This window comes from Rutilus rutilus (assembly GCF_951802725.1).
Source record: "Rutilus rutilus genome assembly, chromosome: 21".
In the NCBI taxonomy this organism is placed as follows: domain Eukaryota; kingdom Metazoa; phylum Chordata; class Actinopteri; order Cypriniformes; family Leuciscidae; genus Rutilus; species Rutilus rutilus.
This window is the reverse complement of record NC_140226.1, coordinates 1,987,536-2,112,113: the sequence shown is the minus strand read 5'-3', so window position 1 is coordinate 2,112,113 and position 124,578 is coordinate 1,987,536. Positions and strand designations below refer to the sequence as shown.

The window sequence follows — 124,578 nt, the reverse complement described above, 5'->3', positions numbered from 1 at the left end:
AGATCACACAGGATCAACAAACTCATTACAGCTGACAAACATATGCAAATCAATACAGCTGAAACTATAGATGTGTTATAGTTAATAACCTTTAGGATATCAGTAATCCTATAAAGCCTGCTGTATCATATTCTGATTCGCACATTCATAATTCCTCTAATGATCAACATGATCTGTTAAACCTGTCGCACTCGATCTCCTCAGTCCTTCTGTCTCTGACTGAGAGTTTAGACTCTTTTATCAAGTAAAAGTCTTTCAGTATAATTGTACAAACATCCTCCTTCAGCTGGAGCTTCACGAGTCTTTCTGTGTCAAATCTGCCCTGATTTATCAAGGAAACGCAAGAATAACTTTGATATTGTTAGTAATATTTCAGCTGGACTGAAGCAGCTTCGCTTTACTTGATTATCATACATCAGTTATTATCATAATCATGAGTATCAAATATGATCATCAGGCTTTTGAGGAAGGTTTATTTGTTCATCTCTCAATCATCATTATATTGCATTACATTATATGATTTAAAATTACAGAGCTTTGATCATAAACTAAGCATTTAAATATCAGCTAACTAAGACATATTATTGGCAGATATTGATATTTATATGCACTTTTATGTAAGTATCTGCTATTGATTTACATCAATATATAGCCCAGTATATAGTATTATTTCATAATATTTAATAAACTTGCAGCCTAATGTGATATTTTCAGAGAGCAACATTGACAGCTTCCACATGAGGGCGACACACTCCACTGAATACTGACTGTACTCTAAACACACACACACACACACACACACACACGTGAAGAAATGGGCGAAAGTTAAATGAAAGTTATAAAAGAAATGTAACATTAAAAATGCTTCTGTAATTCGTTCCTCATCATGTGTCTCAAACATCCTTCATAACTCAATTAGAGCATACATTTTTATAAAATTAAATTAAACATTGAAATGAACTCGACTGCCAGTGATCGGCCTTCATGTGTGTCATCGGAAAAACCCAATCCCCCCCCACACACACACAATATATATATATATATATATATATATATATATATATATATATATATATATATATATATATATATATATATAATAATAATAAAACATTTCTTAAGTTTTCAATGTAATAACTGTCTTCAGGTCCAAATATCTTTATAAACTCGTTATGAAATATGAACCAAAGAGAGATCATACATTATTAACCCTTACTGTCACTATTCCAGAACATTTAAAGTCCTGCATGGATTCACTCTTCCACGTGTATTATTTTGTAGTATATATATATATACATATATAAAAATAATATATAAAAAACATCTTTGTTTTTGTGCAAAAAGCTTTATTAACATTATAAGTGAACCTCAAGGAACATAGGCTAATATATAATATTAAAATAATAAACCTAAAATAATACTTTAAAAAAAGCCATGAGATGATCCCAGTAGGTCGTGTTGTGTTAAAAAATAAATAATGGTTTGTAAAATTTTGGACCGATTCCCCCAACCAGCCTTATGCAAAACTACATCAAAGCATCAAGAAACGGTGAGTTTGACTGAACGGCGACGAGACGACCTTGAGGAACTGATCATTATGAACCTACAATAAGCATAACCATGGAAGATCATTATTTAATGTCTTTTGGAAGTTGCATTCAGTCAAAGTCCATCCGGCTGAAAAATCTGCCGGGTTAGAGAGGGTCTTTCACTGAAGGGAAGAGCCGGACTGAAGGATGTAAATGATGACAGAATAATCATCTGGATAAACAAACTCTTTAAAGGGGTCATATAATGCCATTTTTGTACAAGCTAATATGATTCTTTAGGGTCTAAATGAAAAGTTTATAATATACTTTAATTAAAAATTCTCATTAGAATTGTAAGAATTTTTTTACCTGGTCAAAATCAGCTCTGTTTTCAGCACGCCGTTTGAGTGCATGTGTCTTTAAATGATAATGAGCTTTGCTGACCCCGCCCCTCTGTTCTGTGCGGACACCATTTGTAATAACACAATAACCATAATGTGTCGTTCATTATAAACGTGGGATTATGAATTATATTGAGAACGTCGTACACAGAAAACATGCTGTAATGTACCCTGAGTGTAAACAGCCGCATTCATCGTGAAGCGTGCTAGCGATTAGCAAAGATTAATATATTAATATAAAGGTTAATAAAACGTTACACTCACTTCTTCTGGAGGTGCAGCAGGAACACGAATAGTCGTTTGTAAAGCAGTCTGGTGAGAAATGATTAGCGCAAACATGAAAGCATTGACGTTGACCGTGGGGAATATTCCCTTCGGAAACACACTCAGCCACTGCGTCTTCAGCGGTTCGGATTTAGGAACATCAACATGATGCTGTGTTCCTTATTACACCCGAGAGCAGAACACCACACTCACTGAGACGCCATTCTGCTCATAGACAGTGCTCCAGCGTATCAACAATGACGCACGGACTTTGATTGACAGCTCGCTCACGAGCGAGGGCGGGTCTGTGTTGAAACGCTGCTGTCAATCAACAATCATGGGAGGGGCGTCCGACAGTGTGACATCACAAAATCGAATGGCTTGATTTGAGACGGGCGAAAACATATATCATTTTTTTTTATCATTTTATGATGGTTGTGTACAGGCACTGCCAACACATACTTCAGAACAATCAACTTGTAAAAGTACATGTACCATTATATGACCCCTTTAAACAAACACACTCAAATATGAGAGCGGCACTGATTCCAGCTCTGACCAGGACTGTGTTTCCCGAAAGCATCGTTATCCAACACAGACCGCACCTCATGCACTTTTATGATGGATAGATGCACTTTTATGATGATAAATGCTCTTTTATGATGGACAGATGCACTTTTATGATGATAAATGCTCTTTTATGATGGAGAGATGCACTTTTATGATGGATAGATGCACTTTTATGATGGATAGATGCACTTTTATGATGGACAGATGCACTTTTTTGATGGACAGATGCACTTTTATGATGATAAATGCTCTTTTATGATGGACAGATGCACTTTTATGATGATAAATGCTCTTTTATGATGGAGAGATGCACTTTTATGATGGATAGATGCACTTTTATGATGGACAGATGCACTTTTTTGATGGACAGATGCACTTTTATGATGATAAATGCTCTTTTATGATGGACAGATGCACTTTTATGATGGATAGATGAACTTTTATGATGATAAATGCTCTTTTATGATGGACAGATGCACTTTTATGATGATAAATGCTCTTTTATGATGGATAGATGCACTTTTATGATGGATAGATGCACTTTTATGATGGACAGATGCACTTTTTTGATGGACAGATGCACTTTTATGATGATAAATGCTCTTTTATGATGGACAGATGCACTTTTATGATGGATAGATGCACTTTTATGATGATAAATGCTCTTTTATGATGGACAGATGCACTTTTATGATGGATAGACGCACTTTTATGATGATAAATGCTCTTTTATGATGGACAGATGCACTTTTATGATGATAAATGCTCTTTTATGATGGACAGATGCTCTTTTATGATGGATAGATGCACTTTTATGATGGACAGATGCACTTTTATGATGGATAGATGCACTTTTATGATGGATAGATGCACTTTTATGATGGATAGATGCACTTTTATGATGATAGATACACTTTTATGATGGATAGATGCACTTTTATGATGATAGATGCTCTTTTATGATGGACAGATGCACTTTTATGATGGATAGATGCACTTTTATGATGGATAGATGCACTTTTATGATGGACAGATGCACTTTTATGATGGACAGATGCACTTTTATGATGGATAGATGCACTTTTATGATGGATAGATGCACTATGATGGATAGATGCACTTTTATGATAGATAGATGCACTTTTATGATGGACAGATGCACTTTTATGATGGATAGATGCACTTTTATGATGATAGATACACTTTTATGATGGATAGATGCACTTTTATGATGGATAGATGCACTTTTATGATGGATAGATGCACTTTTATGATGATAGATGCACTTTTATGATGGATAGATGCACTTTTATGATGATAGATGCACTTTTATGATGGATAGATGCACTTTTATGATGGATAGATGCACTTTTATGATGGATAGATGCACTTTTATGATGATAGATACACTTTTATGATGGATAGATGCACTTTTATGATGGACAGATGCACTTTTATGATGATAGATGCTCTTTTATGATGGACAGATGCACTTTTATGATGGACAGATGTACTTTTATGATGATAAATGCTCTTTTATGATGATAGATGCACTTTTATGATGATAGATGCACTTTTTTGATGATAGATGCACTTTTATGATGGATAGATGCACTTTTATGATGATAGATACACTTTTATGATGGATAGATGCACTTTTATGATGGACAGATGCACTTTTATGATGATAGATGCTCTTTTATGATGGACAGATGCACTTTTATGATGGACAGATGCACTTTTATGATGATAGATGCACTTTTATGATGATAGATGCACTTTTTTGATGATAGATGCACTTTTATGATGGATAGATGCACTTTTATGATGACAGATGCACTTTTATGATGGACAGATGCACTTTTATGATGATAGATGCACTTTTATGATGATAGATGTACTTTTATGATGATAGATGCACTTTTATGATGATAGATGCACTTTTATGATGATAGATGCACTTTTATGATGATAGATGCACTTTTATGATGGATAGATGCACTTTTATGATGATAGATACACTTTTATGATGGATAGATGCACTTTTATGATGAATAGATGCACTTTTATGATGGACAGATGCACTTTTATGATGGACAGATGCACTTTTATGATGGACAGATGCACTTTTATGATGGATAGATGCACTTTTATGATGGACAGATGCACCTTTATGATGGACAGATGCACTTTTATGATGGACAGATGCACCTTTATGATGGACAGATGCACTTTTATGATGGACAGATGCACTTTTATGATGGATAGATGCACTTTTATGATGGACAGATGCACTTTTATGATGGATAGATGCACCTTTATGATGGACAGATGCACCTTTATGATGGACAGATGCACTTTTATGATGGACAGATGCACTTTTATGATGGACAGATGCACTTTTATGATGGATAGATGCACTTTTATGATGATAGATGCACTTTTTTGATGGATAGATGCACTTTTATGATGATAGATGCACTTTTTTGATGGATAGATGCACTTTTATGATGGATAGATACACTTTTATGATGATAGATGCACTTTTATGATGGATAGATGCACTTTTATGATGATAGATGCACTTTTATGATGATAGATGCACTTTTATGATGGATAGATGCACTTTTATGATGATAGATGCACTTTTATGATGATAGATGCACTTTTATGATGGATAGATGCACTTTTATGATGGATAGATGCACTTTTATGATGGATAGATGCACTTTTATGATGGATAGATGCACTTTTATGATGATAGATGCACTTTTATGATGATAGATGCACTTTTATGATGGATAGATGCACTTTTATGATGGATAGATGCACTTTTATGATGGATAGATGCATATAGATGCACTTTTATGATGATAGATGCACTTTTATGATGATAGATGCACTTTTATGATGATAGATGCACTTTTTTGATGGATAGATGCACTTTTATGATGGATAGATACACTTTTATGATGATAGATGCACTTTTATGATGGATAGATGAACTTTTATGATGGATAGATGCACTTTTATGATGGATAGATGCACTTTTTTGATGGATAGATGCACTTTTATGATGATAGATGCACTTTTTTGATGGATAGATGCACTTTTATGATGATAGATGCACTTTTTTGATGGATAGATGCACTTTTATGATGATAGATGCACTTTTTTGATGGATAGATGCACTTTTATGATGGATAGATACACTTTTATGATGATAGATGCACTTTTATGATGGATAGATGCACTTTTATGATGGATAGATACACTTTTATGATGATAGATGCACTTTTATGATGGATAGATGCACTTTTATGATGGACAGATGCACTTTTATGATGGACAGATGCACTTTTATGATGGATAGATGCACTTTTATGATGGATAGATGCACTTTTATGATGATAGATGCACTTTTATGGACTTCAAAACAGAACAATATAAACAACAACAATATAAAGCCATTCACTGCCATTATAAAGCTTGGAAGAGCCAGGACATTGTTTAATATAACTCTGATAGAATTCGTCTGAAAGAAGAATGTCATATACACCTAGAATGAGTTGAGGGAGAGTAAATCATGGGCTAATTTTCATTTTTGGGTGAACTATCCCTTTAAAAAACACACAAATATGCAGTGAATGAGAGCGGCACTGATTCCAGGTCTGGATCTGAGCAGGTTTGACTCCTCTACACACTGAGCCAGCAGGAGACGAGCAGGAGAACACAGCCCGGCAGATCCTCAACCGGAACCAGCACCACAGCGGGACCAGATCCATCAGGACCAGATCCATCGAGACCGGATCCATCGAGACCGGATCCATCGGATCTACCAGGACCAGATCCATCGAGACCGGATCCATCGAGACCGGATCCATCGGATCTACCAGGACCAGATCCATCGAGACTGGATCCATCGGGACCGGATCCATCAGGACCGGATCCATCAGGACCGGATCCATCGAGACCAGATCCATCAGGACCCGATCCATCGAGACCAGATCCACTCAGACGGCGCTCCAGCCCTGCAGACACAACACACAGAGGTCAGAGGTCACGCTTCACACACGTCATCATAAGTGCTCGCTTAATTCTGCTTAACCCTTCCAGCACATTCCTGAAGTATTGACCCGCTCAGATCCTCGACAGCTTGTGTGTGTGTGTGTGTGTGGACATATGGTCAGAGCGGTACTAAACACGCGCGTGTAATACACAGAGGAGCAGAAAATCTTTAGTTAGCCATTTGCAACAGATTAGCAGCTTGTGGAGGCTCCGGTGGGATTGATCGGGAAGGTTTGTAAGCGCAGGAGGGATTCAGACGCTCTTCTGATGTCCACTGAAGTCAAATAATGAATAGTGTCACCTGATCCAGCGACACACACTCTTTCTGGACAGACTTTGAATGCACACGCAAGGAAACACACACACACACACACACACACACACACACACACACACACACACACACACACACACACACACACACACACACATGTACAGATTCAGTTCGGTCTGTTCCTCACTCAAAACTGTAATACAGCACACTTTTCATGAGCCGAAACCCAGCTGAAAATAAACTTTTTTTAATAATCAATGACTCAAATTTAATTAAATGATAATTTCTCAAATAAAAAGTTTCATATAAACATTTAAACTGCACATTTTCATATCGACCTTTTAATGACATAATTATGTTTCTACTCCAATTTGTTTTTTGAAATATAAAGATTTAAACGCCAGCTGTCATAAACACTTGCTTTTATGAGGAATTTATTAACAGGTTGAGTATAAATATAATGAATATGTAATATAGTGCATATATTTATAAAAATGCTGCTCTCTAGAGTTATTTTTCTAGCTGACTATCGAGTTTACGGTCATTGAATGTCCTTTCTGAGTTAAACGTGACATAATTGTTCTCCAGCTGTTTGATTGACGGCTGAAACACTGACGGATTTCAGGAAGTTGTTCTGTATCTTCCAGCACTCCTTCTGATGTTCATGAAGAGATGATCAACAGTCACGACTCATTCTCAATCTCATGACCTTTCTAACTCCCGCTCGACCGATGCACTGCAGCGATGGGATACCGAGGTCAGTGTGTAGTGTGTGTGTGTGAGTGTGTGTGAACTATGAAAGCGAACAAGTTCGTCACACAAACGAAGGGACGCTGAGATTGGAAGGTAAAAGCTCTTTTTCAGGCTCTTTCATTAAGAACACACACACAGCACATCAAAGATCGCACGTCGAGTAATTAGCTCTGTGTGTAATCGAGGCCTGCGGTGTTTGACTTTCAAACGCAGATCACATCGAAAACAAGTTATATTAGTGACACGGTCACCTTCATCGGCCATCAAGAGGACCATTCATGTCAGACTTTCATGAGGCTAAAGGTGTGTGTGTGTGTGTGTGTGAGTGTGTGTGTGTGTGTGTGTGAGTGTGTGTGAGTGTGTGTGTGTAACAGTGGAAACTACCATCAGACCATCGCCTATGAAAATTAACCATGGTTTTATTATAGTAAAACTGTAGTAATCGTAGTTTTTTGGCAGATTGATTAACATTTGTATAACCACAGTTAAACACCAAGTGTAGTGTAGCAAAACCATATTTCAATTGTAGTTACCATTTACCATTTTGTTTTTTGGTTCAAACCATGGTTCATTTCCGTAAGGATCCCGTGGAAACCAGCTCAACGAGTTCGGCAAATCACTTTACATTTACACGTATGCATTTGGCAGATGCTTTTTTCCATGCAACTTAAACTGGATTCAGGATATCCATGATATGAGTTCATGCATTCACTGGGAATCGGGAATCGCTTCTGACTGTAATTTAAAACGTCAGGCTTTATAGGGTTAATGCTTTATTTAACATCACAACATAATAAAAGGAATACAGTAGGGCTGTCAAATAAAAACTCGAATTTTGAATATTCGTTGAATAAAAAACAAACAAAAAAACTGCACATTCAAATGCAAAAAAGACATGCTAGACATGATGATGACGTCACCGACGCGGTTTGTTTTTGTTAGCTTATCATCCAGTATACAGCGCTGCGTTGCTAATGTGAAAAATGGCAGGAAAAGGCTTCCTGCTGACGAAAACCCTCTGAGTCCGTGGCAAAAAGCGTGCAAAGACACACTTGACCAAACCTGCAGATCGGTCAGATCTGAGTGTGTGTTCATCAGCTCAAACACTGTCAACAGAGAGCGCTCAGCACTCGCTCAGATCAAGCTGAGCCTCTGGTGCTTCTGATGAACAATATGTAGATGCAGTGAGTAGAAGTGAGTGTTTCTGAATGCCAGTTTGCTGTTGTGTGTTCATGTAGTTCATTACACTGTGTGTTGAAGTGTGTTTTCTCAGGTTACTGATGCACAAACACAGTTTTATTCACCTAATTTTCCTTGCATGCACATTAAGGAAATTATATTTTATTGAAGAACAATTGTTTCAACAAAAGTGAATGTCATTTCATTTCAGTAAAACATGCAATGCTTGATTTGGTTTATATCTGGCTATTGCGCTCGCTTGCGCCCTCTTGTGGACACAGGAGACAATACAGTGCTTTTTTCCCTGTAACATTAAGTATTGCCTAAATAATTCGAATATAATATGAATTTTGCCAATATATAAGAAAGGTAGCTTTTCAGCCATTCTGACAGCCCTAGAATACACAGTGGAATATACAGGAATGGGAAGTCTTGTAAATGCGGTTTTCTTTGTGTTAGCGGGTTACTGGTTTGCATGCAAACTGGGATAACTAGCGTTTCAAAAAACAGATTTTTGGTAGTTATCAGCACATCAGTGTGCATGTTAATTTATGTTGAGGAACAAATGTGTCTAAAAGACATCAGGAGCCGATGATCACTGGACAACATCAACCTGATCTCCGGTCAGACGAGACGTTTCTGAGATTCTGAGTTCATGTTTCCAGAATGTCCAGAAGCCAAACATGCATCTGTCACGAGAGGATATCAGGAGAAACGACAGGAGACTCAGGCTTCTGTGAAGCGAACGTGTGCCCCGTCCCACGGAAAGGGTTGGAGGGCGAATGTCTTCATATCTGCTGTGGTATTGTTGGTCTGTGACCCGTGAAGACGCTCTCGGCTCTCTCTGAGGGCATCAGGAACACACTGACAGCTCGATAAATGTGTCTGAACATATGCTACACCATCGGCTCATGACGGACCCAAAGACCACGGCATGCTTCGGAAAAGGAAACTTCTACAACAGAAGATGCGCAGTTAGCTGTGTCAGATCTGATTATGATCTGCTGATGAATTATGACTCGTGACATTTGGAGGAGTTTCTGTCTGAAAACATATTTAAAAGATTTCAGTTTCACTTCAGTAGAATTATCTTTAATAGTAAAATCAACAAAATATTTAGATGCCTTCTGAACAATAATCCAATAAAACTGTATTATTTTCTTTAATTTCAACTAGATGGTAGCATATATACTTTTGAATCAGGTTTCCATTTTTATTTTAATTTTGGTTAAAGTTTTAGTAATTTTGTGGGTTTTATGTCCTTGTCAACTAGCCTTTTTCAGGTAATGATTATTAGGAAACAAATATGTTTTTTTTAATGGTTTTAGTTTTTTAAAATTACATTTTAGTACATCAAGTTAAAGTAGATTGAAATAAAAAGCTTGGCAATAAAAGTTGAAATAGCCAATGAGGTTCATTCTTGTGTTACGCAGCATGCTTGGAAGTTCGGTTAAAGGGGTGGTTGATTATGATTTCCTTTTTCTAACTTTAGTTTGTTGCTGTTTGAGCATAAACAACATCTGCAAAGTTGCAATGCTCAAAGTTCAAAGCAAAGGGAGATATTTGATTTGACAGAAATTGCTTTATAAGGACTACAACAAACGACTGATAGGGACTACACAAGCTTCTTCACAGGTTAGTGACATCACAAACCCTAGAATTTACATAAACCCCGCCCCCGGGAACACAATTTATAGATTATCATGACAGAATATGCAAATAAATGACTAGAAGATAACTACACATAAGCTACATAAATTCGTCAACTAACCATTCAAAAATGTCCAGTTGCATTTAACCTAACAATGCATCTCTGCAATCTCTGACTCTGGTTTGAACATAAAAGGTTAAGGTTTGAAATGTTCAGTGCATGTCTGTGTGAGGTAAAAGGACACAAGCTGTTGTAGCAGCAGCTCAAGAATGGCGCACGTATCCAGTCCATAGGAGGGGAATGGCGCAGCAAGGCGACACTTCGAGCGAGGCCTACGGTGTTGACTGGCTATGAGAAGAGAGCACACGGGAGGCTACCAGCTCGACACCAAGGCTATAGAATCTAGCGAATGTGTTTGGTGTCGCCCAGCCCGCAACTCTACAGACATCTGTCAGCGAGGCACACTGTGCCAACTCCCAGGAAGAAGCCACACTCCGAGTGGAGTGGGGTCGCAACCCAAGGGGGCATGGTGCGTCCTGGGATTGATACGCCAAAACAATGGCATCCACTATCCAGTGGGCCAACCTCTGCTTGGAGACAGCCTTTCCCTTCTGCTGGCCTCCGTAACAGAGAAAGAGAGAAAAGACAGAGCTAGGTCTGCCTCCTCTGGTTGCAGGTTCACCACCTGGTCCCGAAAGTGAGTGGTAGGACCATCTCAGGATGACGTGAGAGTCAGCCGGCACGAATTCCAGGTACGATTGGTTGACCGCAAATGTCAACCAATGAAAATGTGTGCAGTTCCCCTACCCTCTTGATGGAGGCCAAAGCAAGCAGGAGAACTGTTTTTATAGACAGGACTTCACAGTGTTGTCCATGTGGGCCAGCACAGGCTTGCCGAGCATCAGCGTTTTGAGGCGGCTCAGCGCAAGGTGTACTGCTAGTAACTCGAGGCAGTTGATGTGCCAATGCAGTTGAGGGTCCGTCCATATCCCGCTACTGCATGCCCGTTGTACGTGGCCCCCCAGCCGGTGTTGGAGGCATCTGTGGAGACCACAGCATACCTGGACACTTGTTCTAGGGGCACTCTGGCCTGGAAAAACGAAGGGTCTGACCACGGGCTGAGGGTTTGGCGGCAGGCCGGGGTGATCTCTGCCACACCCATCTCGGGACTCGGCCATGAAGTCAGTGCTGAAACGGTCTCATTTGAAGCAAACCCAGCGGCGTTACTGCGGTCATATGCCCCAGGAGCCTCTGAAAAGCTTTCAGTGGGACCACTGTTCTGCTCCTGACAGTATCCAAGCAGTTCAACACTGACCGGACACATTTCTCTGTGAGGCCTGGTGGACCGAGTCCAGCTCCATACCGAGAAAAGAGATCCTCTGCACGGGGGCGAGTTTGCCCTTTTCCTAGTTGACCCGAAGACCCAAATGGCTGAGATGCCGGAGCACCAGGTCCCTGTGCTCGTACACCTGCTCCCGAGACTGAGCTAGTATCAGCCAGTCGTCGGGATAGTTGAGGATGCCAACACCACGCTCTCTCATGGGAGCAATGGCCACCTCTGTGACCTTCGTGAAGACCCGGGGCGACAGGGCTAGCTCGAAGGGTAGGACTTTGTACTGATATGCTCGACCCTTGAACGCGAAGCGCAGGAATAGCCTGTGTTGTGGGAGGATGGAGATATGAAAGTATGTGTCCTTCAGGTCGATCGCCGTCTCGGGGACGGAAGCATTCAAAAATGCGTTTCTACGTTTGCATCTTGAAAAGCTTACAAAGCTTGTAAAGGGCCCGATCCAAGACACGCAGGTCCAAGATTGGCTGTAACCCATCCCCTCTCTTGGGTACAATGAAGTACGGGCTGTAGAAGCCGGTCATCATATCGGCTGGAGGGACCGGCTCTATCGCGCCCTTCGCCAGTAGGACTGCGATCTCCGTGCGCAGGGGCCTGTTCGCTCAACACCGAAGTGAAGTGAACACCCCTGTACCTGGGCGGGTGCCGGAGGAACTGAATCGTATAGCCGAGTCTGATGGTACAGCCAGCTGGACAGACTTGGAAACATTTTCCAGGCTTCCACAAACAGAGCCAGGGGCACCACAGACGTACCCGGGGTGGGGCAGCGAGGTGGAAGACAGGGACCCGACTCGGAAGGCCCGGAGCCGGCCCGAAGCAGCGTCTGAGTGTGCGGTGCAACACATACCTGTCTCCACTGGTCGGTTGCGGTGCGGAGCTCACTCACGGTCTTGATAGGGGGTTGTCAGACGGGCAGCAGTGTTAACTTAGTGTGAACAGATTATATATATATATATTTTTTTTTTTTTTATGAAAATTTCATTTATATTGTATTTAAATAAGTAATGCACTTTTCAAGTACCTCTTCATTAATATGGTTGTTTTCAAGGGTTTTCCAGGACTTATATTTCAAAAAGTCAAATTCAAGTTCTTCAAGCACCTTTTACGACCCCGGAGTATTTACAGTAAGTACAAATAATGTACAATTTGTTGTGTTTTTCATAGGGTTGATTTTTGCAAATTGCATGGAAATCAATACAGATCAATTTGACTCGCAACACAAAAGTTGTACCCAACAATCAAAATAATCAAAACAAAAGAGACCTTCTCCATGAGGATCAGCTAGACCCAGTGTTTGAATTGATGGAGATAAGCCGTACCGTGTAAAAGTCTGACTAAAATGCTTGATTCTTATGGATTAGTTTTACAATCTCTTTATGAACTTTTTGAAGCACAAAAAAATGGTAGTTGCATTGGCTGTCAATGGAGGTACAGAAATCTCTCAGATTTCATTTAAAATGTCTTTATTTGTGTTTCGAAGATGTACGAAAATCTTATAGGTTTGGAGGTTTGGAACAACATGAGGGTGAGTAAATGATGACAATTTTTTTAATTAGGAGAACTAACCCTTTAAGATGCAAAATTGAAGATTCATCTTCTTAATCATCCAAGGAGAATTCGCTGAGAATTCGTTGAATTGGGGATATTTTGGGGATATTTAATTTGATTTTATCAATCAATAAATTCCACTAGAAACAAACCTTGTTGTATTATTTTAATTTAATACTGTGAAGCTGCTTTGATACAATCTGGATTGTGAAAAGCGCTATACAAATATACTTGACTTGACTTGACTTGACTTGTTAGAAATTTTGTCAATGGAAGTTTTGGGTTGTTAGTTTTATTTGGGATCTTAATTACTAGACTGTTGCAGCACTGAACAGACGGGTGAGAAACCCATTCCACCCTTACAAGGGTTTGAGGAACAGACATAGCAAAAAGCAAGAGAAAGTACAGTACCTACAGTACAGATAATGTACAATCTTAAGTGTTTTTCATAGGGTTGATTTTTGCAAATTGCATGGAAACCAATACAGGTGAGTTTGACCCGCAAGACTAAAGTTGTACACAGTTTTTTAACAATCAAAAATAATTATGGAGATGAGCCGTACCTGTGGCGATCTCTGTGACGAACATGTCGTGGCTCTTATAGAAAACTCTGGCACACAGTGGCGAAAGATTCTCCGTCTTCTGAACAGCGGTTTGGTATGAGGAAAGCAGTGCGTCTGTGAGGGTCTGGGCTGCTGGTGTGTGTGCATCGCTGAAACTCAGGCTCAGAGACAGGGAGGCGTATCGCCCGCAGCCGGACTGAAGCAGTCGGCACTCGACGGAGCCGCCCGGGACCCGTGAGACGCTGCGCTGGGACGCTCGGTCTGAGGGACGGTCCTGCACTGCGATCACATGGAGCTCCACCGCGGCTCCTCTGGGTAACGACTGAACGACCACGACACTGACCTCCACACCATCACTGTCCTCCTGTGGACACACACAACAATCCCAATAAACTCTTATGGATTATAAATATATTTAATTCAATGTCAGGTCAGGGTTATTTCTACAGGTCTACTTATACAGTACAGATTGTTTCAAAGCAGCTTCACAGTGATAAACAGAACCAATGATGAAAACTTCATCAAATATGAGACTCATTCAAATTGAATTCTAGAGAAGACAATAGTGTCATTAATCAGATAAATATCTTTCAAATTGTCATCTGATAGTGTCAGTGCAGTATCAATAAAAATAGTTGAATCTAATTTTAACCCTCTGGTGCTCTTCGCTCATTTTGGACATTTGTTTTTTTGTGGAATTGTTTTCTTCATCGGAAAGGTTTTGGCACTTGCTGTGTGAACACACACACACACACACACACACACAAAGAAAAAATCATGGACATGATTCTAACAGGTTAAATGGTCCTGAAAAAAATAGTCACACTTGTGCTCCTCACGGTCAGAAATGAGCGCATTGGAAATGAATGCGAGACGAACTTCCTCTAGTGGAAGCGTTGGGTACTGCAGCCTAACAACATCTCACGGAAAGCTAATTTTTTTGAGATATCAAGCTCAAATTTTGAACACAACTTGTTTAGATGTATGGCTTTGGTTTTCTCACAGTTTTAGAGTGAAACATGTTTTTGAAAATATACATTTCTTATAAATTTTCATAATAAACGTAAAATTCGTAAAAAACTTAAAAGACACACAAAACAATCCCAATAAACTCCAGAGACTTATGGATTATAAATATATTTGATTCAATGTAAGGTCAGGGTTATTTCTACAGCTCTTTATACAGTACAGATTGTTTCAAAGCAACTTCACAGAACCGATGATGAAAACTTCATCAAATATGAGACTAATTGAAGTTGAGTTCTAGAGAAGACAATAGTGTCGTTAATCAGCTAAATATCTTGCAAATTCTCATCTGATAGTGTCAGTGCAGTATCAATAAAAATAGCTTAATCCAATTAGAAATTGTGTGTGTGTGTTGTGTATTTTTATGCTTCATTAGGTTCACTGACAACATTTTAAAGTCAAACTCCATTGAGTCTTGTGTGCTTCTCATCAGTGTATATGATGAGTGTTGTCTATGTAGGGCACTCGGAGGTGGTTAAGAAGCCGCTGTTATATTCTTGCAGGATCTTCCTGAAACGACACGAGCGGCTCACACGGCACAAGGGTTAAACCAGCAGAAACGACAGAACTAATGCCCCCGCATCTCCAGCCAGGAATAATGTCAAAAGCTGATGTTCAGTGGTCGCTGGTCACATGACTGGTCATTTGTTGTAGTTTCGGTTCAGCAAGACGTTTACACTTTACACAACTATGACGACTTCTGCTTCCGAGAACCACGGAAATGTTAAAAGTATTAATTGATCTGCATCTGTTCGGAAAACTTTCCTTCACTCCATCCAATGGGATTGAAGTCGCTGGTAACGCTTTACAATATGGTTCATTAGTTAATGTTAGATAACATTTGTTATAGTGTTGTTTATTAAACTTTGCGGTAACACTTTACAATAAGGTTCATTAGATAATGTATTAACTACCATGAACTAACAATGAGCAACACATTTATTACAGTATTGTTTAATCTTTATTAATGTTAGTTAAAAATCCAGCTGTTCATTGTTAGTTCATGTTAGTTCTACTAATGTTAACAAATACAACCTTTGATTTTAATAACGTATTAGAAAATGTTGAAATTTGTATGAACTAAGATGCTGAAGAAGTATTGTTCATTCTTAGTTCGTGTTAACTAAGGTAGTTAACTAATGAACCTTATTGTAAAGTGTTGTCCAACTTTGCTAATGTTATTTAATAAACACACACGAGCGCAGAGATGAACTACAACAAAGACACACGGCACGATTGATTCCAGACACGCGCGGGCGGTTTTACACCATTTCACCACGAGCGTTCGAGATGGCTTTAAATGATCCGCAGAGTTAAAATCTTTATTCTTCGCCGGGCCATTATCGCCTCTCGAGCATCTTTGTGTTTGTGTTCAGCACAATGCGGGCCTCAAATAACACCGTCTCATCTGCTAATGGGGGACAAACGAGTGTTTCATACAACAGCCGTTCTGTTGTGCCGTCGATAAGGGCAAAAACACTTAACCCCCTTTTTCAATTCTCTGGATCAATTTTCATCCACTCACATCCCACTCCAGCACAGCAGAATAATGACGGGTTACATACACTTTATTTTGAAATTCGCTCAAAAGCAGACGGCGAATAAATCAGAGAGGCTTTTCTCCCAATTTTCAGGCCGAGTCCTCGTCGTGACCCGATCGGCCAGCGCTGCACTTACATCCAGATTAAACCAGCCCTGATTGTGTATCAACATCAGACCACTTTTCAGAGCAGCTACGAGTAAACAATAGAAGCTTTAAGTAGCTGTGTGTAAAGTGTTCACTCAGACGTCTTTAACGAGAGCGTTAGATTAGCACTTAACAGCGCGAGGAGCCGTGATGAAGGGGAGGCTGTTAATGGCCCTCGGGGACCGTAATAAGGACCCAGAGGGGCTCGTTTAGTGGGTTTAAAGGCCGACCCGTGACATCCAGACGCTTGAAACGCATCGCTGGATCCGCTTCATAGGGCAAAACCACCCAAAAAAGTTAGGCAGGCATGTGTGAAGGCTAGGCGGATGAGGTGGGGAATGGTAAACACCATTATAAGGGAGTGTGTGGAGTCGGATCGCAGCGGGCGCTGATGGGTTCGGGATGATCAGCCGGTTCCTCTACATTTGCTGCTCAGTGTGAAGTCCTGCTGAGGAATGAATGAAACACAGCCCTGAAAACCACTGATGGAGGCGCTAGCACTGAACACCAGCGCTTGACTAGCAGTGCTGCCAGATTGGGACGCTGATTTGCAGCCCAAAAGCTCACCAATACACACCCACACTCCTGGAAAAACCCGCCCAAAACTTTACCTGCCAAAATAATGTGATTCTGGCTCAATGTAGGAGGAAAAACTCATTTTTGGAGAAAACGGCCTTTAAAGATATGTACTGCAATTGAAATCTACAGATGCAAATAGTTGAAGTGCTCTAAAAGATACAGGTAAAAGTGTGTTTTGTATGTTTTCTGTCCACTAGTCTTAAAAAAAAAAAAAAAAACACTTTATGGAAAGCCAAAAAGGCCAAAATCTCAAAATTGACAATTTTTGCCCGCATTGTCTCGCCTTAAAGCTACAATATGTAAGATTTTTGTCATAAAATATCCAAAAATCACTTGCACAGTGGGATATATTTCCTGCAGTTGTGTACTTACAATATCCCAAAAGTTCCCAAAGATTTTTAATTTCAGAGAAATTCCTATTTTAAATAATGGCTCGTCCCTGTTCAGTGTCGCCTGTCAATGACGTAATATCCGCGTTATCCCTGGTTTCCGCTCGTACTGCCACAGTAACCATGGCGACAGACGTGGACAACTGCGTTACGTCTAGCGGCACGCTCACGCTGTTGTCGTTTCGTTCCTTTGGGACAAAAGGAGAACTAAAACGAGGATCAATATCAGCGTGGCGTTTTCGAGATGCCGAGAGCTAGCGTCCGCGGCTAACTTTGACAAATGTACATAAAACGAATCAGTGTTATACAGCTCAACATGATGATGTTAAAATATGATCAGTGTGTTATTCTAATGTTGATCTAGCTCACTGCTAGTCTCATACAGACAAACTAACACACAGAATAACATTATAACTTTAACACACTCAAATGCAGTTTAGTGTGATAGCGTAGAGTGAGTGAGACAGCGCTGCGTTACCTCACAAGTTTCATTCGTCTAATAAACTGATCTGTGTGAGTAATTCAGCACTAGCGTTCGGTAGAATGAAATGTCCTCGTTCCTTTATATCCGCGGGACTCGCGTGTGGCGCTGAGATCTGTCTCTCATTAGCACTCGCGCTCTGCTTCATATCAGTCATAAACATCAGTGTATTCACTCATCCATAAACTTATTAGATCCTTCGGCATGACGACAAGATGCATAATTCCGCTTATGCGTCATCAACCGACGCCTTTGTTATTGTAAGAGGTTAGCGACCCCTAGCGGCGATAAAAATTACATATGGTAACTTTAAGGAAACATTAGGAAGGAACAAAGGAAAATCTATAACATGCATTTAGAGAATAGGGTGATATAATTTTATTGCCGTGTCAATCAAGGTTAATAAGCACCATTTTTATCTCCTTAAAACAAACTTTTTCCATAAAATGGAAAAAGGAAAATGGATCAAAACAGGGCAATACATTAAAGAGAATTAGCAAATATGACTAATATGTCCAGGTGGAATGGCCAAACGGCAATCAAAGAAATTAACCGATGACTTTAACCCTGGGATGCATCATTTTGCATCAAGAATAAGCCAATTTAAGTGCAAAAAGTGTCCAGTATAAGTGATTGGAATAAGCAGTGTAATTAGAAGATATTTCACACACATTAATGCACACACCACAGCCAAAATGTGTAATTCATTGATACGTACTGTACGATAATCCGACAACATAAATATAACAACAAGAACGCGCTTTGTGTTGCACTTTAACTTCAGACAGAACTACAGTACGTCTTCTGTGAAGTACACACTGTAGAACATAACGCAGAATATGTCTCACTCTATCTCACTCTTTACTGTAGACACAACTTACTGTATATTTATGCCACTTTAGCATTAGCAATCACTTGAATATCCAGCTACAGGTTATCGCGCTAAACCCCGGGAACGCGCCCAATCTGGCAACACCGTCGACTCGTTGACTGAGGAACACCTTCAGGTCCACTGAGTTTCACAGCACATTTTCAGTGTGACAAGACGTTAAGATGAAACGATACGTCATTATCAGCCCTCGCAGTGAGTGTGAAAACTCGTGTTTCATTTCAGTCTGTGATTTGCATCACTTTCCGAAGTGGCTCGTTAGGCCTGATCATAATTTCTTTAATATTTTTTGAGCATCTCTTGCCTTACACTTTTAACAAAACCAACCAATATTAAAATCTGTTAAAGTTCCCCAATTATGCTATTTTAAAGATTTTAGTTTTTAAGGTCTCATACAACAGGTTTGCAAATAACACTCGTAATATTCATCACAGCACCAGCTCTTTCCTCTCAGTGTCTGAAACGCTTCGATCGAGGATTCAGTCTCTCTAAGCCCCGCCTCTCTGAGAGCTGCTCTGCTGTGATTGGTCAGAAAGCAAACGCTCATTATCATATCTGAATCTCAGCTCTTGATCACAGTGATACAAACAGTAACGATGGCGTGGGTTTTACCGTATCAATCTCAGAAAACAGCGTCTTCTCGACACGAACAACACGAACCAAACTCCTCCAGTCTCAGATACACTACAGTGTTTGAGGGCGGAGCTAAGAGACGCTGCTCAGCCAATCAAGACCACAGGCTGGCATTATGCTAATTTAGTTACACATTAGTTTCACAAACAGCTATATTACACACTACATGAAAGGGAATATACCACAAATAGGGGAACTTTAATAGACCAAAACCAACCGACATTTAAATCTCTTAATATCATAGAAACAACCAACATTTATCAAATCAAATCAAAATGTATCTATAAAGCACAACAAAAACAACAGTAGTTGACCACTGTGCTGTACAATACCAAACTAAAATTTTAATAAAAAATAAATATAAACAATAAAGACTGCAATGCAATGAGAAAAACATTTTATTATAACCATTTTTAAATAAAAAAATATTTTTTATTATTTTTTATTATTATAACAAAAATATATATAAAAAAATAAAAATATATATAAAAATATAAAAATAAAAATGTATATAAATATCACTATTCGGTGATTGGTTTAAATCACTGCATAGATCAATTCAACCTATAAATACAATATATCTAATCTAAATCCAGAGATTCACTAATCTCATCATTATGTATGGACACATCGCTCTATAGTAAAGCACTGAGGCATTATAGACTCTCTGTAAAATTGCTTTGAAACCGTGTGCACTGTGAAAAGCGCTATATATAAATATAAACTTGACTTAGTCTGCATGCATAGATAATGATAACATAATGACAACAAGCTTAGAGAAATACAATGTGCAGCTCAAACAGATCATGATACTAGCAATGCCAACATCATGGGTTCGATTCCCAGGGAATGAATGATGAAATGTATTCAGTCAAACCAACATTTATTCAGACACCTTCAACATTTCTCACTTTATCACACTTTATTCACTATAGTTTAGAAAATGGTAATAAATATGAGCAGAACTCAGAGTTATCAAATCAAGTTTTGTCCATCTTCTGTTAGACTGTCTCACACATGAATTATGTTGAATATCTGTTAAATTTAACTACACAATTAGATAATACCAGTTTAGCTCAACCAATCACCAAGCAATGCTTCATTCCGTTCAGTCTGTGTGTAAAAAGAGCATTAGCAATTAAAGAAAACACACTTCAGCAAAACATGATCAGCTCAAAGTGTCCGAATCATTTTTGGTCCCAAATTTTTACAAAGTATGAAGAATATTTGGGTTTATGCCACAGTTTACTTTATTTTGCTGTCCTCACTCACATAAATGAACTACAGTCCTGCACACACTAGTCAAACAATATCAAAAATGATATCCGGTGTCTGAATAATGTCTGGTTTGACTGTCTATACATTGAAAAGTCATTGTAAGTCACTTTGCATAAAAGCATCTGTCAAATGCATAAACTTGGCTTCAAGAACTTCTTCAAGTTGTGAGGAGGTGTTGTCATGATTGATCTGAAGTTAAATGCTCACTATAACCAGAGCGTTTCTGCTCTCCACAAACAACACATCTGCTCCTCCGCCAATTAACCCCGCAAACTCCATCACACACTCCATTACAGACGTTATGAACGCTCAGGCTGTTTAAAGAAGCGCACGCTCGTGTTTCTATCACGGCTTCTTCCGCTTCGCCAGCTCCATCTCCTTTAACCAGTGCTCGGATTGCTGGATGCGTGGTGAAGCCACTGGTAAACGCGATAAGTGCTTTATTGTTAATCTAAAGAAAGCATTTTCATCAGAACACTCGAGTGCACAAATCCGGCAGCGCCGAACAAACACGCCAATGATGAGAGAATCAACAACAAAACTTACTGTACACACTTCAGTATTCATGCAACTTATGCATTGGTAAAAAAAGATCCAAACCGTTATATCTGGTTTGCGCTGTAATAATTGAATAAATTAAAAATCAGCAAAAAAATAAATAAATAAATAAAAATGAAATTCAACCTGTTTTCTGAATGCATATTATAGATCTTCCTTTGTTCCTTCCTAATGTTTCCTTAAGGCGAGACACTACAGGCAAAACAGTGTTTTTTCATGCATCTGCATGTCAATTGTGAGATTTTTGGCTTTTCATAAAGTGTCTTTTTCAGACTAGTGGACAGAAAACATCCAAAACACACTTTTAACTGTATCTTTTAGAGCACTTTATCTATTTGCGTCTGTAGATTTCAATTATATATCTTTAAAGGCCGTTTTATCAAAATGAGTTTTTCCTCCTACATTGAGCCAGAAACCTCCACTTCAGTGACACTGACATACACCAAACTTTAGTTTTATTCTGAAGCTCAAAATCCCCTCTGTGAAAACCTTCATCTCTAATACATCAAAAAACAAGATGTTCGAACCTGACTTCATCCAATGTTCAGATTTTTGCTCTAGAAATGTATGCAAATCAGTGCATATTTAATAAGATAATGTCTCATTTGCATATTTAAACATAACATTTCAGAAAACTTGTAATACAATTTTTTTTTGCAATTATTAATGTAATAAATCAACTGATCAATCAATCAAAAAACATTCTTTTTTTTATTTTTTTACACCCTATTCACCTGGGCAGTCTTGCCTTTAAACATTTAGTGTTCTCTATAAGGAATACGCATATGATAGAATCACAGTAACAACAAACAAGAGTGAAAATCAGCGAGCGGCATCATTAATATTCCTGTCACACGAGTGTACTGTCAACATCTGCGCACTCGTGTTGTGTTTGCATTGAAGCACGCACACAACTGGAGGGTGTTGCAGTGTTATTGAGGAACGCAAACCTTCTCACGTCTGACAGCGTGTCAGTCGTCTGCAGTTTCTGCGTCTCATCTGTTTTGTCACATGAATACATGCATGTGTAACACAACTCTTCATGTGTAACAGAACCGGCTGCAGATGAGAATGCAGATCATGACTTTATGATGCTTAAACTTTTACATTTGCGTCCTCAATCTTAAATATTTGCCTGTTTACTGGCTTTAGTCCAGAACTCAGTTAGCATGATTGTGGCTAAGAATCTTTTTTTTTGCATTCTCATGATATTGAGTTCTAGAGTCATGTGTAATCCTAATCCAGCACATTTAAAGAGTTACACATTTACTCTTCCTTGTGTCGCTTTAAACCTGTTTGACATCCTTTCTTCTGTGCAACTTGAAAGAAGATGTGTTTCGGGAACCGAACTCGACTTGCATTGGACAAAAAATACAATGTAGGCTAGTCAATGGGAACTGAAACGGTTTGGTTACCAACGTTTTATTATTTACAATTCTCATTATTCATAAAGCAGATTCTCACTAGATTTTCAGTGTCACATGTCTCAATCGCTCAAAAGTTTGGGCTCTGTGAGATTTTATTTATTAAGAGATTAATACTTCTCTTCAGCAAGGATGCATTAAATTGATTATTATTATCAATGTTGAAAACAGTTGTGCTGGTTCATACTGTTGTGGAAACCGTGATACGCTACTATCCAAAAGTTTGGAGTAAGATTGAAATGAATACTTTTATTCAGCTAGGATTAAGGTGATGAAAAGTGACAGGAAAGACATTTATAATGTCACAAAAGATTGTATTTCAAATAAATGCTGTTCTTTTGAACTTTCTATTCATCAACAAATCCTGAAAAATAAAATGTATCATGGTCTGGACATTAATCACAACTATTTTCAACATTAATAATAATCATACACTTTTCTTGAGCAGCAAATCATCATATTAGACTGATGTCTGAAGGATCATGTGACACTGAAGAGTAATGATGCTGAAAATTAATTAAGAAAATTACACTTTACTATATATTCACATAGAAAACAGCTGATTTACACTGATTATAATAATATTTCATGGTGATCATTGTCACATAACAACACATCTGTTCATTCAGAGCATCTGAACTCTCACTAATCTTCCTCACTGTGATCTGATCAATAATCTCATCTGGATAGAGGAACACATCTGTCTCGTGAGCGCTCACACACCTGGAGATCAGCTCGAGTCCATCGCTTTACATCCCGACAGTTTCAGCAGGGAGTTCATTTGCATTTAAATGTCAGATTCGTAAAGGGTCTGCAGGTCTCGGGGATTAATTGCTTTTCCCTAATCGGGGTCTCTTAAATAAACATAAAATAATGAAACAATTCAGACAGCCGGAGAAAATAATTACAACTATCTCAAAGCAAACTCGTTAATGAAAGGATTAGGATAATATTAGTCTCAGACATCTGATGGATAGCACACAATAGGGAAGAAAAGACCAGCACGACTTCCCTTTCATGACGATTTTAAAGTCATATTGGATGGGTCAAAAACAGTGGGAATGCACCAATCAAGTGAAGTGTATACAGGTATGCTGGACCAATGAGATTTCACAGTGGGTGGGGCTCAAATATCTGACTGTGGGCCACTGAACTGTATATATATGCATTGAAGTCACTTTCCCGCGGGAACACACTCCCTCAGCCGGACTGAGTGGCAGAAGACATGACTGGGTTTAATAGAGGAAATGAAGAAAACACAACTAAAACAAACGATTATCAGTTTAAACTAAAGGTTGGACTCGATATAGTGTTTCTTACAACTTACCAAAGATCCAGTGATCCGTGGATATTGACATGCAGCAGGAATCATGTTTCCTGATATTTATATGTGCCTGATTTCGACGCCAGACTATATAAAGCAAATCTGCCTGTGGACGCTTTATATAAATACAATATACAGTGAGGAAAATAAGTATTTGAACACCCTGCTATTTTGCAAGTTCTCCCACTTGGAAATCATGGAGGGGTCTGAAATTGTCATCGTAGGTGCATGTCCACTGTGAGAGACATAATCTTTAAAAAAAAATCCAGAAATCACAATGTATGATTTTTTAACTATTTATTTGTATGATACAGCTGCTAATAAGTATTTGAACACCTGTCTATCAGCTAGAATTCTGACCCTCAAAGACCTGTTAGTCTGCCTTTAAAATGTCCACCTCCACTCCATTTATTATCCTAAATTAGATGCACCTGTTTGAGGTCGTTAGCTGCATAAAGACACCTGTCCACCCCATACAATCAGTAAGAATCCAACTACTAACATGGCCAAGACCAAAGAGCTGTCCAAAGACACTAGAGACAAAATTGTACACCTCCACAAGGCTGGAAAGGGCTACGGGGAAACTGCCAAGCAGCTTGGTGAAAAAAGGTCCACTGTTGGAGCAATCATTAGAAAATGGAAGAAGCTAAACATGACTGTCAATCTCCCTCGGACTGGGGCTCCATGCAAGATCTCACCTCGTGGGGTCTCAATGATCCTAAGAAAGGTGAGAAATCAGCCCAGAACTACACGGGAGGAGCTGGTCAATGACCTGAAAAGAGCTGGGACCACCGTTTCCAAGGTTACTGTTGGTAATACACTAAGACGTCATGGTTTGAAATCATGCATGGCACGGAAGGTTCCCCTGCTTAAACCAGCACATGTCAAGGCCCGTCTTAAGTTTGCCAATGACCATTTGGATGATCCAGAGGAGTCATGGGAGAAAGTCATGTGGTCAGATGAGACCAAAATAGAACTTTTTGGTCATAATTCCATTAAACGTGTTTGGAGGAAGAAGAATGATGAGTACCATCCCAAGAACACCATCCCTACTGTGAAGCATGGGGGTGATAGCATCATGCTTTGGGGGTGTTTTTCTGCACATGGGACAGGGCGACTGCACTGTATTAAGGAGAGGATGACCGGGGCCATGTATTGCGAGATTTTGGGGAACAACCTCCTTCCCTCAGTTAGAGCATTGAAGATGGGTCGAGTCTGGGTCTTCCAACATGACAATGACCCGAAGCACACAGCCAGGATAACCAAGGAGTGGCTCTGTAAGAAGCATATCAAGGTTCTGGCGTGGCCTAGCCAGTCTCCAGACCTAAACCCAATAGAGAATCTTTGGAGGGAGCTCAAACTCCGTGTTTCTCAGCGACAGCCCAGAAACCTGACTGATCTAGAGAAGATCTGTGTGGAGGAGTGGGCCAAAATCCCTGCTGCAGTGTGTGCAAACCTGGTGAAAAACTACAGGAAACGTTTGACCTCTGTAATTGCAAACAAAGGCTACTGTACCAAATATTAACAGTGATTTTCTCAGGTGTTCAAATACTTATTTGCAGCTGTATCATACAAATAAATAGTTTAAAAATCATACATTGTGATTTCTGGATTTTTTTATTTAGATTATGTCTCTCACAGTGGACATGCACCTACGATGACAATTTCAGACCCCTCCATGATTTCCAAGTGGGAGAACTTGCAAAATAGCAGGGTGTTCAAATACTTATTTTCCTCACTGTAGGTCTAAATCCATGTGATCACTTATATCAATGTTATATATTTAATCATATCGTCAAGCCTTCAAACTTGTATAGTTTTTTGTCAGTGTTTCTTTAAAAACATCCAATTATGCAGAATATAAGATGGTAAATATTGAATTGATGAGTTGTCAATACTGTCACTGTGACACCTGTGCTGGACTTTGTTTTGCCTTCTGTGTTACCTCTGTTACCTGTCATCATCACTCACCGTGTGCACCTGTTGTCACTTAGTCTCCTCATTTGTCTGTGTATACAGTCTCCCTAGTTTCAGTTCTTCCTTGTCGGTTCTACATCTCTACTGCTTGCTATGTTTGGTACGTTTCTTGTTCTTAAATAATAAATAGAGTTTAATCGTTATCCGTCTTCTTCGTCTACCTGGTCTTCCTGAACGTGCCTCGCGCAGCCCAAGCGTGACAGAAGAGCCGACCTCTAGTGATGGCAAAATGAGGCTTCCTGAACCACTGAGACCTCGCAGCCCATCGCTTCAGCCAAAGGGTCATTACTCGAAGCTTCATTCAGCATTGCTCACTAGTGACACCTAGCTACTGTGCAAAGAAATAGCAGAAAAATTTATTAATTCTGAACCAGTGTCCCCCCCCCCCCCCCCTGTTTGTTTTATTTATTTTCTGCTCACTGTTAATATCTGTAACCTTTTGTTTCAATAATAAAAAGACCTGAGCAGACATTTGTCCATTACCTGTGTATAAAATAAAAGATGTATCTTTCTCTGTCTGAATTTACTTGTGCAGAGACAACTGTCACACACACAGTTAATTAATTATTTATAAATTGTTTGGATAGTGACAGCCCTAACAAAAAAAGTGACACTGTGTTGAGTGCAGTGCTTATGGTGGAGGGAGTGTAATAAAGTAAACTGCAACAGAATAGTCTGGAAGGAAGGATTACAATAGATTTTTACTGAGAAACAGAATTATTTCACGTGTGTTGGGGTTTAGACGATTCCTCTTCTCGAACAAAATCTCTCCAGCCTTGGAAAAGATCCTCTCACAAGGAACAGAGGATGCAGGGGAACATAAAAATGCCAGTGCCAGCTGGTATAAATGAGGATACTGATGCTTCTGTTGAGCCCAGACAGGGGAGGATCTCCTCTTTCTTGCTGGCTCCATTAACAGGAAAAAGGAAGAGGTCACAAAAAGCAAACAAATCAAAAATGACAATCCAAATCAAAAAGCAATCCAGTCCAGATCCAAAAATCCAAAGCAATCCAAATAATCTTATCTAATTAATATAACAAGACTATAATATAGCTACTATAATTAATAATAACAATATACTATAACTATTCTAACCTGATAATGTAATAATATACAGTCCTAACACATAAATGACACAATAACGACAATGACAATGATAGTTATCTAACTGTCTGACTCTCTGACACTAACTGCTTCTACTACTCCTGACAACACCCACAAGGTGGCGCGAGTTTCGAACCCCTTTTTCCGGAAGCGACACTCAGACCGAACCGATGATGTATCCACACAAACCGAGGCCTCGTTTGTCCTTAGTCACGTGATCTTCACGTTAACAACACAAGCCTCGAATCGCGGCTTCATCTGGCACGCCCATTTTTTCCTCGACACAAGCTCCGACGCCTCGGTTCAAATGTCACATCGCTACCGACCACACCCAAAAAGTTGGGTAACTAAATTAAGGAGAACATTGGCGTTCTCCGTACCCTGCTGAATCCTTCAGATCGGCTTGTAACCTGTTTCCTGGATTGCCAACGGATCGAGAAATATGAAGAGAGGTTCCTCCAGGGTTCCCACCCCTTGGCTAACTTCAAATTCAAGGACCTTTCAAGGACTTTCCAGGTCCAATACCCTCAAATTCAAGGACTTAATGTGGGGACACATTTGTTATGTCCAACAACAAACGATGAGGTACCATCATACTTTCATGTGCGCGTGAACGTCATTGGCAACGTACAACACAAAGTACCTCATGCGGGAAACACTTAACATAACCAGGGTTTTTCCTGGCTCAGAATGAGGCGGAGGTGGTAAAATCCTAATAATGTACTTTAATAATAAGATAATTAAATTTGTATTTTTTGTAGATCATCATATAGCCTAATGTGTTTCCCACATTATTTTTGTGGGTGGAGCTTGGTACCTCTAGGGGCGTCCGGGGGAAAAATTATAACTGTATTAAATTAGATTATTTTAAATATTTTTTAATATACAAATAAGGAATGTTGAAAAGAATGATACTTTATGAAACTAAACCGCCAGTAGGAGGCGGCAGGCGACCGTCTTAATGAGCGAGTCATTGAGTCATTCATTCAAATGATTCGATCAAACGGCTGATTTATTCAGAATGAGGCAGTTTATGAATGGGTAATTGAATCTTTGACTCAACCGATTCGTTCAAAACGCTGAATCATTCAGTAATGAAACAAGTGTTGCTGTGAGATGCGCTATGGTTCTGTGATCTTTGTTTGGAACTATTTTCGCTGCTGAAACAGAACAAAAACAGTCATTGCGTCTAAAATGTAAAGTTACTTAATTTTAACTATTTGTTTATTGAACTTATGAAATCAGTCTCGGTTTCAATCTTGATGGCACTCAGGAAAACAGCTCTCTGGTCGTGTGTAGCCTAGGCTATATATTGTTTCTTAACTATAATATGTTATAAATAACTGCGCAAGCCTCAACAGCGCAACATTGTTACCGTCATTTAGGTAGGCCTATATTATTATCAACTATAGCCTATCAATCACCACTTACATTAAATGAAATAAAAACTCACGTTTTCGGTGATTCCCTAGTTATTTTTTATTGTCGAGAGCCGGAGGCGGCACGAAATTTGACAGAGGCGGCCACCTCATAATTCTCTATGCAAGAAAAACCCTGGTAACGTAACGCGTAAATGCGCTTAACTAGTGTAAATCAAGCAAGCTAGTATGCATAGGCCATGAAGTGTTGGCGAAATAACACATTAGGGGACCGGAGTGAATATGGAATTTTTTCCAGAAAACTTATTGCACAAAATAAATTCAAGCACTTTCAAGGACCTGTCTCTATGTATGTTTATTTTCAAAAACTTTCCAGGGCCTTGAAATTTTTTTTTCAGATTCACAAACTTTCAAGGATTTCAAGGACCCGTGGGAACCCTGTTCCTCGAAATTTCTCACCTCATGGTACAACCATTCTGGTATGGACTGGACGATAATCTGTACCAGCAGCGATCCCAGGCACGTTCGAACAATACCTGGATCATGTGCTGTGGTTGAGCGGTTCAGCCTTCAACATGGGTGAGGCTGATTCTGACATCACCACTCAACCGTCACCAGCCATCTTCATCGCCACACCTCCTATCTTTGTCCAGAGTCCAGAGTCTCGTCCCATCGAGACCACCCTTCCAGGGTCTCGTCCTGCCGAGATCGCCCCTCTAGAGCTTCTTCATGACATCCCTGTCAAGCCTGAGCTTCTTCACGTCAAGCCTAAACTTCTTCACGTCAAGCCTGCTGTGCCTGTGTCTTCGGCAAAGATGGCCGCCGCCTCACCGCCTGAGCCCTCTGCAAAGATGGCTGCCGCCACGCCTGAGCCTTCGTCTCCGGCCAAGATGACATCACTGCACTCCTCTAGCTTCGCCTCGTCCCTTTGTCCCCCCGGCTCCATTGGACTCCTCACTCCCTTCTGCTCCTCCTTGGTCCTTGGTCCCTCTGTCTCCACCGCACCCTTCTGTATCCCCGTCTATACCTCAGTCGCCCCAAGCCAGCGGCTTCCCCGTGTCCCTCTGAACCCTCTGCTCCACCATGGCCCATCGAACTTCTGTCTCCTCCCTGTGATCCTCCCCCATCAGTTCCGCCTCAGTCCGTTATCGCCCTAGAACCCTCTGCCCTTCAACCTCCATGGCTCCTCCCTCCATCGGCTCCACCATGGGTCACGAGTCTTCCCATTGGATACATCTCCCTTCTACCTGGATCCTCTTCTTCTCCCAGTAATCCACCAACCTTCTCCAGCCCTTCGCCCACTCCTGTTGCCAGCCCTCCGCCTGCTCCTCCTCCTCCTCCCAAACCCCCACCTTCATCTCTTTCGTTACGGTGCGAGGCTGAGCCTTCCAGGAGGGGGCGTACGGTCACTGTGACTCCTGTCTTGGACTTTGTTTTGCTTTCTGTGTTTGTGCACCATGTGTTTTCTTGTTAATCGGTTTCACCTGTTACCTGTTCATCATCCTCATCAGTCATCATCACTCACCGTGTGCACCTGTTGTCTCTTAGTCTTCTCATTAGTCTGTGTATTTAGTCTCTAGTTTCAGTTCTTCCTTGTCGGTTCTACGTCTTTACTGCTTGCTATGTTTGGTACGTGTTTTGTTCTTAAATAATAAATATTTTAATTGTTATCCATCTTCTTTGTCTTCCTGGTCTTCCTGAACGTGCCTCGCGCAGCCCAAGCGTGACAAATACAATATATAACAATATAATATATAGGGTATGATTTTACCCCTAAATTCAGCATATTGACACACAATGATAACTGCAAATCCACATTTCTCTGCCTGGATCCAGTCGTTTCTGTGAATTGCAGCGATCATTTGCCTTTCTGTTCTGAAGCTTTTGGCCGTCTGTTAAAATATACCTCAGATTTCTTGTCAAATCTAGTTGTTCAGTCAATCTCAAAGATCTTTCCTGTTTTAGATGTGGTGTTCACTGCATTCACGCTGAAAACCAATGCTGCCACTCAGTGTTTCTCAGTGTTTCTGCCGCTCATTGTTTCAGTATTTCTGCCTCTCAGTGTTTCTGCCTCTCAGTGTTTCTCAGTGTTTCTCAGTGTTTCTGCCGCTCAGTGTTTCTCAGTGTTTCTGCCTCTCAGTGTTTCTGCCTCTCAGTGTTTCTCAGTGTTTCTCAGTGTTTCTGCCCCTCAGTGTTTCTGCCTCTCAGTGTTTCTCAGTGTTTCTGCCCCTCAGTGTTTCTGCCTCTCAGTGTTTCTGCCTCTCAGTGTTTCTGCCTCTGTGTTTCTGCCGCTCAGTGTTTCTCAGTGTTTCTCAGTGTTTCTCAGTGTTTCTGCCCCTCAGTGTTTCTGCCTCTCAGTGTTTCTCAGTGTTTCTGCCCCTCAGTGTTTCTGCCTCTCAGTGTTTCTGCCCCTCAGTGTTTCTGCCTCTCAGTGTTTCTGCCTCTCAGTGTTTCTGCCTCTCAGTGTTTCTGCCCCTCAGTGTTTCTGCCCCTCAGTGTTTCTGCCTCTCAGTGTTTCTGCCTCTCAGTGTTTCTGCCTCTCAGTGTTTCTGCCCCTCAGTGTTTCTGCCTCTCAGTGTTTCTCAGTGTTTCTGCCCCTCAGTGTTTCTGCCCCTCAGTGTTTCTGCCTCTCAGTGTTTCTCAGTGTTTCTGCCCCTCAGTGTTTCTGCCTCTCAGTGTTTCTGCCCCTCAGTGTTTCTGCCTCTCAGTGTTTCTGCCTCTCAGTGTTTCTGCCCCTCAGTGTTTCTGCCTCTCAGTGTTTCTCAGTGTTTCTGCCCCTCAGTGTTTCTGCCTCTCAGTGTTTCTGCCCCTCAGTGTTTCTGCCTCTCAGTGTTTCTGCCTCTCAGTGTTTCTGCCTCTCAGTGTTTCTGCCCCTCAGTGTTTCTGCCCCTCAGTGTTTCTGCCTCTCAGTGTTTCTGCCTCTCAGTGTTTCTGCCGCTCAGTGTTTCTCAGTGTTTCTCAGTGTTTCTCAGTGTTTCTGCCCCTCAGTGTTTCTGCCTCTCAGTGTTTCTCAGTGTTTCTGCCCCTCAGTGTTTCTGCCTCTCAGTGTTTCTGCCCCTCAGTGTTTCTGCCTCTCAGTGTTTCTGCCTCTCAGTGTTTCTGCCTCTCAGTGTTTCTGCCCCTCAGTGTTTCTGCCCCTCAGTGTTTCTGCCTCTCAGTGTTTCTGCCTCTCAGTGTTTCTGCCTCTCAGTGTTTCTGCCCCTCAGTGTTTCTGCCCCTCAGTGTTTCTGCCTCTCAGTGTTTCTGCCTCTCAGTGTTTCTGCCTCTCAGTGTTTCTGCCCCTTAGTGTTTCTGCCCCTCAGTGTTTCTGCCTCTCAGTGTTTCTGCCTCTCAGTGTTTCTGCCCCTCAGTGTTTCTGCCTCTCAGTGTTTCTGCCTCTCAGTGTTTCTGCCCCTCAGTGTTTCTCAGTGTTTCTGCACCTCAGTGTTTCTGCCCCTCAGTGTTTCTCAGTGTTTCTGCCTCTCAGTGTTTCTGCCCCTCAGTGTTTCTGCCCCTCAGTGTTTCTGCCCCTCAGTGTTTCTGCCCCTCAGTGTTTCTGCCTCTCAGTGTTTCTGCCTCTCAGTGTTTCTGCCCCTCAGTGTTTCTCAGTGTTTCTGCCCCTCAGTGTTTCTCAGTGTTTCTGCCCCTCAGTGTTTCTGCCCCTCAGTGTTTCTGCCCCTCAGTGTTTCTGCCTCTCAGTGTTTCTGCCTCTCAGTGTTTCTGCCCCTCAGTGTTTCTGCCCCTCAGTGTTTCTGCCTCTCAGTGTTTCTGCCCCTCAGTGTTTCTGCCCCTCAGTGTTTCTGCCTCTCAGTGTTTCTGCCTCTCAGTGTTTCTGCCCCTCAGTGTTTCTCAGTGTTTCTGCCCCTCAGTGTTTCTGCCTCTCAGTGTTTCTCAGTGTTTCTGCCTCTCAGTGTTTCTGCCCCTCAGTGTTTCTCAGTGTTTCTGCCCCTCAGTGTTTCTGCCTCTCAGTGTTTCTCAGTGTTTCTGCCCCTCAGTGTTTCTGTCTCTCAGTGTTTCTGCCCCTCAGTGTTTCTGCCTCTCAGTGTTTCTCAGTGTTTCTCAGAGTTTCTGCCTCTCAGTGTTTCTGTCTCTCAGTGTTTCTGCCTCTCAGTGTTTCTGCCCCTCAGTGTTTCTCAGTGTTTCTGCCCCTCAGTGTTTCTGCCTCTCAGTGTTTCTCAGTGTTTCTGCCCCTCAGTGTTTCTGTCTCTCAGTGTTTCTGCCCCTCAGTGTTTCTGCCTCTCAGTGTTTCTCAGTGTTTCTCAGTGTTTCTGCCTCTCAGTGTTTCTGTCTCTCAGTGTTTCTGCCCCTCAGTGTTTATGTCTCTGTGTTTCTGCCCCTCAGTGTTTCTGCCTCTCAGTGTTTCTGCCTCTCAGTGTTTCTCAGTGTTTCTGCCCCTCAGTGTCTCTCAGTGTCTCTCAGTGTTTCTCAGTGTTTCTGCCTCTCAGTGTTTCTGCCTCTCAGTGTTTCTGCCCCTCAGTGTTTCTGCCTCTCAGTGTTTCTGCCTCTCAGTGTCTCTCAGTGTTTATGCCGCTCAGTGTTTCTCAGTGTTTCTGCCCCTCAGTGTTTCTGCCTCTCAGTGTTTCTCAGTGTCTCTCAGTGTTTCTCAGTGTTTCTGCCCCTCAGTGTTTCTTAGTGTTTCTGCCCCTCAGTGTTTCTGCCTCTCAGTGTTTCTGCCCCTCAGTGTTTCTGCCCCTCAGTGTTTCTGCCTCTCAGTGTTTCTCAGTGTCTCTCAGTGTTTCTCAGTGTTTCTGCCCCTCAGTGTTTCTCAGTGTTTCTGCCCCTCAGTGTTTCTGTCTCTCAGTGTTTCTGCCCCTCAGTGTTTCTGCCTCTCAGTGTTTCTGCCTCTCAGTGTTTCTCAGTGTTTCTCAGTGTTTCTGCCTCTCAGTGTTTCTGTCTCTCAGCGTTTCTGCCTCTCAGTGTTTCTCAGTGTTTCTGCCTCTCAGTGTTTCTCAGTGTTTCTGCCTCTCAGTGTTTCTCAGTGTTTCTGCTGCTCAGTGTTTCTCAGTGTTTCTGCCTCTCAGTGTTTCTCAGTGTTTCTGCTGCTCAGTGTTTCTCAGTGTTTCTGCCTCTCAGTGTTTCTCAGTGTTTCTGCTGCTCAGTGTTTCTCAGTGTTTCTGCTGCTCAGTTTTTCTCAGTGTTTCTGCCTCTCAGTGTTTCTGTCTCTCAGTGTTTCTCAGTGTTTCTGCCTCTCAGTGTTTCTCAGTGTTTCTGCCTCTCAGTGTTTCTGCCTCTCAGTGTTTCTCAGTGTTTCTGCCTCTCAGTGTTTCTGTCTCTCAGTGTTTCTCAGTGTTTCTGCCTCTCAGTGTTTCTGCCTCTCAGTGTTTCTGCCTCTCAGTGTTTCTGTGTTTCTGTCTCTCAGTGTTTCTCAGTGTTTCTGCCGCTCAGTGTTTCTGCCCCTCAGTGTTTCTGCCCCTCAGTGTTTCTGCCTCTCAGTGTTTCTCAGTGTTTCTGCCTCTCAGTGTTTCTCAGTGTTTCTGCCGCTCAGTGTTTCTCAGTGTTTCTGCCCCTCAGTGTTTCTGCCCCTCAGTGTTTCTGCCCCTCAGTGTTTCTCAGTGTTTCTGCCTCTCAGTGTTTCTGCCCCTCAGTGTTTCTCAGTGTTTCTGCCTCTCAGTGTTTCTGCCTCTGAGTGTTTCTGTGTTTCTGTCTCTCAGTGTTTCTCAGTGTTTCTGTCTCTCAGTGTTTCTGCCTCTCAGTGTCTCTCAGTGTTTCTCAGTGTTTCTGTCTCTCAGTGTTTCTGCCTCTCAGTGTTTCTGTGTTTCTGTCTCTCAGTGTTTCTCAGTGTTTCTGTCTCTCAGTGTTTCTGTCTCTCAGTGTTTCTCAGTGTTTCTGCCTCTCAGTGTTTCTGTCTCTCAGTGTTTCTCAGTTTTTCTGCCTCTCAGTGTTTCTGCCGCTCAGTGTTTCTCAGTGTTTCTGCCGCTCAGTGTTTCTCAGTGTTTCTGCCGCTCAGTGTTTCTCAGTGTTTCTGCCTCTCAGTGTTTCTCAGTGTTTCTGCCGCTCAGTGTTTCTCAGTGTTTCTGCCGCTCAGTGTTTCTCAGTGTTTCTGCCTCTCAGTGTTTCTGCCTCTCAGTGTTTCTGTGTTTCTGTCTCTCAGTGTTTCTCAGTGTTTCTGCCCCTCAGTGTTTCTGCCCCTCAGTGTTTCTCAGTGTTTCTGCCTCTCAGTGTTTCTCAGTGTTTCTGTGTTTCTGTCTCTCAGTGTTTCTCAGTGTTTCTCAGTGTTTCTGCCTCTCAATGTTTCTGCCTCTCAGTGTTTCTCAGTGTTTCTGCCCCTCAGTGTTTCTCAGTGTTTCTGCCGCTCAGTGTTTCTCAGTGTTTCTGCCTCTCAGTGTTTCTCAGTGTTTCTGCCTCTCAGGGCCCTATCTTGCACCCAGCGCAATTGACTTTGTACACTGGGAATGTATCATTCCTATTTTGCACCCGCGCAAAGCGGACTTTTCCCTCCACAGATGCACGTCGGTTAACTAGCAAATACACTTGCGCTCCCCGGGGGGATTCAGCGCAAAGAGGAGGCGTGTCCCGGCGCAAACGTTCCCTCATGCTATTTTGCAGGTTTAGAAAACAATTCCGCCAGTGACCAGGAAAAACCTAGTCTAAAGTCAGTGGCGCGTTCTGCATGTTATTCATGCTATTTTAAGGGCGCATGCTTGGCCATAATCAATGTAGCGTGTGCACAACGCGCGTTACAATTTGAAGCTCTCATCTACACAGAAGCAGCCGTTTTCATTTTTGCAAATCATACATTAGTACTAGGAAAAATATTAGGTCTTGTAGGTCTTGATAAGCCTAGGGCTTCTACGTATCCCTTTTCGAACAGTGTGATTATTATGCAAAAAAAATAAATAATAATTTTGTTCTTGATTTTGTTTTATTTTTATTGATGGATATTTAATGTGTTGCTGTCTTTGGTTTAATTTATTTTTTAATTGTTCGAAATAAAGATTTCATTCATTTATTCATATTAATACACGAGGGAAATCATTGTTGTGTCCATGAAGATGTGAAAATAAAATAGGCATAAATCTAGCTTACACATTTAATCATACGCCCAAATTATCATACGCCTGTTTAACCGAAGCTAATTTGGGTGTGTTTGTTTCTCCATCCCCAATGTCACTTCTCTGTGTTTTACGGCCATGACGAGGACGTCGGTCTCCTCGGCTGTGAACCGCTCCTGGCGCGCGCCTGGCAAATCCGCCGTTATAATAGGAATCCGCTTAGAAAAAACGCGCCTGCTCTTAAAGGGAATGTGAGATGTCGCTCTGATTGGTTTATTTCACGTTACGCCCAAACCACACCTATAAATAATGAAGCTACTTCAGACCAACCCCTTTTAGATTTGCGTCGGGCGCAAGAGTCATTTATCCCGCCGGGAAAATAGCAACAGCGCCGAGACCCGCCCATAAAGTTACTTGCGCTTTGCGCTTTGACACTTGCGTTTCAGATCGTTAAAATAGGGCCCTCAGTGTTTCTCAGTGTTTCTGCCGCTCAGTGTTTCTGCCTCTCAGTGTTTCTCAGTGTTTCTGCCTCTCAGTGTTTCTCAGTGTTTCTGCCGCTCAGTGTTTCTGCCCCTCAGTGTTTCTCAGTGTTTCTGCCTCTCAGTGTTTCTCAGTGTTTCTGCCTCTCAATGTTTCTGCCTCTCAGTGTTTCTCAGTGTTTCTGCCCCTCAGTGTTTCTGCCCCTCAGTGTTTCTGCCCCTCAGTGTTTCTCAGTGTTTCTGCCGCTCAGTGTTTCTCAGTGTTTCTGCCTCTCAGTGTTTCTCAGTGTTTCTGCCTCTCAGTGTTTCTCAGTGTTTCTGCCTCTCAGTGTTTCTCAGTGTTTCTGCCTCTCAGTGTTTCTCAGTGTTTCTGCCTCTCAGTGTTTCTCAGTGTTTCTGCCGCTCAGTGTTTCTCAGTGTTTCTGCCTCTCAGTGTTTCTCAGTGTTTCTGCCGCTCAGTGTTTCTCAGTGTTTCTGTCTCTCAGTGTTTCTCAGTGTTTCTGTCTCTCAGTGTTTCTCAGTGTTTCTGCCTCTCAGTGTTTCTCAGTGTTTCTGTCTCTCAGTGTTTCTCAGTGTTTCTGCCTCTCAGTGTTTCTCAGTGTTTCTGTCTCTCAGTGTTTCTCAGTGTTTCTGCCGCTCAGTGTTTCTCAGTGTTTCTGCCGCTCAGTGTTTCTGCCGCTCAGTGTTTCTCAGTGTTTCTGCCGCTCAGTGTTTCTGCCCCTCAGTGTTTCTGCCTCTCAGTGTTTCTGCCTCTCAGTGTTTCTCAGTGTTTCTGCCTCTCAGTGTTTCTCAGTGTTTCTGCCTCTCAGTGTTTCTCAGTGTTTCTGCCGCTCAGTGTTTCTCAGTGTTTCTGCCTCTCAGTGTTTCTCAGTGTTTCTGCCGCTCAGTGTTTCTCAGTGTTTCTGCCGCTCAGTGTTTCTGCCGCTCAGTGTTTCTCAGTGTTTCTGCCGCTCAGTGTTTCTGCCCCTCAGTGTTTCTGCCCCTCAGTGTTTCTGCCTCTCAGTGTTTCTGCCCCTCAGTGTTTCTCAGTGTTTCTGCCTCTCAGTGTTTCTGCCGCTCAGTGTTTCTCAGTGTTTCTGCCTCTCAGTGTTTCTGCCTCTCAGTGTTTCTGTGTTTCTGTCTCTCAGTGTTTCTGCCTCTCAGTGTTTCTCAGTGTTTCTGCCCCTCAGTGTTTCTGCCGCTCAGTGTTTCTCAGTGTTTCTGCCCCTCAGTGTTTCTGCCGCTCAGTGTTTCTCAGTGTTTCTGCCTCTCAGTGTTTCTCAGTGTTTCTGCCTCTCAGTGTTTCTCAGTGTTTCTGCCGCTCAGTGTTTCTCAGTGTTTCTGCCTCTCAGTGTTTCTCAGTGTTTCTGCCGCTCAGTGTTTCTCAGTGTTTCTGCCGCTCAGTGTTTCTCAGTGTTTCTGCCGCTCAGTGTTTCTGCCGCTCAGTGTTTCTCAGTGTTTCTGCCGTTCAGTGTTTCTCAGTGTTTCTCAGTGTTTCTGCCTCTCAGTGTTTCTGCCGCTCAGTGTTTCTCAGTGTTTCTGCCGCTCAGTGTTTCTGCCCCTCAGTGTTTCTCAGTGTTTCTGCCGCTCAGTGTTTCTCAGTGTTTCTGCCGCTCAGTGTTTCTGCCCCTCAGTGTTTCTCAGTGTTTCTGCCGCTCAGTGTTTCTCAGTGTTTCTGCCGCTCAGTGTTTCTCAGTGTTTCTGCCGCTCAGTGTTTCTGCCGCTCAGTGTTTCTCAGTGTTTCTGCCGCTCAGTGTTTCTGCCCCTCAGTGTTTCTCAGTGTTTCTGCCCCTCAGTGTTTCTGCCGCTCAGTGTTTCTCAGTGTTTCTGCCTCTCAGTGTTTCTGCCTCTCAGTGTTTCTGCCGCTCAGTGTTTCTGCCTCTCAGTGTTTCTGCCTCTCAGTGTTTCTGCCCCTCAGTGTTTCTGCCCCTCAGTGTTTCTGCCTCTCAGTGTTTCTGCCCCTCAGTGTTTCTGCCTCTCAGTGTTTCTGCCCCTCAGTGTTTCTGCCTCTCAGTGTTTCTGCCTCTCAGTGTTTCTGCCCCTCAGTGTTTCTGCCTCTCAGTGTTTCTGCCTCTCAGTGTTTCTGCCCCTCAGTGTTTCTGCCGCTCAGTGTTTCTGCCTCTCAGTGTTTCTGCCTCTCAGTGTTTCTGCCCCTCAGTGTTTCTGCCGCTCAGTGTTTCTCAGTGTTTCTGCCTCTCAGTGTTTCTGCCTCTCAGTGTTTCTGTGTTTCTGTCTCTCAGTGTTTCTGCCTCTCAGTGTTTCTCAGTGTTTCTGCCCCTCAGTGTTTCTGCCGCTCAGTGTTTCTCAGTGTTTCTGCCCCTCAGTGTTTCTGCCGCTCAGTGTTTCTCAGTGTTTCTGCCCCTCAGTGTTTCTCAGTGTTTCTGTCTCTCAGTGTTTCTCAGTGTTTCTGCCTCTCAGTGTTTCTCAGTGTTTCTGTCTCTCAGTGTTTCTCAGTGTTTCTGTCTCTCAGTGTTTCTCAGTGTTTCTGCCTCTCAGTGTTTCTCAGTGTTTCTGCCTCTCAGTGTTTCTGTCTTTCAGTGTTTCTCAGTGTTTCTGCCTCTCAGTGTTTCTCAGTGTTTCTGCCGCTCAGTGTTTCTCAGTGTTTCTGCCGCTCAGTGTTTCTCAGTGTTTCTGCCCTCTCAGTGTTTCTGCCTCTCAGTGTTTCTGTCTCTCAGTGTTTCTCAGTGTTTCTGCCTCTCAGTGTTTCTGCCTCTCAGTGTTTCTGTGTTTCTGCCTCTCAGTGTTTCTGTGTTTCTGTCTCTCAGTGTTTCTCAGTGTTTCTGTCTCTCAGTGTTTCTGCCGCTCAGTGTTTCTCAGTGTTTCTGCCGCTCAGTGTTTCTGCCCCTCAGTGTTTCTGCCTCTCAGTGTTTCTGCCCCTCAGTGTTTCTGCCTCTCAGTGTTTCTCAGTGTTTCTGCCCCTCAGTGTTTCTGCCTCTCAGTGTTTCTGCCTCTCAGTGTTTCTCAGTGTTTCTGCCTCTCAGTGTTTCTCAGTGTTTCTGTCTCTCAGTGTTTCTCAGTGTTTCTGCCTCTCAGTGTTTCTCAGTGTTTCTGTCTCTCAGTGTCTCTCAGTGTTTCTGCCTCTCAGTGTCTCTCAGTGTTTCTGCCTCTCAGTGTTTCTCAGTGTTTCTGTCTCTCAGTGTTTCTCAGTGTTTCTGCCTCTCAGTGTTTCTCAGTGTTTCTGTCTCTCAGTGTCTCTCAGTGTTTCTGTCTCTCAGTGTTTCTCAGTGTTTCTGCCTCTCAGTGTTTCTCAGTGTTTCTGCCTCTCAGTGTTTCTCAGTGTTTCTGCCTCTCAGTGTTTCTGTCTCTCAGTGTTTCTCAGTGTTTCTGCCCCTCAGTGTTTCTCAGTGTTTCTGCCGCTCAGTGTTTCTGTCTCTCAGTGTTTCTCAGTGTTTCTGCCCCTCAGTGTTTCTGTCTCTCAGTGTTTCTCAGTGTTTCTGCCCCTCAGTGTTTCTGTCTCTCAGTGTTTCTCAGTGTTTCTGCCCCTCAGTGTTTCTCAGTGTTTCTCAGTGTTTCTGCCCCTCAGTGTCTCTCAGTGTTTCTGCCTCTCAGTGTTTCTCAGTGTTTCTCAGTGTTTCTGCCTCTCAGTGTTTCTGCCCCTCAGTGTTTCTCAGTGTTTCTCAGTGTTTCTGCCCCTCAGTGTCTCTCAGTGTTTCTGCCTCTCAGTGTTTCTCAGTGTTTCTCAGTGTTTCTGCCCCTCAGTGTCTCTCAGTGTTTCTGTCTCTGTGTCTCTCAGTGTTTCTGCCCCTCAGTGTCTCTCAGTGTTTCTGTCTCTCAGTGTCTCTCAGTGTTTCTGCCTCTCAGTGTTTCTCAGTGTTTCTGCCCCTCAGTGTTTCTGCCCCTCAGTGTTTCTCAGTGTTTCTCAGTGTTTCTGCCCCTCAGTGTTTCTCAGTGTTTCTCAGTGTTTCTGCCCCTCAGTGTTTCTCAGTGTTTCTCAGTGTTTCTGCCCCTCAGTGTTTCTCAGTGTTTCTCAGTGTTTCTGCCGCTCAGTGTTTCTCAGTGTTTCTGTCTCTCAGTGTCTCTCAGTGTTTCTCAGTGTTTCTCAGTGTTTCTGTCTCTTCTGGGTGTAACCAGCTGATGATGACGTCACACGCATAACCTCTATTGTCCACAGAGAGTTTTCAGGCTGTTGAGGCACAGATGAAGCTCACCTCAGATATAGATATAGATATAGATAAAGCTCACCTCAGATATAGATATAGATAAAGCTCACCTCAGATATAGATATAGATAAAGCTCACCTCAGTTATAGATATAGATATAGATAAAGCTCACTTCAGATATAGATATAGATATAGATATAGATAGATAAAGCTCACCTCAGATATATATATGTACACAGATATACAGATGAAGCTCACCTGGAGGTCCTGCAGATGTGTTCTCCAGGCCGCGGTGACGGCCGGTGTGTGTTCGGGGTGTGTGAGGTAGATGTGCGCCTGAAGAGCGTGAGCCAGCGTGAGTCCGGCGCTGACGGCACACAGAACCTTCTCTGTGTGGCTGAAGCAGAGCCGGGCCTGGAGCGCTGGCGGCCCGTCCAGCATCTGCATAGAGCAGGGGGTCAGAGCGACCTGTCCCGCGCAGAACACAGCCTCCCGCACCTGACACACAGCAGGCAATACACATATATTTACATATACATTCATTCATTAATAAATACATACTATATAAATTATTATTACACGGCTCTGTGGAATACTTGATTCTGTTTTCATAATTCATATTTATCTGTTCGTTTATTTATTATTTATTAATAATAAATAATCAATACCAAAATAATAAATATATGAATTAATTAATCGATATATTTCTTATTCATTAATGATAATTTATGAATAAAATAAAAAAATATATATATATTGATAAATACATAAATAATAAATAATAAAATAAATATAAAAATACATATAAAGGAATAAATGAATAAATATGAATATATAAATGAATATATATATATATATATATATATATATATATATATATATATTTCAATGGACTTATTTAATTATAGTTCTAATTTATGTATTTATAGATTTATTATTAATAAATATATAAATATGAATGAATAAATGAATGAATAAATGAAAATAAATACAAACATAATAAAGACATTACTAATAAATGCATGAATGAATGGATAAATAAATAAATATATGAATGATGTATTCATATATTTATTATTTATGAAACAAATATATAATAAATATGGACAAATTAATAAATACATATTAAAAATAAATAAATCAATGAAAGATAAAAAATATGAATAAAGATATATGTGTTATTATGTATTTACTTTATTTAAAATGTCAGCATATTTAATGTTTATTGTAAGAAAATAATAAAATCATAGAAATCAAGTTTTTAATTGTATCTGTATTCAGATTTACAGGCTTGCAAAATCTGCAAAAGCCATAAAAGATAAATAGAAAATAAAAATGTATTTGTACAATTTAAAATGCACTTCATATTTTACACATCTAATGAATATTCCGTAATATTGAGTGCACTGACACTATCAGAAGAGAACAAACTCGATACTGTCTTCTGTATGAGTCTCATATCTGATGAAGTTTGACTCATATCCGATGCTTTGAAACAGTCTGCACTGAATAAAGCGTGTAGAAATAAAGCTTGCTTTGGTTTGCCTTTCTGAAGCTCAAAACACTAACGGTTTTGTTTCAGCCGCTGAGGGAAACATCCATCAATCCCGACACACTGAAGAGTTCAGACAAACGCCAGAGACTTGCATCAGAAAAGGTGCAATTCATTAACATTATTATAGCATTAGTGTTTGATCAGCAGAGCATCAATTAACGCTCCACACCTTCACTGTTATCTTATCACCTACAGTTCCCGTTTCACACCAGCGATGAGAGCTCGCGCATCACTAATAACAGGTGATAATTAGAGATCTGCAGCTAAAAATACAGGAGCTGGTCAGAGATGAGGCGTCCCAGAGGTCAGAGCGAGAGGTCGAACGCTGGGAAACACAGCTCTTATCCTGCGCAGGAACTACACCAGCACACTTCCTCTAAACACACACACACACTTCCTCTAAACACACACCTCAGGTGTACCACGGGAAGAGAGGGAAGAAAGAAGTGGGTTTAGAGTGGATCATTTGATTGAATGGACACATGAATGCGTTTGATCCAAAAGGATCTCTACATTTGATTTTGATTTTGTAGTCATACATCATGTGCATTGAGTGTTCATTTTGGGATCATATAAATATTTTGCATTAGTTTTTTATAATTTGTTGTATTTAAAAAAAAAAAAAAAAATCAGTTTTAGTTCTATTTATTTTAATATGGCAAGTTAAACAAAATGAAAATGAGATATTTCAAAAATATCATAAATTTTAATTGGTAACACTTCACAATAAGGTCCCATTAGTTAATGCATTATCTAATATTAGCTTACAGTGATTAATACATTTGCTACTTTGGAATTGTTGGTTATTAAAAATACAGCTGGTGATTGTTAGTTATTGTGTCCATTAAATGATACGGTAACACTTTACAATAAGGTACATTAGTTAATGTATTAATTAACATTAATGAGCAATACATTTATTACAGTATTTATTCATCTTTGTTAATGTTAGTTAATAATAATCCAGCTGTTCATTGTTTGATCATGTTAGTTCACAGTGCAGTAACTAATGTTAACAAGATTTTAATAATGTATTAGTAAATGTTGACATTAATATTAACAAAGATTAATAAATGCTGTATAAGTGCAGTTCATTCGTAGTTCATGTTAACTAATGTAATTAACCAATGTTAACTAATGAAGCTTATTGTAAAGTGTAACCAATAATATTAACAGATACAACTTTTAACTGTTTCCCCGTCAGTGTTTAATAAAGTTGATGATCCGGCATTCCTGATCATTTTCACACAGATGTCATGGCCTCCAGAACATTCTGTTGTATGAATATCTGAATATGCGATATATAAAAAGAAAGAACAGAGCATCTGCTTTTAAACAAAACATTTTGAACAATAAAGTTTAATAAAAAAGCAACATTTTGAGCAAAAAGCTGAGAAAAGTGTGTGTTTTGGCAGGGAAAGAGTTAATAACGTATGAGTAAATGCTGGAATGAAGATGAACTAAGATTATCATTCTATAACTGTTATTAAATATTATCACAGTATGACGGTTTGTTCAGTTTCACAGTTACCAAATGAAACATTATTGTAAAGTGTTGCAGTTTTTAACCTCTTGTTTGATTTCAGCGAACGTATATTTATATATTTTAGTTTAGTTTTTTAGTCCTGCATCATGTGCAGTGAGTGTTAGTTTCGGATCATATAGTTTTGCATTAGTTTTTATTTTCATATTTTCCATCTTTTTTATAATTTATCATATTATAATTTTTTTTCATTTTTTTTTTTCATTTTTAGTTATTTTAATACATCAAGTTAAACTGAAGGACAATGAGATGTTTCCACTAGTTCAACTAGTAAATCAAATCTAAATAGGTAACACTTTACAATAAGGTCTCATTAGCTAATGTTAGTTAGTAAATACTGGAATGAACATTAACTAAGATTAATAAATGCTGTAGAAGTATTATCAGGTGTTATCACAGCATCACGGCTAGTTCATGTTAACAGCAGATTAACCCTTATTGTGAGTGCTACAGTATTTAACAGCGTGACTGACTTCAGCAAACATTTATTTTATTTTTCAAGTTCTGATATTTTTGATGTTGTGTTGGAGATATTGTTCTTAGAAAGCGTGTGCGATGCTCTTTCCTCTCTGCACTGCCAGACGCGCTCGGGAAACGGCGGATCAACAGAAAGCGCTTTGCTGCAGGGAGCGAACAGTCACATTCATTTCCATAATCATATGTGTTTCTGGAGATTCCCGCTGCTGGGTTCACCTGTCAACTGTGATGAATCCTCAGCATCCGCCCGGACCGCCGCAAATTACCAGGACGAGGAGAGAGAAAGGCAGGAAGAAAGCCGGATCAATCAGCGCATCATTTACCTGGGAGCGCCATTCCCAAATCTACGGCGTTCCCAAATCGGGATTGGCGTTCCCGTTATGAGCCATCAAGAGCCATCAGACCTTTCCCACACAATCCGGCACGGAGTCGGACATAAAGAAGCTCTTTCGGCTTCATATTTGTGGATTTGAATATCAAAAGCACGACCTCTCGGCTATTATAATATTTAGAAATAAAAAACAGGTGCGGCGTGATCAATTATTAAGAGCCTGGCGCAGGTAACTCGGGATCCGGGGAATACTATTTACATAAAATTAACAGTTCAAAAGAATGAGTTCACACACCAATCAAACCTGTTAATTGACTGTCAATGGCGTGTCCCTGAATGTACAACACAACTACATTATTCATCCGCGCCGCTGACAGGGAAGACAGGCCAATTTGCATGGGCATCCAAAATCTGATCAACAACTACAACGCCACATGCATTTTTAATAAAGCCTCATTAATATTCATAGGGGTCAAACTATGGCACCGCGTTTCATTTAACTCGCAGCAGCCGGCAAAGTGTTTCAGGAAAAGGCAAGTTTAAGGCTCGAGCGAGGCGCTTCCCAAAAGAAGTGTTTCTGGAGGAAACGGGCAGACGATGTCCTGCATGTTAATGAGCTCTCTGAGGGCCCAGCGTCGCGTGTGTGTGTCAGCGGAGGTGACCTTAAAGATGTTATTTCTGGCTCTAGGTAAATGACCTGTTATTGACGAACAGTCAGACTCAGTGGCGCTGGTCAAGGACGCGGAGGAAAAGCACCATCAGGTATGCTAATGCTAATGCTAATGCACGCGCATCTGAAGCTTCATGCATAATTGATGCATGCGCTGGGGAACCGCACACACACACACACACACATGATCCTGAGCCAGTTACATGTGTGTGTCGATCTGCTCCTTTACGACGTCAGTGAACAGTTTGTCTTTACGACTTCAGCCGGTTCACAGTGAGCCGGGCCTTGTCTGACAGTACTCCAGGAGCTGAACACAGACCTGACGTTAGCATAAATATGCTGTAAAGTGTGAGAAACGGTGTGAAGTGACTATAGCGAACTAAAACCATAAAAAACTCTTTAATTGAAATATAACAAATGTTAACGGAAAGCTAAATAAAATATACAAACGTTTTAATTCAACGCAATATTTTTTATTTTCATTTAGTTTAACTTGATGTGCTTAAATAGTTAGAAATAAAATAAAAATGAATAAAAAGATATTTAAAAAAGCAAAACCAAATTAAAATGTCATAAACATTAAATTACTAAAACTTTACCTGAAATGAAGATTATATATATATATATATAATCTAAAAACAAAACTTAATTCAAAATATTAATAAAAATACTAAAAACTAAAAATACAAAATATTATAAAAAATAAACTCTATATATACACTATTACTCCATTATTACTCTACAGCCCCTTTCACACAGCGCATTGAACCCGGGAAATTGCCGGCAAATTGCCGGAACGCCTTCTGTGTGAACGCAAACACGACCCGGGTTTAATGCCGGGATCGATGCCGGGTTGGGGACCTAGTAACATTGCCGTGTTCAGTCCCGGGACGCGCGCTGTGTGAACAAAAGCCGTAATAATGCCGTGTCGTAGTGATGACGCTGAAGCCGGGATCGTTCGCCAGCTGTGAAACGGTACGAAATGCGCAATTTTATGATCGAATCAGAGAAATAAATGCACAAGCGTGGTTTCGCAGCTCATAAGCAAACTGAAGACGCTGCTGAGACATTACAAGTCACATCGATGTCACGTGTCTTTCCGGGACATACACGGGTTGTGTGTGAACGCGCTCTCTGATTCCGGAAAATCACTGGCAGTGTGAATGAACCAAAATCAAATGAACCCGGGTCAAATCCCGGGTCACTTTATCCGTGTATTTTACGGAATCTCTGTGTGAAAGGGGCTTACTATTACTGCATTATTACTGTACTATTAATGTATTATTACTGTACTATTAATGTATTATTACTGTACTATTATTGCATTATTACTGTACTATTATTGCATTATTATTGTACTATTATTGCTGCACTATTACTGCATTATTACTGTACTATTAATGTATTATTACTGTACTATTAACTGTACTATTATTGCATTATTATTGTACTATTATTACATTATTACTGCACTATTACTGCATTATTACTGTACTATTAATGTATTATTACTCTACTATTAATGTATTATTACTGTACTGTTAATGTATTATTACTGTACTATTATTGCATTATTATTGTACTATTATTGCATTATTACTGCACTATTACTGCATTATTACTGTACTATTAATGTATTATTACTGTAATATTACTATATTATTACTGTACTATTATTGCATTATTACTTCACTATTACTATTTTATTACTGTACTATTATTGCATTATTACTGTACTATTATTGCATTATTACTGTACTATTACTATATTATTACTGTACTATTATTGCATTATTATTGTACTATTATTGCATTATTACTGCACTATTACTGCATTATTACTGTACTATTAATGTATTATTACTGTAATATTACTATATTATTACTGTACTATTATTGCATTATTACTTCACTATTACTATTTTATTACTGTACTATTATTGCATTATTACTGTACTATTATTGCATTATTGCTGTACTATTACTATATTATTACTGTACTATTATTGCATTATTATGGCACTATTACTATATTATTACTGTACTATTATTACATTATTATGGCACTATTACTATATTATTACTGTACTATTATTGCATTATTATGGCACTATTACTATATTATTACTGTACTATTATTGCATTATTATGGCACTATTACTATATTATTACTGTACTATTATTGCATTATTATGGCACTATTACTATATTATTACTGTACTATTATTGCATTATTACGGCACTATTACTATATTATTACTGTACTATTACTGTACTATTACTGCACTATTACTATATTATAACTGCACTATTACTACATTATTACTGCACTATTATTGCATTATTACTGTACTATTAATGTATTATTACTGCACTATTACTATATTATAACTGCACTATTACTGTATTATTACTGCACTATTACTATATTATAACTGCACTATTATTGCATTATTACTGTACTATTAATGAATTATTACTGCACTATTACTATATTATAACTGCACTATTACTGTATTATAACTGCACTATTACTGTATTATTACTGTACTATTACTATATTATAACTGCACTATTACTGTATTATTACTGTACTATTACTATATTATAACTGCACTATTACTACATTATTACTGCACTATTATTGCATTATTACTGTACTATTACTGTATTATTACTGCACTATTACTATATTATAACTGCACTATTACTGTATTATTACTGTACTATTACTATATTACAACTGCACTATTACTACATTAATACTGCACTATTACTACATTAATACTGCACTATTATTGCATTATTACTGTACTATTACTATATTATAACTGCACTATTACTATATTATAACTGCACTATTACTGTATTATTACTGCACTTACTATATTATAACTGCACTATTACTATATTATTACTGTACTATTACTGTATTATTTTTGCACTATTACTATATTATAACTGCACTATTACTACATTATTACTGCACTATTATTGCATTATTACTGTACTATTACTGTATTATTACTATATTATTCCTGTACTATTACTGTATTATTACTGCACTATTACTATATTATTCCAGTACTATTACTGTATTATTACTGCACTATTACTATTTTATTACTGTACTGTTACTGCACTATTACTAAATTATTACTGCACTATTACTGCATTATTACTTCACTATTACTCCATTATTACTGCACTATTACTCCATTATTACTGCAATATTACTCCATTATTACTTCACTGTTACTGCACTATTACTCAATTATTACTGCACTATTACTCAATTATTGCTGTATTATTACTCAATTATTACTCCATTATTACTCCATTATTACTGCACTATTACTCAATTATTGCTGTATTATTACTCAATTATTGCTGTATTATTACTCAATTATTACTCAATTATTACTCCATTATTACTGTACTATTACTAAATTATTGCTGCACTATTACTCAATTATTACTGCACTATTACTCAATTATTGCTGCACTATTACTTCACTATTACTGCACTATTACTACATTATTACTGTATTATTACTCAATTATTACTCCATTATTACTGTACTATTACTAAATTATTACTGCACTATTGCTGCACTATTACTGCACTATTACTACATTATTACTGTATTATTACTCAATTATTACTCCATTATAACTGCACTATTACTAAATTATTACTGCACTATTACTGCATTATTACTCCATTACTGCATTATTACTTCACTATTACTGTGTTTTTAATGCATGACTCCTGCTTTATTACGGCACTATTACCATCTTATTACAGCATCATTACTGTATTATTACTATATTATTACTGCACTATTACTCCATTATTACCATATTATTACTGCACTATTACTCCATTATTACTGTACTATTACTGCACTATTACTCCATTATTACTGCACTATTACTGCATTATTACTGTATTATTACTGCACTATTACTCCATTATTACTGCACTATTACTCCATTATTACTGTATTATTACTGCACTATTACTCCATTATTACTGCATTAGTACTCCATTATTACGGCACTATTACTGCATTATTACTCCATTATTACTGCACTATTACTGTATTATTACTCCATTACTCCATTATTACTGCACTATTACTTCACTATTACTGTGTTTTTAATGCATGACTCCTGCTTTATTACGGCACTATTACCATCTTATTACAGCATCATTACTGTATTATTACTATATTATTACATTACTGCTGCTGCACTATTACAATATAATGACTGCACTATTACTGCATTACTTCTGCACTATTACTGTATTATTACTGCACTATTTCTGCACTATTACTGTATTATTACTGCACTATTTCTGCATTGCTGCATTATTACTGGTCTTTCAGCTTCCGATGGCATGTTGAAGATCATACGCTCGCAGTGATTCATGCTTCTCCAACACTTCTCTTTCAAATCCTCAAATCTCGTTCTGAAGGCCTGATCAAGTCTCTCCTCTGTATTTTATTTGCTCATGCCACGCGTCGCAGGAAAGCAGAGTAACTTGAGCCGCACTATAAATAGCGTTACCCAAATGCACAAAGGAAGCCTTTTGACCGGATTCAGATGAACAAAAACCTGAAATCACACACGTGACAGAAGTGTGACAGATGAGCCGGTGTCTTTGAGGAGCGTCTGACCCCGAGCCGGATGAGGAACGCTGTCAGCTCGGCTTCTGTCAGATTTACGCTGATTATTGCTCTCTATCTATCGGCTGTTTGGAGGTCAGACGGGAGAAAGACACACTATAACGCTCAAAACGCTTCTGTTTATGTTTTATTTCACTGAAACCAACAACGCTCAGATGCTAGACTAAATATTGCACGTTCGGTAATATCTAGACAACACGAGCTTGTCCGAAATATAAGCAGCCGTCATCGAGCGAGGAGGAAAAACGCCCCGCCGCCGTCAAACGCTGCTTTTGTGACAAATTGGTTGTGAGGCTTTTTCGACTGATGCACAAAGCGCAGAAATCTCCCCGTGACCTGCCCGTGGGACATGACAAGCCCCTCACGCGTCGCTCTATCAAGCAGGATCTTTCCAGGACAATGCAAATGATGACAAATTCCATCATCCCGCATTATGCGCTTTCCCGCTAATCTCCCTAATTCGGGGGACTGGCGAGGGTTGGGAGGTTTCGGCCGAGGGGCATCAGTGATGATGTCTGACTGAATGATGCCGAAACCCAATCCACACATATCTGTGGTTCTGGTCCGGTTTGTGAGGGTCTCTCCTCATGTCAGGCTGCGTCACATCATCACACAAGGCCCTCCACACACACACACACACACACACACACACGAGTGCAGTTTCAGCATCTGTTCAAAAGATGGCAGTGTGACTTCATGAAACACACAGAAGCGATCCAGTCACATCAAACCACTGCTCATTAACACCAGCCAAATAAACTCACTCTTATGACATTTCTAAGCTTTTTATTACGTTCACAGGGTTTTACAGTAGTTTAGGCAAGACACGTTTATTTTTCATATTTCTTTAGTTTGCTCTGATAAGGGTGACTGCATCTCCAATGCGGGTTTATTTTAATACATGAGGTTTCACAAAAACACCTCTTATATATATATATATATATAGTACAAGTTTCTGCAAAATGAATATTATCGAATGTGTAATAATTAGTCTTCAGGCTTCTGAGCGTTGTTGGTTTCAGTGAAATAAAACAAATATTTATTAACATATTAATATTTATTATAAATAACATTTTGAGTATTTGTAAAAAAAAAATTGGCCATCCAGGTAATGTGTGTGTGTGTGTGTGTGTGTGTGTGTGTGTGTGTGTGTGTGTGTGTGTGTGTGTGTGTGTGTTTTAAATGAAGAAAATCAATTCTATATTTAACTTTTTTTTTTTGTGCATTGACTTTTTATTTCAACTAAAATGTCTCTTTACTGTCATTTAAATTGTAAAGCTAATGCAAAAAATTATTTATGTATAATGGTATTATTTAATTTAATCTGATTAAAATAAAAACATTGCATTATGTTCATTTATCTGCAAAAACATCTATTATATTAACACAAATCTAATGCTAATCTTTAATGAAAATACTAAAATTCACATTTTTTCTTCATTTTGGTAAATTGCCATGAAAATACTGTACAAAAGGGCTGTTATGTCTGTGAGCTGGGCATGGACTTCTGCAAGAATCACACTTACAAAAAGCTGAAGTATGAATAATGAATCTGCATGAAAGTGAAGATGCTGCATCTGTCTATTATTCATCCACAGCACTTTCATATCTCGTGCAACGGGCGAGAATGACAATGGCTAATGAAAAATGAACGAGCGAGGTTAAAAGGTGCAAGTCAAACGAGAAATTAATGACAAAGTGAGAGGCCAAAAGTAAATGGAACATAAACGTTAATATCTCCATTAAAACGCAACATCTCCCTAATAAATTACGGCGCGATGGTGACGCCCGTCCACTGTTGCATGAGGATGCGATAATAACGTGGAAGAAATGACTGATAGCGTATCAAACGCAGGCTTGGACATCGCCAGGAGCCCGAGGCGCTGAAATCTCCCTGTCTAATTGCCGGCGTTTTCCGGCGTTCGCTCTTCCCGTGTTTGTCTGCGTGTCAAAGCCTGTCCTGTCAAACTCGGGCGTACAGGAATAACCCTCGTTTCCATAGTAATGGGCCGGTCACTCGGATCTGGACGAGATGAGACCGGACAGCGCTCGCTGGTCTCCTCAGACACAAGCCGTTATTATTGTGTTTTTCATCTTCCGTCTTCAATATGCAATTCAGAAATATAGCGTTTTCTGGGGTTATAAAAACATGCACACATTATCCTGTCACCACGACTTTCATCCCCGTCTGATTCGTATCGCATCCTTGGGAATCTGCAATGGAAATAATCACGTTTTTTTTTTTTGCATTTCGGTTAATTGGCATGAAAAGTGTCTGAAAATACAGGTTTCACACGTCACACAGTTTCTCTCCAAGACGCTCGGATTCTGAGCCGAATACGCGATGGGTTAAATATAATTCTGCTCTGTGTTTGAGCCAGACATTCAGTCAGACCAACATCGATTCACACACCTTCAACATTTCTCACATTATCTCAGATTTTTCGCTATAGTTTATAAAATGGTAATAAATATGAGCAGAACTCAGAGTTATCAAATCAAGTTTTGTCCATCTTCTGTTAGACTGTCTCACACATGAATTATGTTGAATATCTGTCAGCTGTTAAATTTAACTACACAATTAGATAATACCAGTTTAGCTCAACCAATCACCAAGTAATGCTTCATTGTGTTCAGTCTGTGTGTAAAAAGAGCATTAGCAATTAAAGACAACACGATCAGGTCAAAGTGTCCGAATCATTTTTGCTCCTAAATGTCACTGGTAGTCTCTGTATGAAGAATATTTGGGTATAATATGTCACAGTTTCCTTTATTTTGCCCTCCTCACTCACAGAAATGAACTATAGTGTCCTGCACACGCTAGTAAGAACATCAGAAATGATATCTGGTGTGTGAGTATCGTCTGGTTTGACTGTACTTCCAGTGTTGGCGTGAGGAGAGCGGGTCAGGCTCCAGTAACACATGAAGAGCTCTTCAGACACAATTAGGATCAGATGTCGAGGCGAGCGCATTAATGAAGGAGTGTGTCGGCAGAAGACCATCGGCTCTGACAGATCCAGATCTTCCCAGTACAAGCTCATACCAGCACCGCGAAGCGTTCGGCAGGTCGTGAGATGACGAGTGTGTTCGCCTGATTCATCTGTGCATGCTGTCACAAACAGCCTGAACGCGTCAGTGCACGGGCCTCCTGTTCCCCGGCGCTGGACTCGTGACCTTCAGGACACACACGTCTACGGCTGCGGCGCGGGTGAGTGAGGGGTCGGCCGCTCGGGACGAGGCTTCCTCGCAACACTCGTGGTTATTATTTACAATACATCGGTTATGGTGATTTAACAGTGTGAATATTGTGACTCGTTCAGTTTCTCTCGCTGTACGAACTCAGAATAAAAGAGAGCGCATATGGGAGGTTTGAGTCGTTTCTGCAGATTGACTCAGATTTAACCATGTTCTTTTCTTACTATTCTACACACACACACACACACACACATATAATATATATATATATATATATATATATTCAATATGCACAGTTTAATGAACTGATTCAAAACTCAATTCATTTGAATTTTGAGCCTGTGGTGAAAATCCAGCTTTTAATGTTGTTTATGTGTCTATGTGGTGTTTTTAATCTGCTTTAAGACAAAGCATGTGTAAGTTCATAAGTCGACACCATTGCTGAGTATTTCCTCCTTAAAACTGCAGTGAACCAAAGACAGTCTCAAAAACACACTTTGAAATCGCTGGTGTTTCTGACGTCACAAACTACCTTGTAACCAATCAGATCAACGTGTGATCGTCAACCAGTGGATCTCTGAGCTGAGTGAGTGAGTGGAGGCGGGGTGAATTTGCATATTCATAGAACCGCGCATACTAAATGAGGCAAGGGTGTCGAGTTACATTCAAGATATTTTAAGGCATGAAGAATTTTTTTTCAGGGAAAAAACATTTAAATATGTAATTTTGGTGATCAAAGATGAGTTTAAGGGATACAGTTATTGACTACAGGGGGACTTTACATAGCATTTTATATTAATTCATTACAAACACATTGCTGTTTTTACCATGCTCCCTTCTTACTACTTTATTGTCATATTACATTTAACATTAAATAACATAATTTATATTTAAATAAATGGGTCCCACTTCATATTAAGTGTCTTTAACTAGGACGTGGACGGATGCCAAACAGTTTATAACGCAGCTTATTTTCACTTTAAATAAAATACACCATTTTCACGTTCCGGCTGTCCAGTGATAGGACAGAAAAAACTACTGTTGAGAAACGAATGCAACATTAAGAGCCGGTTCACACAGAACATGGTTTTCCATTAAAAATCAAAGATGGCGCTGCTGTGAATCAGGTTTAAAACACTCCTGTGAGAGTTTATGTGTGAGCGCTCCTGAAGAGCATCACAGGTTTCTCTTCACACCGTGTTTTAGCAGCGTTGAGCTTTATAGCCAATCACAGACGTATCTGTTGAGCGCATGAACGCAATGGCCAATCAGAAGTGTTTAAGTTAGTCAGAATCCGCTCAATGTTCAGCGCTAGTTCTGCACGCTCGCGAATCCTTTCAACATAACCAACAAAGTACGAACATAATGTCCATAAGAGATTCACTGCACAGCTTCGTTGATTATAACAGGAGTTTCTGCAAGAGTTTCTGGATTTAAATGTGCAATTGAATCCGATTGACAGTGAAAACCATTGAAATGGATGGGACAATGTATGTCAAATGATCTGTGCATCGAGTCCTGAAGTGTAAAATAACAGACCTGCCACTTTTTTTATGTAATAATGTGTTACTTTGCTCATATTGGGTCTCATTTATGAAGCGAACGCACAACAGAAACATGGGCGTAAGGGCATTTCCACGCTAAACCTGGGATTCATCAACACGGACGTGAGCGATCAAACCTCACGTCAGGCCTCAGCTCGTGTGTGTGAGTTTTAGACCTCGCGTGAGCAGAGTAAATCTAGCGGAGGATTGAAACGAAGCTCAATCGATCATTAACCGTTAAGAATGTCAATGTCAGAAATGACATTAGAATAGATGTGCGTCTGTGACCTGTTATTTCCCCAGGGCTTCAGCTTTATGTGCGCAAACATCAGATCATGAGGATCCTCACACATCACACACATACAGCGCTTCTGTGAACCCAGGAGAACTGGGAATAAAATAAATAGACTACACAAAATATATTTAACTTAAATAATTAACAGATTTACAACAACAACAAACGGTGCGACAAGTAGCCTATAGGATTCGCTCGTTTTAGAGAAACTAATGCTAGGTTTCTGTATTATTAACATATATTCTAGTGTTGCTAACTTGACATTTCAGCCAGTCATCATCAAACTAAAATGCAGTCAACCAAACATAAATGTTACACTGCTCAAATGAAGACGCGTGTTCATCGTGTTCGTCCAAGCAAACACATTTTCGTGCATATGACGGATGCCGTGTTACACCGGGACCCCGGGACACGAGTCAGACACAAAGCCTTGTTCACATTTACGCATTTGGCAGAGGCTTTTATCCAAATAACATTGTATTTCAAGCTACACATTTATAGTCATACCAGTTCTTGCTTTCCCTGGGAATCGAACCCATGACCTCGGCGTTGCGCGCCGGCGCTCTACTGCTCGAGCTACAGGAAAGCTCACATACTGAACAAGCCCAGAGCCGTACAGTTTCACTTTAAATAAAGACATTTTGATGATGTTTGTATGTTGCCTAATGAATGCCACTATAGCCTGATTTGTGTTATATTTCATAGTTTAATATATAATTCACAGCTACTTATCTTTAATTCTTGTTCTGAATGGCGTTACATTTACAGGATTTGTTGTGAAGTGAGAGGAAAACAGCTTATAATGTTGATAATGTTTCAGTATTTAATATGCGTATTATAAATTAATATAATTGTTTGCATTTACGAGGTCAGCGGGTGTTTCTGGAGTACGATCACCTCCTCCTCTTGCCGGGTTGTGTCTCTCCGTGTCGTAAACTCTTCTGAATCGTGAGTTTTTAGGGGCATGATGTTAAAATGACGATCGTTTGACGCCGCCACATTTATCAATATATACGATTGTTCGTACGATGGGATTTGGCAGCATGTAAATGTTTCACGGACCACATGTGAACGCTGTCGAAAGATGATTTCTGTGCTCGTTTCCACGTTAGATTGATAAACGAGGCCCATTATTACTAATTTGACACATTTTAGACCTCTAGCAAAGATGCACACAGAGTCTGATTCATCTGCTCAAACCAGTTCTTCTGAACCGATCCATTTCAATGAACTGATTCAAAACAATCGCAGCGAATGTTCAGTCTAAATGAGTTAATGGCCTACAGGGTGACGGTTGTGTTGCTTATTTTCAGGAGTTCAAGTCATTAATTTCCCATTTGTTTCCTCCTGTTTTACCCCATTAATCAGAAGACACTCAATTCAGTTCAAATGACATGCGATTGCTAAATAAATACTGCTGTTTTTACTCGCTAGTGCTGTATTAGTGTGTGTAATCAATGTTAAACAACATCCTTCAATATAACAAATGATTAAATATAAAGTGATTCTTGTGAAGCGTTGATTTACAGTGTTCGACTAGCATTTCACTTCTGGAGCTGGAAATAGGGCTGTGAGACGTTTAATCGCGATTAATCACATCCACAATAAAAGTTTGTGTTTATATAATATATGTGTGTGTGTACTGTGTATAATTAATTTGCATATATAAACACACACACACACACACACACACACACACGCATGTATATAATTGAGAAATATTTGCATGTATATATAGGTTATATATATATATATATATATATATATATATATAAATATACACGCATGTATATAATTGAGAAATATTTGCATGTATATATATATATATGAAGAGTTCAGATGCAAAAGCCTGTAAGTGCCGTCTGAAATTTTCTTCTAGAATGATCATTTTTATCAAGCTCGTATATTTAAGTTCAATAATTTCACTTAAATGGCAATGAAAATTACCTATTAATTGTCATTTAAGTGAAATTACTTAAATATATGAGCTTGATAAAAATGATCATTCTAGAAGAAAATTTCAGACGGCACTTACAGGCTTTTGCATCTGAACTCTTCATATATATATATATAAATAACACATTTTTCTTAAATATATACATGCGTGTATATATATATATATGTGTGTGTGTGTGTATGTACATACATACATACAAATGAATTATACACAGCACATACACACATATATATTATGTAAACACAAACTTTTATTTAGGATGTGATTAATCATGATTAATAGTTTCACAGCCCTATTAGGAAACGATCTTTGGTTTCAGATGCATTTGTTCATTTAGTTTCCATGTGACAATATTAAGAATATCGTGGATTGCTTGAGAATGCATCAGATGTGAGTTTGTTACACTTTTTGCACAATCCAATCCAGAAAATATAGTTTCTCTTGACAGACGTCTGCAGTGTGCACTGAATTCAGTGTGTGGCCAAACACCTTCTTGCTCGCGTTATCATATTAAAAGCTGAGGTTTTGGTCTTGAGGAGTGTGTTCTGCTGTAAGTGATGGTTTATGAAAGCTGATGGCATCTTTACAGTGTTTCTGCTCTCGCCTGCAGCGCTGCGCATTACTGACGCATTATTACACGCTCGCATGCTCTCCTATCAACTGCTCCTCAACTAATGTTAATAGACTAGAAAATTGAGACATTTATGAAGTATGGGCAGTGTTTATGAAAAAATCCATAAAATATGACAAGGGCGAGGTGAGATGAAAGCGGGCTTTAATAGACGGCGGCGACGGGAGAGCTGACGAGATCCTCCTACCAGATCCTCATTTACACGCGCTACAAACAAAGTTAAATGTTCTAATTAATCTGAACACACACTCCTCCTGCCCAGAGCCTCATTAACTGATCCTGCTAATGAAGAGGCTTCCACACACACACACACACACACACACACACACACACACACACACACACACACACACACACACAATCATTTCTCTCAGACATACACACACACCATCATAAAACATACACACACACACACACACACACACACTCCTCCTGCCCAGAGCCTCATTAACTGATCCTGCTAATGAAGAGGCTTCCACACACACACACACACACACACACACACACCATCATTTCTCTCAGACATACACACACACCATCATAAAACATACACACACACACACACACACACACACACACACACACACACACACACACACACACACACACACACACACACACACACACACACACACACACACACACACACACTCCTCCTGCCCAGAGCCTCATTAACTGATCCTGCTAATGAAGAGGCTTCCACACACACACACACACACACACACACACACACACACACACACACACACACACACCATCATTTCTCTCAGACATACACACACACCATCATAAAACATACACACACACACACACTCCTCCTGCCCAGAGCCTCATTAACTGATCCTGCTAATGAAGAGGCTTCCACACACACCATCAGAAAACACACATACACACACCATCAGAAAACACACTCACACACACATCATCATAAAACACTCGCACACACACCATCAGAAAACACTCACACACATCATCAGAAAACACACACACACACACACACACACACACACACACACACACACACACACACACACACACACACACACACACACACACACACCATCAGAAAACACACTCACTCACACACACACACACACAATCATAAAACACACTCACTCACACACACACACACACACACACACACACACACACACACACACACACACACCATCATAAAATCACTTTTTAAAACTTGCACACATGAAACGAGCGCTGTGTCGGCGGGAGAAGGCGATGTCTGTGAAACACACTGAACTGTGACTGACTGTAAAGGCCACGATTTAAACAACTTTACATCAAATACAGCTTTTGATTTGATCATTTATATATCAGGATCATGTATATTCATTTAAAATATATACGATTATAAATAAACACACACACACCTTATTATCCTAATTGTGAAGCTTTTTAGCAAGTCCATTAGCTTCTCCTTGATCCAGCAGTTAAAAACTGAATGTAAAGCTGTGTAAGGGTGTGTAGAGACCCTGGAAACACCAGTAACCCCTGACCTCTGACCCCTGACCTCTTCCAAACCTGAGTGCAGGATCACATCAACTAATAAAAGCATCCGGCCTCTAGTGTCGCCATCCAGTCTCTGAATCTGCACTAAAATTACTTATTATTTAGTGCTTATGAAAAGTAGAAGCTGCAGTTTTTAGCATGTTTGTCTAGTGTTAAGATCCAACAGCATTTATTAGTGACATTCCCAAGAGCTCTTCCAGGTCAGCTGAGCGTTCCCGACTGGCAGGTTGACTGGCTTGATTTTAGTTCACTTTGTCCAGATCTAAGAGCATCTCGCTTGTTTCAGAAGAGCAGTGTGTGCAGTGTGTTAATGCAAAAACTGCTTTTCTTACTCAGTATTGTTCTCTTGTTTCCAGTCCATATAAACATTCTTACATCAAGAAGCATTTACTAGATGAGTACGACAAGGAATTCTGTCTTGTTTCCTGATAAAAATGTTCAAGTTTTTGCTTAAAACAAGGAACATGATCTTCCAATGGGGTAAGAAATAATAATCTTGTTTTCCATTGGAATTAAGATTATTTTTCTGACCCCACTGGCAGATCATTCTCCTTGTTTTATGCAAAAACTCAATTTAATTTATTTTGATCATTTTACTCATCTAGTAAATGCTTCTTGATTCAATAATGTTTAGATATTTGGACTGGAAACGAGACAAAAACACTGAGTAAGAAAAGCATTTTCCTGTGATTGAGTGAGGAGTTCATTGACGGCTCTTATCGGAGCGTCAGGAGCAGGCGTCCCGTCATATTCCTCAATGGAGGCGGATTACAGTCCCGGAGCGTCTCGGGAGAATCCCAGCTCATTGTTTTAATCGAGTTACACCCTTAAGCAGATTACGGAGACGTTCCCGCAGCACACACGCGCTCATTGTGGGCGGCAGAACCAGATTCTTCCCCAATGCAAATCCAATTGCGGGGCCATTCCCCGGGAATAAAACGAGCCTCCCGATGGAGTGGGCGTATTCCCGAAACTGGGACTAACAGGACTACGTGTTAAAGGGGATTATTCCACATGTCCCAGGGTGGCGTGCTGATCGTGATTTAACAGTGTTTGTGTTTCTGTTACGATCGCTGGAGTTTGAGTCGCTCTTCCGAAGGGATTTTCCTGAACGGGAAACATTAAATCACCAAAGTGTGCGTCGACACGCAATTTACAACTCCTGCTGTTAACCACGAGTTTGGTTAATGAAGGGTCAGCCCGACCATCTGCCGACATGCAAAGCTTAATCGTCTGTTATGAGAGGAAATTGATTTTTTTTTTTTTTTTCATTCGCTTGGAAAAATGTTTCTTCCCTCCGTTTGCTTACGCCGGAAGACTCGCAACATTAGCAAGGTGTAAAAGCCACTAATGCGACGTCAAACATGGTTCGATCATCCCTCATTACATCCAGCATCCTTTGCAGGACATAAATATAATACGCCGAAGCCTTAAATGATAAACGGCAAATTGAATTTGCATAAACATCCAAATAACGGCCCAGGATCATCTGATGTGGGAGAAGAGCGGAAGCTGGATCTGCCACGCGTCCAGCGTTCCTCATTACGGATATCAGGACTATTATGCTAATCGTGACCTCGGCGCGCAGGCTAATCAGGGGCGAAACGGGAGAAGAAAAACCTAATTCATTTAATCTAAAGGACGCGAGCGCGAGGGCCTGGAGACACAGGAACACCAACGCAAAGGTTAACGAACGTGCCTCATCAAATCTGATCAGCATCGGGACAACATCAGCCTGTTCTCTGCAATTAGACCAGGGCTTTGATGAACACACACACACTGATGATTGCACATCTCACACACACTTTACAAACAGCGCCTGAAGTCATTGTTTCGCTCCGACACATGCTCAACGTTCAGGAAAACTCAATATTATGATAAAACCCAGTTTAAAACCAATTAATTGTTTGATATTGTTCTTTTCTAGCAATAGAGAACGATAACCGTCCAGCTGCAGCTATAGTGTGTGTGGGAAATATTACAAGAAAATCCTTTTTCTTTCAATAACAGGATTAATTGTGACAGGAAAATAGTTTTGGCAATCAGAATTGAAGTTAATTAAATTCACTTAAGAACAGCATATGGGTCTGAGAAGACACTTCAGAATTAAAAAATAAAATTCACATATTCTTTTATTTTTTTACTCATTTTTAATTCTGAAGTGTCTTTACAGCGGGGTTAATATCAACTAAAACTTAAATAAAAATAAATAAAATAAAAAACAGATTTTTTTTTACTATATAATATAAAATATAATAATATAATATAACTTCAGAATTTAAAATAATTAATTTTTTCTTTTTTCTTATTTCATTATTTTCTTATTTTCATTTTTCTTAATTCTTATTTCATTTTTTTTTTACTTATTTTTTATTCTGAAGTGTCTTTACAGCAGGGTTACTATTAACCAAAACCTTTAAAAAAAAAAAAAACATAAAATATAATAAAATATATAACATAAAAACATTATATAATAAAACATAATATTAACTAATTTTAATTCAGCTAGTTGCAACATTTCTCACTTTCGGTTTAGTTTAACTTGATTCACTAAAGTAACTAAAACCTAAATTTAAATAAAATGAATAAAAACTATAAAGACACATAAAAAAAAACTAAATTATATATATATATATAAAATTGAAAAATAAAAAACCTTTTGTAACTTGAAATAAAATATATAATATAACTTCAGAATTAAAAATACTGTCATTTTTCTACTTTTTACTAACTTTAATTCAGCGAGTTGCAACATTGCAACATTTCTTATTTTCGTTTAGTTTAACTTGATACACTAAAATAACTAAAACTAAAAGTTAAAGTAACTAAAACAAAAATTTAAATAAAATTCATAAAAACTATATAGACACATTTAAAAAACAAAAACTAATAAAAGTGACAAAACACAGAAAACAATTGCACAAATATAAAAGTGTGAACTAAAACCTACAGAAGTCTCTCAATATCGCCGACCTAACCCAGTTCCTCGACCCCCGTGCGGTTCTCCTCTGAACACTGACGTTAGCCGTTTCTCCACACTCAATCTAATAATGAATCAGTGGTTATTGGCGGGAGAGGTGGAGGGGGATTCCTCATTGGAGCGCGTGGCGGGGGGTTAGCGTGCGCGCGGGCTCAGCGTGGGGCTAATTATATCACTGTGGGGCCGAGTCTACAGGCTCCACTTCAGCACATGTGACGCGAGCGCTGGCTGTCGTGTGTGTGTGTGTGTGTGTGTGTGACGGGCTGTGCAACTGCGTTTACCCGTGATTGAGCTGTTGAGTTTAGCATATTACACTCGCTGTGTGCTAATTCAACACAGATTAGCATATAGAGCGATCGCGCCTCAATCATGTCAGCCTTTGTTTCCTTCATAAGAGGCTTTCGCACCGGAGGAACCGCTTCAGAGTTCCTGAACTACTGCCGGAAGTTCCCGGATGTCGGCGTGTTCACACCGCAGGAGCGACTCTAGCTCTGGGTTTACTCTAGACCAGCGCTATAGGAACTACAGCGGCTCGTTCACATGCACCACTTCTGTGGTTTATCCCGACTGATGAATCTGAGCGTAGTGTTTACATGAGCGCTAAACGTGATCGGGTTGATGTTCTGACATGATCAAATCGGGATAGATTTACGTCATTTAGATCTACATCATTACGCTATTGCTACGTCATTACACTATTGCTACATCATTACGCTATTGCTACGGTCATTACGCTATTGCTACGTCATTACGCTATTGCTACGTCATTACACTATTGCTACGTCATTACACTATTGCTACATCATTACGCTATTGCTACGTCATTACACTATTGCTACATCATTACGCTATTGCTACGGTCATTACGCTATTGCTACGTCATTACACTATTGCTACGTCATTACACTATTGCTACATCATTACGCTATTGCTACGTCATTACACTATTGCTACATCATTACGCTATTGCTACGGTCATTACGCTATTGCTACGTCATTACGCTATTGCTACGTCATTACGCTATTGCTACGTCATTACACTATTGCTACATCATTACGCTATTGCTACGGTCATTACGCTATTGCTACATCATTACGCTATTGCTACATCATTACGCTATTGCTACATCATTACGCTATTGCTACGGTCATTACGCTATTGCTACGTCATTACGCTATTGCTACGGTCATTACGCTATTGCTACGTCATTACGCTATTGCTACGTCATTACACTATTGCTACATCATTACGCTATTGCTACGGTCATTACGCTATTGCTACGTCATTACGCTATTGCTACATCATTACACTATTGCTACGTCATCGCACATGCGCAGTGCTTTCAGTTTCGGTGTTCAATCTGATCAAGTGTTCACATGTTCTCTGCATCGGATTAGAAAAGGAATAAACACCCCTTTCAATCCGATCGACACTTCAGTCGGGTCGAGCTCAATCGGGTCGAGCTCAATCGGGTCAAGCTCAGTCGGGTCGAGCTCAGTGGGGCCGAGCTCAGTCGGGTCGAGCTCAGTCGGGTCGAGCTCAGTCGGGTCGAGCTCAGTCGGGTCGAGCTCAATCGGGTCGAGCTCAGTCGGGTCGAGCTCAGTCGGGTCGAGCTCAATCGGGTCGAGCTCAGTCGGGTCGAGCTCAGTGGGGCCGAGCTCAGTCGGGTCGAGCTCAGTCGGGTCGAGCTCAGTCGGGTCGAGCTCAATCGGGTCGAGCTCAGTCGGGTCGAGCTCAGTCGGGTCGAGCTCAGTCGGGTCGAGCTCAGTCGGGTCGAGCTCAATCGGGCCGAGCTTAGTCGGGTCGAGCTCAGTTGGGTCGAGCTCAGTCGGGTCGAGTCGGGCCGAGCTCAGTCAGGTCGAGCTCAGTCGGGTCGAGTCGGGCCGAGCTCAGTCGGGTCGAGCTCAGTTGGGTCGAGCTCAGTCGGGTCGAGTCGGGCCGAGCTCAGTCAGGTCGAGCTCAGTCGGGTCGAGCTCAGTCGGGTCGAGTCGGGCCGAGCTCAGTCGGGTCGAGCTCAGTGGGGCCGAGCTCAGTCGGGTCGAGCTCAGTGGGGCCGAGCTCAGTCGGGTCGAGCTCAGTCGGGTCGAGCTCAGTCGGGTCGAGCTCAGTCGGGTCGAGCTCAATCGGGTCGAGCTCAGTCGGGTCGAGCTCAGTCGGGTCGAGCTCAATCGGGTCGAGCTCAGTCGGGTCGAGCTCAGTGGGGCCGAGCTCAGTCGGGTCGAGCTCAGTCGGGTCGAGCTCAGTCGGGTCGAGCTCAATCGGGTCGAGCTCAGTCGGGTCGAGCTCAGTCGGGTCGAGCTCAGTCGGGTCGAGCTCAGTCGGGTCGAGCTCAATCGGGCCGAGCTTAGTCGGGTCGAGCTCAGTTGGGTCGAGCTCAGTCGGGTCGAGTCGGGCCGAGCTCAGTCAGGTCGAGCTCAGTCGGGTCGAGTCGGGCCGAGCTCAGTCGGGTCGAGCTCAGTTGGGTCGAGCTCAGTCGGGTCGAGTCGGGCCGAGCTCAGTCAGGTCGAGCTCAGTCGGGTCGAGTCGGGCCGAGCTCAGTCGGGTCGAGCTCAGTCGGGTCGAGCTCAGTCGGGTCGAGCTCAGTCGGGTCGAGCTCAGTTGGGTCGAGCTCAGTCGGGTCGAGTCGGGCCGAGCTCAGTCAGGTCGAGCTCAGTCGGGTCGAGTCGGGCCGAGCTCAGTCGGGTCGAGCTCAGTCGGGTCGAGCTCAGTTGGGTCGAGCTCAGTCGGGTCGAGTCGGGCCGAGCTCAGTCGGGTCGAGCTCAATCGGATCGATTACGGCGTTTACATGAAGCTTTCAGTGCGCTTGAGCCGTCAGTCACATTACTAATGGACTATTGGTTGCATGTAAACGCAGTGACTGTAGTGTTCGCTGATTGGCCGAACGCACGAAACACCAGCACCCGCCATTTTAAAAAGCTGTGTAAACACACAGATTATAGCCTATATATTGACTCCAGAAACTAACTCTACGAACATGGAAAACAGGGATAGATGGAGCTCTTTATCTTTACGATGAGGAGAAATCCCAACGTGACTTCGAGGATCCAAGAGAAACAACAACCACACGGCATCCGCTAATAACTCTTCATCACTGACGACTTTCTGTGTGTATCAGTTCTATCTAATATCGTATTACAGGACTGTTAGACCGATCGTACACTAATGAACAGGAGAATGTGAACTGTGTGTTCAGTCGTTCTCAGTGCCGTCAAAATAAAAGTCCCAACAACAAGCGAGTCTCACGTCACCTCAGAGCTCCTACTGGCGCTCGAACGCAACCAGGAAAACGTTCCTAAGGGAACCATCAGTTCTCAGGAAACACCCTGGAGGCTCGTTCCCAGAACTCAGTTCCTAAAAAATAATTTTTAATTTTTTTTAATTATTGTGATTTTAACAGTAAAAATGCTACGGGGAAAAACTGTTAATTGGTGAACAGAAAGTTTGCGTACTGTAGGCTATACGGTGAATAACTGTGATAAATCTATCGTAATACGATAATGTCATTTTACAGTCAAATACCGTTAAATTTACACGTCAATTTTTTGGAAGTCATTGTATAATATACAGTTAAAAAACATAAATTGACATTCCCACAATTCCCTGCGTGACTCTTCACATTTGATGTATTTTTGTTGAAATAACTGTTTCTCCATAGTTTTTCTAATCAGTTGTGTACATTAGGGTTTAATGCTACATTTAATATTGTTAAATTAATGTTTATTGCATTTTTTAAATTTCATATGTGTTATCATGATGGTGATTAGTGTGTGTGTGAATGACACTGTGAAGCTTCTATATATATTACTATTAACTTTCTAGTGGAAAAGCTGTTTGTGATGAGCTTTGATTGATCAGGTGACTCTCATCACAGCTGTGATTGGTGGTACAAATGGATCTTAGTATTTCAATATATCGGTAAATTAACATTATATTAGATAATACGTTTTTTTTACTGTAAATTTAACTCAAGTCTTTAAAACCTAAAATGTTTCTTACGGTAAATGTCTGGCAACCACAGCTGCCGTTTTTTACCGTAAACTGAACATGATTTGTACACTGAGCTAGCCGGTGTGAAAGGCCCTATGGAGAGCTGAAGTGTACCCGTGCGGCCTGGCTGTAGGGCCCGATGCTGGCCGGGGCCCAGTGAGACCGGCTCTGGACGTGAAGTGTGTGTCTCTGAGGAAAGCTGTCGTTCTCGCTCGCCGTCGTCCAATCGTGAAGCAGAACGTCCATCTGAAGATGCTGACCCAGCGGGAGAGACGCCTGGACACACACCCTGATGAGACAACACACACTGAACAGCTCGTAACCAAACTTATCAAACGAGACCTTCCCAGACTTCCTATGTTGTCTATGAAAGCCTGATTTTTATGTGAAGGACTAGATACATTTTAGCAACTGCAACACACTGACATTACAGGCTCTATCGGCATTATCCTGAACATTATAAGCAGCGCACGCACACGTCACATACATTTGATTTTCTCAGCAAAAATGTATCTAGTCCTTCACATAAAAATCAGGCTTACAGAGACAACATAGGAAGTCTGGGAAGTGGTGGTGCAACGGATCACAAAATTCATGTTTCGAATCATTTACGGTTTTTGAGCCACGGATCAGATAATTTTTCAGATCAGAAAAAAAAAATATATATATATATATATATGGGGGGGATGTAACTTTTCATTTATTACTTAAAGCTCACTTGAAGTTCTTCGATACCATATCAAAAACTACTAGCCTAACTGCTAAAGTTCAATCATTATTAAAAACAAGTGAACAGTCAGTAATAAAATAAGAACAAATACACAAATTATAAGCAGAGATGAATACTAAATAACAAAGTTAAAGTCTAACAGTAGTGTTCAGGTACAGAAATTAATAATTAGGCCTAAATGTAAAATAACAATATTTGTTCACTGTAGAATTTAAATATAGTTTCATCTCTGTTAAAGCTGTATTTTGTTGTTTTATTAACATTAATAACACAGATGACAGCAGGAATATTAGGCTACTGTCACTTTAAGACCGAATATACTGACAAACATCCGGTTTCTTTCTTAACTGTTCACTTACGACAGAACCAAGAGAATACTCTCCGAGACGGGCATTTAGACATCATTCTCTCTGTGTGTGCACGCGCTTCGGGTGTGTGTGTGTGTGTGTGTGTGTGTGTGTGTGTGCACAGATAACTCAAGAATCCCAATTTTCACCTCTCCTTCCATGTTTAAAATAGTTTGTAAATTGCCAAGACAAAACACGTCCAAATGATAAACTTTCACTCTATGATGGTTAAATTTAGCAGTTAATCCGTGGGGAGCCGATCCGTGGGGAGCCGATCCGTACGGATAAACGGCGATCCGTCGCACCCCTACTGGGAAGGTCTCGTTTCTTAAGTTTCGTTACAAGCTGTTCAAAACACTGGCAATAAAAAAGTGATTAATAACAAGAAAATTCATACATATAACACCGGTAAAGGAGGAGACTTTCAACCCGCTTTGTATTGTTCTGTTGGTAGTGTAATGTAAATACAGTGTGTGCTCTTTCTCCATGATATCTCACCGTTTATTGGTCAGTAAAATCCGCTGGATGCCACAAAATGAAGCGTTTTGCCTGTGAACAGCTCAAGAGCTTTTAAAACTACAGACTGAACATCTGCAATTTAATATTCCTGCCCAGAGACAAGTCTGATCCACAGAAGAGCCGCCGAAATCAAGTGCATTGTGGGTGTTGAAGGTTTGACAAAATAAATATATATATATATATATATATATATATATATATATAAAATATAATATATATAACAAATACCCATTTTTCTAGTTATTCTCAGCTCTAAAACATATTAGCAGGTATAAATTGTATATTCTCTCGTCAATTTTATATATATATTTTTCATTTTAATTCATTCAGGATTCACACGGTCTTGGAAACCTGCATATATGAGAAAGTGTGATTTCTAGACCTGGTAAAGTCATGAAAAATAATAAATGTATGTAAATCTATGGATATTTTACATTTTTATAATGAATATACATTTTTCTAGTTATTCCAAGCACTAGAATATTTCACCCGGTATAAATTGTGAGTAAAAAAACTAAGATTCACTAACACTACTTGAAACCTTTATGCATCATGAATTATAAAGGTATTCATAATGCACAATAGTAATGCATTAAATATTTTAATAAATGACTGTAACAAAAGTCAAACCCATTATAATATGAACAGATTTCTTGTTGCATCATTGGTTGTTTTAATGCATTGTACTTTCTAAAGGTTTCTGTAACCAATAACTGCGGTTACAATTATTCATACAATGCATTATAAGGAGCATCATTAATGCATTAAAATACCTTTATAATGCATTATAGATAAAGGCTTGGAGTTAAAGTGTTATCCAGTGACTCAGGAGCAGTGGTGTACCTGGCGGGCGGATCGAGCGTGAAGAAGCTCTGATACACAGAGTTGATGAGGCTGAAGTCCTGCATGTCCCTGACGTACAGATGGACCAGAAGCACATGCTTCATCAGCCAGCCGCTCTCCTGCAGACGCCCTGAGAACACACACACACACTCAACACATCATCTCACACAGGCAAAACTATCCTGTTCAGAGGAAATATGGCTTGCTTTTTTGCCATGAAAGATTTAAAAGTCTAATAAAATACATCACACACTAGACTGTAAATCTTAATTAAAGAAAACTGGTGTTCTTCAGTCTTGCCAAGCGAACTATAGCTCGTTCTGAGGCAGATTTGGCCAGAAACAAGTGATGGGTGTAAAGTGCAAGTTTTTGTGCATGTTCAATTAGATTGTTGTGCTAATTTTAATAATAATACCACTCCTAAAAATTCTAATTTCAAGAATCTTAAGAAAGGTCAAAGGTGATTTTTTTTTTTTTTAAATAACATAAAATGCCCTAAAGCAAGATGCACTTAAATCTAGGCAAAGTGAACTAAAATGATTAATTTAATGGTATGTTTTAAGAATTTTCATCTATTTTCAGATTATTGTGTATCTTAAACTAAATTAAATAAGCTGAATTTAAGGTTAAATATTCTAGTTAATGCAATCTTCACTAAAATGACTTAAGCCCCTTTCACACAGCGCATTGAACCCGGGAAATTGCCGGCAAATTGCCGGAACGCCTTCTGTGTAAACGCAAACACGACCCGGGTTTAATGCCGGGATCGATGCCGGGTTGGGGACCTAGTAACATTGCCGTGTTCAGTCCCGGGACGCGCGCTGTGTGAACAAAAGCCGTAATAATGCCGTGTCGTAGTGATGACGCTGAAGCCGGGATCGTTCGCCAGCTGTGAAACGGTACGAAATGCGCAATTTTATGATCGAATCAGAGAAATAAATGCACAAGCGTGGTTTCTCGAGAGAGAAATCGCAGCTCATAAGCAAACTGAAGACGCTGCTGAGACATTACAAGTCACATCGATGTCACGTGTCTTTCCGGGACATACACGGGTTGTGTGTGAACGCACTCTCTGATTCCGGAAAATCACTGGCAGTGTGAATGAACCAAAATCAAATGAACCCGGGTCAAATCCCGGGTCACTTTATCCGTGTATTTTCCGGAATCTCTGTGTGAAAGGGGCTATATTATTTAGAGCTTATGAAAAGTGAAAGCTGCAGTTTTCAGCATGTTTGTCTAGTTTTAAGACCCAACAGTATTTCTAGTGCCTGGATTTAAGATCAAATATTCTATTTTCACTTTATTTATTTATTATTCAATTCTTCAGTGAAAGCTGCAGTTTTCAGCATGTTTGTCTAGTGTTAAGATCCAATAGCATTTATTAGTGACTATTTTCAAGAGCTCTTCCAGGTCAGCTGAGCGTTCCCCACTGGCAGATTGACTGGCTTGATTTTAGTTCACTTTGCCCAGATCTAAGAGCATCTCGCTTGTTTCAGAAAGGGCTGAATTCATGTTTCATTAGTCGAGTTTGCGGCTGAACTTCTAAGAAATCCTGCTTTCTCACCTCAGGCTCAGAGACGCACAAACACACACGTCGCACATGAAAACACAGTGTTTTCAACACCCCGCCGCACGCACAATGGAAGCGCCCGAGACCCCATTAGACTTTCACACGCCGGCGAGTTTGTTTTTCCTTCGCAGGCGTTTGCGTTTCAGCGCACTTCGCTCGACAAGAAAGCCGGTCATTAAATATTAACTTGTTTAATATTGTCTCAGCGCTGTGAAGCTGTTTGGCGAAGTAAGACGAAAAAGATTAAATATGCTTTTCATCTGGAGCCGCTCCGGCTAAAGATTGCTCTCTGTGCTGTTACGGGCCGCTCTTGTGCAAGTTCTGCGGGCGATAGAAGAGCTTCGTTTAATCTGAAGTGTGTTTCGTGACAGATGGAGCCGCTGACACTCGTGTGAAGAAGAGCGGTCCCGAAGAAAGAGCCCCTGTACCTCTTAAAAGTGCATTTTACCAGCACAACAAGAGCGATGAAAGCGTGTGTGTGAACAAAGGCCTGTGTGCCGTCAGCGTGTGATGGGCTGAACTGCCCAGAAGCTCTTCATATTCTTCATTATTCAGGGCAAAAACAACACAAACTCAACACTGTCACTGCAAAAAAGGCTTTCTTACTTAGTATTTTTGTCTTGTTTCCAGTTCAAATATCAAAAAACTCTTAAATCAAGATGCATTTACTAAAGTACCATAAGATATTATGTCTTGTTTTCTGGGGAAATAATAACAAATTAGGAGAGTTTTTGCTTAAAACAAACACTATTATCTGCCAATGGTGTGAGAAAAATATCCTGTTTCTGTTTGAATTAAGATGATTCTTCCCGAACGCACGTGTGTTGTGATGTTATATCACACACTGATCTTACTCTGCAGGAGTGTGAAGATGTGCCGGGTCTGGCTCTGGACGTGTGTGTGTTCGGACCGACGCGCCGTCAAGCCACCGATCCACTGGAAACCCGACGGACTCCTGGATGAGTGTGACGGCAGACGACCTTCAACACAACATCATCATCATCATCATCTATACATGTGCATTACACACGTTTCATCCGTTCCCTGGGAAAAGCTGGTGACTTACATTGGAAACAAGCACTGTGTACATTGATGATACAAACTCGTTAAACGACTAATAACACGGTTCTGAACTCTACTTATAGTCCCTTTAAAGGAGTAGTTCACTTCAGAATTGGTGATGATTTACTCTCTCCCACGTCATCCAAGATGTTCATGTCTTTCTTTCTTCAGTGGAAAAGAAATGAAAGTTTTTGAGGAAAACATTCCAGGATGTTCCTCCATATAGTGTCTTCAATGGGGTCCAACGGGTCGAAGGTCCAGATGTGAGTTTCAGTGCAGCTTCAAAGTCTCGACACGATCCAGCCGAGGAATAAGAGTCTTATCTAGACAAACCAGCGGACGTTTTAGAACAAAATAAACATTTATATACTTTTAACCACAAATGCTGGTCTTGCACTCGCTGTGATGCGACACACATTACGTAATCAGGGTGAAAGGTCAAGCGTGACGTAGGTGCAAGAACAGATCCAGTGTTTACTAAGAGAACGTGCAAAGACTGAGTCAAACGCCATTTACTAAAAATAATACATAAATAAAAGGTAAAGCAATGATGTGGGATGATTTTGAAGTTGGAGGAGAAAATGAGATGAGAGTTTTTCACCCGACTCTACATTTCTGACCCGGAACACGCGTGACCTTTCACCCTGATTACGTAATGTGTGTCGCATCACAGATAGTGCAAGACCAGCATTAGTGGTTAAAAGTATATAAATGTTTATTTTGTTCTAAAATGTCGGCTGGTTTGTCTAGATCAGACTCTTATTCCTCGGCTGGATCGTGTCGAGACTTTGAAGCTGCACTGAAACTCACATCTGGACCTTCGACCCGTTGGACCCCATTGAAGACACTATATGGAGAAACATCCTGGAGTGTTTTCCTCAAAAACCTTCATTTCTTTTCCACTGAAGAAAGAAAGACATGGACATCTTGGATGACGTGGGAGAGAGTAAATCATCAGGAAATTTTAATTCTGAAATGAACTGCTCCTTTAAAGACACTACTCTACTGAGAGGGTTTTACTGTGAAACTGTCTATGCTAGCATGCCACACTAATTGACTAGTTGGTTGTTAAACGGCTAGTGGTGACTTAAAATGATTTTAAACACAATAAAACAAGCATTAAAATAATCCAACAACTAAAAATCAAGATAATTCTTATTTTAATTCACTCCATCAACAACTGGATTCACATGGACTTGAAAAATGCACTGATGTTAGTGACGCACTCAGGTTATTTCTCTCTGAAACGTGTCTTTGGTTGTCAGTAACTGCACAGGTTGTAGTTTTTAAATTAATGGTGAAAAAAGATACATCAGAAAAACCAGCTGTTTCAACAGGAGTGTGTAGAGTTTTATATTCACTGTAAGAGGAAGCTCTTTTCTGGCATAGAGAACATCATGGTGCTGAACGATCAACTTTACACATAAATATACTGTATAATTTATAAACACCATGGAATTAATAATGGCAATATCCAAAACACATGGTTCATCCCCCCAAAAACACTGTATTAACCAGGGCCGTTCCCTGGAAATGTGATGCGGCCAATGAGCTTCTTCTTTAGGTCTGTGCTTTTGTTTTGCTATTGTAATGATGCTACATGATCTACTGCCCGGCTCGCCAATCATAAACATGGCATTAGCATAGTGTCTTATACTGTGCTACTTTTGTTTTGGTGTTGATTAATCAATACAATTTTGAAGGAATTTCAGTGAAGTAACAGTTATACTGCAGGCAGACAATATGATGTGCTTTATAGCAGAACACACACACACACACACACACACACACTCCTCACCCTGCTCCGGCTGACAACTGCGCTCAGCGTTTGATGGACATGCTCGCTGGACGTCTGGAGTTTTATCAGCATATTCCAGCTCTTCTGTCATCTTGTCAATGGTGTTCTGGCAAGGACATCCACTGAGAGGCAGTGCTCCCGAGCCCTGCAGGAGACGACACACACACACACACACACACACACACACACACGCTTGATCAGTCAACCTGCAGGCTGATACGCTGGAAAATATATGAATATGATCATCATCTCTGTGTGGAAGCCCATGACCACCACATGCTTTTAAATCACAATTATGAGATAAAAAGTCACAATTATGAGATAAAAAGTCACAATTATGAGATAGGTCACAATTATGATAAATGTCGCAAGTATGAGATAACTATGAGATGTTAGTAATTATGAACAGGGTTTGAAATTTACTTTTTCACCCACCGGCCAATTTGGCTACTAAATTTTTAAGTTACCAGCCATTCAGAACTTCTTCTAATACTTCTTATTATAGATTATTGAAATATATACATAAAATTAGGGTTTCATACATAAATTACTTGGTGTTAATTTCAAACCCTGATTATGAGATAAGTGTCAACACTGAAACTAATAATTGTATGAAATTATCAAAATTAAGAAATGTTAATCAATTATGAGATAAAAATTCAAAATTATGAGACACTAAGTCAAAATTAAGAAATAAGTGTCAAAATTGCCATACTAATAATTATGAGAAAAAGTACAAATTATAATATATTAAGTCATTATTATAAGATAAAAAGTAAATTACGAAATGTCAATTATGAGATAAAAAGTCAAAATTACGATATTCAGTCAATTACGAGATAAGTGTCAAAATTGACATACTAATAATTATATGAAGTATCAAAATTAAGAAACTAATAATTATCAGAAAAAAAGTCAAAATTATAAGATGCTAAGGCATTATGAGATAAAGTCAAAATTTTGAGTGTCTTGTGACTTTTTATCTCATAATTGTGTTTTTTAAGTCATAATTATGAGCTAAGTTTCAAAATTAGGACATACTTAGTCATAATCATGAGATTACAAACAGCAAAATTATAAGATACTAAGCTCTGATTATGAAATAAGTGTTGAAATTGACATGATAATCAATTATGAGATAAAAAGTAAAAATCCAAGTCAAACTTTTGTCATAATACTCGACTTTCTCTCATAATGACTTTTTATATTATAGTTATGATTTTTTTCCCCTCATGTTTGAAAGAAACTGGGCTTCCACACGTCTGCGTGTTCCCAGAGCCGGTTCGGTCCGATGTTTCCAGGGGTCATCCGGGTCACACCCGCGGGTTTGCTTTTCTCACGGTAACATTTGTGATGTAGTGCAAGAAGACCCCCTCAAACGCCACACACACACACACACACACACCACCTGATTACAGCATGCCGAACACACCACATTTTTAATAAATATTTCAGATCTCTTTAATGTCCCGCTGTCATCTGCAGCTGACCGTATGATAATTCGGTTAATTATGCTGCAGTGTGTGTGTGTGCAGGGGAGGAACACACACACACACACACACACACACCCCCCCCAGAGCCGTGTCAGCGTGGATCTGTCAGCGTGACGGAGAGTGCTCTCGACTGAGCTTCTCTCGCAGGGTTTCCCTGCGCTGCGGGCGAGAGAGCTTGCCTTCTCAGGCCATGTGTTTTCATCCCCGATCCTCCACCAACACACAGCAGAACACACACACAAATAAACACGCGACCGCGCAGAGCCAGAAGCTGAGACTGAGGACACGGCGTGACCCGAAACACACCAACTCCTCCACAAGAGCAGATCCACAGCCCAACATCATCATAGCCTGCTGATTATAAAACACACGCTGGTTTCTGATTGGTCTGCAGATACTGTGCATCAATATTCAATACACATCTGCAATGAATATAGTTTTACATTTCAGTCTGCTGCTTTCATAAAACTATCACGACACACTTCGAATGTAATGCACAATGGTTGGGGTGTGTCTGGTGAGGGGTTAAAGGTCACTGTGACCTTGACGGATGCGTTCACGTGCCGCATTATAACACGAGAGGAGTAGTATGGACACACACACGGGCATGAACAGCACACACTCCTTAAGGACATCATCACAACAACAGTTAGAGGAAACGCTCAACACAAAGTCACATGAATAACCTTCCCAGCGTACCTGAGCACTCAGAGGATGATGTGAGCGGACGTGTGTGTTACGGCAGGCCTGCTTTCAGGCACGGGTGAATATTGCAGACGTCACAGTCTCCTACACACGGGACACACAGAGAAGAGAGCTGGCAGAGCGCCCTCCTGATGAGGAGACTGACAGAGCATTTCTGTACATCACTGGTGAAACACTGGGGTTTGAGAGTGGACCAAAAACAATGATTGATTCAATTTTAATGTGACATGAAATTAAACACACTAAACTCAAATAGCGATATATCTTATTAAATCGAAAGCTGCAATTAAATTTAAGTCCCCCTGTGGTGTAAATCCAGCTTTTAATGTTGTTTATGTGTCTATGTGGTGTTTTTAATATGATTTAAGACAAAGCATGTGTAAGTTCATAAGTCGACACCATTGCTGAGTATTTCCTCCTTAAAACTGCAGTGAACCAAAGACAGTCTCAAACACACGCTTTGAAATCGCTGGTGTTTCTGACGTCACAAACTACCTTGTAACCAATCAGATCAACGTGTGATCGTCAACCAGTGGATCTCTGAGCTGAGTGAGTGAGTGGAGGCGGGGCTCATTTGCATATTCATAGAACCTCGTATACTAAATGAGGCGAGGGTGTCGAGTTACATTCAAGATATTTTAAGGCATGAAGACATTTTTTTCAAGGAAAAAAGGGAAAAGCTTAATTATGCCATTTTGGTGATCTAAGATGAGTTTTAAAGGGGTGGTATAATGCCCTTTTCACAAGATGTAAAATAAGTATCTGATGTCCCCAGAGTGTGTGAAGTTTTATCTCATAATACCCCACAGATATTTTTATAGCATGTTAAAGTTGTCACTTTTTGAGCGTGAGCAAAAACGCACAGTTTTTGAGTCTGTCCCTTTAAATGCAAATGAGCTGCTGCTCTCGGCACAGGGGGCGGAGCTTAAAGAGCTTGTTCCTTTTACCTCACACACACACACACTAAAAACTTCAAAATCTTTTAGCCTTTTATGTTCAAACCGGATTCAGACAATGATGGAGAGACTCAAGAAGAAGTGACAACATGTAGAATGGTTAGTTGATGAATTTATGTTGCTGATGTGTAGTTATCGTCTAGTCATTGATTAGCATATTCTGTCATGATAATCTATAAATGCGTTCCCGGGGGCGGGGTTTATGTAAATTCTAGGGTTTGTGATGTCACTAACCCAGGAGGAATGTGGTGTAGTCTCTACCAGCCGTTTGTTGTAGTCCTTAAAAAAAGATTTCTGTAAAAGCAAATATCTCCCTTTGCTTTGAACTTTGCAGATGTTGTTTATGCTCTAACATCAACATTACACACTAACTAAAGTTAGAAAAGTCAAATCATAATCAACCACCCCTTTAAGGGTAAAAGGATTGAATACTTTACAGTATATAGTCTGTTGCGCTGCGTGTTTCAGAACAAAGAGCGGCTGTGATTTCATTTACACATGAGCAGCTTATAGTGTGCTTTTGGGAAAAAACATTATATTATATTATATAATTATAATTATAATTATTATTTTATTTGAATGCTTCTGGAAATTGTGTTTCCCGGATAGATTGAGTTCCCCCCAAAAAACAAAATATATTTTGCCTCCCATCTCATACTATTTCCATCACAAAAGATTTATGAGCAAATGCAAAGTTTCTCAGGGCCACGGAGAGCTTGGCTAGCCCATTTCACACATACACACACATATATACAGTTTAATAAAAGCAATACAAATTAAACACAAAACAAATGTCCTTCAGAAAAAGTATTTTGTCTGTTTACTTCCATGTCATGTGACCATTAGCCTACATCAGAACCGCGAACATGAAAATTCATTGTTACATAATTGAAATATGAACTTATAATAATATAAGTATTACTAATAGTTTAGGTCCAGGAGCTTCCGCTGACAAAAGTTTTGGAAGGGTTCGATTCCCAGAGAAGGCTTGAACTCATAGAAATGTGCATTGCTCTGGAAATAGCACCGAAGAGCCAGTCGCTGGTTCTGACATCACACACACTGACACGACTAACTTCATAAGTGGAGGTCAGGTGCAGGACAGGCCTGGTTTAGGCTGAACCGTACTTCTGTTTTGTCCTCGGTGTGCATGCGTGTGAAGCGCAGGTATCCCACAGGAGCGAAGGCATCGGCCGAGTGGATCACGGTCTCCGCAGAGTCACTGAAACACAGAGCACACAGTCTCACACACACACACACACACACACACACGATAAGCACATACTGGCGTTGTGTTTGAGACTTACATGACGATCTTCTTCTTGAAGAGCGGACAGTCAACGGTGAAGGTCTCGTACTCGCCTCCTTCCCCACAGATGTGAACTCCATACTTCTCTGAAAGCTGTCGCAAACATCACACCGTCACTACATATTCATATTACAGCAACATCACAGTTATTATTAATTACATGATATAGTTCTTTTTTTGCTGGCTATTAATAGCAAATGTTTATATACACTACCGGTCAAAAGTTATTTAAAAAAGTTATAAGTCTCTTCTGCTCATCAAGGCTGCATTAATTTGATCAAAATATACAGTAAAAATATTTAAATATTATTATAATGTAAATCATCTGTTTTCTATGTGATTATATATTAAAGTGTAATTTATTCCTGTGATCAAAGCTGAATGTTCAGCATCATTACTCCAGTCTTCAGTGTCACATGATCCTTCACAAATCACTCTAATATGAGGATTTGAGATATTTCTGATTATTATCAATGTTGAAAATAGTTTTTTCTGCTTAATATTTCTCCAAGTAAGATTTAAAAAAGAAAAGAGAAAATAATATGTTTATTCATCAAGGACGCATTAAATTGATCAAAAGTGACAGTAAAGACATTTATAATGTTACAAAAGATTATATTTCAAATAAATGCTGTTCTTTTAAACTTTCTATTCATCAAAGAATCCTGAGAAATAAAATGTATTAGTTTCCACAGAAATATTAACAGTTTTCAACACTGATAATAATCAGAAATGTGTCTTGATCATCAAATCATCATATCAGAATGATTTGTGAAGGATCATGTGACACTGGAGTAATGATGCTGAATTAATTACATTTCACAACATATCCACATAGAGAACAGCTGATTTACACTGTAATAATATTGTGCAATATCACAGTTTTTTCCTGTATTTTTCTGATCCGCACTGTATTAAACAACATGAGTTGATGTGGATTTGCAGTGAATAAATGATTTTACAATGAAAGGTTCTCCATCTCACCTGATTATGTGTGATACTGGACTAAACCTTAAAGAACATCATGAAGCTGATTTGCACGAAACAAATGAATCAGTGTGTCATCAGTCAAAACAGCCTGACATAGTGAAACACTTGATCTGAATCAATCAAAACTTTATCTGGACAATAACTTTATTGTAGAGCTGCTGTAAAACCTAAACACTCTCTGTTACTGTAATCTCCTGTTATCACTGTAAAGCCGCTGTGAAGCGATCTATATGTTAAAAGCGCTGTATAAATGAAGGAGACTTGAGTTGATGTGAAAGCAGAAGCAGAAACAGCTGAAGGAGGTTCATCATTATTATTATTATTATTATTATTATTATTTCCCTCTGACCTCGTGCAGATACGGTTCCATCTCCGCCAGGGTTTTTCCTAAATGTCTCTCTGGATCCAGACCTGCCACACACACACACACACACACACACACACACACACACACACACACAACACAAGAGTGTAAGTGTTAGTGTTTAACACACTAACAACACGTCCGCTGCTCTGTTTGACTGTGCAAATGTGTGTGTGCACACAGATCTGCTTTAACCGCTCGACTCCTCTGAGAGCCGCAGGTCAACATACGCACGTCACTCTGAAAATATTTTAGCATGTCAATACAAATGCATCACGAATGTGATAAACTGGAGATGTCAGTCATGGAAGTTCACGAGACCATCATGCACTGCCAGCTGGTTGTGATCTGCCTCTCTCTGTACACAAGCCTTTCCATAAACAAACACACAAGTTATTCATATATCATGAGCTAGCATAGCTCACACAACATGGCCGCTGCGGGAATCAAATCCGGCTCACATCAACAACGGCCAGACATAATAAACACATATAATCCGACACAGAGCATCTCCAGGACGGGACTCAAACATACGTGGAACTTTCCATGATTCGGGATATACTTTCGTTTTATCTTTTTTAACCAATGGTCTGTGAAAATGATCTTCAATCTCAACCAAACTAAATATGTGCAGGCGTATTTTAAATGATGTCTAGTAGCAAAATTTGGGAAATTACTAAATATAGTTTAAAAACCCTGATTTGTGTGATTTTGTAAGCAAAAACCAAATGTTTGAAGTTACTTATAAATGTATATTATTTCCCACAAATTAAATAAAAACACAGTACACTCAATGTACTGTAATATTAAAGTCCCCCTGTGGTCAATAATTGTATCCTTTAAAACTCATCTTTGATCACAAAATGACCCATTTAAATGTTTTTCCTTGAACAAAATGTCTTCATGTCTAAAAACAGCTTGAGTGTAACTCGACACCCTTGCCTCGTTTAGTATGCGTGGTTCTATGAATATGCAAATGAGCCCCGCCTCCACTCACTCACTCAGCTCAGAGATCCACTGGTTGACGATCACACGTTGATCTGATTGGTTACAAGGTAGTTTGTGACGTCAGAAACACCAGCGATTTCAAAGCGTGTGTTTGAGACTGTCTTTGGTTCACTGCAGTTTTAAGGAGGAAATACTCAGCAATGGTGTCGACTTATGAACTTACACATGCTTTGTCTTAAAGCACATTAAACACACCACATAGACACATAAACTACAGTAAAAGCTGGATTTTCACCACAGGGGGACTTTATTTAACTATATTTACAGCTCTACTCTGCTAAATGCAACTATAAGATATTACAATTGTATAAACATTAAGATTAATAAATGCTGAAGTATTGTTCATTCTTAGTTCATGTTAGCTAATGAACCTTACTGTAAAATGTTACCAATATAGCTTTTGTAATAGAGTTCAACGGCTGAGCTTGATGCATTCAGTCCACAATGAGTGTAAAACTGGGGGAAAAGCTACCGTGATCTCCCACCCCACATGAAGCTTTCATCGCTCGTCATATGTCAGTTTTTAATGGAAAGTGCAATAAAGTGGCCAAAACTACTACTGCAAAACCTTGTACAAACTCAAATCCATCAAGAGGTTAAACTCTCACCACTTTTCACAACAAACCATGACAACCCATCATAACACAAGCCCATATTTTCCCGTCCGCTCATGATTGTCGTGTACCACACTAGAGCGAACCGCAGAAAAGCGCCTTTCTTCCCGCCTGACCTCAGAGATCAGGGTCCAAACCACAAGCCCTGAGGGAACCTGCACTTTAGCTGGCCTGTTTTCAGAGGATCATGCTGGCGCGCTCGGATCTGCAGGGGATCAATGAGAACGAGAGCGGCCCCATTACCCGGCCCTGGGGAACACCGCTCATAATTAGTGTGAGAATATCTAATCTCCTCTCCTCTCATGTTAACCCCACACAAAGGTAACAGGGAGAACGCCATTAAAATTCAATCCTATTTAAATATCCTTTTTAATTAGTCATGCCTTTAAAACAAATTTTAATGATTGATTTCAAACTGCTGAGAGGGAGTCTGTTTTATAATATCTTCATTAACGTCTTGATTTTAAATAAAGGATCAAGCACGCTGCAAATCTGATATTTAAAGCTAGGATGCAGAGGGAAAATAAAGTAAAAGAGATGAATTGCATCATGTAACTGTGTGTCTCGCTCCACTCCTTATGAAGGAAATCAGTGAAACTGAACCTGGGAAGTGGCATGATCATAATCTTGGTGTTTTTTTCTCTACTTCTGTCACCCTGATCTTGCTCCTCGCCACTTCTGCTTGCTCAGTTAGGGTTAATATGCAGTAATATTATTGATTTAACTGCACTGACATTGTTGGATGAGAACAAATCTTGAACTGAATTAATCTGAATAATGACATTATTGTCTTCTGTAGAGCTGCTTTACAGCAGAATTGAACTTGTTGCATAATTTGCACAATGAACAGAACTAAATCAACACTGAACTGAATTGAGCTGAATTTGCATCATATTTGATGAAGTCTGCATTATTAGGGGCCAAGCACCGAAGGCTGGCGTTCCTATTATTATGATTATTCTTCCGTTTCCGTTTCTTCTTCTTGCACTTGAGTCAATGGTAGCCCATAGAATCGTATGGTAAAAAGTTATGAAATTTGGCACACTGATAGAGGTAAGTCCAAACATTCACCGGAGCAAATTTGGAGTCTTTATCTCAATCCCTCTAGCGCCACCACTTGTCCAAAGTTTGACTTACATTTGTGCTAATAACTTTTGAATCGCAAGGGCTAGAAACAAAATTCAATTAGAACTAAATTGTCAGAAAAACCTACTTTTTCTAACTCCTCCAAGGCCGTTGCTCCAATTTTCACGAAATATAAACCAGATCATCTTCAGACCGTGCTAAAAAAAGTTATGGAATTCAAGCCGATTTGTTAAACCGTTTTCAAAAAACACATTTTATGTAGCGCTTGCGAAAATAGACGTAAGGCTGTATCTCCTCAATGCTTTATCGTATTCAGACCAAACTTGGTCCATGTCATCACAAGCATGACCTGAGGCTACGTGCTGTCTTTCGGCGCAGTGCCACCTACTGGTCCGGAGATATGAAAAATAGTTACTTTTGCTAATAACTTCTGAACATTTGTCCAAAAATCATAGAGTAGTGGTCTCGTTAGAATCAGGGTGGCATGCGGAGTCGAATGATATCCAGTTTTCCCATATCAGTTATTTTGGCCGTCAGCCATTTTGAATTTTGTAGTAAAATGCTGTATTGAAAATCATAAAGTATTAAAAACATGCTGTATTTTATGAACGCATTAGCGTATCGTTACAAAACTCGGTATGGGTCATTCGCACAATGCCGTGAAGGAGCCTGAGAAGTTTTGAGACAGCGCCATCTAGTGGTAAAATCAAATTTTCAAATACTTATAATGTTGGGTGTGGTCAACTTATTTTTACGGGAGTCATCTCATTAGACTCTTGAATCCTTCCAGAGTCCAACAATACCAAACATGGCAAGTTTCACCTTGTGGTTTGTGCAACATTGTGATTTAGCACTTAAAAAACTTCCGCTAATATCTTCAGAACCGTCCGATCGAGACGAAACCACCGTAGGAAGTTCGGAAACATAGGTCGCTGGCAATTTGCTAATACCCCAATGTTAAAATTTTGATAGTAAGTGGCAAAAAAATCCAATCAATGTCGCCCATGAATCATTTATAATGCGCTCATACATATAAATGTTTAAACTCCAAAACAAAGTGATATATTTGCACCAAATTTGACCCACACATGTACTTTTGACGGCGCCATAATAGAACAAAACACGAAATTTCCATTAATTACAATACAGTATTATGCCATTAATGTTTTTGCATTGTGCATCGTCATCGTAGCTGTTGTAACTTTCTGCCTGTCGACATAATGAACATCTGAAACCAGGTGAATATAGCAGATCTGCACCAACTACATCCATACTGGCCTAAAATATTCAGACAGTCAAGATCATCTCTCATTTACATGAGCTGCACGGCGTTCATTCATCTGCACCTGTTTTACTACCTGACCTAAAGCTAATTACCTCACCCCCTTATGGCACATTAAACACAAATAAGCTCAGTCCAAGCACCATTCATCTGTCTGCACGTCCATTCCCGCTGCCCTTTAGACAAGCAGAGTCCAAGCAGAGCCCCAAGGAGAGATACGCCGGCAAAAAAGTCCTTAACTCATTATTATCCTATAAAACTCAGATTTAATCCAGTCAACTTCCAAGCCAGTGAACTGCGCACAAATGGATTCTCAAGTTTTGCATTAGATTTCATGAGCTTCAAATTAGAGCAAATTCTTTTCAGGTCACAAGTTCTTACAATACGGCTTTCTTTCCTTACGTGCTTCTTCAGTCTGGACTTCAAGACACCATTGTTTTTACATGATGTGTGGTAATGTGTGATGATGTGTGACTCTACTGCAAACAAAATCTACCTTCGGGTATAAATAAAGTAACTTGAACTTGAACTTGAACATGCACTGGTCAAGTTTACAGATTTTGGCCTATTTTGCTTACATAACTTGTCTTCTTTCAGACTAGAGGAAATAAAACATCCAACATGTACATTTAAAGTCCCCCTGTGGTGAAAATCCAGCTTTCAATGTTGTTTATGTGTCTATGTGGTGTTTTTAATATGCTTTAAGACAAAGCATGTGTAAGTTCATAAGTCGACACCATTGCTGAGCATTTCCTCCTTAAAACTAGCCTGGGTTTCCCCATACTGCCTTGCTCGCAGCGCGATTCTATTCACGCTGCTATGGCAGTCTGGACACCATGGGACAATTTTTCCCCTGAAAAAGGGAACCAATCACAGAACGGGGAGGGAGCAGCAAGATGATGACGACACCGAAGCAGTTTGTTTATATCAGACTCGACGTTACCTTCTACCCTCATGTTTATCTTGCACAAACGGTAATATTCGCTAAACGCCATCGTGTACAAATAAATCTTTGACCCATCGTCTTTTTCCTCGTCGAATTTCTCTCACTCTACATACGTCATCTGGTATAATTGAAGCGATTGGCTATGAGCTACATACAGGCGCATTTGATAGACATTCATAGCGCCCAATAAACGGCTCTGGGCATTCGTAAACCACGCCTCAAATACGAGAAAATGCGCACGTAGTTCCCAGACCAAGTCTCAATGAGACTTGGTCTGACGTTAGCCAGGCTACCTTAAAACTGCAGTGAACCAAAGACAGTCTCAAAAACACACTTTGAAATCGCTGGTGTTTCTGACGTCACAAACTACCTTGTAACCAATCAGATCAACGTGTGATCGTCAACCAGTGGATCTCTGAGCTGAGTGAGTGAGTGGAGGCGGGGTGAATTTGCATATTCATAGAATCGCGAATACTAAATGAGGCAAGGGTGTCGAGTTACATTCAAGATATTTTAAGGCATGAAGACTTTCTTTCAAGGAAAAAGGGTTTAAATATGTCATGTTGGTGATTAAAGATGAGTTTTAAGGGAAAAAATGATTGACTACAGGCGGACTTAATACACATTTATAATGCTATACCTTGTGATATATTACCTTGGCAGTAAATGACAAACAAATTGACACGAGGGTGTTTCTAATACAACAGCTGATGGAGTGGCGGAAAGATTTACATCTTTCTCTATATATTTTCCTCTTTTGGAAAGTCGTAGAAACGCTATCACAGACTTTTTCTTTTACTATTAGAGCAAATGCAAATACAAAAATTATATTTGCGGTCATCTCCCATTCACCGCTATAGACATTTATGACTTTTGCTTCTGAGACTTTTCACAAATGAGAAAAGGGTCCATTTCCAATACATACAGGAATCTAAATGAGAAATCACCACTTTAGCAGCTCTTACACCAAACTTTACAGGTTTATTTCATTCCACTGTATATATATATATTTTTTATTTTAAAGGTTTTGTTCATTTAACATTTGATTCCTAAAAACATTCAAAATGTATTCATCATTTGAAAAAAAACCCTGTATTTTCTGATTTCTGGAGTGATAAAAAGAGAAATCCAAAATCCCCTCCGCAAAAACCTTTAATATGTCAAAAATGATTAACAAGAATAAAGACCTTGGCTTTATCCAATGTTCAGATTCATGTTATGGAAATGCATGCAAATTAGTGCATGCATATTTAATTAGATAATGCCTCATTTCAATATTTAGTCAACATTTCAGAAGACTTGCGGTACAAATCAATTGTCGTAATGAACTGTGATTAACAGATTGGGATAATTCCACCATTGTTTACTCGCTCTCGTGTCAATGCAAACCTGTACAACTTTCTTGCTCCTGCTGTGCTTCACAGAAGAAAGAAAGTCTTTTACTTTGGGAAATGTTTATGTTGTTAGATGCTAGATTATTATTACAGAAACAATAAAATAACTAGCGATGCACGATATATCGGCCACCATATCGGTATCGGCCGATATATGTTCATATTTAATGCTATCGTTATCAACCCGATAAGAAGATTTGGCTGATATATTAAAGCCGATAAATAATGTATTATCTCCTTCGGCTGAGACACTTCAGATGCGCACTGTTCAACATGAGGGTTTTTAATTGCTTGAAATATGATTGGAATCACTTAAAAAAAGGAAAATACAGTAAAGTGCAACAGTGTCATATAGACCAGCGGTCCCCAACCTTTTTTGCGCCACGGACCGGTTTAATATCAGACAATATTTTCACGGACCGGCCTTTAAGGTGCGGCGGATAAATACAACAAAATATAAAAAAAATATTAAAAAAAAATAAATATAATAATAAACGTGAATCCAATGTGTAGGCTTACTTGCAATTTTATTAGCAGGGTACTCGTAATATCGCGCCTAAAGACAACTGAGAAAGCCTGAACACAAACAAAAAGCCCCCCAAAAGAAAAAAATCTCCATGTTTACGGTGCTGATGCGATGTAAGGGTGGCGCTGCCAATAAAGCACCTAAAAGCTGTCACAAAGAACCGATTTTAAGAACCAAAATGAATGATTATGAATATGTAAAATATAGCAGGAGACATTTTAATTGTTTAATAATAAACAAGTGTTTTCTGTGCAAAGATGAAGTTGACAATGCTGACTCGATCTTCGCAGTATGCCTAGTGAACGCGCCAGAGAGAAATGCACATTTCATACGAATTACATAAGCAGAGAACAGTCAGTTTTCTTTTGTTTTGAATTGTTCTGTTTAAAATTAGACATTTCAAGCCTTCTATGTCTCAGGTCTGTGAGGCGAGTAGGCTACCTTATACGCTGAATTTCGGTTAATTTATGAGATCAGCTCCAGTTCACGCGCCCGCGCCTCCGTGTCCTGATTAAATATTTTCTATTATATTTACTTCTTATTAAATCCAGGCAATTGGGTGATGAAACATTGATTAAAATTAAGATACAATTAATACAAAACGAAATACAATTTAAAGACAGGCTTTTTGCTTTCTGTCTGAGGTCTCTGTGAAAGTTTTAAAGCAGTCTTTTTGTGCCGCTTTCAGAGCGCTCACGTCCGTAAGGGTGAACTGTCCCATCCGAACAATTATTATTATTATTATTTATTTTTTTATTTTTTTGTGAAATAGGCTACATTTCTAAATTAATGCGACTTATAGTCCAGTGCGACTTAGGCTATATTATGTCTTTTCTTCTTCATGACGCATTTTTTTACTGATGCAACATATACTCCGGAACGATTTATAGTCCGGAAAATACGTTAAGTTATATATTCTTTCTGTGAGGCCCGGTACCAAATGTCCCACGGACCGGTACCGGTCCGCGGCCCGGGGGTTGGGGACCTCTGATATAGACCATATAAAATTATAATGAGAACATCATAATTGTGTGCTTGGGACATGGATTATAATGGTGAGACTTTTGTTTATGTAATCAGGCTCTAAAAAAATTATATAAAAACTTGTATTTAGACTAATCAGCCGATAATACCGGTTATCGGTTTTCAAATATAAAGATTTCTCGGTATCGGCCAAAATGTTCATATCGGTGCATCCCTAAAACTAACTGACCCTCTCAGAAAAAAAGGTACAAAAGCTTTCAAAAGCTACACCCTTGTACCTAAAAGTGAACATATTAGTACCTAAATGGTATTAGCAGGTTTTTAAAGGGCACCGTTCCAGTGACAGCTTTTGCAGGATCTCGTGGTCTTGAGCGAAGTAAAGTTTAAGAGGCTCCATGTCGAGCAATCCTCATCTTTCAGCCCTTATCAACCAGACTCCAGTATCGCCAACAGCATCATTAAACAGTCAAAGCGCCAATGGCCTGCCTATATGCTTAATGTGAACCAAATCTGCTACTGAATTAAAGCGCACAGATTCGACTGACAGATCCGCTTTAATCCAACGCCAGCTAAATTGGATTCATGTTGAGGAACATTTTAGCTTTAAAACGGATGAAATAAGCATCTCGCGCTGGAAGGTGAGCTAGTTCATCTTCTGAACAATGCTCTCGCAGACCCGCGCCGAAACAATAGTGGCGTGTTATCGGCCGATCTGTGAGCGAGAGCTTTGTAGGGGAGAGCGAACGAACACACACGAGATGGGGAGATTAAGAGAGATCGGGAAAATTTGTTCGAGCTCTTATCAGAAATTCAACAGCTGTGTGAGGAATAATAGCCGTACGACGAATACAATTCAGCAGACACATCAGAGATTTAATCTTTTTATCCAATAAATGGAATAAAGCTGCAATTATAACCTCATCTGATGTGTATCACAGCCAGTTCAAACTGACAGTGTATAACCTGCATACTGAACGCATTAAAGCAGTAATAAAAACACTAATGCGACAATCAATGCATGACTGATATGTGATGTTTATGAACTTTCATAAAGACCTGATGCTCATAATCAAACACACAGGCTAGTTTTGTCCTGGGATTGAAACTGTTACTCTTAACTGCACCAATCTCAAAGTCTCATCGCTGTTTGTGCCATAAACGTCAACAGCAAATCAGGATCACAGTGAGTTACTGAGCTCCCAAAGTGTGAGATTTTACATATTACCACAGGCAAATACTTAAGTACAGAATATTTAAGTACATTTTTATTAAAAAATGACCTCTTCAGCAACTGGTGAAGCAAGTTTCTCTTCGTTCAAGCACTTTATAAAGGGATAGTTCACCCAAAAATGAATGTAATTATGTAACGTAACCTTATGTCAATCCAAACCTGTATGACTTTCTGTCTTCTGTGTAAAAAAAAAGAAGAAAAAAAAAGATGTTTTGAAGAGTTTAAACACTTGCATTGTATGGGGAGACAAATAATTCTCAAAATATCTTCTTTTTTTGTCCCTGCCAAGAAAGTTTAGGCTTCTCTGAATATTAACATTGATAAATCTGTTCATTATTATGGTTATTATTCGACTGGAGAGTTGGAAAATTATCATTAAATGTTATATATGAGTGTCTGACAAATGCAATATTAGATATTTTACACTTTTACCACAAAGAAGGGCTACATTTAATTTCTCCATTTAATAAACGAACTATTCAGTCAGATAGGTATTTGTTGTGAAAGAAATACAGTTACAATTTCAAGCATTTTCAAGCATTTTATCCAAAATGTAAGCACTTTTTACCACAAAGAATTATATACAGTACAGGTCAAAAGTTTGGAAACATTACTATTTTTTATGTTTTTGAAAGAAGTTTCTTCTGCTCATCAAGCCTTATTTGATCAAAAATACAGAAAAAAAAAAGAAGTAATTTTGTGAAATATTATTACAATTTAAAATAATTGGTTTTCAATTTATTATACTTTAAATTATCATTTATTTCTGTGATGCAAAGCTGAATGTTCAGGATCATTACTCCAGTCTATCACATGATCCTTTAGAAATCATTCTAATATGATGATTCATTATCAAAGTTGGAAACAGTTCTGCTGCTTAATATTTTTTCATAACCTGTGATACTTTTTTAGGATACTTTGATGAATAAAAAAAAATAAATTTTTTAAAAAAAATAGAAATCTTCTGTAACAGCGATATACACTACTGGTCAGTAATTTGGGGTCAGTCATTTTTATTCTTTCTTTTTTTGAAATAAATCAATACTTTTATTCAGCAAGGATGTGTTAAACTGATAAAACGTGATAGTAAAGAAGATTTATATTATTTATATCATTTATTTTGAATAAATGCAGTTCTTTTTAACCTTTTATTCCTCAAATATATTAGGCAGCAGAACTGTGTCCAACACTCATAATAAATCAGAATATTAGAATGATTTGTAAAGGATCATGTGATGGACTGGATTTCACATGTGACACTGAAGACTGGAGTAATGATGCTGAAAATTCAGCTTTGCATCACAGGAATAAATTATTTTTTAAAGTATATTCAAATAGAAAACTATTGTTTTAAGTTGTAATAATATTTCACAATATTACTGTTTTTTCTGTATTTTTGATCAAATAAACGCAGCCTTGATGAGCATTAGAGACTTCTTTCAAAAATATAAAAAAACGTAATGTTTCCAAACTTTTGACCTGGACTGTAAATTATTCCAATGGAAAAAAGCAGACGGATTTAAGCTAAACGTCTGGTTGGTTTAGCGATCAGTCTGGATGCTAGATGTTACGTTGCTATCATGGAAACTGACAGAAACACTGAAGAACAGATATGATTTCCATCCAGCGATGTTCCCTGGATCATCAAGATTTGCACATATCCCTAAATAAAATACATAAAACACATGTCGAGGAAAGGGTCGAGTGCATTTCAATTATAAGAATATGATGCCAACCATCCGAGTGGAAAAGTTCGTGCCGAAAGTGTCCGTATAATTGCAGAAAATAAATTCTAAAGCACGCAATAAACACAGGAACGCCGTAACACTGCAAACAGACCTTTCAACTTCACACATGCCAATTTCCACTGGAACTGTCATCCAATTAACAGCTGGAAACAACCCTGCGCCTGGACATCCTCACACACACAAATCAACCAATTAACTAATTACATGAATATCCAACGCTGCCGTATTCACCAGCCAATTATCTCCGCCCGGCTTCACGGAGGTGGCGAGCGATCGCGCAAACTTCTGCTCTGGTTTCTGACGTGATTACACAAACTTGTTGGCACACGCATGCAGGAGATCGTCTTGGACTTGGACACGTCTCATAAACACAGACCCCCTCCTTTAAAACGCTTCCAATGTCTTCTGTCAACCCCCCCGATTACCCACAATCCTCCTCTTCAAGTGTTATTACGGGATTATAGTTCATATCACCGGTGACGAGAGAGCAGACGCCTGATGCGTGGGCACTATATTCACAACGGGAGCCATTTTCAGTGAGGTTACACTCAACAACAGGTCGTTAACATCAGTTCATGCGTTTAGGTATGAATGAAAGTACATGTTTATAGCAGCGTTTCATTTCTACACATTTCTGGTGGTGTAAAACTTTTTATAATGAACAAACATGAGCCGACAATGACTAGAATATATATAAATTAACATGGTTACACTTTACAATAAGGTTCATTAGTTAACATGAACTAAGAATGAACAATACTTCCTCAGCATTTATTAGTCTTATTTAAAAGTAATTTTAATTTTTACTAATACGTTATTAAAATCAAAGGTTGTATTAGTTAACATTAGTGAATGCACTGTGATCTAACATGAACTAACAATGAACAGATGGATTATTATTAACTAACATTAACAAAGATGAATAAACACTGTAATAAATGTGTTGCTCATTGTTAGTTCATGTTAGTTAATACATTATCTAATGCTAACTAATGAATCTTATTATAAAGTGTTACAATTAACATTTACTTAGATTAACTCATGCTGTAAAAGTAATCTTTGTTGTTACTTTTAAATGTTAACGAACCTTATTGTTACCTTACTGTTCCCTCACTATGACAATGTGAATAATTGCAATGATATTTTAGTGCATTTTTATTTGGCCATTAGTAACAAAGAGTGTGTCATTAGAGGCTCGTTAATGACTCTTTTTGTCATGTGAGTCGAGTTAATACATGTAATTTGTTTCTGTGAATCAGTTCAAACCTTAAGTACCAATTTATTTGTGTCATTATTCAAAAAAATTCACAAATTCTTTGCATTTTCATAAAGTCAAACCAGACATTATTCAGACACCAGATATCATTTTTGATATAGTTTTACTAGTGTGTGCAGGACACTATAGTTCATTTATGTTAGTGTGGAGAGCAAAATAAAGTAAACTGTGACATATTATACCCAAATATTCTTCCACCGGTAACATTTATACACATTTGGTACTAAAAATGATTCGGACACTTTGAGCTGATCATGTTTTCTTTAATTGCTAATGCTCTTTTTACACACAGACTGAACACAATGAAGCATTGCTTGGTGATTGGTTGAGCTAAACTGGTATTATCTAATTGTGTAGTTAAATTTAACAGCTGACAGATATTCAACATAATTCATGTGTGAGACAGTCTAACAGAAGATGGACAAAACCAGTCAAATATCAACTGAGTTCTGCTCATATTTTATTACCATTTTCTAAACTATAGTGAATAAACTGTGATAATGTGAGAAATGTTGAAGGGTGTCTGAATAAATGTTGCTTTGACTGTATATTAAAATGTTTTAGTACAAATATAATGTAGCATATAAAAGGTGCATATAAAAGAAAACATGCCTTCAATTCTTGCATAAAGCATTTTAAATCTACAGTGTACGGCTACAAGGCTGTTTGGTAGAAATGGTGCAACTGTTATTTGTACGCCACAGTCGTAGCAGGCACACATTTGAAGACATTTCTCACGTCACAAGTGTTTATTTCCACCTGTGGTGTGTGTGAATGTACAACACACCTCTGTCACCCAATACACACACGCAGCCCCGACCCATGAAACCCATGAAAGCCTCAATTACTCGACGGCCTGAGGCAGTGCAAGTCCATCCAAACCCTCTAATTTCTAATTACCGGTGCCTGAGGCCGGGTGAAGAGCCAGCCGAGATAACATCTTCCCCTTCTACCTGTAGCCAAGCAGAAAACACACACCTCGCATAATTACACTCTTCCAGATATGTGGGGAATTTGCTTTTAGAGGATGATTTGTCAAGAGCCGGCGGTGCTGTAGGGGTTTGGGGGTAAGCTGTGCCGGCGGATCGCTCACGGCTCATTTGGACAAGCGTTCGGCTGATATTTAACATTCCTTCAACACACACACACACACACATGGATCCAGTGAGTATCAGTCTAAACAAGCGACAGAAAATACACAAGAAAACACAAAGCTCCTCTTGAGTGTCTCCTGCAGCGAAGGGTTTAAAACACAGACGGTGTGATCGCTCATATTCACACGCTGAATTATCAGCTTAAAAACACATTTAGAAGAGCGCAGATAAGACACGGGACGGGATTTGTTGGGGGGAAAAAAAGGGATTTTGATAGAAAAAAAAACAAGTGGTAATCCCAATTCATCTGAAACCCTTCAAATAATAGAAAGGGACGGAAGATTTACAACTCCACATTTACATTCTAATCACTCAAGCTTTAAAGCTCAATATAAACATTTTATGCAAAAGAGCTACTGAGATATAACCTTCTCCAGTTCACCGTTACCAGTCCATTAGTGTTAACCACAAACACACGCATTTCAAAGTCAACGTCGTACAAATCGTGCATAAAATTGTAACTTTAGGGGTCTTTGTACATTATTTACCCCTAAATGGTCCATAGTTGTACCTTAAGGGTACGTATTACTCTAAGGCACCTTTCAGGAACAGATAAGGTACAGATTTGTCCATTTACTGTGCCAGAGACAAGCTTTTATACCTCTAAAGGTAAAAAAAATTCTGACAGTGAACTAAGTTTTATCAAACTATAATTATAAAACGGATATTTCCCAAATCTAAATTCTGATTGGTTGAGCCACGCTTGAAGCCATTATAAAAGTCACAGTCTATGGCACACATCCTATGAAGCGCTCTTGCTGTTTGACAACCATAAATGAGCCAAACTGTTTTATTCTGATCTATTGCTATTAATAAATTTAGCACATTGGTGTCCTTTATCATGTTGCTGCTGCCGCTGTGTGTTACAGTGATGTTATGGTGATGTCACAGAGATGTTACAGTGATGTTATGGCGATTTCTGGCGCAATATGGCTGCCGTCGCATCATCCAAGTGGATGCTGCACATTGGTGGTGGCTGAGGAGATTCCCCCCTTTCATGTAACAGCGCTTTGAGTAGGCCTACCTAGAAAAGCGCTATATAAATGTAATTAATTATTAATTATTATTATTATTATTATGTTATGGTGATGTTACGAGATATTACAGTGATGTTATGGTGATGTTACAGAGATGTTACAGTGATGTTATGGTGATGTCACAGAGATATTACAGTGATGTTATGGTGATGTTACAGAGATGTTACAGTGATGTTATGGTGATGTTACAGTGATGTTATGGTGATGTTACAGTGATGTTATGGTGATGTTACAGTGATGTTATGGTGATGTTACGAGATATTACAGTGATGTTATGGTGATGTTACGAGATATTACAGTGATGTTATGGTGATGTCACAGAGATGTTACGGTGATGTTATGGTGATGTTACGAGATATTACAGTGATGTTATGGTGATGTTATGGTGATGTTACAGAGATGTTACAGTGATGTTATGGTGATGTTACGAGATATTACAGTGATGTTATGGTGATGTTACGAGATATTACAGTGATGTTATGGTGATGTCACAGAGATATTACAGTGATGTTATGGTGATGTCACAGAGATGTTACGGTGATGTTACGAGATATTACAGTGATGTTATGGTGATGTTACGAGATATTACAGTGATGTTATGGTGATGTTACAGAGATGTTACAGTGATGTTATGGTGATGTTACAGAGATATTACAGTGATGTTATGGTGATGTTACGAGATATTACAGTGATGTTATGGTGATGTTACGAGATATTACAGTGATGTTATGGTGATGTCACAGAGATATTACAGTGATGTTATGGTGATGTCACAGAGATATTACAGTGATGTTATGGTGATGTCACAGAGATATTACAGTGATGTTATGGTGATGTCACAGAGATATTACAGTGATGTTATGGTGATGTCACAGAGATGTTACAGTAATGTTATGGTGATGTCACAGAGATGTTATAGTGATGTTATGGTGATGTCACAGAGATGTTATAGTGATGTTATGGTGATGTCACAGAGATGTTATAGTGATGTTATGGTGATGTCACAGAAATATTACAGTGATGTTATGGTGATGTTACGAGATATTACAGTGATGTTATGGTGATGTTACAGAGATGTTACAGTAATTATGGTGACGTTACAAAGATGTTACAATGATGCTGTGGAGACATTGCGGAGATGTTACGGTGATGATACAGTAACATTATGGTGAGGTTATTGTGATGTTACAATGATGTTACGAGATATTACAGTAATGTTATGGTGATTTTACAGAGATATTACAGTGATGTTATGGTGATGTCACAGAGATATTACAGTGATGTTATGGTGATGTCACAGAGATATTACAGTGATGTTATGGTGATGTCACAGAGATATTACAGTGATGTTATGGTGATGTCACAGAGATATTACAGTGATGTTATGGTGATGTCACAGAGATGTTACAGTAATGTTATGGTGATGTCACAGAGATGTTATAGTGATGTTATGGTGATGTCACAGAGATGTTATAGTGATGTTATGGTGATGTCACAGAGATGTTACAGTGATGTTATGGTGATGTCACAGAGATATTACAGTGATGTTATGGTGATGTCACAGAGATATTACAGTGATGTTATGGTGATGTCACAGAGATATTACAGTGATGTTATGGTGATGTCACAGAGATATTACAGTGATGTTATGGTGATGTCACAGAGATATTACAGTGATGTTATGGTGATGTCACAGAGATGTTACAGTAATGTTATGGTGATGTCACAGAGATGTTATAGTGATGTTATGGTGATGTCACAGAGATGTTATAGTGATGTTATGGTGATGTCACAGAGATGTTATAGTGATGTTATGGTGATGTCACAGAAATATTACAGTGATGTTATGGTGATGTTACGAGATATTACAGTGATGTTATGGTGATGTTACAGAGATGTTATAGTGATGTTATGGTGATGTCACAGAGATATTACAGTGATGTTATGGTGATGTCACAGAGATGTTATAGTGATGTTATGGTGATGTCACAGAAATATTACAGTGATGTTATGGTGATGTTACGAGATATTATAGTGATGTTATGGTGATGTCACAGAGATGTTATAGTGATGTTATGGTGATGTCACAGAGATATTACAGTGATGTTATGGTGATGTCACAGAGATATTACAGTGATGTTATGGTGATGTCACAGAGATATTACAGTGATGTTATGGTGATGTCACAGAGATATTACAGTGATGTTATGGTGATGTCACAGAGATATTACAGTGATGTTATGGTGATGTCACAGAGATGTTACAGTAATGTTATGGTGATGTCACAGAGATGTTATAGTGATGTTATGGTGATGTCACAGAGATGTTATAGTGATGTTATGGTGATGTCACAGAGATGTTATAGTGATGTTATGGTGATGTCACAGAAATATTACAGTGATGTTATGGTGATGTTACGAGATATTACAGTGATGTTATGGTGATGTTACAGAGATGTTACAGTAATTATGGTGACGTTACAAAGATGTTACAATGATGCTGTGGAGACGTTGCGGAGATGTTACGGTGATGATACAGTAACATTATGGTGAGGTTATTGTGATGTTACAATGATGTTACGAGATATTACAGTAATGTTATGGTGATTTTACAGAGATGTTACAGTAATTATGGTGATGTTACGAGATATTACAGTAATTATGGTGATGTTACGAGATATTACAGTGATGTTACAGAGATGTTGCAGTGATGTTATGGTGATGTTGCAGTGATGTTACGCTGATGTTGTGGTGAGGTTTATGGTGATGAGTAACAGTAATGTTATGGTGATGTTACGAGATATTACAGTGATGTTATGGTGATGTTACAGAGAGTAATAATATGGTGATGTTACAGAGATGTTACAATGATGCTGTGGAGACGCTGCGGAGATGTTACGGTGATGATACAGTAACATTATGGTGAGGTTATTGTGATGTTACAATGTTACGAGATATTACAGTAATGTTATGGTGATTTTACAGAGATGTTACAGTAATTATGGTGATGTTACGAGATATTACAGTAATTATGGTGATGTTACGAGATATTACAGTGATGTTATGGTGATGTTACAGTGATGTTACGCTGATGTTGTGGTGAGGTTTATGGTGATGTGTAACAGTAATGTTATGGTGATGTTACAAGATTTTACAGTGATGTTATGGTGATGTTACAGAGATGTTGCTGTGATGTTACACTGATGTTGTGGTGAGGTTTATGGTGATGAGTAACAGTAATGTTATGGTGATGTTACGAGATATTACAGTGATGTTATGGTGATGTTACAGAGAGTAATAATATGGTGATGTTACAGAGATGTTACAATGATGCTGTGGAGACGTTGCGGAGATGTTACGGTGATGATACAGTAACATTGTGGTGAGGTTATTGTGATGTTCAAATGATGTTACAAGATTTTACAGTGATGTTATGGTGATGTTACAGAGATGTTGCTGTGATGTTACGCTGATGTTGTGGTGAGGTTTATGGTGATGTTACAGTGATGTTGCAGAGCTGCTAGAGAGATATTATGGTGATGTTATGGTGAGGTTACAATAATGATGTAGTGATGTTGCAATGATGGTATTGTGATGTTAAGTTAATGTTCTGGTCATGTTATGGGTAAGGGCTGTTCTCAGGCATAATGTAAAGCAGAGCTTTTTGCTTTATTTAAGCACTGTTCCCGAGCATGCCGTTTTGGTTACTTACTAATCAGTTTAAAACTCACATATTACATGTTGATATCATTATTTCCATCAATCCACACATGCCCAGTGTGTAAATACCTGTACATCAGGCCACCACAAAAACTTTTCCCTTCAGTTCAACTTTAAATGTGGAACCTGATCAGCGTTTCCCTTGCAGCGGTGCGTGAAACAGGAGTGAGAGAGCAGGTGACACCGCAGACATTTCAGGGATTAAAAGACACCCTGGGTGTGTTCCAATGCACACATCCCCTGAAGAACCACCCATGTGTGAATTACTGATGTCATCTGATCCGGGCTGCAAAGTTCAGGCATCACACAGGATCAGTGCCATTACAAAACGATTCTCAGTGTACCATGGTTCAAAAACATCAAAGTGTAAATGTAATTTTGGTGGTACATGATACTACAGATGCTGTATTTGTAGTGCTGTACATTGTCTATATTAGTAATGTTTTAAAAGGCGTGGGCTTTTTAAATCAACAGAATTACTACACAATTATACATTTTCATAGATCAAGGCAGAAATCTTGGTGATTTTCCCCCAGCCCTACATCTATCAAATCACTTAACCATGTTCCCTTGTTAGTTTGAAAAGGCCTCAATGTTTCCATCCCTGTGCTTGTGTGCAGGTCAAACTGAAGATATTTCCTTCTTCTTCTTGCTAGTTTCAGCCCTGCATCACCTGAACATAGGGCTGCACAATTAAATGAAGAGAAAAAAACGTATGTGTATTTATCAAACCTCAAAAGCTGAGATTTCATTAAATAAGTTAGGGATGCACGATGTATCGGCCACCATATCAGTATCGGCCGATATATGTTCATTTTTAATGTTATTGGCCCAATAAGAAAATCTGGGCGCTATATTAAAGCCGTTAAAATAATGCCATCAGCTGAGACACTTCAGATTCGTATTGTTCAACATTTGATTTTAATAATGTATTAGTGAATGTTAAAATTTGTATTAATAAATGCTGTAGAAGTATTGTTCACTCTAAATTCATGTTAACTAATGAACCTTATTGTAAAGTGTTACCATAATAATAATACATTTAATTTTATAGCCATATTGATCCATAATTAATGTAAACACAGCAAAACGCTTTTAATCTTCAATCAGAAAAATCGCTATTAGATTGTTTCCCCTAAATCGTGCAGTGCTGCCAGTCTAAAAGAAGGATCAGTGTAAACACTCAATAGAGGCTGGACTGCTCAAGCCCTGCCTGATTTAAAGGCCGTCACCCACCGATCGCTGCCACTTTGATGAGGAGGGCGTCGAGGCCGCTTGATATGATCTCTCTGAGCAGCTCGGCCTGGTCTCGGCGCCACAGGTACGCCAGCGGCTGGAGCTGAAGCCTGGCACACCTGCGGAGAACACAAACACCACAGGTGGAGAACTGAGAGGAACAATGCAAACTGAGCAGGCGTGCAGGAGGACATGATGGATGTGAAGAGAAAAGAGGGCGTCACTCTGACACCACTTCAAACACTATTTGTTGAAGGGGTCATCGGATGCCCATTTCCCACAAGTTGGTGTGATTCTTTAGGGTCTTCATGTAAAGTTTGTAACATACTCTGGTTAAAATTCCTCAATGGTTGTGTAAAACAACTAGAGCCCGACCGATATATCGGCAGGCCGATATTATCGGCCGATATTAGGCATTTTCCAATCTATCGGCATCGGCATTTATAACGGCCGATTAATAAAAAATAAAAAAAATAAAAATAAAAATAAAAACCGGACGAAACAGTCTTCAACCATGTCATGAGTGTTTGCGTTATATAGTTTATCGACCAGAGGGCGCTCTACAATGTCCCAGTTGACAACACTCGTGTATATCGCGCCACATATCCTGCAGCCTGCTGATCCAGCCAGAGTCAAGCAGAGAGAACAACGGTTAAGTGAGTTCATGATAGGGTGACCAGAAGTCCCGAAAAATTCGGGACAGTCCCGAAATCTGAGCTGTTGTCCCGAATCCGGCCTTAATTGTCCCGAAAATTACACTTAAGCAAAATATTGAGCAGATATTGTCTGATAAAATATTAAAAACTGTCCGTGGAGATTGAGTCGTCCTGCAGCCAGCCCCCGCCGGCTGCTCATTGGCTGCGGCATTTTTTTTTGTTTCTTTTTTTCAAAGATACAGAAAGGCGCGAATTTAGATATGCATTGATAAGCTAATTTTAGAGAGCGCAAGTTGCAGCCGCCGCGAGGACAGTGAATGTGCAGGCAGTCATAAAGGAGTGAGGAAACAGAATTGGTCGCGGCACTGTGTGCAAAAAATACTTAGGCGTTCGGCCTAATGTCTGATGTCGGGTTACACAAAGCAAATCATCTACACAATTATTTAGTTTTCTTATTTAATGACGACAATTTAGTTGTAGGCTAATAATAATGTTGGCATAAGGCTTATTTGCGTTCGCTATAGCCTGAAAGGTCTGATTTACGCACTGTAACAACAGTGAATTTTTTTTTTTTTTTTACAATTTGAGACGCAGAGCGAGCGAGCGAGAGAGAGAGAGAGAGAGAGAGAGAGAGGTGCGCGCGCGAGACGCAGAGAGAGAGAGAGAGAAAGAGAGAGAGAGAGAGAGGTACGCGCGCGAGACGCAGAGAGAGAGAAAGAGAGAGAGAGAGAGAGAGAGAGAGAGAGAGAGAGGTGCGCGCGAGACGCAGAACGAGCGAGAGAGAGAGGGGTGCACGCGCGAGACGCAGAGAGAGAGAGGTGCGTGCCTGCGTGAGACGCAGAGAGAGAGAGAGAGAGATTGTTGTTGTTATTTATCAGAACTTAACAGAATTTGTCTCCAGTCCTATTCAAAGTTATATTTATGAACCAAGTCTTTTAAAACTGGTAACTTTGATTTGGTTGTTGTTGTTGTTTTTTTGTTCAAAGGACTTTACGTTTCATAAGTTTGTATTTATACAGCCCACATGCATAGAACAGGCAGATATTTTGAATGTTGTGTAAGTGCAGTTTATAGGAAATGGGTCTAATATCCAGTTTATTTTCAAAATCTAAATATCGGCTTATAAATCGGCTCTTTTCGAGTTAATATCGGCATCGGCATCGGCCCCCAAAAATCCATATCGGTCGGGCTCTAAAAACAACACCCTTTTACCTCCTCAAAAACAGCTCTGTTCACAGCGACCCGTTTCGGTGCATGTCTCTTTAAAATAAATGATAATAATAATAAACAATTTGTCAGTGGTCGAGGGCGTAAATATGCTAATACGGGCAGTTCGTCAGTGGTCGAGGGCGTAAATATGCTAATACGGGCAGTTCCTCAGTGGTCGAGGGTGTAAATATGCTAATACGGGAAGTTCGTCAGTGGTCAAGGTCGTAAATATGCTAATACGGGCAGTTCCTCAGTGGTCAGGGGCGTAAATATGCTAATACGGGAAGTTCGTCAGTGGTCAAGGTCGTAAATATGCTAATACGGGCAGTTCCTCAGTGGTCAGGGGCGTAAATATGCTAATACGGGAAGTTCGTCAGTGGTCAAGGTCGTAAATATGCTAATACGGGCAGTTCCTCAGTGGTCAGGGGCGTAAATATGCTAATACGGGACAGTCCGTCAGTAGTCGAGGGCGTAAATATGCTAATACAGACAGTTCGTCAGTGGTCGATGTCGTAAATATGCTAATACGGGAAATATGCTAATACGGGACAGTCCGTCAATGGTCGTGGGCGGAGCATGAGCAATATGACATCATATTGCTCAGAAAGTCCAAACGGCTTGATTATTGAGAGTGTTTAGACTTTTTTGAGGATTAAAAAAAAGGAGATAATGGATTTTTTTCATTGTATGGTGGTTGTGCAAACACCATATAAAAGTGCATTTAGCATCCGATGACCACTTTAAATAAAGTCAATACAATAGAGATAAACAAAGACAATAGAGATTGCTACATATTCCGAAATCAAAGCTGAAAAGTAGCTGTGACCGTGTGTTTCCAGTGGCTGATGCATTGCCATTCAGTATCAGATCTGCTCCATCCATGTCTGATTTTTAATCTAGGCTAAAAACTTACCTTTTTGATCTAGCATATGGTCAATGATGAAATGCATTGTATTGTGTGTTTCGTTTATGGTTTTTCTTAATGTTATGTATTGTAAAGCACACTGGTCAACTGGTGCTGTGTTTAGTTGTGCTATAGAAATAAAATTGACATTGACAATTAGCGCTCGCTCTCCAGCTTGGCTGAACGCCAGCTCATGTGACATGGGTGGACGTCAGCTCAATGCTAACGCCACGGGTCAAAGCGAGAGCGCAAGTGATTAGCACGATACGCTGTGCCCCTCGGCATCATGGGATGTCAGGTATACAGGTAGGGTTACACCACTTATCCTGTGGAGGAACAATAGCTGACTGACAGCGGATACATGCACAGCTCGAGTGAGAGGCAGGCAAATCGGCTGTGAACATGAAAAACATTGTGAAATATATCACTAGTTTAATGCTAGTCTGTTTAATGTTTGGAGTCACTAATAGTTAAAGTCCCCCTGTAGTCAATAATCGTATCCATTAAAACTCATCTCTGATCACCAAAATTACACATTTAAACGTTTTTTCCTTGAAAAAAATTCTTCATGCCTCAAAATATCTTGACTGTAACTCGACACCCTTGCCTCATTTAGTATGCGCGGTTCTATGAATATGCAAATGAGCCCCGCCTCCACTCACTCGCTCAGCTCAGAGATCCACTGGTTGACGATCACACGTTGATCTGATTGGTTACAAGGTAGTTTGTGACGTCAGAAACACCAGCGATTTCAAAGCGTGTGTTTGAGACTGTCTTTGGTTCACTGCAGTTTTAAGGAGGAAATACTCAGCAATGGTGTCGACTTATGAACTTACACATGCTTTGTCTTAAAGCATATTAAAAACACCACATAGACACATAAACAACATTAAAAGCTGGATTTACAAAAGACGAGTTTTAAGGGATAAAATGATTGACTACAGGGGGACTTTAAAACACTTTAAATCAATTCTTAATGTTGTATTCTTTACTTTTATTGTAATTCTTGTGATTATTTTTTAAATCCTTTTCATGCAAAGCACTTTGAATTACCATTGTGTATGAAATGTGCTATGTAAATAAACTTGCCTTGCATATAAATGTGCAACTCCTCCTCGCAGTCGTTGAGTTCAGCTCGAGGAACACAGAGGGAAATGAGCCGGATCACATCAGCACATGAGCATCTGAACGTCCAGCATGATGCGGTGGCGATACAAGTCTTTGTTGTAAATGACTCAAGGACATAATGTGGTGTGTTGTGTGTGAGAAAGGGAAAGGAGAAGCGAGAGAGAGGATCTCCACTTACACGTTTTCCACACGTATTCTCTGGTAGTCGGACAGAATGGCCCCGACAGACACGGCCTCCACACACAGCTCCTCCTGAACACACAGGAGATGGAGGAAAGATGTTCAGATCACACACACAAACATCATTAAAGGGTTCACACACCTCGGCTAACTTCAAATTCAAGGAGCTTTCAAGGACTTTCCAGGTCCAACACTAGGGCTGCACAATATATCGAAATCATCGAAATATCGCAAATGTATATATCGCTATATGCTTATCGCCACCGCTTGCATTAACTGTGGTCATGAACACAAGACAGAGAGTAAATCACTCACTCTCGGCTGAATCACTTTAGTAGCTTTAATAAGAATCAGGATATATTTAATTCATACAGTGAAAACTAATCAGGGTTTAGTTTTACATTTGATTATTGAGTTTCTGTCATTAACAACCCTAATGTAGGATAACCTGACCCCCTGAACCCCACTGATGTTAAAGTAACTCTTCTTACGCTACAGTAATACACTGATGTTCACTGTCAGATGTTTAGGGATGTTTTCTCGTCACAAAAAGAATGTGAAACACATGTAGGTTATATAATTTTAAATATATTTTAAAGATAATTTAAGTTTATTTTACACACTTTTTAAGCATTATCGTATCGCATATCGCATATCGCATTATTTAATGAGTTACTGCATATGGCATTTTTCTTCAATATCGTGCGGCTCTGCTATACACCCTCAAACTCAAGGACTTCATGTGGGACACGTTTCGAGTGAGAGCAAGGTTACATCGTGTTACCTTGTAAGATACATTGTTACAGTTTTGTGCGTGTGTTCGTCATGGCAACGTACAACACAAAGTACCTCACGCGGGAAACACTTAACGTAACGTGTAAATGCGTGTAACTAACGTAAATCAAGCAAGCTAGTGCGCACAGGCCACGAAGTGTTGGCGAAAGAACATTAGCGGACCGGAGGGAATCATGTGGAATCTTTTCCAGGAAACTTCTTGCACAAAATAAATTCAGGCACTTTCGATGATCTGTACCTGTTTATCCATTTATTAAAAAAAAAAAAACGTTTTTATCAGATTCACAAACTTTCAAGGATTTTGAGGAGCCGTGGGAACCCTGATCACGTGACCACCTCACACGGCTAATCCACTCGGAGACGGACCTTCTTCACAGAGTATGGGGGACGTTTTTAATTATCTGGACCCTAGAGTTGCAAACATTTCATTTAGTTATTTGGATTTTACAGATGAGCACTTTGTTCATCCATAATGTGAGCTAATAGTTTGTAATGAAAGTCTGTATTCTCTGAGCTGCTGTTTGTTTTGTATATTTGTTCATTTATTCTGTCAATGAATGGAAGTTGTTTTTGAGCTCTAACAAACAACAAACCCCATCATGTGAACACACACACAGGAGATCCAGCAGCGTCAGTGATCAACACACACACACACTAACCCAACACACAACACTGCGCTCTGTCAGTCGCAGTGTCCACATCTCCTCCTGGTCAAGCTCCAGACGTGAACACACACACACACACACACACACAGCGTAACGTGACGTCAGCGCTGGAGCGAACGCGTCTGATACTCATGCCTTCAGCAAACCGAGATAAGCCTATCGCTCTCCGTCATCACTAAACAAGACTGAGCAAACTACATTAGGCAGAACACACAAACACATTACAAGAGCTTTAGGCTAGACTCTTTATCTGTGTGTGTGTGTGTGTGTGTGTGTGTGTGTGTGTGTGTGTGTGTGTCTGTGTGTGTGTGTGTGTGTGTGTGTGAACACGCCGATTGAACATGAACCACTGATTCAATTTAAAAAATAATTATCAAATTCATATCAATTCACTTTGTTTCAGCATAATTAGATTTGAGTAATAACTATCATCAGCTAGAAAGCATTCTGATAAATATATACACTATATTATATATTTGTATATGCATATTTATCATATTTTTACTTGACCTGTAAGTAATGTCTTCATTATTTAATGCATGTTTCAATAAATCTTTAATTAAAACAAGTTATTATAGTTTATTGTCGTTCAAATGCTCATATTTAACCAACAAACTGGAGCAGAAAGAAGTCTGTTATTAAAACGGTGATATAAAACTGCCTCATGTGCAATTCACATGTTTAGTCCCAAACTCAGTTTGAGTGTTTGCTTGATTATTGATTATTCATTTATTATTTAGTTTAAATGTTTGGTGAGTGCATGCTGAATTTTCAGTGTTGGTCCAGAATTTTCATATAAATATATATCAAAACTAATAAGGGTGACAAAGACACTGTAAAATGACTAAATGTTTATTTTTTCCCCCCGTTTTATTTTATTTTTAAATAGACCGATGACATATACAGACAAGTACACAAAAGAAGAGCTAAATATATAGATATAATAGTATATACAGGTACAGTAATACTTTTAATGAATAGGTTATTCCAGTGTGATATAACAACATTTTTATATACATATAAATATATATATACAGTACAGGCCAAAAGTTTGGAAACATTACTATTTTTAATGTTTTTGAAAGAAGTTTCTTTGATGATCAAATTCAGCTTTGCATCACAGAAATAAATGATAATTTAAAGTATAATAAATTGAAAACCAATTATTTTCAATTGTAATAATATTTCACAATATTAATTTTTTTTTCTGTATTTTTGATCAAATAAACGCAGGCTTGATGAGCAGAAGAAACTTCTTTCAAAAACATTAAAAATAGTAATGTTTCCAAACTTTTGGCCTGTACTGTATATATATATATATTTATCTATCAAAAATGTTGAACACACACATACATACATATATACTTGCATATATATAGATATAAACTGACTGAGTGACTAATAGATATCTAGACAATTTGAAACAATCATAATAATAATATTTGTAGTAGTAGTAGTAATAATAATAGTGGCAGCAGCAATAATAGTGATATTAACTTCGCTAATAATGACAATATTAATATTAATAATAATATAGTTTTATGCAACTTTAGACCAATCCACAAAATAATTGCAGACTAAATTGACTAAATGTAAAAGACCTAAAAATAAAGCTCCACCAGTGTCTCAGTGAGAGAGAGAGAGAGTGTTGGGGTCGAGCACAGATCCCGCAGGAGGCTCCGGATGGGAAGCGTTTGATTGTGACTTTAGGACCTGCTGGATGTAAATGTCATGTGGACAGTAATGAAATAAGCTCTTGTGTAAGGAGCTGGCGTGTTCACAGGTGAAGCGCTCCTCTATTAGCTGCCGCATCGATCGGGCGTCCCGGGACGACCCCAGAGGTCATCATTTATGTATTAAGCAGGTTTAAAGGTTTCCATTTCTTTTTATGTTCTTTTTCAGCAGTAATGTGGAAGTAATCAGAGACGGGTTTGATTTCTCTGCGCTCCTGACACCTCGAGCGATCGATGTCCTGCAGAAACCCACCTGGACACAGAAGCGCAGGATAAAAGCGTGTGTGTGTGTGTGTGTGTGTGTGTGTGTGTGTGTGTGTGTGTGTGTGTTTGAGGGCCGATGGAGCCGGTTCTCAAGGGCCCGTCTGCTGATGTCGATATCAGATCGAGGGCCCGTGAGGCTCTTAAAGAGCAGCTTTAGCTCCGCCTCTGATGAGTGTGTGTGTGTGTGTGTGTCTCTCGCACGCACCGGCGGAAGCAAGCGTTTGAACATCTGACAGTGAATCTCACGACTCGAGCCTCTGAAAATAATCATCCGGCACAAACTCAACGACCAATCGATCCATGCCTTCTCTAACGCCAGCATCAGCGCTGTACTGTCTCAGCAGCAGTGTTACCAGAGTGTGTGTTCAGTTTAGGGCTGGGCATTGACTAGCGGTGTCACAATATATCGCAGTACAAAAATGCAACAATATGTATTTTATATAATTCACTCAAAATAAAAATTACTGTGTGAGGAAAAAAATCCAGTTTTCAGAGTTTGAGTGTCAGAACTGCATTAAACTACTATATATAATGTTGAATATAATGTATAATAATGCAGTGGGGGAATATTAGTGTGTCCTGATAATGCCAGATGTCTGATGTTACCAGTAAATGTGTCCTACATTATTTTAAATATATCTAGTCAGTGACAGAGATCAAGCATATTCATCTACAATAATTCAGTATTTTCATCTTCAGAATCATGAATATTGTTATTCTGGTGTCTCTATTGTCCTGTTCATTGGGTTTCAGCACCAAGTCCAAGCCTGTTCATTTACACACACAATGTAGGATCACATTTAGCATTTCATCATTTTCTGTACACCTTTTATCATGTGTCTTGAGTATCGCAGTGATCTGGTGTCGAGAGTTCAGGATCGTGATGTGTGTCCAATCGAGACACTCCCGGCGCTGACACAAGTTTCATGATTCGATGCATTGGTTGCACTTCAGATTTAGGTTTATTAACTAATAAATACTGTAACAGTTTTCAGTATGATGAGAGCTCTTATGTTATCCTCTCGTGCACATGAAGGCTGAACGTCGTGATGTTTCACACAGTCTCACAGCAGAGCCGTCGGTATCCTCCTGCTTTCTGGCTGTAAGTTTCACGGGTTTCTTCACAGATCTTGAAGGACTGCTGGCACACACGCTGTGTTTCTGATGTGTGAAGATTTCATCTATTCTATTGTCCTCAAAACACATCGTAATTATATTTGGGGATTGCTATAAAACAAACAAACACAAACAATCACTTCGGATAAAAAAATAAAATTGCCAATTTTTGCCAAATTATTATTTAGATAGAAATAGACAGGCAGGTTTGGTGGTGTGGGGAGGTTTAAGGGTTAACAGTGTAATTATAGAAGTCATTACAGACATTAATTACATGCAGGTATTTTTAAATACAAGTACAATGTAGAACAAGTACAAGTGCACTGAATCAAATGATTCATTTAATTGTTAGTGCATTGCAGTTAGATATTTAACATGTAAATCCAGCTTTTAATGTTGTTTATGTGTCTATGTGGTGTTTTTAATATGCTTTAAGACAAAGCATGTGTAAGTTCATAAGTCGACACCATTGCTGAGTATTTCCTCCTTAAAACTGCAGTGAACCAAAGACAGTCTCAAACACACGCTTTGAAATCGCTGGTGTTTCTGACGTCACAAACTACCTTGTAACCAATCAGATCAACGTGTGATCGTCAACCAGTGGATCTCTGAGCTGAGTGAGTGAGTGGAGGCGGGGCTCATTTGCATATTCATAGAACCGCGCATACTAAATGAGGCAAGGGTGTCGAGTTACATTCAAGATATTTTAAGGCATGAAGATTTTTTTTTTTTCAAGGAAAAAACGTTAAAATATGTCATTTTGGTGATCAAAGATGAGTTTAAGGGATACAGTTATTGACTACAGGCGGACTTTAATTTAAAGTGTTACTTACTATTAAAGACTATAAGAGAAACATATGAACAAAAAGACTTTAAGAAGAAAAAGAGAACACACACACTTCACTCACATAAAGCTATTTAAACAATGTATGGCAAATCTGCTTGCTTGATTACTCGTATCTAACTATATCATCGTCCAGCTTTAATCCGCTAAATGTGACATAAGGCATGAAGATATTATAAACATTATCATTATGATTTTATGTGCCGCTGCTTTGAAACCATGTGCTGAAAACACACACGAGTGTAATATGATGAAGGAGCCACACACACACTGATGTGGAGTCTATAGTGTGACTATATGTGACCCTGCACCACAAAACCAGTCACATGGGTCAATTTTGTGAAACTGAGATGTATACATCATCTGAAAGCTGAATAAATAATCTTTGCATTGATGTGTGGTTTGTTAGGATAGGACAATATTTGACCGAGATGCAACTATTGGACATCTGGAATCTGAGGGTGCAAAAAAATCGAAACATTGAGAAAATCGTCTTTTAAGTTGTTCATTTATGTTGACGATTGTGCTGCATTCACTCACACAAATACATGTTTTATATATTTACAGTAGGAAATTTACAAAATATCTTCATGGAACATGATCTTTACTAAATATCCTAATGATTTTTGGCATAAAAGAAAAATCGATAATTCTGACCCATACAGTGTATTGTTGGATATATTGCCTCAGATATACCCGTGCGACTCGAGACTGGGTGATCCAGGGTCACATATGACATGATGAACATCAACTCAATCTCCAAACATGATTCTCATCTCAAATGTGACACGCACGAAAAACTGAGTCAATTCCATATCATTATATATCATTATTTATCATAGCTGTGTGAAGAGATGTATAAACGCCTTTCTATTGATGATAATGCAGAAGAAAACCTCATGCTTTTCTCTTTCTGAAGGGCCTCGTTCAGAGGAGAAATTACACGTGTTCAACTATAGATGGCACTATTGCACCATCACACACACACACACACACACACACACTGAACGGCACACCTAAAACACAGCCATTCCTTTATGTTCAAGTGTCATTTGCTCAAAAGATAACATCTAATTAAGTCAAAGTGCTGGATGAATCTTTTAAAACATCACACTTCTGGAGCAGAACACACACTCCTGGAACAGAACACACACTTCTGGAACAGAACACACACTTCTGGAACAGAACACACACTTCTGGAACAGAACACACACTCCTGGAGCAGAACACACACTCCTGGAGCAGAACACACACTTCTGGAGCAGAACACACACTCCTGGAGCAGAACACACACTTCTGGAGCAGAACACACACTCCTGGAGCAGAACACACACTCCTGGAGCAGAACACACACTCCTGGAACAGAACACACACTCCTGGAACAGAACACACACTTCTGGAACAGAACACACACTCCTGGAGCAGAACACACACTCCTGGAGCAGAACACACACTCCTGGAGCAGAAAACACACACTCCTGGAGCAGAACACACACTTCTGGAGCAGAACACACACTCCTGGAACAGAACACACACTCCTGGAACATAACACACTAACAGAACACACACTAACAGAACACACACTCCTGGAACAGAACACACACTAACAGAACACACACTCCTGGAGCAGAACACACACTAACAGAACACACACTAACAGAACACACACTAACAGAACACACACTTCTGGAGCAGAACACACACTCCTGGAGCAGAACACACACTCCTGGAGCAGAACACACACTTCTGGAACAGAACACACACTTCTGGAGCAGAACACACACTTCTGGAGCAGAACACACACTCCTGGAACAGAACACACACTAACAGAACACACACTCCTGGAACAGAACACACACTTCTGGAACAGAACACACACTTCTGGAGCAGAACACACACTTCTGGAGCAGAACACACACTTCTGGAGCAGAACACACACTCCTGGAACAGAACACACACTAACAGAACACACACTCCTGGAACATAACACACTAACAGAACACACACTAACAGAACACACACTTCTGGAACAGAACACACACTCCTGGAACAGAACACACACTAACAGAACACACACTCCTGGAGCAGAACACACACTAACAGAACACACACTAACAGAACACACACTAACAGAACACACACTAACAGAACACACACTTCTGGAACAGAACACACACTCCTGGAACAGAACACACACTAACAGAACACACACTCCTGGAGCAGAACACACACTCCTGGAGCAGAACACACACTCCTGGAGCAGAACACACACCCCTGGAACAGAACACACACTCCTGGAGCAGAACACACACTCCTTGAACAGAACACACACTCCTGGAACAGAACACACACTCCTGGAGCAGAACACACACTCCCGGAGCAGAACACACACTCCCGGAGCAGAACACACACTCCCGGAACAGAACACACACTCCCGGAACAGAACACACACTCCCGGAACAGAACACACACTCCCGGAACAGAACACACACTCCCGGAACAGAACACACACTCCCGGAGCAGAACACACACTCCCGGAGCAGAACACACACTCCCGGAGCAGAACACACACTCCCGGAGCAGAACACACACTCCCGGAGCAGAACACACACTCCCGGAGCAGAACACACACTCCCGGAGCAGAACACACACTCCCGGAGCAGAACACACACTCCCGGAGCAGAACACACACTCCCGGAGCAGAACACACACTCCCGGAGCAGAACACACACTCCCTGAGCAGAACACACACTCCCGGAGCAGAACACACACTCCTGGAACAGAACACAGACTCCTGGAGCAGAACACACACTCCCGGAACAGAACACACACTCCCGGAGCAGAACACACACTCCCGGAGCAGAACACACACTCCCTGAGCAGAACACACACTCCCGGAGCAGAACACACACTCCCGGAGCAGAACACACACTCCTGGAACAGAACACAGACTCCTGGAGCAGAACACACACTCCCGGAGCAGAACACACACTCCCGGAGCAGAACACACACTCCCGGAGCAGAACACACACTCCCTGAGCAGAACACACACTCCCGGAGCAGAACACACACTCCCGGAACAGAACACAGACTCCTGGAGCAGAACACACACTCCTGGAACAGAACACACACTCCCGGAGCAGAACACACACTCCCGGAGCAGAACACACACTCCCGGAGCAGAACACACACTCCCGGAGCAGAACACACACTCCCGGAGCAGAACACACACTCCCGGAGCAGAACACACACTCCCGGAGCAGAACACACACTCCCGGAGCAGAACACACACTCCCGGAGCAGAACACACACTCCCGGAGCAGAACACACACTCCCGGAGCAGAACACACACTCCCGGAGCAGAACACACACTCCCGGAGCAGAACACACACTCCCGGAGCAGAACACACACTCCCTGAGCAGAACACACACTCCCGGAGCAGAACACACACTCCCGGAACAGAACACAGACTCCTGGAGCAGAACACACACTCCTGGAACAGAACACACACTCCCTGAGCAGAACACACACTCCCGGAACAGAACACACACTCCCGGAACAGAACACACACTCCTGGAGCAGAACACACACTCCTGGAGCAGAACACACACTCCTGGAGCAGAACACACACTCCTGGAGCAGAACACACACTCCTGGAACAGAACACACACTTCTGGAGCAGAACACACACTCCTGGAGCAGAACACACACTCCTGGAGCAGAACACACACTCCTGGAGCAGAACACACACTCCTGGAGCAGAACACACACTCCTGGAGCAGAACACACACTCCTGGAGCAGAACACACACTCCTGGAGCAGAACACACACTCCTGTAACAGAACACACACTCCTGGAGCAGAACACACACTCCTGGAGCAGAACACACACTCCTGGAGTAGAACACACACTCCTGGAACAGAACACACACTCCTGGAGCAGAACACACACTCCTGGAGCAGAACACACACTCCTGTAACAGAACACACACTCCTGGAGCAGAACACACACTCCTGGAGTAGAACACACACACTTCTCGCTCCTGTACCAGCGGTTTAACAGCTCATTATCGCACCTGTCAGGCCGAATCACACACAAGCCTCAACTAAAATCTTTTTGATTTCCTCAAATAATTTGGACGAACAAAGAAACTTTTTTTTATTTGGCTAATTTTGTCATCATCAAAATGAATGTATCATTTTTGTATCATCTCGATGTTCTGATGATGAAATACTGCTAGAAACTTGTGCAGGACAATATCTGTATCGACAGCATTCGTGGCATAATGTTGATCATGTGACATAAAAAAAACAATATAAATAGTGTGAGAAATGATGTAAAACTGAAATGTAAACATTAATACTGTTTTACAGTTATAAGTGGCCAAAGATGCTGTTTCAGCACAACTCTGTGTTTCCTAAGATTGCTTGTGAAAGAGTCTCTTCTGCTCTGCATTACTGTGATAAAAAAATATGGTAAAAACAGTGAAATATTATTATAATTATAATATTGTGAATATATATTAAAGTGTAATTTACTCCTGTGATCAAAACTGAATGTTCAGCATCATTACTCCAGTCTTCAGTGTCACATGATCCTTCAGAAATCACTCTAATATGATGATCTGATGCTCAAGAAACATTTATGATTATTATCAATGTTGAAAACAGTTCATATTTTTATGGAAACTGTGAAACGTTATTTTTCAGGATTCTTTGATGAATAGAAAGTTCAAAAGAACAGCATTTATTTGAAATAGAATCTTTTGTAACATTATAAATGTCTTTACTGTCACTTTTGATCACTTCTGAAACAAGAACAAATGTGGGCGGGGCTTGATTGTGTCTGTGGGGAATTGATTGGCTGGTTGTGGTTTGCTATTGGCTGATCTCATGTGAGTGACAGGTTATAGCCCCGCCCTCGTCATCAGAGAAGAGAAGAGATGCTGCAAGAGGAGCTTTTTCTGATTCAAGATTATTAACACTATAATGATGATGTGCACCTGTAAATCATTTACAATAAATCCTATAATATTCCATAAAATCATAAAATATTTCCATTTTGATTTCATGGTCACAGAGAGTGCACGCTTTCACTGCATGATGTAGTTGTTAAAAAGCCTTTATAATGCCCTCAATGTTCAAGACAAGGGGCAAAAATACCTCTGTATGTCTTTTATTTTTATCTCATTGAACATCATATGAAGAGTGGCATTTTTTCTCCAAATATCAGCACGATTACAAATGTGATATTTGTTTTTTGCAACAGTTCAATAAACAATAAGTTAATATTAATTGACTCACATTTTAGACACAGTATTGCTAACGAAAACAGTTCCAAACATGACCACAGGACTGTTCTGACACACGGCGGTGAATGAACGAATCGCTTGAGTGAATGATTCAATGACTCACTCATTAAGACAGTCACAAGCTTCGTTCCTGAATGAATCAGTCGTTTGAATGAATCGGTTGAATCTCAATGATTCGCTCATTAACAGTGACTCACTGACACCTACTGGAGCCTTTAATCGCACATTTAAAGTATCTTTTCTTTTTTTAATAATAATTTCAATATATCAGTATTCAACGTTTTATGTTTAAACCATCAGAGCATTATTTCTGCATGTGTTAAACACACTGATGTCCCTCTGATCTGCACTAAACAGTGTGTGTGAACGCATCTAAACTTCAGATTCTGTTTCCTCCGCACTGCAAACATCAATGTTGACACTGACTTCATTTGATTTAATCAGCCCTATTGTGTCTTATTATTCTAACTGAATTTATTGATTAAATGTAAGAATTTAACACAAAAGATGATGCATATATTTAATTAAGTTTAAAAAACGACTTTATAAAGGTAAAAAAATCTATTTAAACGCATTGGAAAAGATGATTTCTGTCAGTGCTGTGAACTGACCAACACACAGAATATGAAGAATATCAAAAATATTCTTGTTTTATATTCTCGGTCCACGGCAGCACAAAACCAAATATCTTCTAATTATCGTTATAGAGAAAATCCCAGAAAATATCAAGATATCGTGTTTTGTCAATATCACACAGCCCTAGTATTACTCATGTCATTATACACATTTGTGTCCTCATAAACCAACGAGAACACACACACACCATCAGGAGTCAACAATGTACGGACGTCCATCTGACGCCCTCGAGGCGATGACCCCTGACCCCTGACCTCGTGGTGTTTAGAGTACAGCAGATCTTCTCACACACCTGATCAGGTACACTGAGATGTAAAGGGGAAGTTCTGCCATCTTCTCCTCACTCTCAGGTCATGTGTTCAGATGCGGAAAACACAGACAGATCCGCAGAATCACAAACATGGATTTTACTGTATAACGTCATGGAATGTCATGGAATTTGGTCAATTTTGTATTAAATCAGACCAAGGTTATATTCGTAAACGAAAACTGAAGCGACGACTAAAACTATTGGTCAAAAAACATTTTTGTAAACTGAAATAACATAGAAATTTAAACAAATGAAAAACTAAAACTAAATGAAACTAAAATCAGTTACTGAAAAACTAACTGGAACAAATCGTTTTCATAATTAATAAGCAAATCACTTTTTTCCATTCGCGTCTTTAGGATCATCTCAGATAAAATTAGTTCAACTTCTTCAAAAGGCGATACTATGAGTATATGATTTGAAACGATGCAATAGACAAAAAAGCATAAATGGATCAATACAAGAATAATGTTTGAAAGGATTAATCATAGAAATAACCTTAAAGAATAATCATACGCATATCTTTCTCTTATACACCACGTTTAACAAGATTTCATTTTTTATTTGAATATGAATGAATCATTTTTACTTTTTGTTGCATTTGTTTGGTTCTTTGTTCATCCTCAAACAATTATTTTATCTGTATTATTAAGAGGTGTTCACAAGAGTTAACTGTAAACCGCAAACATTAAACTTTAGTGTCTTTAACTGGAAGCCTCTATGAAAGTCATCATTGAAGGGAAGTTGCGCTCGTCTTTGATTCTCTATCCTCTATTGTGTCGTATATCAGGTGAAACGGCTCAAATGTGGGCGGGGCTTGATTGTGTCCGTGGGGAACTGATTGGATGGTTGTAGTTGCTGAAGTCCACGATGTAATTCCTCATTATCTGAGCGCTTTAGAAGCGTGTTGTTTGGATCACAGAGCTGTGCTGCCTCGCTGAAAGAGTTGGAGATCGGAGGCTGAATGGTTAACTTCAGATCCGCACACACACATCTGACCTCCTCCAGCCCAAAACAACAAGCCCTTAAAATCTGATGCCAGTCTTGTGTGAAAATAAGTGGAAACGCGTCTGTCGGGCCTCAAACTCTCTCATTTCTCCTCAGATTCAGGAAGTGATGCGAGCAAACACATCACATCAGCTGACAGACACACCGCACTCATCAATCACAACACATCAATTATTAGGACATCAAATGTGCAGCAAAACCTCCTTCAGCTGAACGCTCACATTTTACAACGCGGTAACTATGGCAACCAGTCCAGCAAATACTGTTCCCTTTAAATTCACCTTCACCGTAGCACTTTTATTAACCACTTTTGAGGATGCACACAGAAATCTGGCTGATCCTTGACGCGATCGCGCACAGTAGAGCTGCTTGATTCTGGCTAAATTGAGAATCACGATCACGATTCTCCCACGATTCTGAACAGACAACTAAACAAAACATAATTTACTAGAAGTTCTGACAAAATGTTCATTGCTGCAGTCTATTTAAAGTGTGCAATTAAATGGAATGAATTACTTAAAAAAAAAAAAAGGTTAAATGAATGATTCAGTGACTCAATGCTTCATTGACTCACTCATAAATACTTGTTTCATTACTGGATGAATCAGCGTTTCTCAATCAATCGCTTAAATTAATGATTCATTGACTCAATTCATTACTAGATGAATCAGCGTTTCTCAATCAATCGCTTAAATGAATGATTCATTGACTCAATTCATTACTGGATGAATCAGCTATTCTGAACGAATCTCTTAAATTAATGATTCACTGACTCAATCATAAAGACTTCACTTGTTTCATTACTGGATGAATCAGCGTTTCTCAATCAATCGCTTAAATTAATGATTCATTGACTCAATTCATTACTGGATGAATCAGCATTTCTCAATCAATCGCTTAAATTAATGATTCATTGACTCAATTCATTACTGGACGAATCAGCTATTCTGAACGAATCTCTTAAATTAATGATTAATTGACTCAATCGTTAAGACTTCACTTGTTTCATTACTGGATGAATCAGCGTTTCTGAACGAATCTCTTAAATGAATGATTCAGTGACTCAATCATAAAGACTTCACTTGTTTCATTACTGGATGAATCAGCGTTTCTGAACGAATCTCTTAAAAGAATGATTCGGTGACTCAATCATAAAGACTTCACTTGTTTCATTACTGGATGAATCAGCGTTTCTGAACGAATCTCTTAAAAGAATGATTCGGTGACTCAATCATAAAGACTTCACTTGTTTCATTACTGGATGAATCAGCATTTCTAAACAAATCTCTTAAATTAATGATTCATTGACTCAATCATAAAGACTTCACTTGTTTCATTACTGGATGAATCAGCGTTTCTGAACGAATCTCTTAAAAGAATGATTCGGTGACTCAATCATAAAGACTTCACTTGTTTCATTACTGGATGAATCAGCATTTCTGAACAAATCTCTTAAATTAATGATTCATTGACTCAATCATAAAGACTTCACTTGTTTCATTACTGGATGAATCAGCGTTTCTGAACAAATCTCTTGAATGATTCATTGACTCAATCATTAAGACTTCACTTGTTTCATTACTGGATGAATCAGCATTTCTGAACAAATCTCTTAAATTAATGATTCATTGACTCAATCATAAAGACTTCACTTGTTTCATTACTGGATGAATCAGCGTTTCTAAACGAATCTCTTAAATTAATGATTCACTGACTCAATCATAAAGACTTCACTTGTTTCATTACTGGATGAATCAGCGTTTCTAAACGAATCTCTTAAATTAATGATTCACTGACTCAATCATAAAGACTTCACTTGTTTCATTACTGGATGAATCAGCATTTTTGAATGAATCTCGTAAATTAATGATTTAATGACAAATAAATGTTTTAAGTCACTTGTCACCTACTGGTGTATCATTATTTGAAGTGTCAAGTTACTTTCAAAAGTTGATTTCCTCTATTTTGTTCGCTACTGCAGACATCAGTGTTTATATCTGAACTATAAACTTTTATCCCAATTCTTCTGTGATAATCTGAATTATTGTAACAGAAATAATGAAACTGTGTGGTTGAAAAGACTGTTTGTGAAGCTGTTTCATATCTGAACACGAATAGCAACGGCTCTCTCTGGATCAGAACGCAGATCTGAATGTTCGCACTCGTCAAAGGTTTAATCGACATAGGAGAACGGCTGTCATTTAGGAATAAGATCGCGTGGGTGTTTGAATCGAGATCGCGACCTTTTAACGATTAATCGTGCAGCTCTACTGCCAACTATGTTATAACTTCTGCTTCACGATGGTCAGCGGTAGAAATGTGACGGTGATAATATTCTCCCACTGGTTAATCGAATTGTGACAACACCGGTATTACCAGTTTCATCGTGGGGGTGGGGGGTGTTAGAGTGATGTAATTTTTTTTTTTTTTTACATGGCGTCAATTCATCATTCGTATTGAGTTTGATTGACATGCGATCTGACCAATCAAATTCCACCATTTTTGTGTGACAAAGCAGTCAGAAGAGTTATTGATTAACTTCGGTGGATTTGAACTTGGCTTTAACTGAGGCAATCTGTCACGACACATTAAAGAGCCAAAAAACGGTAGGCCTATTTTATTTTTGTTTGACTGACCAAATTTGAAATATTAAATTAAATATTAAATATTACCTGCTCGGTCCTGTCTTTCAGCGTGTTGTCAGTGTCCTCTATTTTTCACTGCTTGAGATCATGTTGAGAACAATAACGCCCGATTTGAGGGTATAGGGCGCAATTTCGGATTCAACCACAGTGTTTTGAATGGTGGGTTCGTTATTATTCGTTATTATTCATGAAAAACCAAGCGGCAACCTCCCCGTCTCTCTCTTGAAACCAACACGGAAGTGAGTTAAACTGCAATTCATTGACTGGCCGCTTGGCCTGGCTGCAGAAGTGAGTCAAATCTGTATCTCCCTCATGTTAAAATTACCAACTTTACAGCAGAAAAAAATATGTTTACAGCCTGGATCTCTATGTGGCTTTGGTCTATACAGCTAATTTTGCCCTTCATAACAACTGTGAGGGGGGTGAATTATTTTATAACTCGTCCGTTTAGTTGATTAATATTTAAATTTAAGGGTGTGGCCAGTGGCCACTTGAGTGACAGATGGATTGCCGCTGTCAGTGCTAGCCGTTTGTCTGCTGTTACTAGCCGTCACTTCACCTCAGCAAATGTTGCTGCTGAACTTGTTATCTCTGCAGTGTTTGTGCTTTTTTTCGGGATTATTTCATACAATTTAATACTTGGGTACAAAGCCCACGTCTTTGGATTCCGTCGTTATCGTTCGAGAGAACAACCAGCGATGTATTTCAGTTGTTTTCCTCCGTGAACCTGCACTAATGGATGTCTGACAATTTCGTTGCTTTTTGGGGTTTTCAAATTTAAAACGTCAATAAATACTCGTTCGTTCGTTCTGCTCTCACGGAACAGATGGATTATAATATGCTTATGTACCGTCAGATGAAATCATGCAGGCGTCGGCGCTTTCTCCGTCCATGCAATAAATGCACATGAGCGCGGATTTTCTAGCGCATTTACTTGCACTTCAAAGGCAATATATCTATGGTTTAACCCATTTGAGAGACGGCCAAAATCAGAATTTAAAATGGACTGAATAAGCTCTCTACGAACTTGAGCAATGCCGCGCTGACGGACCATGAAAGAGTGACGGACATGTATGCACATAAATCACTGTCACACACAAACACTCTCGAAGTAATACACAGTCTCACTTGTAGCCATGTCTTTTAACTATTATAATATTTCGAAGGGCAAAAATAGGAACGTTTAATTGGCTTTACATCATCAGCTAACTCGATCACGTCGAGCTAGGTGATTTCAGATAACCAGGCCAGGCTCCTCAGCTCCACTCACGCCCCGCCTGTTTGCCTATTTTCTGTTATCCGGGAGTGACGCAAGGCCAAGATGGCGACGGCCGGCTCCGCCCACTTTAGGCTTCAAAAATGCTCTTCAGAAACCTACGGGTGACGTCACGGACACTACGTCCATATTTTTTTACAGTCTATGTGAAAAACGCAATAATTTGTGTGTGTGTTATGTTTTGTTCAAGGCCGAAAAGAGAACTCGATACTGACGCGCGTCTTTTCCGTGTGTGTGCGCATGTGTGTGTAATAGGCAGGACTTACAACGCGGTCTCTTGTTTTGTCGCGCTTGAATGGTTGAACGTGATCATACAACGCTAGTCAACGAGTGACAGAAAATACGGATACTGCGTAATTGCTTTAAAAAAATGTTTGCGGTGCTGCGGTGGGCAAGTGATGAAACCGCTGTTGCGACTGAACACCGGTAACACCGACTATCGTGCCAAGCCTAGTAAGCAATCAGAAGTTCTGTGGTTTAAAATGTGGAAATGTTTAGATTGTTCATCACAGATGAACTGATGATCATAATACAGCCCTAAATGAGTACCGAGCTTTACTACATGACATGCTTTAACATCTATTTCCCTCTCTTTTTATGATAGCGTCGCCAACTTCATCACTGCATCTGACACTGACTCAGAAAACACTGTTAATTAATAAACTATTAATGTTGAGACAGTGTCCTTTCTGACACATTCATAATCATTATTTGTGCCGGTGCGCTTCAGCAAGCTTTATATGTGCTAGTTTATATTTGTAGTGCTCATTAGTATTTCTCTGTAATGTAGCAATGCTACTCTTTCTGAGCCCTGAAACAGCACTAGCACTCTTTCTGCTGGACTCGAACAGCACTAGCACTCGTTCTGCTGGACTCAACAGCACTAGCACTCGTTCTGCTGGACTCGAACAGCACTAGCACTCGTTCTGCTGGACTCGAACAGCACTAGCACTGGTGCAGAAGCTGAGGTGTTTTACCTGCACAAGTTTGAGCAGCTGATAGAGATCCTCCACCTCGTCTCCCTCAGTCTGGCTGTATTCTCGGCCGGTGTGCAGACTCGAGCCCTTGATAGTGTGCCTGTATAGGGGCAGATCCATGGCCTCCGCCAGCAGATCCACAGCCTGGTGACCCACCGTCTGATACATGAAACTGTCCAGCTCATCTGACACCGCTGACCAACAACACACACATATAAATACATAGGCATGAACATTCAACATTTGGGGTAGGTAAGATTTCTAATGCTCCTGAAAGAGTCTCTTCTGCTCACCAAGGCTGTGTTTATTTGATCACAAATACAGTAAAAACAGTGAAATATTATTGCAATGTAAATCAGCTGTTTTCTATGTGAATATACAGTAAAGTGTAATTTATTCCTGTGATCAAAGCTGAATTTTCAGCATCATTACTCCAGTCTTCAGTGTCACATGATCCTTATATCCTAATGTAAAAACTATAACTGTAACTGAGCATTTAGCTGTGTCTGGGAGATATTAATGGGGAAAAGTCATTATTGTGATCTTACCGTGTGCAGGAGGCCTGAGGTTGGCGAGGGCCACTATAGTGTGACCAGCAGACACACACTGCATCATGTTATAACAGCTGTCTTTACCGCCACTGCAACACACACACACACACACACACACACACACAGATTTAAACCATCATATTCACGTCTCGTTGTAATCACGGTAAACGCAGCGTCGTGTTAACGTTACCTGACCAACGCAACAACTCTCATGATGTTTATTTCACAGATGAGGTTTTTATCGCTGCAGAGAGTCAAGAGCAGTGACTGCAAGCTGTGTTGATCATCACACACACACACACGTGTTTCTGCCGCTCGACTGTAAACACTGGCGCTTCTTCCGGGTGACTGAAGGACCCCTGAGGAGGCTGTCTGAGGATCTGCCTGAGCGAAAAAGCTCTGACTGACCGCCGAGCAGCGAACCCTCCTGCTAAATAACACACTGGATATTCTGCTTAAATATCCGCTATATGGAAGCAACGTAAGAAAACAATAATGATTTTGTAAATCACAATTTTGTAAATAACTAGAAATTTTGAGACACCGTCGAAACTATGACATTCTAAGTAATAATTATGAGTTAAAGTCGAAATTATGGCATACACGTCATAATTATGCCATAGAAATATATCATTTCCATTTTTATCTCATAATTATGACTTTTTAATATATTCGACTTGATCTCAAAATTTCGACTGTCATGACAGAATTATTATTTAGTACGTCATCATTTTCACTTTTTTTAATCTCGTAAATATGACGTAGTATGTCAACTTTGACTTTACTTTATTTTTTACGAGTTTTTATGTTATAAAGATTCACCAAAGCATAAAGGACACTGTTATGCTGCCTGCAGAAAACTACAGTCAAACATAACTTTATTCATTCATATGACTTTTTTTATTAATGATTTTGATTTTGACAAATTATCAAAAACTAGAAAGCTCTGTGCTTAATTATTTTGAAAGAATAGGCTGTGTGTGTGGTGGCCATTAATGGATTGACTGTATTGTTTTGATTCCATTTTTGTGAATAAAATAAGTTGTCTATAAGGCATTGATGGTGTTTCAAGTGTGCATAATAAAAGATTCATTGACCAGTTTGGGAATGGGATGTGATAATCAGGATTTACAGATTCCAAAGATAAATAAATGATCCAAATGCACGTAAATATCAAACCGCAGAGGTCAAATGCGAGCACTGGCCTTTCTGTACATGTGCGTGAGAATAAGCTAGTCTCACAGTGTTAGTTGTTGGCCGTGATGCTGTGGAGTCTGGATGTTCTCACAGGTGATGTTTTCCTCGGAGGGAGAATCACACACACACACACACACACCTTTCATGCTGCGTTTGCTGTGTGTTGTTGTTGTGTTTCCTCACCTCGTGCCCCGGAGCCGGCCAAAGGCAACGCCTGCTGTCTGAATACTCACAATTGAAAGAGACATCTTCCCTGCCCTCTGCTACTGTACGCTGGTTATTTATTTAGCTATTCTGAAACCAGCACAATTAACACGAGACTGGGTTTGTCCAAAAATACCCACAGCATTCATCGTTTCTTCACACAGAATACGTTCCCATATTTGGTTTGGAGAACATTCTCTCTATGGTCTTTTTAAACCAAAGATTAACGTTCATTTCTGTTTTATTGATTTGGTTGTATATTCTCATCACTCAACACTCGTTTAGATGAGATTTACTCAAAAGTAATTTAACAACCTTATGATTTACGTGCACATACATTGTTTTACTCTCCACGGATGCAAATAGCAATAGAAACACTTGAACATCAGATCCTTTTTCTGTACAAAATGCTTGTGTTGATCATTTTACTACTTTAGTAAACTAATGTTTTTTTTTTTTTTTTCAAATGTCACAAAGTAAAGTAATCAAAGCTAAAAAAAAAAACCCACAAATTTCAAAGCTTTTAAAAAAAAAAAGGGTGATGCTGTACACTTACTGACTGATTTACAGCTCGCAAAACACACTTCATCACTACAAACAAATTCAAAATATAGCTACAAGTTTAGGTTCAATATGGCAAAGCGTTTGTTGATGTATTATTCGAGAACTGTTTGATCAATCGAAAAGCTTTTAATAACTTCTAACGAATATGGCATAATTGGTATCATTGTTCTCTGTATAACTCAAGGAATCTATCAAGACAAACTGATCATTAAAATAGCTATTAGCATTTTTTTTTATTTCATTATGATTTCTGTCTCAAAGCTTTTTGAGTACCTATAGGGCATGGTGCCGATGACACATACCAAGTTTCATAACGATACGCTCATGCGTTCATAAAATACAGTATTTATACAGCAAAATTCAAAATGCCTGACGCCCAAAATGGCCGACTTGGTATGAATCAAAAAAGATTTTGGGGCAAAACCTTCAGAAATTATCAGCAAAAATATCCATTTCCATATCTCTTGACCAGTAGGTGGCGCTGTGCCGAAACGCTGCAAGTAGCCTCAGGTCATGCTTGTGATTACATGTACCAAGTTTGGTATTATTATGCGAAGCCGTTGTGGAAATATAGCCTTACGTCCATTTTGCCGTGTTCTTCTTCAAATTCATGTACATGTTATTATTATTTGTTTTTCAAAAGACAAAAGACTGAGTATTTCCTCCTTAAAACTGCAGTGAACCAAAGACAGTCTCAAAAACACGCTTTGAAATCGCTGGTGTTTCTGACGTCACAAACTACCTTGTAACCAATCAGATCAACGTGTGATCGTCAACCAGTGGATCTCTGAGCTGAGTGAGTGAGTGGAGGCGGGGCTTATTTGCATATTCATAGAACCGCGCATACTAAATGAGGCAAGGGTGTCGAGTTACATTCAAGCTGTTTTAAGACATGACAAATTTATTTTCAAGGAAAAAACGATTAAATATGTCATTTTGGTGATTAAAGATGAGTTTGATTACAGGGGGACTTTAAGACATTCCTCCTTTATATTGCCATAAAGGGTTCTTTAAAGTTGAGATGAAACCCTAGAGTTCTATATAGAACCACATTTAACCTTATTTCTAAGAGTGTACCCATTAAAGTATTGAATTGAAACTAAATCTTTAAAAAACTGTCTGAAATCAAACTGTGTTGATGGTGCCTCGACTGGCGAAGCAGAAGCACAGACGCACTGCATCACGCGTTTGGCCTTTAAAGAGCATCTCACAGCTGATTTACACACACAAACACAACTCATTTTAGTCACACAAGGACACAAAAACTTTGCACTTAATAAGAAGCGCTGGAATTATGACACAGACGTCCAGCAGTCAAGGTTTAGCTGCAGATCTGTTCATCTTCTTTTAAGAGCACAACAAAACAGCCTGACATGCTCCTTAAATTACTCTTTTAGCAATTTTGCAGTTTTATAGAAATTTTCTCCATCACACACGTTGGAGCTGACATGTTATTATTAGAGTTTCTCGATTCCCATCTTACGAGCGGTGACCCCGTGCACGGCTGCCGTGAGTTACGCTCCTGTCCTGAACCGAAGCTCCTGGACGAGGCCGAGCTCTCAGAGGAGCGACTTCAGCTTCCCGAAGAATCTCAGCATGATTGAGTCATAACTGCAAGTCTATTTACATCATCTGACAAGTATTTCCTCTGCAACGAGAGCGCATTTGTAGCCGCGCTTAAGGCAGATGTCCGCCGAGCCTCAAAAGCACCACAAAATCCAGATTGTGCCGTTCAGAAGGAATCAGTTCAGCTCATAATTCTGCAAATGCACAGCAGATCTTCCTGAACATCTCCTGCTTTACAGATCCTCGCGGTGCCGTAAAACCTGAGCGTTTGGCAGGCCGTGTTCTCCACGCTTTCTCTCGGGATCCTCTGTGTTCATGTGCTGTAATGCGTTACATATACTGTTATAATATTAGAATATTTCCTCATTTGATGTCTTGGGTTTTGCTGGAATCACACTGAAGTTTCAGTAACACTTTACAGTATGCTTAATGCATTCATGCTTAACTAATGTTGACTTAAAGTCCCCCTGTAGTCAATAATTGTATCCCTTAAAACTCCTCTTTGATCACCAAAATGACATATTTAAATGTTTTTTCGTCATGTCTTCAAATATCTTGAATGTAACTCGACACCCTTGCCTCATTTAGTATGCGCGGTTCTATGAATATGCAAATGAGCCCCGCCTCCACTCACTCACTCAGCTCAGAGATCCACTGGTTGACGATCACACGTTGATCTGATTGGTTACAAGGTAGTTTGTGACGTCAGAAACACCAGCGATTTCAAAGCGTGTGTTTGAGACTGTCTTTGGTTCACTGCAGTTTTAAGGAGGAAATACTCAGCAATGGTGTCGACTTATGAACTTACACATGCTTTGTCTTAAAGCAGATTAAACACACCACATAGACACATAAACAACATTAAAAGCTGGATTTTCACCACAGGGGGACTTTAAATATTTAGGATTTTCCTCTAAACTTAATACGTGGTAAAGAGGACAGAACATTAGTTTCCAGGTGAACCAGCACCTCAAATGTTTCAGATCAGTGTTATGTACCGTGTCACAAATATATTTAGCAGCGTGTTTATAATCCGCCACAGTTTGCTGTGTTTGTGTCAGAGTAATACTCATCGCACACGCAGCCGCTGGATTGTAAAGCTCCATCTAAGTGAAGTGGGA

The 124,578-nt window shown here is 39.7% G+C and overlaps 1 protein-coding gene across 2 annotated transcripts; it reads right to left on the bottom strand.

Moving 5' to 3' along the window:
- Positions 1-6,168: 6,168 nt before the first annotated feature.
- dph6 (diphthamine biosynthesis 6) lies at positions 6,169-120,280 on the bottom strand. Of its 2 annotated transcripts, none has more exons than XM_084393342.1 (15): positions 120,117-120,262; positions 119,924-120,015; positions 119,376-119,569; positions 101,793-101,866; positions 97,718-97,836; positions 78,462-78,523; positions 77,121-77,215; positions 76,942-77,035; positions 72,660-72,804; positions 70,654-70,779; positions 68,230-68,359; positions 65,905-66,079; positions 40,665-40,904; positions 14,149-14,512; positions 6,169-6,795 (listed from the first exon to the last, which is right to left on the bottom strand). In XM_084393342.1, the coding sequence occupies exons 1-15, from the start codon at positions 120,137-120,139 to the stop codon at positions 6,461-6,463; spliced, it is 2,268 nt and encodes a 755-aa protein (XP_084249468.1). In that variant the 5' UTR covers positions 120,140-120,262; the 3' UTR covers positions 6,169-6,460. The 2 variants fall into 2 exon arrangements, with proteins under 2 accessions (XP_084249468.1, XP_084249467.1); XM_084393341.1 differs by having other exon boundaries at positions 6,228-6,795; positions 14,149-14,509; positions 120,117-120,280.
- Positions 120,281-124,578: the final 4,298 nt, after the last annotated feature.

Bases quoted from the DNA above. Each gene is read 5' to 3' on its own strand.
- dph6 (XM_084393342.1), bottom strand. From the start codon at position 120,139: ATGAGAGTTGTTGCGTTGGTCAG. The intron at 77,036-77,120 runs GTAAGTCTCAAA...TCTGTGTTTCAG, and splicing joins TTCAAGAAGAAGATCGTCAT to TGACTCTGCGGAGACCGTGA. The intron at 72,805-76,941 runs GTACGGTTCAGC...CGTCTCCTGCAG, and splicing joins ACACCGAGGACAAAACAGAA to GGCTCGGGAGCACTGCCTCT.